Source organism: Strix aluco, chromosome 7, assembly GCF_031877795.1.
Source record: "Strix aluco isolate bStrAlu1 chromosome 7, bStrAlu1.hap1, whole genome shotgun sequence".
Taxonomy (NCBI): Eukaryota; Metazoa; Chordata; class Aves; order Strigiformes; family Strigidae; genus Strix; species Strix aluco.
Genome location: NC_133937.1, coordinates 10,929,554 through 11,057,633, shown reverse-complemented (window position 1 = coordinate 11,057,633; position 128,080 = coordinate 10,929,554). Strand labels below are relative to the sequence as shown.

At 39.0% G+C, this 128,080-nt stretch overlaps 3 protein-coding genes across 8 annotated transcripts in view; 1 reads left to right on the top strand and 2 right to left on the bottom strand.

The window, feature by feature from the left end:
• The window catches only part of SNCG (synuclein gamma), a 16,522-nt gene extending 8,639 nt beyond the window's left edge, over positions 1 to 7,883 (bottom strand). The window contains exons 1-3 of the mRNA XM_074830015.1: positions 7,586 to 7,883; positions 2,483 to 2,524; positions 1,479 to 1,606 (exon numbers count right to left, since the gene is read on the bottom strand). Of these exons, the coding sequence (XP_074686116.1) occupies positions 1,479 to 1,606; positions 2,483 to 2,524; positions 7,586 to 7,706 (291 nt within the window). The 5' untranslated portion in view covers positions 7,707 to 7,883. The remainder of the gene's footprint in view (positions 1 to 1,478; positions 1,607 to 2,482; positions 2,525 to 7,585) is intronic.
• A 7,710-nt stretch (positions 7,884 to 15,593) lies between these two features.
• MMRN2 (multimerin 2) lies at positions 15,594 to 38,072 on the top strand. The gene is made up of 7 exons (XM_074830435.1): positions 15,594 to 15,953; positions 28,096 to 28,218; positions 30,495 to 30,601; positions 32,038 to 32,106; positions 33,359 to 33,532; positions 34,644 to 36,554; positions 37,566 to 38,072. Exons 1-7 carry the CDS (start codon positions 15,670 to 15,672, stop codon positions 37,952 to 37,954), a joined length of 3,057 nt encoding a protein of 1,018 aa, XP_074686536.1. The 5' UTR covers positions 15,594 to 15,669; the 3' UTR covers positions 37,955 to 38,072.
• Positions 38,073 to 42,969: 4,897 nt separating this feature from the next.
• BMPR1A (bone morphogenetic protein receptor type 1A) lies at positions 42,970 to 127,727 on the bottom strand. Of its 6 annotated transcripts, none has more exons than XM_074830447.1 (13): positions 127,525 to 127,726; positions 87,838 to 87,959; positions 67,796 to 68,003; positions 58,210 to 58,372; positions 56,268 to 56,370; positions 54,667 to 54,766; positions 53,438 to 53,537; positions 52,377 to 52,521; positions 51,435 to 51,627; positions 50,753 to 51,050; positions 49,804 to 49,979; positions 48,911 to 49,041; positions 42,970 to 47,852 (listed from the first exon to the last, which is right to left on the bottom strand). In XM_074830447.1, exons 3-13 carry the CDS (start codon positions 67,860 to 67,862, stop codon positions 47,727 to 47,729), a joined length of 1,602 nt encoding a protein of 533 aa, XP_074686548.1. In that variant the 5' UTR covers positions 67,863 to 68,003; positions 87,838 to 87,959; positions 127,525 to 127,726; the 3' UTR covers positions 42,970 to 47,726. The 6 variants fall into 6 exon arrangements, with proteins under 6 accessions (XP_074686548.1, XP_074686552.1, XP_074686549.1 ...); XM_074830451.1 differs by lacking the exon at positions 127,525 to 127,726 and adding an exon at positions 113,313 to 113,331; XM_074830448.1 differs by lacking the exon at positions 127,525 to 127,726 and adding an exon at positions 110,904 to 110,995.
• Positions 127,728 to 128,080: the final 353 nt, after the last annotated feature.

Sequence of the window (128,080 nt, the reverse complement as noted above, 5' to 3'; positions counted from 1 at the left end):
TTGCTGCTGCTCAGTCCTTGCCAGAAGGGGAGACAATTTGGTATCTGCAGGATGGATTCCTACTGTCAGCAAATTCTTAGCTCTCCTGGGTCAACCACCTCACTCCTGGTCAGTCAAAAGGCAGGAGGGGGTAGTCTGGCCCCACACAATTAGGAATCACTGTTTCCACTCCTGCAGCCTAATTGCTGTTCCCTGTGGGAATAGAGATTAATCTTATCCCAAGGGCTTAGCAGAATTTCTGTATCGGCCCTTTTCACATGCTTTCAGGAGGGCATTTTGCGTCACTCCTAGCTGCTGTTCTCGTCTTTTGTTAGGCTATTCTCTCAGGATTTATATGGTGTGTAGAAGTTTTGTTTCACATCACAATGTGTTTACGTGCAGGTCAGGAAATTCATCAGCCAACTGTCTGAACAATTAAAACAATTTTGGCCAGCCTCGCTTGGCTTTGATTCTGGGTTTGGGTTTGCTGTGACTCATCTAGATCATGTCGCTATCAACACTCTGAAGAGGGGAAACGCAGCCGGGCTTACCAAAGAGCTGCCACATGTTACCCTCCTGTACTGTACAAATGGTTGCGCTTTGTTACCACCTGATGAAAGCATCTTCTCTAATGATCAACTTTGTCTTCATGTAGGGAGATGTTCTGCTCCTTCACATGCCCCTTAATCCCCTCACCCGAAGCAACCCAGTTTGTCAAATTAGGCTGGAGAACAGAAGATGCCTTGTCTGAATCTGGTTTAATCCATGCACGGTTTGGGTCACACGGCCTTTATCAACAAGCGCTTGGTGGTTGTCAAAACCAGGACAAAGCAGAGCAGGAGGGTCAGGCTCTCTGCCGGGCCAGGGCTTTGCCTGAATTGCTGCTGCCCTCTGCTGCCTGTGGAGCTGCCGGGCCCGGGGCCGGGGCCAAGGCCAAGGCCGCCTGTCGCAAGGGCACGGCCGGTGTGCGGGCAAGTGCTGAGCTCCCGCTCCTCCACAGCCCGCACACCCCTCAGCTCCGACTCTGGCCTGGTGCTCGCTGCAGTCTGGCCACATTTCTACTCAAGTTCCCCAGGAAAAATGCTTCTCTACATTCATAAGAAAATGGCAAGCCAGACTCTTGCCAGCAGTCTCACTGACGGGACAAGAGGCAATGGGCACAAATTGACTAACGTGTCCATCTGAAGACAAGAAAACACTTCTTTTTTTCCTGTGAGGGTGGTCAAACACTGGCACAGGCTGCCCAGGGATACTGTGGAGATACTCAAAACCCAACTGGAGACAGTCCTGAGAAACCTACTTTCATTGACTCTAAGGGGGTTGGACTAGATGACCTCAAGTAGTTCCTTCCAAAAAAAATGTTTCTGTGATTATATTAGGCATTATACAATAATATTAAGCATTATATAAAAGCATCAACTGTAAAAGTTTGCAGATATTTTAAGTGTAAACCAAAGACAACTCTTCTGTCCTGCACATCACCAAATAAGCAAACATACCTTTTTTACAACTCCTGTAGTGGCCACAATGGTCTCTGCTCCTTCTACAGTCTTGTTTGCCACTGTATTCACACTGGCTACTACAGCTTCTCCCACCACATTGGCCTGCTCTTTGGTCTTCTCAGCAACTGGGATTTCAACAAAAGCAGAAAGTCAATGAGCTAGACACTGCCAAAAGGCTGCCAAATTCACTGAGAGAATAAAACCATTGCATCAAGGTAAGAGAAGAAATCAGCCCTGGTATAGTCGTTATTTGTATTTTTTATATGAGATCACGTCTGAATTTAGATCATGTGTGTGAGGGGTTTGTCTGACTCAAAATGCTGCTCAGAGAGCAGCACTGCAGCCTGTCAGTCTTTGTGGGCAACTGGAAAATGAAAAACTCACTGTAAGATACTAAGCGACAACTGTGCAAATAAGGTATTTTGCATTGCAGACTGTGTATGACCTCTCTCTGGATACCTTCTGTTTGATTTAGTATATCTGGGTAGAAGAAAAAGTAATCATCGTCAAATTCTCCAGGGAAAAGATCCATTCATCTCTTTTCAAGGCAGTCCATACAGCTGCCCTGCCTTGGAGTCTGGGATACCTAGAAGGATCCCTTAGGGTCCCTGACTCTGTGACTGCCTGACAGGAGTCTCCCAATGACCCCAGTTTTGGCCCAGCAGGATCTGATGCAAGTAAATCCCCTCTACATGCCAGGCAGAGCTCTTGACATGGTGAAATGCCTAAATTGTTGTGAATCATCCAAGCCAGCCAAGTAACATTTGTTAGGTTTTTTTGACCTGCTCTGCTGATTAAATATTTTCTCCCATTCACGTGCACTGCAAATGCCAGACCCTGACCCATCGCTCCTGGCAAGCATCCTCCATTCATCAAACGAAAGATCACACAGGTCAGTGGTGTCCCCCAGAGACCTTCCATTTGGCAGGAGCGATAGCCTTATCAAGAGGCCCAGCAGCACATCACAGATTTCCACATCTCTCTCAGGGCTGTGCTCTTACCTGAGGTCACACTTTGCACTACGCCTTCCTTGGTTTTGGTACCTGTGAAAGGAAAAACACGGTCCGTGAATGCTACCTGGCAAAGAACCCCTGGGTTTCTGGACATGGATGGCTTTCTGTTCTTACGAGGTGCAGCGGGGAGCTGTGGTGCTGCTGGCACCTCCTGTTAAGACAGAAGCCATTTGTAGAGGTGGCAGAGGGACCAGCTTCCTTGCCCAATAAAGTCAATGAGTACCTTTGTGTCAGCAGTTGGATAACTTCAACCACAAATTGTCTGGAAATGCCTAGACCTGAAAAATCTTGATTATACCATGCTGAAGTATAAAAAATTGTCCCTGGAATATTTCCAGAATGAAAAGAACAGTCAAGTGAAGGCAAATCAATGTTAAGCTAATTGTAAAAATGAATGTATACTAAGTCACCTGGTAAAATCTCACCTACTTCAGTCTTTCAAGACAAGGAGGCACATCCGTGACACTCTCCTGCCTTTCAGCAGGATACTTGGCTGCAGTGGTCATTTAAAGCTTCATTCTATACCTCTAACAAAGACTCTGGAGAAACTTGAGGCTGAATTTACAGAACAACCACCCACCTACTACATACCTACTTACTAGATTCACATTTCAGTGCCTCAGCCTAGGCTGTAAGTGCCTTCTCACAGCGATACACAGAATGCAAATGTTTTTATCTCAGATTATGAAAGTACACCATATGCAGGCAGAAAAGCTAACAGGATATGAGGGCATTCAGTCTGCAACACAAGTAGCCCTTAAGGAGTAATTAATCTCTGTGGTTTTCCTCCAAGCTTGAAGTGACCTGCTATACATCCTTTCTGTTTGTATACTGCAGCATGTATGTTAAATCATGTAGTAGATGGGCAGCCCCCACAGTAACTAGATGCTTTTTCACATTACAAAAATAAAGGATCAAATTTATCTCTGTTGGAAGTTAAATAAACACGTGTCAAAATGTTCCACTGGACCCACTTGACTGTATTTTGAAAATGATCTGCACCTATACAGGTTCTTTTCAAGTTTCCCATACTGATAAAACAAAAGGATTTTATAGCCAACTGTCAAAATGATAGAAATAGAGAACCAGGCAGGTCTTTAACTCCAGAGGTACGGGAGCATCCATGGGGGTGGTGGGAGAACTCAGCTACAAACCACATCTTGTTCTCATGAACAGCCTGAAAAGCAAAACAGGTGCAGTGCCCTGATAACAACAGATCCAGCCCAGCTCCGTTCTGCCTCATACATGTTATGTATTATTGAAAGCAATTCTCAATTGTTGATTTATTTTGGTTGCCTGGGGCAGAACAAAGCTGTTCTACTACAGTATGCCCCCAACATTTCACTCCACCCTCCCGAACTGTGTTAAAACTGAAGACATGGAATCTTCGTACTTTAAATTTGTTACTGCTGTAAACTGCAGTTACTAATGATGCACATGATACATGTGCACTGCTGTAAACTGAATTTAATAATGATGCCCATGATAAACAAATGTGTACAAAAGCAGAGCAGTGAGAAGATGCAAGTCTTAAGCCATGAACGTGAGCTCCTGAACGGGCCAAATGCACACAGTTCAATTCAGATGCCATCCTGCTTCACTTTCCCTCCTGGTGCATTCCAATAAAAGTCTGCCACAATATTGATTTGATGTACAAGATCTTCTTAGATCAGACACAGATGTTCAAGCTTTGCCCTTCTTTGCTGTTTTTTGGTCACAAAGCAGCTGTTAGGTAAGCAAAGTATATAACTTGCTGTACTAGCCTTGCATACATTTCAGTAGTGCAGTAAACATGCTTAGTGAGACAAGAGCTGTACTTCTGTATATTTTTTTACCAGACTTTGATTTAAGATGACTATCTGGGCTTGATTCTTTTGCAGGGGGAGGGGAGTGGGTGGGTGCCATATTTTCTGATGGAAAATAATTCCAGAAAGGAAGGATGGAGGTAGAAGAAAAACACCCAAATCCATTTTGCAACAGAAGCGATAGCATTGGAAAGTGCCACCGCTGCAGCCTGGGGAGAGCTTGCCTCATCTTCCTAACCCAGTCTCCTGACCACACCCAGTGACTCAGGCTCAGCATCCATTATGCACCACATGAAATCTGACCTTCCGGCACATACCCTTGCCAGCAACCCGCATCTGTTGAATCGGAAAGCAATCACCTGATGCTCAATCTCATTTCGCTCATTAGTCCTTGCCTGCAGCTTTTGTACATTGAATTAAAAGTTCATTCTGCCTCTTCTGAGTGCTGTGAGTCATCTGTAAGAGCTTTGGTATCCCAAGGGTGCAACCGAGTTGGTGGAGCACTGTGTAGTGGGAAAAGGTTTATAGTAGAAAAGGATAGTATGATGTGATATAAGTCCTGCAGGAATTTGTGCTGGAGTCACTTCATTTAAGCAGAGTTTGGTGCGTTGGGTCTTTCTGCGACATGCATGGTCAAAAGCCATTCTGGAAAACTAGAAATGCATTCTTTGTTGAGGCTTTATGAGTTATAGTATTAAACCATACTAATGGCTTCATACTCAATACTTTGATGCAGCTTTGCATTAACTTTGTTAATTAACCAGCATAATTTATCCCCCTATTTAAAACAAATAAAAAAGACAGCCCACTGAGTCAACTGCTGGATACACATTAACTGCAAGGATCCACTACCACTTCAGTATACCCAGCCACTGTTACCATTTGGAGAGCAGACGGTGATTTTACCAAGTGCAAAGGTGGCCCGTGCTACAGGATTTCTTTCTCTTTTTGTGCATGGTCTCTTCCACCCTACATGTTTGGCAAGCCCTGCGGCGGGGCAGGAGCACGCCACACTCACGACCCCTGCGACCATGGCAGCATCTCTAACCAGCCCCACTATGAACCGCAGTGCAGTGTTAGCACAGGAGGGAGGCATCTCCGGCTCTGCTGAGGTTTGTGCAAACTGAACCTGTGTGGCTCAGAGGGGAGGGATCAGGCGGCCGCAGTGCCCTGAGGACACTGTCCACTCCAGGAAGATGCCTTTGAATGACCGTTATTCTTTTCTCCTGGGGCAGCAGCAAGTGACTCACCAGACATGGTGGTTGTGCCCAGTCATCTGGAATCCTCCTTGAAGAGTCAGCAATGAGTTAACACAAACCTGAATAAAAGTCATGGATCCACTTCATCCATCCTAGGCTTTGGGTTTTTTTCTTCCCTTTCCTGATGTTCTGAAAAGGCTCTCAAGGTTTTATAAAAGTATTATTTTCTCCTAGCATCCAAAAATTCAGGTTGCATCACATAACTCTATAGACCAAGCTGCTGGGATAAGGGTCTGTAAAGGAAGGAGCAGGGAAGGAACAGTTCAGGTGTCTGATTAACCCTTCATGTGGCACAGAGTGAGAAAAGGCAGCACAAACAACATACTAATCATTCCAGTTTTAATCAATATATTTGGCCTCCACCTTCTCTGCTTATTTAAAAATCAATTCTCTGAGCTAATCAGCATCTGGCCTTTACTTTTCCTGTCTGTGAAAGACTGAATTTTCCCCAAAGGGCTGAGCATCCCCCAGCGTGCAACAGGAACTGAATCAGCCTCAAGGCAAAGCACTATCCAGTGCATGACAGGGCAGGAATTGGCGGTATACCAACAAACCAAAACAAAAAAAATAAAAGGAGAAAGCACTTAATCTTCACCTTGGTCGTTATTTGATCCTCATTCAGAGATTTAGGTTTTAAGAAGGCTTTTAGAGAACTTTATTGAAAAGGTTAGAATCTCATGAGCAGACGCCATACCTCATGGCTGTCCAAAAAATGAAAATCAGGTCACAGTATGGATACGTAAAACATGAGTGAACAGAGCTGTGAGGAATTATGTATAAAATTTTGGAGTAACCCTTTCTGACATCACTCAAATCAGGAATAAGCTGGAGCAGTAGCGATGCCACAATTTGACACCTAGATGTGACGTTTTGCAGGCTGGTGTTTCAGTTACTGTGGTTAGTTTAATTGTTTACAGGGATGCTGTTTACCTTTTTTTCTTGCAAGTCAGCTTCAAGTTGAAATGTGAACTGTTACATATGTTCATTTACAGCACGCCAGCAGCTGAGTATTTAAAATTTTGGCATGAAGATATCAGAGCTGCTACACATAACATTCGTATTTCATTTGTACTGTACAAATATATATCTGTAGTTATTGTCAATAGAGCTGTTTTAAATATAGTAGCTACGTACAGCTGTGGATGTTGCAGCACGATAGCAGGAAGAGCCTGCATGTAAACTTTCCTACTAAAAAAAGCCCTCTCTCCCACATCGAGCAAACACAAAAAGCTGTGTGAGGTGCAGTGATCAGCAGTGAGGTAATCAGACTTGGGAACTTAAGACTTTGTAGATTTTATAGTACCTGGAATATCTGACCGTCTAGCCATATAAGTGCACGTGCTACATAGTGAAGATAGAAGGTTTCAAGGGTGACCTTGAAAAGGGAGGTTTCTAAAACAGTGCATTAACTGTGAGAGGGGTCTCTAGGCAGGACATCAGATGTGCTGTTTTCCAGATCCTGTCCTTTGGGCAAAATGAGTTTGGACATCTCTTGTAAAGCAAGATTATTGCGTGAATGGGGAATGAAACAGGTCAGTGAACAAGAGAAGGATATCGGGATAAAACGGTATGTACGTGGGGAAACAGATGCATCCTGCAATCCCCACTTAATAACACTGCTGGCTCCTCTTGGGGACCTGCTCAGTATGTGTCTCGCAGCATGGAGGCGAGGCAGAGACCCACTGCTCAGATGCTTGGAGAGTGAGTGAGTCACCCTGCAACAATCACTGAATAGTCATAACAGAAACCTTCCACCTGGGCATCTGCTCCTTAACGTTGCATTAGTTCTGCCTCCCCTGAAGTAGTGGCTGTTTCTGTGTCTAGTTTACAGTTGGGGAAACTGAGGCACGGGGAGGATGTAGCACCCCAGGCTTACACAGCAACTATGTGACAGAGCTGAGGATGTTATCCAGACCTCCTGCCATTCACTCCCAAGCTTCAGCCACAATATAATTTCCCCAGACTCTCAGAGACAATGTATGCAGCAGTTCATGCTCAAATGTAGACTGAAAATAGTTCTCTCTTACCTACATACATCACCCCTTCTTTAGTCTTCTCTGCAGCCTCCGTCACTCCCTGCTTGGTCTTTTCTGCAGCAGCCACCACACCTTCTTTAGCGATAGAGAAACCTTTCTTAAAGACATCCATTCTTGTTGCTTGCTAGGGTATTACCTGGATGATCTGAGTGAGGGACAGCAGCAAAAAGCACCTAAAGACCAGGACTGCAATATGCAGCCTTACCCTCGGCAGATACTCGGTCTCTCTGCCAGTCTCTGCCTTTGCTCTTACTCCTCCGCTGGATGAAGGCAGTGTGGCAAACCTCACAGCCTTTGCTGGCTCTTATTGATGAAGTGTGCTGCAGTGTAGCCAATGCCTGTGAACAGCTGATACTTAAATATTAATGATATGGACCTGCTTGGGAAGATTTAAGAAGGGAGGGGGAGAGGAGGAGGATGACATTGGTAGGTAAGGGACTGCCTGGAAAATTTCCAGACAGATAAAGCTTTTAAAGTATGCTACAATGCTCACATGAGAGCATCCTTGAGTGAGAAGAGGGAGACTTTTTATCTGAAGAGCCAAGTTCCTGAAAAGGCATCTCCCCAAGGCTGCAGCAGCAGGCAAACACAAGCTCTCCTGGGTTCCCAGAGGGTGGAGAGCATGTAAAGCTGGTCACATTTGTAGCAAAAAAACAGGGTCAGGTTTCTCGGTCTGGCAGTTACCAGAATCCACCCTGCACAAAATGGTAAGAAGAACATTGTTTCTAGAAAATACTGAGAGAAAAAGAGAACCAGCTAAAGCTTGGTGCTCAAGTGAAGGAAGCTAGAAGTCCCACTTGCCATGTTTGTTAAGTCTGAAGGCTTTTAGTATAAATTATGGGGTTTGCTTGGCTGCACATCCCGTTACAACGGTTCGTTTCTGAAAAATCAGATGCCTGTTGGGGGAAATCCTGTTTCCTATTTGTTTCTCTGAGTTGCCGTAGACAGAGCTCTGCTCCGCCACTGCAGAGTGAGACAATGTTTTACACTGACGCCATCACTCACGTTGGAGGTCTGTGCTGCAGAGCACAGCGGGATGAGCAAATCATCCAGTGGAGAACTGATTGGGGAAATCTTACACTTTGCATAGAGGATCCATCCAGTCTCAAGGCCTCGCTAGGAAAAAATACCAAAACATATGATTGTTAGTCACAGTTGGATACCCCAATGTGCTTAAACTCAAGCTAAATTGTTTTCTGAAGTACATCCTGAGGGGCCCAAATCAGCTATTGTCCCACTAGCAAACTGAAATTCAGTGCAAGCATCTGTGAAAGCAACAAGGTGATTTATTTATTTATTTATTATTTTAAAATAGTGCCATACCTGAAACTACGGAAGCCACGGAGCATCGGCCTCTGAGCACATACCCTAACCATCTTTGTCTGCTTTTCCTTACCAGGCAAACAAAATATGAAATTCAGAGGTTTAACTGTGTTATGGAATGGTAGCACACTGTGATGTCATGAAGTGTAGTGGTCCATGAGCCACTGCTGCCACAAGTTATCAGCCTGGAAATGTCAGATGGGGAATGATTACACAGAAAAGAAAAAAGTCTGAACAAAAAATGGCATGTCTGTACATGCATGCAGACATGTACACAAACCCAGTGTTCCACCTTATTGTGGAACTAAGAATATTTCTTTAGTTTTGGGGAGTGGTTTTTTTCACTTCACACTGAAACAATTGAAAAACTGTTGATCTGGAAAATAACATACAGATTTCTTAATCTTTTTCTCACAAATAAGTCTCCTTACTTATAAATAAAGAACAAATTTCCATTTGAATGTAGAGAAGCCAAATCTCTGACAGACTAAAAACTTATAAATTGTTAATTTTAAAAAGTGCAAGATTCAGAGGAAGACCATCACAACACACCAATTATTATAGGAGCTCTCATTGTTCTAGACTGTTGCAACAAGGAGCAAAGAAAGGTTTTTCTTACCGTCTTTCAAATTTTCCTTTAGGTGGCTGATTGACCACTACCCAAAGTGGTCATTTCTGCTCCCAGGGTATTCTTAAATTAAGATATCTGTGCCTTATTGTGCTGTACAACCACTGGTTTAACCTAGTTGCTCTTGGAGGCAGTCACAAGACTCCCATTGCTTTCATCAGGCACAGGGCAGGAGTCTTGTGTTTACTACACATTTGATAAAAAGAGAATTTACCATCTTTGGGAACTGCTAGAGGGCCCATTTACTTTTTCACTAGGCTTTCAAAGACCATTAAAGCAGAGCACAGAGCTTTCAAGGGTTATAGGTTTTACTGGTATTTTCAGGAGAACGCCTAGGCTGATAAGGCTGAGTGAGAAGTGTATTTTGATTTTGTTAAGCTATTGTTCTGTCATTGTGATTTGTACAATTGAATTCTACATATTTTGCATTGCTATATAAGGTAATAAATACATGAAATATCAAGCCATCCTGGGATATGAAACATGAATCATCACCAGATTGAATTAGCCAGTACTCGAGCTGGATACTCCTTTCCTGCCTTCTCCTCTCCCGATGACCTTCAGAAAGAGCTCACAAGAGGCATTTAAATGCCGTTGGATCCCTCCCAAGGCAGCAGGCAGTTTGCACAGGCATTGTTTTACCTTGGAACCTTTTTAGGAAAGCTCTGGACTCAAGACAACATCGTAGGTGATCTATATAGAGCAAGCATCAATAATGGCTCCTCCATGTTTAGCACCCTGTGGAAATAGCAGTACCCTATTTCTATTCTAGGCAGAGGATTCAGTCCTGATTTGTTGCTAATCCTGCTTCAGGTGAACATAACAACAGGAGTTAATATAAGCAACCTTGGCTTTCAGATTTTGTTAGGATCTCAACTTTGCATGATAAGTTTTTGCCTTGTATTAGATAACATAATCTCCAGCTAAAGAGAAATTCCTCCAGTGGACAATTCAGAGAACCCAAGGTCCTATCTCAGCTGGCAGCAACCTCATTTTCTCTGTTACCTACCCTGGGACACTGAGGAGAAGTCAGTTAAGCTAGACATTAAGTTCCCATATTTTTCTATTGAGCTTTATTCTTATCATTTCGTAAACAAATTCATATCTCACAAACATTTAGCTGATTTGCGTAATACCAAAAGAAAACCCTGTCTTGACTTGTGCAAAGACCCATCCAACCAAGTTGTTCACTTAAAGTCTGAATTCTGTCTGCTCAGGTTTGCCCATCAAGTCCCTTGCTGCACAACACCGTAGTTTCTTGAGGGTCTCTGAGAGATGCAGTTCCCCACTCCCATGTGCCTAAACCCCTCTCTGGGTGTTGGTGGCAGGCCTGTGCAATGCCTGCCAGCAATTCTGGAATATGGGCAAGTCAAGTCTAACTCAAGTCTACTTATTCCAAAAGCACAGACACAAGAGAAAGAAAAGAATGCAACGCAGAAATCAAGATTTCCTGTCCTCTCCTGTCTTTGTGTTTGAAACAGATTAAAACAGAATTTTACTTAATTTGTGTCTCTTCCCTCTGTAGTTTTCCCAGTTGCAAGTTACTCTGCACACAAAACCATAACCTTGTTGTTTAACAATGGACTTATGCTGGAGACTAACAGCTGACAAAGGCATCTTGCTGGATGAAAAGAGTGGGATTTGGTCATATTCTACTGAAGTATTTAAATGGTGTATGATGTTGTTTGAAAGACGGGCAAGGAAAAGAAAGACAGACTGCTTTTGTGGCTGGTAAATATCCTTTGTTTGGGAATTTTTTGTATGGAGAATAATATTAACATGAACAGGATCAAACCTTGCTCTATATAAACAGAAATCCTCTCTCTCTCCCTCTCTCTCTCTCCATTTATGAAAACTTCAAAACGCAGAAACCAGAACTGTCTCAGATCATTCATTTACATGCCATAACAAGACCAAGAAATTCTGTCTGACATCCTCTTGGAAAACAGTTTAGGACTTGAATCCCTGCATGCACGTTTGCATAGTTAATGAGTAATTTCCTCTGCCAGGGAGTGAGTAGCATGAAGGCTGACGGACAAGCCATTTTTAAGACAAGCCGTTTTTAAGGCACACATACAGGGAGCAGAGTGCTGCCAGTACAGCAGTCTTTCATGACTGATCTCTGCCGTTGAATACCATTGACAGCTTTTGAGCAAACTAATAAAAATATAGTCAATGAAAATTCATCTTCCTCTGAAGGACAGACCACTGAAAAGAATCGCTTCCTAGCCCAGCAGCCCCCTTCCTGACACTGTTCTCGCCGCACTGCCCTTCCCCAGAGCCGCTGCACACACACGTGTGTGCATTGGCAGCGGGCAGGGAATGAGACAGCGTTTTCCAGATCTAAAAACCAATGTCTAATGAGAAGTCATCCCCTTGCTGTGCAGCTATCAGTAAAACCATCCTATTCTTCCCAGACATAAAATCCTTTCAGTTATTCAGTCTGCTTCAGAGATTTGGAGCTGGGATATATGAATCTAAAGCAACATGCTTATTAAAATAACTCCATCTTGTCTTGGCTTTTAAAACATTTTTCCGAGGCTTTTTTTTTTTTAAATACACAGATTCTGAATTTAAGTCTATAATTAAAAGCATTATGGAGTAGGCAGTGAATCGGGGAAGATACAAAAGAAACAAATAAAAAAATATTAATCTATTAATTGAAAAATTAATTTCTAAGGGCTGTTTCTCCAGAGAGACACCAACTGGAATAGTCAGCATGTTTGTTTTCCAAGTATGTACAAGCCATTTATCAAGCTTATTGTTTGGCACTGTTTGCTCTGTGGTGACCCACCTCCTATCCAACTGCAGCTGCAGGACTCTGACTCTAAACAAACAGAAAGGGGCCAAGATGAGATTTTACACCTTATGCAGATTATCCAGAAGACAGTGTTGGTATTTGGCAACTTGATTATGGAATTGCAAGTGGGACATTGAATTCTTGGGGTGGGCACCATTGGAGGGGGCTAAGAGCTGTGTTTAAAGGAAATGGTTATACTTACCAGGCAAGGCAAGGGTAGTCCTGGCAGTTATTTGCAAGATCCCAGGGCATACTGATGAATCTGGTGTAACTGGCAATATCAACTCTTTCAAGACTTGTTTGAAGTCTGAAGGCTAGTTTGAATAGTTTGAAGAAGTATTTATCAGAAATACTTGGGGAAAAAAAGTATTTTCATTAATAAGGGCACAGGATAAAAAAGCCACTAATGACAGGGGACCAAGAGTAGAAGAATAATAACTGTCACCTATCAAATTCAGTTGCCAGAACAAAGAGCAAGTGGGGTGGGTTTTTTTGGCTAGCTGTTCTGAGAACTGCTAGAAACATCTGAGAAGTATCAGAGCAGCTCCAGAGCAACTCCGCACTGCTATTATCATGTCACTGACTGATGGGGTTTCAAGCATACTTTTGGAGTAACACTTATTTCCAAAACATTTCCCAAACTATGTTTTAAATTTGATTTATCTTGCACATTGCTTCCATTTCAGCAGGTAAGGTACACCAAGCCTACACCAGGCAACTGAAAAGTGAATAGATATCTATTGATGTTAGTGGGTGCACAGCTGCCTTTTTCATCTAGAAGGTACCCCCTAGGAGAGGCTGACCTCAGAAAGCAACAAGCAAATTGTTACAGCAAATGTCCTTGTATGTTTGTTTTCTGTGGTTCCATGCTGAGGCACCAGCTCAAGAAAAAAAAGAGGCAAAGTTGTGGTGTAACTTGTTCCCAAATAGGTACACTCCTTGTACCTGTTCTCTACAGATGTTAAAGCAAGAAAACTTACAACTCAGTCTGCCAATAAATCTAATGTTATGAACCAACAGTATAATCTGAATGTTATTCAGACACCCCATATACGAACAGCTATTAGACAGAAACCTTAACTAGTGTTTAGAAAGGAAGGTCCTTCGAATAATTCATGCCTTCCATGTGTACATGGCAGCATCCTATGCTATGCCCATCACAAGGAAAGAGATGACAGTCCCTGGTGTGCTCAATATTTTAACATCTTTCATAACTGCTACCAAAAAGTCATGCTAAATTATTAACTTGGAAATGGCTGAGCAATCTGTGCCTCCTGATTGCTGCGCTCACAGGCAGCACCATTACAAAGGCACAAAGAATGGGTTCTTGCACCTGAAGGAGCAGCAGATGTTCCAAGCCAGGAGAACAGCAGAGAAACATTGCCCCACCACTTGGGAGGTATCACATCCATGAAAAATAAAGATTTAATAGAAGAGTTAAAACTAAGTGGAAAGGTATATATTGAAAGACAAGTCCAAAGGGTTTGGAAGAAGGTCACAAGTGGGACAACTTCAATATCTGTAGTACAAAAGCACTTTTCTGCAAGACACAATCACAGAACAGTTCAGGTTATAAGCCTGTTGTTTGTTTTGTCTCATGTTTGTTTCAGTTCCTTCCCAGTAATGGGTCTTATTAAATAAACAAACATAATGCTTAGGTCACATCCAGCTACTTGTAAGAAAGGCACATTTGTATGTGAAACATGACACATAAAATATTCACACATTAACATCTGTTATAGTAGGATGCACACAATTCTGAAATAAAAGCAGGAGGAAGGAACAGAGAGAAATTTCTTATTTCTTTCAGTCTTCAGTCCAGAACTTGTGATTTAATCTCCCTGGAGAAGTGACTACAATAGCAGGAGCAGATTTTGCCCTTAGAATTATCAAAATCTCTCCCTACCTTGCCCCATGTGCCACTGTCGTTGTCCTAGTGTTTAATTGCTCTTACACAGTGGTGTCTGTCACAGGTCAATAAGGGCATTTCTGCATTTTTGTAGGTTCTTCCATTAAGCATAATAGAAGGGCAATCAGAAGGAGAGGGGTGCAGATCCAACCAGTGATAAGGAGATGCAAATTCACAGCCTTTAATAAGAGCACCTTCCAAAATCCTAGAGAGATTTTATCCTCTATTTTTCATCTGGCATTGGAATGACTCCAGAAAAGCTTTACATTTAATGCTCTGCAGGATGTACTGAACTTTGGGCTGTGCGTCTCATCATTCAAACTGAGAGATGATCTAGCAATCCTGCACCAGCATTCCCACTTGTTTTCTCAGTGAAGCATTGTTCTCCCTCATTTTATTCTTAAAAATGCCAGAGTGCATCACCCTGTAAGACAGTGAGAAAGGAAATACAGTTTACGATAGCAACAAAACTAAAAGCAGCACCATCAAGTAAAGCAAAAGCAGTAAGAAAACTACATCCAACCTCCACAGCCTTTTTTAAACTTATTATTAGGATGTGGTGACGCAGGTAGCTCTTTACAGCAGCTCTTGGCAAGTGTTTTTTTGTAACACTAATTAAAAATGCACAAAAAATTTAGGCATGAGATCCAGAGATAACAACCCAAACAGAAATCTTAAAAATGCTCAATAATCCTGACCTCTCTGAAGGACTACTTCATTAAAATCTTCCACTAAAGTGGGAACAGAGTATGATTCACAGAGCTACTTTGCAAAAGCCACACAAAAATTGATGTTTATAAGCTCTTTTTTGCTGAGCATTTACTCTGATTCCCTTAATGCCCATAATTTGTTGTACCTACCATGAATATTCTGCCACTAAAGCCAGAGTATTTCAGCCTTTAAATCATAGAAAAAAACCCACCATGTGCAGACACTGGAGCAAGCAGGCCTGTGACATTTTCTGGCACTGTAATGAGAGTCTGTTACACCACTCAATATTTTCTTTCCTTTCTTTTCTCTTCCTTTCCTTTAAGCTAACATCCTTTTCCTGTGCCTGAGGGAGAAGGCAGTTGATAAAAGCCGAGTTCCTGTTCACAGATAAGTTTAGAAGGCAGCCAAGCTCAGAAGTTCCTTCAATAAGCTATATTCCTACCACCTTTTTTCCCCCCCTCTGTCAGAGACATTTGAGCCCCACACAGGAACCAGACTCACATTGTTCAATAGCCACGGACGTTTCCACAGTAGCTGGGAGGGTCGAAAGCTTTTTCCGCTCTTTGTTACAAATATTTTTTTTTTCCTTCCTTCTTCCAACTTTCCAGTTAAAGAATATTGCCACGGCATTCCTGAATTAATCCAGGCTGAGCTTCAGAGAAGAGAACAAGAAACAGGTGTAACTGGGTGGGAAAAACCCCACAATGCTAGTGAAGCTTTTGCTCATCTGTAATACAATAGGATTGGCAAAGCTGGTCAAACACTCAGCCCATCATGGATATCATGATGGTTCAGTGCACAGCTCAAAGCCACAAATTTATGAGACCTCTGCATACCCCAAGAGGACTCCTCTGTCACACGAGAAAGAAGGTTATTGGCAGGCAGAAGGGCTCAGGGAAGACACTCCAGATTACCCTTCAAGTGTGATCTCCTCACATCAGGAAGAGAGAGAGGATTTTGAAGCTGCGAGCCCACAGTCCCGAAACGGGTAAGTACCCCAATGTTTTACATGTAATGATAGTGCAATCCTGTCTGATACCTTTATATCCTGTTGGTAAGGGACCATTTTCAATAGAAGTTTCTCATTAAAATATATTTTAGGGATTGATCTATATCCAAACAGGATAAATGTTTTAACTACAGAAACAGAAAGCTGAATTGCTTGTGGAAGATGAAACCACAGATGGGACCGGCTCTTTGACTAGACCGAGAGCGCAGAATGGGGTTAGGGGTCTGGACACACCTGGCAGATGTGAAGACTTCCAGTTCTGCTGTAGCACCATAAAACACAACACTATTTCTGGCAAAGCAGAACTAGAGGAAATTCATTTACTGACTTTTTCTCACCACAAACCAATGTTGATTATTTTCGCTGATCATTGCAACCTTTGCCTATCATCAGAATGTGCCTGGCTGCAGACTTGGGCCTAGGAAATGGAGAGGGAAAGACAATGGCAGGATGTTAGCAAAACAAAAATAGTGAGGAGTAAATATAACAAAATAAGGAATAATAAATAAGTTTGAAAATGACTACAAATTCAACCTGCCTAAAAGGTTTTCATGACAGTGGAAAGCTTTTCATAGTAATCTATAGCAGAAGAGTAGCCATCCTGAGTGGAAAAGGCATGTGCTTCACTAGAAAGGTTTCCAAACACTGTGATTTTTGTAAGTTTTACAGAGCACGTAAGTAGGTCTCCAAATGTTTAAAATAGATGAAAACCAAGCATGACAGTGAATGAATCTTTTATAGCGCTGACGGATGGGTACTGCAGAGCCCTGTTTGGGAGAGCTGAAACAGCACAGTGAGTGCTGTTCACAGCTCAGTGCTTTAGGATGCCCTGGTATTTTTCCCTTTAAATGCTCTTGATGAAAGGAAAAAAGGGGGATGGAAAGAGACTATAAAATCTTGCTCGTGTCATGCTTCCCTTTCATGCAAACTAAAGTATGCAATCTTGTTTCTAATATCATCTACATGTAAAATTAAGGCTTCCCTTTTGCATGTAACATGGTGAGCATATCAAAACACCCTTGTCCTTCACGCTACACTTCCCATAAATCTGTACCTCTCACCATTAAGTAATTTTCTAAAGCCTGTAAGTGTTGACTTCCAGTTTCCTAATGGGTAGTGTTCAATAACGACATGCACTGTTAATTCACCAACTCCTGGCTAATGCATTTCAGACACTGTCAGAGGAAGAAAACAAGGTCTAAGTGGTACTCTGGACTTCAACATTATACTGCAAGGTGGTAATCATTTGATTGTCAGCTGAAATGCCAAAAGCATTCTGAAAACTATAAGTACTATGAAAATTCAGCAATGTAGAAAGGTATAGGTCAGCAAGATGCTGTAAAATACTGTCCTAATAGGGATTTCTTCCTTTGCTATGTAACTTTGTTCAGTACCAGCTTGTGTAATTGAGTTCAGCACCAGCTATTACTCACCCTAATTTCCTTCCAAGAAGATAAATACTTCCTACTTTTATGGAGATAGTTTCATAATGATTCAAATCATAATGTTCTTCCCAATTATAAAGCTATGTTGATGACTACAGGCAATCAAAATGTAGCCTGGCAGTAGCTTTAAGGTATTTGTTCTTTTGCTAGAGCTATCACATTTATAGTGCACGCAAGCCCAGGAAGCTGGTATATCTTCTGAAATAAATTTGAGACTTTGAGAGGAATTATGTCCAAAAGTGAGGGGGGAAGAGTGTGAATAAGAAGGGTCAGCACAGCTCCCCTTGTAACTGCACTCCAAATTCTAAAAGTATTGAAGATGGTTGAAGCAATGTATCTTCAGAGCCTGAAGTCCTCAAGTGCACATCAGGTGCTCATGGCTGGAGTATCCTGCTTTGCAGAGACAAAGTTGTCATGAATCTGGTACTTCCTCCCTACAAGTGTCACTTATGCCCTGGAAAAAACATCGAGGAACTGGGCTTATATCTCTAAAGAGGAAAGCAAGAAGAAAAGCATCAGGAGTTATTCAGGAATTAAGAGATATAGGGGGACAAATGCTATAAAAAAGCCCAGGGTGGTGGAGAATAGTTTTCCACCAAAACTATGTCTCACTTCTAGTTTGCTTTTGAAATAAGAAAATACTTTATTTTCAGACCTAGGAAACAAACAAACAAAATCTATGGTAACTTTGTCTCTGAGACAAAGTTTTGACTCTCATCATTTCCTAACAAAAATGATGTTTTTTTCCAACCTCTTGCTATTTTCCCTATTTTTAGCAATAGTGGTTGTTACAAAATATTATCAGATTTTAAAAAAAAAGTGTATAGTAGTATTTTTCTTCTATTGTAGTATTATTCTTGTATTCAAGTAGTTACTTGAATAATTGAGTCCATCATGACTAATATGTCTAAGGTAATTAGTCAGACAGAATCCTCTGGTTTCTGTTTCAGCATGTGAGGTGAAATGACTCATTAGCTCCCAGTCAAATACTTGGATATGTTACTTTACTGATGAATTCCTCTCAGAATGACAAGATTATTCTAATAAGAGTTTTAAAATAGGAAAATCAGTAAGAAGTCACTGACCTTTAGGTGACTTTTTAGAAAAGAGAAATGTGTCCTTTTGTTTCAAATATTCTTTAGAGGAAGAACTATGCAACAGCTTAATATCTCAGCTATTGCTTGTATCTGAGTGAACAGGAGAAGCTCTGCATGTTCTAAGTGAACAAGTGTTTGTACATGTTACTTACAAAATCAAAACTATCAAAAGAGGCCAGTTTTCCAAAGGAAATCACCTTTTTTTCTTCTTTTCCCCCTAACAGTTGTGCCTCATATGAGCTGGTCAGTTTGACTTTAGATATTTTATTCTATAGCTGAGGTAAATATGTCCATGTGTCCCCAAACTTTCAGCAGAACTAAAAAGCGAAATGAAAGCACAAGTATATGAAGAGATCTGTAGTCTAAAATTGCTGGACTATATTAGCATTTGTTTTAGCAATGAAAGATGAAGAGTAAGAACAGTAAAAACAGGTTCTGGATTTCATAAATACTCAATGCATAATAGCCAAAATAGATAATAAATAAATTTTCACAGTTCATTCCCCATATAAAACAGATGCCTAATACAGAACTTCATAGGAACCCCCTGTTGTTACAGGCAGCTAAAATGAGGTTTGAAAAGGTGCTTGGGACATGACCACATATGTGGAAGTTCTAAAATTGACAGGGTAATTATCAAATAAGAGCTTGCATTAGGTTTGCATTTGCTCATCACCTACTCTAATACTTACCACTAGGTGTAACCAATTCAGCTGCAGTCTGATCAGGTCATATTGAAAGGGATAATAAGTAAGTCAATGAGATAAACACCACTATTGTTATCCTGACAATTGCTATGTGGATGACACACCTGATAACTGGTGAAAAGTGTCCTAAACTGACAAGCCACCTTGGAGATTCTTCTTTCTTTAGAGCTTCTTCCATCAAACACTTGGTACTGACACATGCCTGAGCAAGTCATGGTGCTGAGCTGACCTCAGGGGAGCTGGAGGAGAGGGCCATGGAAGTGTACAGCTGCGTGCCCTCCCTTAGGCTGTACAATTCAGACCCAGGCAGACAGAACTGGACACACACATCCTTGTCCATGCAGCTGTATGGGGGCCAGGAATGTGGTGACCCAGCCTTTGAAAGGAAAGGTTCTCTGTTGGTCAGAGATTCATGGAAAGACCTCTACCCTAATTACACTCAGAAGGGCTTGGTTTTTCTCCCTACAAACAGATTATTTCTCAAATCAAGCAACGCACTGAAGCACCGTTAGTGGAGCACTGTAGCCCAAGTGCTTTTCTCAGCACTGAGCAGAATCGCAGTCAGCTGGCTTTAATCTAATCCATGTGCCCACAGCACCAAGAACAGTCAGACTGACAACTCAGATTTCATGCACTTAGTGTTCCTATTTCACTAAAAAAAAGATAAATGAAGCATCTAAAAGGTACAATCCCATCACATGCTAGGTCTGACAGCAAAGCCCAAAGGTGCCTGTACCCACAGCTGGCCTGAACTGCCTGTCAAGTAACACTGTAAACCAGATCACTTAAGCATTCCAGGTTAAAAATAATCTCAGGAAAAAGCAGATGTTATTTTTAACTTTCCTCCTCAGTAACCACACTGGAAGAGTTGGTCCCCAAATGGATGGCTCATCTAGTAAGAGAGAAATGGAATGTGGTGATGAAATGGGAAGAAGCAGAGCAATTAAAGCTAGTTTCCCCATCTATGACAAAGTCTAACAGAACTTCTCTGTCTTTCCAAAAGTGTAATCATTGCCAAGTAGCCCCTGTTTTGGATTTACCCTCCAGTTGGGTAGATGGTTTAGTTTTCCTTCTTTCTCTTTAATCCACAAACATGCACTCAGCCTGTCATCTATGGGGATTTTTCTTAAAATTACAATGTGTCTGCAAAAAAATGAAAAAACAAAACCAAAAAAATCCCCAAACCCCACCATCTGAACTGTAAGTAGGAAAGGCAGAAGTCCTCAGCATAAGTAATTCCTTAATTGTATTAACATATTTTGAGGTTTGGACACACAATTCTGTGAAGTCACCCTTAATTAGAGGAAGGCTTCCTGATGTCAGCCAGGTGCATTGTTATCTCACTGAAACACACACCTCTTTCTCTAAGTCAGCACCGAGACAGCCACAAAGAAGCAGGCCTCTTTTTGTGATTACCCAGGGTGTCAAAATGCAGAACAACTATCCTCCAAAGCGTAGACAAGCAGAGAAAACCCAAATCAGTCTTATTCTAAGGAAAGTCAGAACAATGTTCAATCTTAAGGGCTTATTTTTTTGTCCGCTTTTAGAGGAAAACATCCATTGGTTTAATTAAGACCAGTTTCACTCTGACTCATCTATTTTTTCAAAACTAGACCGGGACTTTCTTAGGAAGCTTATGGAATTTCCCACAAAGGGGCATAGAACATATGCTTAACATAAAACAGGTCTGGATGAAACGCAGCTAAATGTGATCTTCAGCCCCTGACATCCTGCAAACTAGTGGAATGGCTATTGAGTGCTCAACAATAGTTTTCACAGTGCCAAGTTCATTAACAGAAGCAATGGTTTCCCATCAAAGTCCCCATTAACACGTTTGATGCAAATGACATAGCTTCATTGCATGCAATACAGGAGTTATCGAACCCTCTGTGCCCAAAAGATTTTTTTATTTCCCAGCTCATTAGTGCAAGCTGCAGCAATTCATTCTTCCAGCAAATAGCAATGAATCTCTTGATTCAGCATAGCCACAGCACTATTACCACGTGGATCTGACATCTTCCTACTTGTGTGGGTCAATCAGTGGCCAACCCTGAACAAAATTACATGCATACCCAAAACATGATCAGGGAAAGCCCTGTCTGCACCCTGAGTCCATGCCATCTTGCAAGCTCGACTTCCTGCGCATCTTTGACTTGCTGACATCAGCACAGCTGTGCTAGCTGGTGGTCACTGGCTGCAATTCCTGCTTCAAGACAAGTTCTGACAAAGGAATGAGCATGCTATACTAGGGGTGAACTTAAGTCTGCAGGAGTCAAAAGATGAAATCCACATGTAAGCTCCTCTCTGAACAGGCTGTAGAGCTTCTATTGTGGGAAGGATAATATAAACAAGGTAACGGCTGTGGATGCTTTGTGAAGAGGAAAAACCTCTTGCATTTATTTCTTTGAAGTAGCTTGTACAACAGTTGGATTTGGCTCAAAACCAGCTCCCAGCCAAGCCTGCTTTCTCTTGAGCTCCTGCTCCCAGTGAGGCTCCAGGTTCAGGACTGGATTTTCTCAGAAAGCCTTCACTGCACTAAGTTTTTAGGACGTTCTGCAGGACAAGTCCCAGCTGATAACAGACTAACTGGCACTACTGTTGGAATAAAAGTGCCATTCAACCAGCATTACTTAGGGCTCTGGAACACTTCCAGCACTGTGTGGAAATCCACATGTTTGAAACTATCACTGCCATTCTTTTCAGCCCAGCTTGTTGAGGTAAACTGCAAATCAATCAGTCTGCTTAAACCCCACTGAAAACTAGAGTGGTTCGTAGGATCAGTCGCAGGAAGATCCCAGACCCTGAGAGGGAGCTCTACTCATCCTAATGGAAAGACAGAGAAATATGGGTTTCTGCTGTCTGATTGTAATACAGGGCTCCTGGTCACTCAGGAAGAGCTGGAGAATTCACTGATAGACCACCAGTGATCACTCACTGTCTGCAAATTAAAAACCCAGTGGCATACCATGTTTCCTCAGAAAACCAGCACCTTTTTCGGCAGCTAAACACTTTCTGCATTCCACAACAAACAAAAAGATACATCTGTCTTAAAACTGATGTGCATAGTCCTAGTTTAGATTAATTTAAATGTGGTATTTTACCTTTGTTTTATTGAGGCTGCTTTTTCTTGTCAGTGAGAATTTTGCACTGAGAGAAAAGCAGAACCTAGATTATTCCACAGCTAAAGCCTTATTCTTTTTTTTTCCTGCTTCAACTGGTATAAATTAGGAGTCATTCTGTACTAGTCAACTGAAAATCACTTGTTTAAATTAGAAGAACATAGTCCTCTATTATCATCTTGTAGTACATTTAAGCATCAATAATTGCTTATCTTGGTGCCTTTTACACTGTGTAGAAAAAGAAAGTGCTATGGACCTGAAAAGTTTTGCACCCTGTCAGTGGTAGCCACAGGAACGGCTGGACAGTTTTCAAAGTAATTATAGAAACTGGCTTCCTTGAGAACAGAAACCTGAGGAAACTGATGTGAAGGACAACTCAGTTGTACTAGTACAGCCAAAGGAATAACAAAACTTGTGGAAAAACAATGTCCTGAGAAGTCCTGAAGCTTTTGTTCAGGCAAAAATTCCACTGACCTAGGAAGCATCTAAAATTATGCATTGCAGCGTCAGTCATGAGAACTGTAACTAAGAAAAATTAAGTATGTAAGTACCTAGCTGAGCTGGGGGGCATTACTCACACTCCCTATCCTGCTGCAATCGTTGGTGTAGCGGTGTATGACAAAAGAAACTACCCCATATTCACCTGGGCAGAGTGATAATTACTGCAGACCAGCCATCTTGATTTATCTCCTGGTTCTGTGGGCTTTATTTTGTTTTATATGATATAAGGTGGCCTGGCCAAATCCTAGAATCAGAGATAAAACTGCCTGCATTTTGCTATGTTTCAGTCAAAGCTGACATATTATCCAACATAAGAAAAAAAAAATTTCAAGATCAGCTTTTAGTGTAAAGGCCTAAGAGGTTCAAATAAAAGGAGATTGTGCTAAGCTAAATTTGCTGAATCTTATTTAAATACAGAATGCTTTGTCACCAGATGTATTTAATCTCAGACAGTAGAATACACTTGCCTCAAAATAAGGCAAAGTGGATAGATGCATAGGAAGACTCTATTCAAATAAGGAGATTAGTAAAAAACCTAGGAAAAATACCACCTAGTCTAGCAAAGAAAATTATTCAGATGCTTTTTTCTGGTTAAAAAAAAAAAAGAATTATTTGCTTGAGATTTAAAATAGAAAAACTGAACAACGGAAACATCTGTAGCCCTAAACTTGCTAGGGTTCCCGCAAGCGTTGCTCTAACTTGCAGTATTGTGATAAACTTTACCATTCACCAGACTGGAAAGCTCTTCTGCTCTCCTCACATGAGCAACTTCTTTCTACTCCTCTCTCTCCTTGGCAGCAGAAGCTTGAATAAAAAGGAAACTGTATTAAAGAGAATAAAAGCAGAGAGTGTTAAATTGGTTATATATTCATTCAGTGAATGAAGCGACATAATTACAAAGATGGGAAAAAAACATAGAAGCAGAACACAAAGCTGCTGTGTTCCAGAAACCAGCTGAATAAAGAAAGTGCTATTTGTGAAAGAGCAGTTCTTTGAAACTTCACAGCCTGATTCAGAGCCCCCTGGTGCCAGCAGAAGAGCTGCTCACCTCACTGAACTTTAGATCAAGCCTTTCTGTCTTTACTTTGTGCCACTTAATGTTAAAGAATGACATATCTTCCCTCAAGGCTAATAGAATTAAGGAGTATTTTTAGTTGCAGATAGCAGTTTCCTTAAAAAAAAAGCATTTGACAAGAGGGGCAAAAAATACTGCGATATAATTTCACCTTTGCACACATTACAGATAGAAAAGATAGGCCTTATTTACTTATTCAATGAAAGAATAAATTTTGGTAAGCTTCATGGAACTTGAAACCACTAAAAGTTTTTGTGATTAAAACTGAAACATGACAATATGTAGCCCTTCAGCTCCACAAACAAGCTTTTAAGATCAAGTGAGAGAATTAGCGAGCGGGCACCAAAGAAAACCAGACACAAAGAAATATGATCGCTGTTAAAGGAAGTTTTTATTGAGAGTCTATCAAATTCCCCTTTTTCCATGCTATTCATTCTGCACAATACTAATAACTGTCCAAAGTAGGCATCAAGTTGGGAATCGACCATTGATTCAATTTTTGATACAACACGACCCCTTTCTACAAGTGGGAAGCCCACCAGTTACCTTCAACACATTAACAGGTTTTGAAAAGGAATCCTTCTGTTTTCTGTTAAATGTGTGTACACATTTACATGTGCAATATAGCAAAAGTACTCAGAGTCACACAATGCCACAATCTTGCTCACACACGTGTTGATGCATGTACATGTTTCGTATAGATTTGTATGGCTTACATGACTCAAAGAACTTGTTTGGGAGCTGTGTATGATGAGAAAAACAAATCAACCCAAATGATGATTCATGGGGAGTGGATTGTTTTCATTAGGAAAGAACAAAACAGTAAAGTCAAAGAATCCTATTTTAAAAGGATATTTCCACACTGAATGCAGACCCCTGCCTGGATCTGGCAGACATCCCATGGCAGACCCAAGACACTGCACCCAGCAGTGATGTCAGAGAGTTCTAGGAGTAGCACCTGGTGACTTTATTTCCCCAGAAAAAAAAGCAGAGATGATTTGAAGGGGAAAAGTCACTCCCAGCTATGGCTTGCCAGGCACGTGAGAGAGGACAGCCTAAACACAAGCACAAATCAGGTCTCTGTTTCAGAGTTATTCAACTCATACCAAGCACTGAAAAGTGGTGCAGCCTTTAGAGCCTGGCAGACTTATGCACACCTTGGAGGCAGACATCAGCCAGAGCACGTGTGTTGGTCTGCTGGCTTTGACTGAATCGCCTGGCGATCCAAGCAGAGTGTTTGACTCTTGAAGAACAATGATTTAATAAAAACTTGAGGATTTGTCTTCTGGTTCAGTCCTATAGGAAACAAGACTCCCATTGATAATAGGCACAAAAATTCCCCCAGTCACTTACAAAGGCCTTAAAACTACAGCTCATCAACCCAGCTGCTTTGGCTTGAAATCACAACAAGGGCTGCAGCAGCCTGCATTCCTGTTCAGCTTTCCTAGCGCCTCAGGCTTTGCCAGATTCCTGCCTCTGCTTCTAAGAGATGCAGAATTTTGCTTGCATGAGTGTTTGCTGAAATCACTATCACATTTTCCTTAAGAAACCAGGGAGCAAAAACGGTGGTCTATGTCCCAGCAAGTCTGGTGAACTGTTCACAGCTAGCCCAGGCTGTCTGCCCTTTCCTCCTGGTGTTTCCAGCTTCCTTGCAGCTTCCTCCCCTTTTCCTGGTTGCCCAGCTGCTCTGGCCACAGCTTCTGCTTTTGTGCGGGACTCAGTTCCCCATTGTTTCTGTGACTCTCTCAGAGGGGCAAACTTTTTCCATATATGCTGATTATCAGAGATTTGGTTCCCGTGTTCCCATTTAAAAATATACTGCCTAAAGTTTAGTTGTTCGTTATCAGACCCAGCTCTCTCCCACACACAATGCTCTACTCTATTATAACACAAGCTCTGACAAGCTTATGGAGTACAAGGACCTCCTGATGTCTCTAAATACCCCAACTGACATGATCAGTATGGTAGAAGGTCTGATATTACTTTTGTTCTGAGAAACTAGTGTTGATTTCTTACAGGAAAGGCATTTAATAATATGCATAATGACACATAATATGATTTCTAATTTTTATCCAGGCTTCATTTAAACAGATACGCTGCATATATTGACACCAGTAAGCTCTAAGACTCATAGTAAAGGCTGCAAAGATACTGGATGTTGTTCTACTGGAGATAGAACAGCAGACCCCTAAAGAGGCCAGACAGAGGGGAAAAAACCCAAATCATGTGAAAATAGCACCTGCTCACTCATCAGATTTACTCTTGGGCATTAAAACTTTCCAGCAACAAACTTTCAAGTACTGAATTGTCAGTGGCAGTATCAGGAAGAACAGTGTTAAAAAACCCGAAAACATAATGACCAGTACTTGCCATCACTAATATACTTGTCACATGGACATCTAACAGAGCAGAATAGCTCAGTTTTTTGAGATTCAAGTGGTCGTCAACCAGAACAGCTGATTTCATGACAATTAGAGAGCTGTTTCCTGTGAAGATGTTTTACCATGAGGGAGTGATGAAGGCCTCAAATCCCTTTTGCAACTGATTTCACACCAATGTTCCTGTCTGGAAAATAAGACTGTAACTTAACTGGTGTTTTGGTTCAGAATAGTTAACAGCCCCAACACAGCGAGCATCAAGGGATGTTTAGAGGTGGTGCAGGTTCTGCTGTGAAGGGATGAGCTGGATTTCATGGGTCACATGGTGGCACAGGCTGTGGGAGGTCACTGCTTCAGAGTGTAAACCACAGAGGCTGAGCTGCCAGAGTTGGTGTGCAGCTGTAAGCCCCTCATCCCTCAAAGAAAATGCATCTTCTTTTGAAGAGGGGAACTCAATCCAGTCCCTGCTTCCATTTTCCAGGATAGGAACCAGTCAGGTTAACTATGTTAACCTGGCAGCCAGTTTGGACCCATCTATATATCCAGATGCTCTGGAAAGTTAAGGCAAATTAGCTGCAACAGTGAGGGCGGTAATATATATTTTAATTTCTCTCTCCCCACTGCTCAACCCCAACTTTCCCTAAGGAAGAGGACTAGGATATTTTAACATCAGTGTGTTGTTAAGTGACATGTTGCAACTTCCTAAAGGCCCTGTGTGCACACAGTTGTAGAAATAACCACTACAGATGCTCTCCTACAATAGGCAGGACATGTAGCCAAACTGTCTTTAAGACAGATCATCTGTAAAATGCAATTACTGGTTGAGTGACTCTTCCTCAGAAGGTTTTGTAGCCAGAGTTAAACAGTGAGAGAGCAGGAACCCCTTGTCTCCCTATAGCTTCTTTGTCCAAACAAAACTGTCACATCCCTTTTCTACTCATCACTATCCAGAGAGAATGGTAGGATCCCTTGGTGTTTAACTGGTGAACTTCTGTAAACACACTATCTGAAATGTGTTGAATACATGCATAGTTTATGAACAATAATTGCAGTTACTAATTAATCAGATGCTAATAAATTTTTACACTCTGAGATTAATAGATGCCTATTTAATTCTGACTTGAAAAATTTACTGGACTAGTAAAACTCAGTTGTCCTTGCTAGAAGCATAAAACTAAACCCCAAGAAGCATAAAACTAAAACCCTAATTTTTCCAATATTGTTTTGCTGTAAGAGATGAGAGAAATTATTTCAAAGCTAGTCTAATTAATAAAATTATTAATAAAATAATGTATTAATAAAATAATAATTACTATATTATCTTGAAGAAGTAATACTTAGGAAGACATTGATTATTAATGGAGTTCATGTCAGATTAAGTTTTCAGAAGCAGTCTGCCTCAACCTGATGAGTCAGTCATTAGGCATCTGAAATGGCAACATGTCAAGAAAGGCAATTTGATATTTAAAGTGACGTTAACCTGCAGGTTATCATGGGTTGGAAATTTCTCCTGCTAAATGAAAGGGCTGGAAATGGAACTAATGCATCAAAGTTCAGACAATCAACCCTTTAGTAACAAACTCAGATAAACATCCCAAATGAAAACAAATTAACTGGGAGTGGAAGGAGAAGCTAACATGCATTTTCCATTTTCCTCATCATCCAGCTGGGGAAGAAAAAAAAAAACAAAGAAAAAAAATAGAAGGCACTTCTGCATTTCACTCTTCTTTGGCACTGTTACAAGCGGAGACTTAAAAAGACCTATTTCAAATTCCTTTCCCATGTCTGTCTTCCACTAGGAACTGGTGTTCCTTCCTGCAGTCCCGGTTGGTAACATACATAGAAGCCTGCATGAAGGAGAAGTACATTGTCAACTCCCAACAGCCCTGTCTAAATGGAGCACCAGACTGCCAGAAGATCATGTAAGTATGCTAAATAAAACCACTGAAGTAAACAGAATTTTCTCTGAAGTATCTAAACGATGTTTTCAAAAGTATTTGAAAGTATTGAGAGCAGCCCTGTGGAGAAGGACTTAGGGGTATTAGTGGATGGAAAACTGACCACGAGCCAGCAATGGGTGCTTGCAGCCCAGAAAGCCAATGGTCTCCTGGGCTGCATCAAGAGAAGTGTGGCCATCAGGGCGAGGGAGGTGATTCTCCCCCTCTACTCTGCTCTCATGAGACCCCCCCTGCAGTGCTGTGTCCAGCTCTGGGGCCCCCAACACAAGGACACGGACCTGCTCGAGCAGGTCCAGAGGAGGCCATGAAGATGATTGGGGGTTGGAACACCTCCCTCATGAGAACAGGCTGAGAGAGTTGGGGGTGTTCATCCTGGAGAAGAGAAGGCTGTGGAGAGACCTTATAGCTGCCTTCCAGTACTTAAAGGGGGCTACAGGAAAGGTGGGGAGGGACTCTTTATCAGGGAGTGTAGGGAACACAGGTCTTACGAGGAGCAGCTGAGGGAACTGGGGTTGTTTAGTCTGGAGAAGAGGAGGCTGAGGGGAGACCTCATCGCCCTCTACAACTGCCTGAAAGGAGGGTGCAGAGAGCTGGGGATGAGTCTCTTTAACCAAGTAACAAGTGATAGGACAAGAGGGAATGGCCTCAAGTTGCACCAGGGAAGGTTTAGACTAGATGTCAGGAAGTATTTCTTTACAGAACGGGTTATTAGGCAGTGGAATGGATTGTCCAGGGAGGTGGTGGAGTCCCCATCCCTGGAGGTGTTTAAGAGTAGGGTCGATATAGCGCTGAGAGATATGGTGTAGATGGGAACTGGCAATGCTAGGTTAATGGTTGGACTAGATGATCTTCAAGGTCCTTTCCAACCTAGTTGATTCTGTGATTCTGTGGGATAGGATGAGGGGTAACAGTTTTCAAGAGGGTAGATTTAGATTAGATATAAGGAAGAAATTTTTTACTGTGAGAGTAGTGAGACACTGGCACAGGTTGCCCAGAGAAGCTGTGGCTGCCCCCTCCCTGGCAGTGTTCAAGGCCAGGTTGGACGGGGCTTTGGGCAACCTGGTCTAGTGGAAGGTGTCCCTGCCCATGGCAGGGGTTGGGACTAGATGGTCTTTAAGGTCCCTTCCAACCCAAACCATGCTATGATTCTGTGATTTAAAGACACATTTTAAAAAGAATTAAAGCATTTGATTGAACACCAAAGTGATGTAGGGTCTGATTCATGTACCTAAGTAACCTGGGAGAACAACTGCCTTTCCAAGTCATCAAGTAGAGGACTGCAAGGTGATGAATACCTTTTCCATGATTTTCAGGTCATAATACACATGCATAACTTAAAAAAATCTCTGCCTGTGGCCATCAATGAGACCATTTACATGGCAGGAGTTGAAGATGTGTAATCGCCCAAGTGGTTAATCTTCTTTCAGAAGGACTGACTGCCCAAAGAGTACTGGTAAAAGCCAATAGTGTACATTAAGGTATCAGGACTGACATTTTTGAAGTTGGGAGGCATTGACTGATAACACACTTTTGAAGTAAAATAACATTTCATACTCATCTACATGTTTTCACATCTATGTAGTTACTTCAATTGCAAAAGTGCTTTTGTTATTTGTTAATACAATTCATTTCTCTTTGAACAAAAAAAAAGTTTCATGATTATTTCTAGTGGAGTTTTTAAACAAATTTGTATCCTCCTCGGTAGCTGTGACATTTTGGAATACTTGTTTAAAAATAGAACTTTCTCTACAATTCATAAGAATATTACAGACATTCAAGTCCAAACTTCATTGCAAAAGACTCTAATATGATAAATATTACCATTGTGTTTCTGATAGTTACATAAATTTGTCACTTGTGACATTTCTCAGACTTGTGTCAGATCAGTGCCAACACATTTGGAAAAAAATCTACTGAAGAACACTAATGTGTGAGGCAGACCATTGGAGCCCTGCTCACTGAATAGTAGTAGTTACATTCTGTCTGCATGTAAGACTGCGCACACACCTCCTGTTGTAAACAGTAATCCTGAAAAGCAATTTTGTGTAGGGGAAAAAGAAATTGCTGTGGACTCCCTAAATGTTTTACTAAGCAGCAGTGATAGTTTGTGGCAAAGTTCTTAACTGTGCTCTGTGTTAAGTCATCTTGGCACCAGACTGCTGCTAGAGTCAGTGAATTTACCCCGAGTGATGCCAGCTGACAATAACTTGCAATCTAATGCTCAGACCCTTACTCACCAGGTACAGGACAGCTCTGAAGCCAGTCTATCAAGTGAAACAGAAGGTCTTGAAGTCTTTGCAGTGGAAATGCTGCCCTGGATTTATTGGCAAGGACTGTGAACAGCGTGGTAAGGAGAGCTAGAGAACAAGCGTGAGAATTAATGACTAAATGCCAGTCACAGTGGCAAGAAATAAGTTTGTCTATTTGTTTTTCCTTTTTTTTGTTTTTGAGAATTGGTGCCTTATTTTCTTTGGTCTACTATCCTCAAATCACTGATACCTTGAAACAAGGAATAATTGCAATTAGCAGCTAATAGCATTAACTACTTACTCTTGTGTTAGTATCAGCTTTGTAATCTTTACACATGGAGGAAGGTATTCATTTGCCAGAGGGGCCTGTCGACGTACAAGTCCATCTAGGAATGCCTAATTCCAGGTAGAAACTGGTGACATCAGAAAGCAACACTAGTATGTGAAATGCCCCCACAGCCAGCCATCTGGCTAGGGAAATCACAACGTATCCAAGCTCCAACAAGCTAGGCAGCATTCCCTCTCCAGTCTGCACTGCTGCCTCCTCTCTGCTTACCCTGGCCCACAGATACCAGTTCCTAGAGGGGGGAGCAGCTCTACAACACAAGAACAACAGCAGCCCAGAGTGTTACTTCGATAGAAGCTCTAGCAATAGACTTTACATACAGTAAACTACTCAACTCTTTGCACTGTTGAATAATTATGTGTGCGGCTGCATCGTTATTACATGAGAGAGATGACAGTGTGGTTTAAGAACTGGAGTGCTATATGGTATTGGCAGGATTTAACAAATAATACTCCAAAAGCAGAAAGAGAATTTAAACAGATAAAAGGTAATTCCCTCTAGCAATTAAGGCAACCATAACAAAAAGGGTAAACATCTGTGTGAAAATTCTCACACAATCTATGTCTATCTCACCTACGGACTCCACAGATAAAATGGGAGTGCCTGTTTTTATCTCTGTAGGTTTAGCTTTTCTTGACAGATAGCTTTTATTCATAGATTTATCTCTAGGTGATGCCCCAGCCTGACCTACATTTATAATGTTGGAAAGATAATTACCAAATGCAGTGCTTCTAGTTTAGTCTCTCTTTTTTTACACTCATTGACCAAAACCAGCTGCTCCATCTTTCTCTCTTCATTTGTACAGCATCACTCACTGTAGTTGGTGCCAACAGAATGTTCAGGTAACTGTGGAACAAGGAAGAGGAATTTGCAGATCTTTTGACAGGACTTAAAAAAACCCCAAAACATCTATTTGCAATAGACTTATTTCTTAGGAGCAGTAACTCAGCACAAGTTAAAAAAACCTCACCCTACCGCATAGCACTACCATTTATGCAATGTTGTATGCCAGTACTGCACCGCAAGCAAAGTAAATTCTCCAGACAAGATGTTCTTTCCCTAAGAAATGCAGAAGCCTGTCTCCACATCAGGTACACTACACATGAAATTGCCCTGCAATGCCTTGCTGAACTGTAGTAGTTTCATAATCTAAAACATTTCCACAGATGTATTACATCTCAATTGCAGATCCCAATTTTATTCTGGTGCCAAGAAATCAAACAGAAGGATGGGAAGAAGAGGAGTTCTCAAACCACAGTATGTGCTTGAAATTATTTTGCTTGCTATTCTTTTATCTCTCAGTCACTGATCAGAAAAAAAGATGTATTTTTAAGCTGCAATTTTAACATGATAAACTATGGACAATATCTCTAGTGAAAGCAATATTTATGAAAGCTCTTACACACCTACATTTATTGGCACAAATGAGCACTTTTGCTATAACACTACATGAATGCTTGAGACAAAGCATCCAAAAGTTTCAAAGTTGTATGCTGGCTGGTCATCAGCCATACCTAGTGAGAATGCCAGCTGGTACAGAGCGTTAAACCTTTCAATGGCATGGATATTTTACCCCTTGCTCTGCTAAGTGGATTCACAGGTAAGCACACCATGCTTGCTCACAAGTCTACCAGAAAAACAACCTATTCAAAATGCTATTTTAGAGCAGCTACCCAGTAGCTTTGAGATTATTATTATGAGGTACTGTAGATTCGTATCTCAGGCACTCCATCCTACCACTCTCAGTATCCAAGAAGGACCTTTCCTCACTCTCTGGGAAATGGTGTGGCTTGCAGTGCTATTGAGTATCTCCTAGAAATTGGCTTCAGGGTAGTATTGCAGGCCTGAGAGTCATTTTTATATTATGCTCTCAGCACTGAATAACCAGTTGCTTTACACAACTTAAATTTATAAAACATTAAAAGTCAAAGGTAACTCCAGAGGGTAAGAGGCCCCCAGGATGGCACAGGTGGGATATACCAGTTTCTGCAACTCTCAGTGTACACTTTGAAACCTACAGCTCAAATTAGCAGGTATTTGTTTAGAATAACATCAGTTAATGGGGCCCTCAGTGAGAGTCAGCTATGATGCTTACACAGTATGCTTCTGATTCCTTAGTGGAACGCCCCAATTGCTCTTTCATCCTCTCCTTTTATTCTGGGTTGTTAAACCTTGCTAACCTTTCAGTCAGTGGCTTGAAAGGACTTATTATTCCAGAACATTTTTATGGCATGGGGAAGATTTCAAAAGAAGAGCATTTTACTGCCATCATGGCTAGCATGGCTGAAGTTCTTCTGTTAATATTTAAATATGTTTTCATCACTGTTGAAAAAAATCTTTGCAAAGAAACTGTGAGTTAAGGTGCTATAAATCAACAAATCCCCTAAATGTAGGTGCAAAATTTTCAGAGCAAGAAGCACACAGGTGTTCTCAGAGGTCTTGTAGGAATACCTGTTGCCTGGTCCCTGCACTCCATTGCATGACTTTGTTTTTTTAATCTTGTGATTAGTGTCAACATCAGTGGATTCAAGAGAAATGTTGGAAATCATTCAAAATCATGAGGCTTTACTGGATGATCTTCAAAGTGATATTCATCAAGCAGTCAGCAACTTAGGTGACTTACAGAGAATATTTGAAAACAACGGTACAAGCATGGTGTTAGAAGTGAACCAGAGCAATTCAGGTGAGAAGTCTGATGCAGAATATCAGCCAGCCAATAGGCCCTGTAAAATGACATGGATCAGAAAACTTGAAAACAAAAATACCCTGATATTCCTTGGTCTGCTGGTTGGTTCTAAAGAGAGAAAAAATGGGTGCAATCCCAACACAAATGAATGAACCAAATTCAAGAGTAACTTGAAATGGGAACTGAGGTGAAAAGCAGATTTCTGTTGTACTTTTCTGGAATTTTAGAATTCCAGAATAACCACAGAATAAAGAGGTTTCCTATTCTTAAAATTTGTTAGCTTACTATTCTGCTTCTATGGCTTCTTCTCTTCTATGGGGATGCAGAGTTTAGGTTTGGTTTTTGTTCTCTTCCATGCTCATGCTATACACTCTGATGTGCAGAGTATCAGACTGGTGTATGTAAAAAAATGTAACATTCAACCCTTCTCTTGAACGTTGCTCCTGCTGTACATAGGAGTGGGAAAAAAAGTTACGGAATTTGAACTACTAATGTAAGCCACTGACTCACAGAAACATCTTGTAATGATACAGACTATTGCCCTCAGTGAACTTGAAAGGCGCTCAAGTTTGAACATTAAAGTTAGAAATCAAGCCTTAGTATAATTTACACCTAGTACAGATTTTTCAAGTTATTTATTCCTGGCCTGGAATATTCAGCTGTTAAGATGCTGTATAACTTTGTGAAGTAAAAGGTGCACTGTAGAAAGCATCAGAAAAAGAACAAAAGCATCTGAGATGGTCAAACAAGCAAGAGCCCACCAGCTAACTGTTGTAAAAATAGGCAGTTATGGCCACTTACAAAACTGCTTGTCCAGGAGTTTCAAAATGGAGTATTTTTATGACTTAAATGTGGCAGTCAATACATATCTAAGTTATTGTCTGCAGACTCAAAGACACAATGTGCTTCACAGTAACCTTGATTTAAAATTAGGCTATTTTTGCAATTGTCAAAATTTATCATGTGGTCAGATTTTGGGGAGTAACACCGCAATTACTGTAGAAAAACACATACTTGAGTTACACTGGTCAAATAAGATGGGTTCCAAAAGCAGAATTTAATTTTTTTTTTCTTTTCTTTTTTTTTTTTTAAAAAACTGTGTTAACAGATCTACAGGAAAGGTTTCTGCAGCAAGTTTTGTTTCCCCATGTGGAGAATTTTCTAAGGAAGCATTTTAACCCAATGTGGGCAAACTTCAACAGAAGCTTACAGAACCTCTCAAACATTGTAAGAAACCTGTCCCTTGATGTGGAAGCCAACAAGAAAAGCATAGAAAGATTCCAAGAGAGCACTGTGCCCAAGAAGGAATTCCAGGAGCTGGGAACTAAGTTTGAATCAAAAGTACAAGAAAACATAGTCAAAGTCAGTCAGGTGAAAAGAGATATAGAGAACCAATTACAAATGCAGCAGGCTAGTATTCATCATAATCTCACCATGATCAAAGCAGATACTGACACAAAGCTCAAGAAGCTTCATAGGATACAGCAGTCCCATTTCTTAGCTTTGAACAACAGCCTGGCAAACATGAAACAAGAGCAGAATAACCTTGAAACTAAATTTGAGACTTTGAAAAAAAATTTAACTGAACTCTCCTCACATCACGGTCCCAAAGATGAAAATACGCAGTTAACCATCAGACAAATAAATGACATTCTGGCAGGGCATGCAAAGCAGCTTAAAGAACTTTACATGGAGTCAGATGTGGCCTTTCAGAATATTGAAGTTTTAGAGAGGTGGTTTAAGGAGTTAAAAAAAAATATCTCAAAGTATAGACCAGAGGATCTTACAATAACTTTAATGGAGAAATCACTTATTATGGAAGAAAACAGAGCAGCAATGGAAAGGCAGATATCAGAGCTCAACTATACTCTCTCAAATCTTCGGGAAAACTATTCAGATCTGTTGAGATACATGGAGGAATGTAATTGCCAGAGAATATCTTCTGACACTGATGTACTGGAGGAAGATTTAAAGAATATCACTTATTCCCTTGAAGGCACCCAATCAAACTTAAAGGATATGAAGCACTTAGAGTCAGTTTTCAGAGATCTCTTGAGGAATGAAATTGAAGAGCTCTCCTCAGCTTTTCCATCTATCTATCAGTCCCTTAATCTCCGTCAGGAAGAAAACAGACAATTTCAGTCACAAGTTGCGGCTTTTTCAGAAGACATAGGCCTCTTGAAGATGAAAGATGAAGAAATTCATCGACACATCAAGTATCTCAACAGTTCCTTTGGCTCTCTTTTGGAAGATGCCATGCGGCATGAAGCAGCGCTGGAGGCTTTACTGGGAGAAGAATTTATGGAAGTCTTGTTTGAAGAGGATCCTAGTATCCTAATATCATCAGTATTTCAGCTGCAAGAATCTCTCAGACATATCTCAGATAAACTCCAAGAACAAAATGTGACTTTAGAATCTCTTATTAAAAGATTTCATCTCTTGGAGAGAGGTCAACAAAATAATCATGACGTTCGTACATCTCCTAAGCATCCCAAAGAAGAAACCCAAACATCCTCTACTCTAGATGAAGTTAGTAGTCAGCGCAGCATGGTAGAACATATGGAACCTAACTATGAGGCTGCCAAAGATGACTCCTTGGATAGCTCAGCTTATAATGATATCATGACTCTGAAGAATGATATCAAACACCTGAGCTTGGCAATCAAGAGGCATGAATCCAGAAGTGACCTGAATCTCTGCTGCAATCATACAATAGCAAATGTAATTGAGCCACTCAACATTTCTGTGGAAATTCTCTCAGCAGATTTAGCAACCATCAAGCAGAAGATGGAGGAACACCTACTGATTTTTAAAAAGCTATTTGGAAGCAATGAAGAATTAGTTGCCTCAAATATAAGTCTGGATGTTACAAAGATTCAGTCAATGCTGACCAGAAAAGTGAGAAGGCAACAGAAAGGTCAAAGCAAGCAAAGAGACAAGAAAAAGTCTGAGAAGAACAGAGAAAATATGCAAATGATAAGTGGAAAAAATACAGTGCAGACAGAACTTTTGGAAAAAGGTGGGTTCTTTTCTTTTACTTGCTCGTGTGCAGGTCTAGCTTCTTTCCGGGCTCTGCTAAAAGTTCCACACACACAGTATATTAGTTGATACCAGTCAGGTATCTCGTAGGATGCTGGAGGGAGAAATTCTGACATCCTCCCCCTTCATCAAAATAAGCAGTTTGAGTGAGAATCAAGTTGATACACTGCTGCACTTTGCTCGAGGCCAATAAAATTACACCCATTATAGCTGCTGGGAAACTGGCCTTAAACTAATTCACTTCAGATGTTTAGAACACAAATTTTGTTTGTAGATGCTCATGTTAATGCAGTAGCAGTTTTCTCTTTTGAAGCTAATGGGGAGTGCTAGGCTTCCTGGTCTTGCTTCTTTTTTCTCTATTGAGTCTACAAGGAGCACACTCAAAGCACCAAATACTTCCTAATGCAGACGGATACATTAAATGAACTTCTATAATTTGCACAAGTGGAATAGGGAGGACTGACCAGAGAGCATACTCTCTCTCTTATGGCTAAGCTTCAGAGACAAGTTTTCAGCTTATACTTCACTGTGACTGGCCAGTTCCTTTTCCCGGTAAACATGTGGCCATAAGCACCTGGTAATTACAACCATCACAGCTTTAGCATTGGCTTTTAGGGTTGTAACCCCTGTTATATGTCCATAACATAGAGCAAAAATCAGAACCTTTAGGCATCTGTTCCACAAAACTGTAGTTAAGACTGAATAAGCAGAGAATGTATTTAAAACTAATTTATTTTTAGGACAGCAAGAAAGTGATACTTTTTTTTTTCCTGGGTGGTCTCAGGCTTGTACTTTTCCAAGAGCAGTGGTTCAGATATTTCCAGGGAACCATTTGATCTAATCCCAGGCACATATCCATTTCAAGCATTTAGCTCTACAAATGGGCATACAGAAATCAGGCCTGATAGGGCTTCACCCTACCTCCCACGCTGATGATCCTGGGGAGAGAAGAGTGCTTACTGTTAAAATCGTGTTCCTCTTTCTTTTTCAGACTCATTGGTGGCATTCCATGTGGGATTCTCAGAAGGAAAGGATAAAGAAAAAACTCTGAGGTTTAATGAAACTTACCTCAATTATGGAAACAGCTATTTCCCTGAACATGGCTACTTTAAAGCACCGCATAAAGGCGTCTACCTGTTTGTCATCTCTGTGGAGTTTAGTTCAGGACCAGCATTAGGACAACTCTCCTTTAGCCGTGGGTACAAAAGAACTCTCTCAAGTAGTCAGAGGAAAACGCCAAATGGAAACACCATGACTACTTTTGCTGTGGCGGAAATGGAGAAGGGGGAGAAAGTATGCTTTGAATTGCTGCAGGGCTCTGTAGTGAAACGGAGTCCACCTGGGACAACAATGGGTGGATTCCTAATATTTAAAACTTGAATAGTGACATTTTGGTTTTTATTGATATCCTTCCATAGATGCAATGGATCAATTCACTATTGCTTCATCTGTGATGTATCCAATCCTACTGCATGTGTTTAAACATAGCACTACCCTAGATTTGTCTTCATGCTTCTTTTCTGGAAGTGTTTGGCTTTTGATTAGTTGCATATGAGCAGCAATGGGATTTTCTTTCAAGTCATAAGCTAATGGTTTGGACTCCAAATGTATCAGCACACACATTCCCAAATCCTTCCACTGTGAGAATTGCACCTAATTAGAAAAATGTTTTGTGGGACTTTCTTCACATATAACATAAATAATTTCTCCTTTCCCCTGGCAAGAGAGTATCCTCCCATGGCAAATATGCCCACCACTGGCAAGGAAAAGATTTTAGGAAGGACCGTACATATCAACTCTCATATTTGGTGAACAGTAGCTTAAAAACAAGAAGATGGGACAATTTTACCTTGTAGTTCTCTGTGGACCACAGACAGTCACAGGCTGTCTTGGAAACTTCTGCAACACACTCCAATTCAATGTTTCAGTCTGTGCACAACATGAACACTAGAAGAGAGTGATCAAACCCAGTAAGATGTACCCCTAGTATTTGTGAGCAAGGATCTTAGAAATGGCCCAGTCTTTCTGGTTCTGGGCCTGCGTTGTATTTCAACTACACTGCAAAAATTTAATAGTAATATAGCATTGTTAAGATGAATTACATCTACATGTAGACAATTGGAAAATGTCAACAATATTCAAAAAATACTGGTGAAAATGCAGTTTATTTCTAAAGATAATCCTGAAGAATATAATGAATTCAGCCCAGAGTTCAGCATTTAATAAATAGTTTAGAACCAAGCAAGCAAATAAAACTAACAGCAAAAAACCAAGCTCATTGGTCTGCTGTCATTGTTGAATATAAAATAAATTTATAATTAGAGTAACCCAAAAAGTAGAATTTCTGAACTGTGGAATTTTTTTGAATTTCCAAAAATCTCAAGATGACAATGTCTGGTCACATCCTAAGCTTTTCTTCTGACAAATAAAATATCCTAAAGGCTTTCATTTTAGAAAAGTTCAATTACTGTGGTATTTTTCCTTGTCTATCCAATGTCTTACAAAACAATATTAAGACAATCACATTTGCCAAAATGAAATGCATTTAGGAATTCCAATATTTTTGATGAAAGAGGTAAATTCTTTTTATGTATTTTATGCCCTTTTAAGGTTTCATTTTCTAACGGAAATCTATCCTGCTGTTAAGGGTTTTTCTCCCCACCTACTTGTATTCTAATCAACACTAAACCACAAACTTATTAAAAAACCCACATCGGTACCAATACACATTGCACTTAAGACAACAGTTTGACAAGCAGACAATAGGTATCTTTTGAAATAAAGCTACAAAGCAGTTTCAGCTACTGACTTGCTGAGAAGATTGTTATTCTCCATCCTGAAAATTCCAACTAAGCAAACAACTAAAAATGATCTCCCATCTACTCCTAGCCGGTGCTGATTTTCACATGAGATTAATGGGCCAAGTCTCCCCGTTTACCTAACACGAAGCCACATCTTGCACTGCTCTGTGGCAGGCAGCACAAAGTGTCTGCAACCTCAGTGTCATCACATTGCTCTAATATCTGAGGGAAGGAAGAGAAGAAAACTTTGAAAAGGTGAAATGTCAAAAAGGAAGAAAAGCATCAAACTGTAAGATTGTGTTCTTTGTGTACAAAGTTCCTATAGTGGGGTGGCCTAGATGTTTTTACCAGGGGTCCTCCAATTATGGGCTTTTGTGGTGGCAGCTTTCTGCAGTGCCAAGCCAAGCGTGCTGCCTAGGTCAGGGTAGCTCAAGGAACTTCCCATCTTCAGTGCACACCAATTCCACAACTACCAGCTAAGTTCCACAATTAAATACAGAGATGGGATATATATATGTTTAAAAACACTTTGCTTGTTTTTAAAGTTTTGACAGAAAGCTTCAGCTTGAACAAAAACCACACAGCTACTTGGAAAAGGACATGGTAGGTAGTAGATCGAACAGCATTTCATCCAGACAGGACTTTTACAGGTCTGATATCCCTGTGCTTACCAGAGTTTACTTTTGTTGAATGAGCAGCCAGGCAAATTCAGAGATCGTCGACTCCAGAGTGAACACAGTGTTAATATAAACGTGTTTTCATATTTGTATTCTTCAAATACGTGCTTAAGTTAGCCACCTGCATGCACCAAGATGACACACCTGACTGCAAGAATCTCATTTTTAGACTATGAAGCAAAAAATTAACGAAAGATAATGGGTTAAAACATTCTATTGGTTGCATAAGCCAGGAAGTCTGACTTCCTTCTCAAGCAACAAGAGAAAGATGATTAAGCTACCGGGTTATGGTTGTGTGTTTTTTTATAATGAATACAGCAGCTTTTTAATAACTTCCATCTAAACCATCTCTCAAATACAAGCAAACTGTTTGACTACTGGTATAAATTTCTTTACACCCCCACCCCCCACACTTGTTTTGTTGTTTCCAGCTTTTTGGAGGGTTTGTTTGGGGTTTTTTTGTTAAGATTAACACAGCCACACCACCATGACCTGCATTTTTAGGCAACAGACTAGAGGAAACCATTTTAATGAAGAGACAGCACACTCCAGATTAGGACCTAGAGAAAAAAAAAATTTGCCACAGAAATGGCAATAGGACAGGATGATTAATTGACATTTTAAAACATAGCTATTGGGTGGCTCAGTGAATTAAGAATAGGGTATTTTCAAACATGAAAAACAAACTGAAGCTGACCATAGGCATTAGGAAAAGAACTGTCTGTAAGAGTAGACAAGTTGCTTCAGTTTATCTCATAGCAGACCGACTAGCACGCCTGATGGCAGTTTCAGCCAAGCATCAATAGGCATAGAACCATGTATGCTCACTCCAAGATACAGAAATATATATATTGTCAATCTGAGCCTCATATTTAAAAAAAAAGCTTCTAACTTCTCTTAGTACTTCCCAAAAATCTGCCAGAAAACATTACTAATAGTTCAGGTTTCTGGATTTCCAGATCAACCACTAAGCTTTATCAAAAGATAAAAAAAGCTGTGCATCTTAATGACTTATAGTAATTACTTTGTTACTGAAACTTTTACTGATTTACGAATGTCAGTATCTTACAGTACTTTACATTTTTAAATTAAAGTCTCCAATGTTTTTTTTTTCTTTTCCATTACTAAGATGATCTCCTTACTTAAAATGCAAGTACTCATTGTATATAGACAACTTTACTTTCTATAGATCCACCAATGCCTGAATTCTGCCGTCAGATTCATCTGAACTCATTTCAGATATAGCCACATAAAGCCAGTCTCTGAAGTCCATGGTGGTCACCCCTTATGAACCAGATTCATGAGGTGGTCAACCCACAGTAGTGGTCCTCTCATGACTCAGATTCACAGCTGGTACTGACTTACTACATCAACATCAGTGAGAAAGACTGAAGCGGTATTTTGGGGAGAGGTGAAGATCAAGCTGCAGAAGGGATTAATGAACTTAATGGAATTAAATCTGGTCCTTTATGAAATTAGTGATACTTCTGCAATTTATTTAAAAGCTTGTTATTGAATTCGCCAACTACTCAGTATGCTTTTTGGCTTACGCACAAAATACACATGTGGGATTTTTAGACATGTCACTGGATACAGCTGTTTCAGTTCTTACATACTGATGCAAGTTCATCAGTAACACATTTTTATATAGAGATAAAAAATAATCATACATAAATGATAACATTTTGATATTTATTATTAGCAGGCAATAGAACTTATTTTCAGTTAGCAAAACCACTCAATTTTTACAACAGGATCTTTCTATCTTTAGGATATAGCACCATCCTGTGGTCATTTCAAGAAGCAACATTATGGGAAAAAAAGTGCTTGCCAAAACAAAGACTGGTGCAAAAAGTTACCCACAGTATTTTCATTATGTCCTCCTGTAATGCTAATATCAAAATCCCAGCTGTCAAACCAATCATGATCAGTGCAATTAGTGAAGATATTCCACAAACTACACAATAGCCACAACCATTAGAGAAAGTTTACTTTGCCAAGATAGTAATCGTAAGGAGACCAAATCTTTGTGCAGTATAATTTCCTGGTTTTATGTATTAAAGAAAAAAGGTTTGAAACTACATACAGTCTAGTCTTCCACTGTACTTTCCAGAACTCTATTGCAAGAATTCAAAACTTGACTTTACAAGGAAAAAAAAAAGTGTTATAATTATCTTTATAACATACTGATAACAGTGTATGATGCTGAGATAACAATTTCCAGCTACTGTAAAAAACAATCTTTATAGCTAAAAATATTCCTGATCAAAGGCAAAAAGAGAATAGAAATTAATCATACTTCTTCCTGCTTATAAACTAAAAGTGAACTCTATGGAGACTAGTAGCCAATACATTTCTGAAATGAGAAAATAAATTCTGAGGTTTTATAGAATTGTGTACTCACAGATGAGATATCCCTTTTCTTGATCTTCATTTGCTTGAATCGTAAAAACCAGAGTGAATTTAGCAGGCTATGCAGAAGCACCTGCATAATTTTGTAACCAACAGCACAGAAGTATATTAGTTCAAATCTCTTAATTTGGGTATCACTACACAAAAATAATGTTGTACACAGAGGAACAAAAAACAATTACAGAACCCCCATCCCTTTATTTTTTCTCTTTTTACTTGATGAGCTTGAGGCAAATTTATATGGATAAAACCAACATGCAGTGAACTTGCATATGTTCAAATAAAAGAATTATTCAGTTTTGAATTGCTTCTGGCTTTGCTATAAGACAGGGATAAAAATCAGGAGGAGGAAACATGGGTTTTACTGTTGTGCCCAAATTTAGTCCAAGAAATACAGAGCCTGAATTTATAGAGCACCAAATAATTCTGAACACCACTGAACAATAAAATGATCATTAATAACTTATTCAAAGACTGTGGGGAAAAAAAAAACATAAACGAGGTATTAAAAAGTAGGGAATTATTTAGTTACAGTATTATGATTTCCAAGTCATTACATTTTTAAGGCAAAATCTTATAGTAACAAAACACATTACTAATGTATACTAAAATAAGGTTATTTACTTAAAAATGATACATTGGACATAATCTGTGTACAGAACAAGCAATTCATGGTAAACTCAATAAGGCACCTTCTAAAGCAGATGCTGTACAAAATACATCAGTGTGTTACATTTTTAAAGGAGTATTCTACACTTCTGGCATATAACACACACAAGAGTGTGACCATTTGTCTTGTTCCACTCTTCATTCATATTTTATTTACATCTTCTCTAGGTTAACTACAATGTTATTTATTCTTCTTGTATACAATATAGTACATTTCATTTTGGGCATGGCATGTCAGAGCACAAATGTCACTACATGATGTGGGCTTCTATAATTGCATTCAACGGTAAAATATTACAAAGCAACAATTACATAAGATTTGTTCAAAAATTAGAAGTAATGTGCACTCCACTTCTGCTATACCAAACAAGGCTAATACACCATGATTCCATAAAGCACTGTATCATGCAACATTGCCAGTCATTTTCAGACATCACCCCTGTTTGGAATAAAGATTGTGGGCACAGAATGAAGACTTTGGACTTCAGGGGCACTGTCAGAAGAATGAGGAAGTGCTAAACCATTTTAATATTTGACAGAAGATGAGTGCGTTTAACTTCCCTTTAAAAATATCTGCAATAGCAAAAGAATGCCTTTAAACTTAGTATCTTTGCTTTTCAAACATTTTAGACCATTCAAATACAGTCTGTGAAAACAGAGTAGATTAAATGTATTCAGATGATTCGTTTTATAAACACATTCAAATGGTCATTTAGATCAAGATCTAAAATTTGATATAGACTACTATGGAGGTAACTTAAAATATTAATTTTATATTTTATTTGATACCTCAAAATAGACCAATTAAGAAAATAATTGGCAAAAAGTGATGGATATTGGGAAAACTGTCAGCTTCTTGAGTAAAACTCGGGAAAAATTACATATTAAGTAAAACTTGGAATAAACTCAAAATGTAAGCCTCCATTTTTCTGTAGGAATACCATGTTTCTTGTGGAATTTACAAATTAACCAGGAACACAAAACTTTAATTTCCATTGCTGTAACAGTAAGAATTATAGAAGTGACTCAAATTATTTTTCACCTAACTGAAATCACATGGAGCAGGTTAAATAAAATAAAATAAAAAAACCAATCAAACCCTCTACATGTGAGTGTTTAAGAACTTCCAAGGCACAGTCTTGATACCCCCCAAGATATTTTCGACACTTTTGATTTTTATATTTTAAAAAAAATTACATTTGCCCATTTTGGAGAATATTTTTTTTTTGGATGACAAATACTTAAAATTTTGGCCAACAAAATGAGATTAATCACACTCCAACAGAAGAATGCTATTACCCTCCCTGATCTTAAAGGCTTCTGAACTCTACAGTATTGCATAAAGCAACAACTTAGCTTTAGAGTCTGCACTAAATATGCTTAATTATGTAAAAATCAATGGGCTAGCTTTGAGTGGAGTTTGGGTTTTTTTTCCAAATGATTGTTAAAATACCAGTATAGACATAGGCTCCAAACAGTTAATGACCTTGCATGGAATGGAGATATGTGCTCATGTGCTTTATGCAACCAGATCCTTCAGAGATAAAATTTTTTTGAAATACCAGGCAATCAAGGAACGCTAAAGACCTAGCAGCTCCTGTTCAGGACAATGACAACTGCATATGCATGATATGTTTGAGTATAAACCTAGTAAGCGAAGTGCTGAAAAATTAAGGTTAAGCTTAAGGCAAAAAGATTTTTTTTCCTCTCAAAGATCATCTTTGCAGCAGTCAACTAAATTCTTCTGTGTTAAAGTAAATGTGTAAATCGATTTAGGTCTTAAGATGTCTACCAAAGATCACCATCCTATTGCCTTGCAAATGCCTAAACAATGGAGAAGAAAATAAGTGAATAATTACAAATTATCAAAACTTACACTTCCAACAGTGGCTTCCTCAAGACTTGGGAAAAAGGAATTAAAAAATTCACAAAACCAGTTTATAGCTAATAATGATCTGGCAACTTCTAAAAGAAATAAAAAAAATTCTAATAGTTATGGGTTAATTTAAATAGACCTCCATGCTCTGAAAGTGTAAGCTAACAGGTTACCTACATAAACATTTTTCCTTCTTATTGATAAAAATCCTAGAGCAGGAAAAAACCAAAACTTATCCCTTTACTTTTTTTTGGCTCATGCCAAATATTTTCCAACTACTTGTGCAAAAATTATGCGCAAAGATATGATTAACCATTTCAAACTCATCATATATTTCTTGGCAATGGACGGAGAAAAATTTTTTTTAAAAAGCCCTTTATCATGAGGATTGTGGCACAATATCATATATCTCTTGATGTTTTCAAATAAGTTAAAACCATAGTTGACACACCTATGAACTTCTCAGCCAGAATACATATTAATACTTAAAGGCATTACTGAACAAAAGTAATGACTTTATTTTTTTAAAAAAAGAAATGTCCCTCGAAAGAGCTAGTTTTCTATAAAATATGTAGAACTGTTAAATAAAGTCTGTACATCACAATAGAAAATAAAAATACTGCAATCTTTTGCCTGACCATTTACATTATGTGAACTACAGAATTAGAACAAAAAAATAACATGTTAGAAGGTTGTTATTGTTCACAAATCACATTAGTTCTGCATTACATTGTTTTCTATCAGTTGTATTTTCAAGGGCAATTTAAACACATATCAAAACAATCTCCATGTACATATTTTAAGACAACAAATAATCTGGCATAAATCAATCTGAAGTTTTAACATTTTTTCATCAATTTTAATATTATTCCTAATTTTTTTCTTCAAATCTCAACTATGGCATAAGTGTGTGTGCATGTATCTAATTGTACACATATACCTAGAACTAGGTGTTCGGGTTTTTTTTACTAAAGCACAAAACACACGGTATAAATAACTTCCCTTTTTAAAGTTATCTAGAACAAGATTTACAGTACAAAGTTATAGGCACTTAAATTATCAAATAGATTCAATGGTTCCAATACTGTGTGTTCATTCTTCAGATAATTCACGCATTTGAAGCTTCAACTTGAGTTACGGTACTATTTTCTAACTTCAAAGTAGAAGTGCCAAAGGAGTTATAAATCAATAATTCTGCCTTACAGTAACCTCACGGAGGGGTTCTGGCTTTTAACCAACTTGTCTGGATCAGTGAAGACAGAAGAACTACAGTTTCCTGTGCATGCCAAATAGTTGGCACAATAAGACCAAATTTTGCAATTATGTTAACTTTATCTTCATGAATTATCTTTCAATGCCATTCCTCACAAATGTGCTTAACTAGAACTTAACACACCTACTGATTTACCTTGTCTCAAATGTTGAATTTTGTAACTGTCCGTTAAGTGGCCCAGAGATACAGCCTCCTGCATTTACATCAGGGCAACCCAGTTCAAAATCTTCTGCACATTGTGGATCTTACCTTCAACAGTTCATATATTCAGTTCTTCTGGTCTTGACCTTTACTATATTCTCTAATCTTCTGAGTGCTTGGCCTGTGCTTCCTGCCTTCCCTCTTTTGTGTCTGAAAATTAGACTTGTTCTCAAGTCTTGCAAAACTTAACTTCTGCCTAGTTTTGTCAGATGATGAAAAAGCATGCTCCTACAGCTGACTGATTCCCTCCTGTATGGAAGAAAATTCAGAACATGACAGGCACCTAGTAGTGAGTCTCAATAAAGTAGAAAGGCAAAACACATCCTGAATGGTCTTTCTGTTAAGATGCAAATTATTCTACAACAAAACTGCTGGTTGCATGTGGCATTGTGAAAAATATGCCAGATTTCATAGTCACGCAATTATGGAGCCCACCAGACTGTAAATGAGATGACAGAGGCAGCCTATACCTCTAAGAGAGATTGTTTCAAGCTCTTTACAGACTTAGGTGGGCATTCCTTAATTTATTAATGGTTCACATTCTTGCAATTCTCCTTGTGACCAAAACAAGAATAGAAATAAAGTTAAAACCGAGATTTTGGAGGATAACTTAATGGCAAGGAGTAAATTCTGTCGCAAAACTCTGATTGTGGAGCCACAAAATGCATGGAGCCCTGACCATAAAACTTTGTTCATTTAAATGGTTTCTTAACTATTCCAAATGACAGCAAAATAATCCTGGCACACACATCAAGGCATAAGGAATTGTTAAACTGAGTAGTATCACAAACAGATTCATAACCTACAGGCTGTTTCACAAAAACTTGGTATGGATTGACTAGGTTTTATCAGGTAGAAGGCAAAAAAAAAGCTTATATTCTCCATCTCTGTTGAATCCATATAGCTTGTTAGGCTTTCACAGAAAGCACTGTAATCTGAACATTCAATTCAGTACCCAGAGTTTTACTGGAGACTCACTAAGTATGACTGAAGTCTCAATGCAGCTCAAACAAAACCAAAACGTGTATTTTATCAAGGCTGTCCATATACGTAGCATGTAGTGTATAGAGGCTCTCAGTATCACAGTCTATGAAGTACTGAAAGATTTGATTAGCAGCCTGTAGAAGTGTGCTGAGAAAATATACTGAATCTCAGTTATTTCCTCTTTCCACATAGGTCTCACCCATGTTTGAGTGAAAAGATCTAGGAGTCCAGCTTTGCTCTCCAATGTCAATTTACTATGTCAAATCTTTACATCTTGTGATTCCACCATCTTGGCAAGTGTCTTCTTGATCCTCAAGGCAGTGAGCCTTGAAGCAGGATTATGAGCCCAGCATTCAGACATTAATTTCAATATTGCTCTTAAACACTGTGAAAATAAAAAACAAAGAAAAAATATTGTAACAACTGACAGACCTGAGGTGTATAATTTTGGTTCGGTCAAGCCCAAATTATAGAACAATTATAGTCCAAATGTGCAACTTCCACATTTTCTGCAAAATTGCTGATAGAGAACTATTATAAACAGATCAACTAACAAAATCCCCCAAACCAACAACCACATCCCAATCCTTCTTTTTCTGTCCCTTCACTGCCTAGTATTACAGTAGCTGGAACTAACTGAAATGTTTCTTTAGTTTCACAAAGGTGCATTACCAGAACTTATCATTACAACTCAAGAACAGCAGTACAAAAATGGTAGCAATAAGCAGGAAAATCTCCATATGTATGGCAGAAAAAAATGTAGAGAACTTCTTCATTGAAAACGAAGATGTGACAAAAGTTCTTTCAGCAGTCAGAAAATAATATGGAAAAAACTGGGAATTCCTAAAAGAAATCAAGGATTTGGGGAAAAAAGGATATGGCATATCTAGCTTGCTACGTGAAATAGTTACATCTTATTTACTGTGTTCAAGCTGTGGCCCTTTAAAAACACATTTAAATTTAGTATTTTAGTTACATCATGGCTTGCCCTGGAATATACCAATAAAAGGAAAAAAAAAGATGAAATCTACAAACACAAAGAAATCGCTTCATATTCCATGAAATACTTTATGCCACAAACCAATATGCTATATACATTAAGACTAATAAAACCAATTAAAAACTCATTTAAGTTTTAGTTCTAATCAAAACTCTGAAAATTGTCCACTGTCTAAAAAGAAGATCTCAGTTACAGCAGTATTCATACACTTGGATGCTGCTTAAGAGTATCTTCCCCTCAGATCACTGAAAAGATATATAAAAAATTAAGGTATTTGGAGTTGTTTTCAAACATATCTTCCTCATACTGTTGCTGTGAGGTTTTAAAAATATCAGAATGTCTGAATGCAGTCCTATTCTACAGTGTTTTAATATTTATTAAACTAAAATACCCTTTCGTATTAATGAACCAACTGAACTGATTTTTCCTTTCAGCATACTCACTTCATCACTATTCCATCTATTTGATACTACTGGGCGTAGGCGTTTGACACACACCACTTCTCTCATGTCCTCATAGGATGGATCATTTGGCACCATGTCATAATATGGCAACTGATACTCTTCAACAATACCTGGAGATAATTGTGAAAGATCAAGAACCATTAAAAAAAATAAAACAAACCTATATATCTACTCTCAGATTTCCTTAGCCAGGAGCAAAAATTAACTCAATTTTGTGCCAAGGCAAACCCACCACACTGTTACACTGTGATAAACATTCAAAAAATTCACTATAACAATCAGACATTTACCAGAAAAACTCCAATATTATGAATATTAAATTTAATAGTTACAATAATTCCTTGCAGTCCCTTTCACTGATACCCAATGTAGAATTTGACATCTTCTAATCCACTACATGCTACAAAGAAACAGGGAGAAACCATAAGATGGGAGAATACAAGTAAAGATCTATAAGGTCACAAAAGAAGAGTGAAAGAAAAGGAAGGTTGAGTCACAAAAACATGTGTAAAGAGAAAACTGAATGAAACCAGAAATGCAAGAAAATGTGACAAAAGAATAATATCTTATCAATGACATTTTAAAAGTTTTATTAACTGCAGAGGGGTGAAATACATCTGCATCCCACTATTTCTCCCAGACCAGGCACTCTGCTTTTTGAGAAAGTAAAAAAAAAAGCCCGAGATGCTTAACTGCAACAATCAAAAAGGTTTAGTTCAGTGATTTTCAAGCTGCACTCTGGACAGACTTTTAAAGACAGACTGCTTTTAAAGAACGCAAGCCTGTTGATATAGCAGGCTTGTTATATCGTTTCCAGAAGTATAGTTAAAGTGAGCCTGGTAGATTTTATACAGAATATTTTAGAAGTTTACCTCCTGTGACGCAGCGCCGAGCCATTTCCCAAATGATCAGCCCAAAACTGTAGATGTCAGCCATGATGTATGGTTGGAAATGGTTTTTATTCAGGCTTTCATCTAGGACCTCTGGAGCCATGTAACGTTTTGTTCCAACTCTAGTATTCAAGGGAACATCAACTTCGTTTGTGTCACTATATGAAAATATTAGGAAATTAGTGAACTATGGACTATTACAAGACATGGTATGAAATTCTGTATGATGCAGTCACTACACTGCAAAGCTCCCATTTACAAATTAAATCCTTTCTTTTCTTTTCCTCTCAATATTACACTTACACTACATTGTACCTCCCTGAAAAAGATTATCTAGAAAAATGATAGTGAGTATGGAAGTTGACAGTTTACTGCTGCTTTTGCAAGACATTAAAAGACATATGAAAAAACTGAATTAAAAACCACTATGAAGATGAGTACATTTGGTAACAGCTCTGAAAATTATTTGCAAAGGCTTATGCTTTCTTTCAGGCTCTACTGTAGCAAAAGACAATTCTCTGGTTCCATTTAACTTAAAAAAAAGTATTCAATAATACTATTAGAGTATTACTTCTTCAATTAAGTTTCAACTTCCTTTACACTGTTCAAATGTTATATGAGATAATTTATAATGAAACTACATGATAGCAATTACTATGAAAGGCAAGTTTTGAATAACGAATGAATTAGTCTCCTCTTCCTTTCCTCTACAGATCTACTTTTATTTTCCACAAGAAAAGTCTTTCAATTGTTCTCTTAACAACCTATTTTCATCTCAATGCTTAGCAGCATTCAAAGGAAGAACAGCATTTTACTCTCAAAACTGAAAGCACGTAATCAAATGATTCCATCCTCCTTTTAAATCGAATATCCGGTGTATTAAAAAAATATATATACAAGTTTTTCTGCTACAGAGGATTTGTTCATCTACCTGTTAAACTTGACTGCAAGACCCAAGTCAGCAATGCAGCAGGTTCCATTTTTCTTTATCAAGATGTTTTTACTCTTCAGATCCCTGTGCGCAATAGCAGGCTTGCCTTGTGTCCCATAAATTTCTGTGTGTAGATGGCACAGACCACATGCAGCAGAATACGCCAGTTTGAGGAGAGCCCTGTTGTCTAGTGTAGTGCATTTCAGAAAATCATATAATGATCCATTTTCATGATAATCTGTAATCAAGTAAAGCTGTGTCCAGGAGCCAGTGCCTTTAATATCTGCAGCTATGAAACCTATGAAATATGTTAACAAAGTTACAATTTATTTGTACATAATTTTTTATGCAACAGATTTAGTAAGAATTCCTAAAGCTATATTGTCTTGGACTGTACCTAAAGATATCTGTTCCTCTTATGAAAACTAATAATGTAAAATCTCAGATTTCAACTATACATGAGGTTACCATTTCAGTCTTCCAGCAAAGAGACTGCAGACACGTTTCCAACCAAGAGCAGCAAGATTCTACCCTTTCAATAACATTTTATAGCATATGTTAAGGGACACTCATCTTGTTATTCCATAGAAGCCGCTATATCCTTCAAGCGACCCACTAAGAACTCCTCCTCCTTCACCCTCACACAAGCCCTCCAGTAGCCAACGATGCACTGCTTCCTTACCAAGGATGTTTTCATGGCGCATTAAAACAGTTTGGTAAATCTCTGTTTCTCGGAACCAACTGGCTTCTTCTGTGGTGAAAAACACTTTCACTGCGACTTTTTCACCCCTCCATTTGCCCATCCACACTTCACCATATCGTCCTTTTCCAACTTGCCTCACCATCTGAATTTGTTTGGCAATAGTACGCTGAACCTAGGGAATTAAAAAAAAAAATTAAAAAAAATGAGGGGGAGGTGAAGGAAGGAAACCCAGTGATTAACCAAAAGTACCTGGACAAGCTGCTTCTCAAGCTTGGATTGCTATGAATTTTGATCCCACTATAAAATTTGTTCTATATTATTTTTCACTATTCCCATTTCAAACTCATTATTGCTTCCTCCAAGGAAGAACTGCATAACAAACCCAAAAAGATTAAATCTGCTCAAATTCTTATTTAATTCAGATGCGTTATCTTCCATCATATTTGTTTCTATTTTATATAGAATTACAGTCATCTGTCTCACTGGCTCATTTTTATGCAAGTATCATACAGGATGTTAAATCAAAAATTATGAAAAACTATCAGCCAATAAAAGCAAATCTATTTTATCAGACAGCGGACACTAATAAAAAAAATATCTTTGAGTTTGCTCAATTTGATACTTGTATTATCCATACATTGAATTTTTATCTTAATGTCTGTAGGCTCTAATTTTTCTTTAAATTTTGCTGATGCTAACAGACTTCCTAACATAATTTAATTTTGCACTTCATTTTAGTTAACTATGTGAAGATGGGCTTTGTACATGTATAGTTTGTATTGCATCCTTCACAGTAATTGCATACAAAATAATTAACATCCTGGATGGATGAAGTGCTTTGTTCTAGGCATTAGGTACAAATTAAACTTTGTATCTGATGGAGAGAAGTTCAGTGAAGAAAAATCTTAATTTATGATTTACCAACAACGGTAGTCCTGATCCACTCCCAGAACTCTGTGACTGGTCAATAAGGTCTTTTAAGGACTCCCCAGCTGGAATAAATGCTTCATCTTGTTCCAGGTCACGATTATAACAGTGCCTCTTTGCCATCGATTTACAGTAATGCCTGCAAAAGTAACAGAAGTTAAGCCGAAGTCCAAAGCACTCTTCAAAATATGTAGTAAATTGAGCTAGGAAAAAAGGTATTTAAGTGTACAAGGTCTCTTAAAAGAAAAAAATAATCAGATTTAACTGTACCATTTTTTTTCAGAAACCTAACTTAGATATTTTTTTAATATTAAGAAGTTGTTGTAATGCATGTAGCGGCACGTCAGTTTATTATGAGTCAGGCAGAAAAGCAGCATTTTTAATACTCAGCTCACAGCCAGTGTTACTAGCATAACACTGCTGGTTTTGGTTTAAACTAACAGACTGAACCTTGAACCATGGCAGATAAGGCTGACACATGCACATTTTTGCTGAAACTGCTAGAACAATGATCACCTCCAGCACAGGACTGGAGCCGGCAGAAGCAGGCATACTCTCTTAAACTGCACCTGCATGAATTGCCGTAGCTCAGATGGTCAATTATATAGCTTTGAAACACAGCAGAAAAGGGAAAAGTTATAAAACACATCCTTGTCACTTAGGTGTGCAAAAGCACCTTACAAAGGTAAATCTCAGAAGTAGATGGAACTTAACGACCAAAAGTGATTGAAGATCCAAAAACATAGAAAGCATTACAATATTCTTGTTTACTGGATGCTATAGCATCAAAGTTATATGTAGCTCAGAAAATTGTAAACACTTTGTAGACAGAGAAAAGCATCAAATTCACTTAAATTCTATGCTGTCAACATTTCATTTTACCTAGCAATGCAAACTGCTATCCACAGAAATGCGAAATTAAATTACAATGGTGTCCCTTCCAATCTATTCCTGTCAGAAATACACACAATTGAGTACTTTTACAAAGTAACTGTTCTGTTTACATTCATTTGGGAAATTAAAAGTGTTGACAATAAAGAAATTGCTTTCCTTACTTGTAACAAAAGCAGCTAAATAAGATGATCATGACAATTATGCAGACTGCCATAGAAATCAACACTGCCATCCAACGAATGCTGCCATCAAAGAGTCCATCTATTTTTAAAAAAAAAAAAAAAAGGAAAGTTTCCAAAGTCTATTTATTAAACATCTATTATGAACAGTTTATTCAGGTATATTTTCATATACTGTGTATATGAATGTGCACAAACTGAAACAGGAGGTTTTGTCTGAACATCGAGAAATACTTCTTTACTGTGACCAAGCACTGGCACACGTTGCCCAAGGAGGTTGTGAAGTCTCCCTTCTTGGAGATATTCAAAAGCCATCTATCTGGACACAGACCTGTGTACCTGGCTCTAGGTGCTTCTGTCTGAGCAGGGGGGTTCGACCAGCTGATCTCCAGAGGTCCTGTCCAACCCTCCACCACTCTGTGATTCTGTGACACTATGTGGAGTCACTTGTAAAACGTCAGAAAGGAGGAAGACAGCTCATGCACATAACATACCAATTCATATGAAATTACACAAAATTTATAGCGTTTTAGTATCAAAGTAAGTATTCACACCAGAAAAGCAGAGATAATTTCATGTGGATGACAAAAAAAAAAATATTTTGGAGTTGTTGGTTTTGGTTGACTCTTGATAGTTTGTTCTTAGAAATAGAAATGAAGGATTTACAGCAGTAAGAGTCTGGCAAGGTATTAAGCAACAGTTAAACCAGTACGACTTGTCTAACAATCAATAAACACATGAAAATAAAAACTCTTTTCACTGGGAACAACAGAAAGAAGAGAATGAATTTACAGTAGGTAACAGTTAACAATGTCAGAATACTTTTTTTTTAAGATACATTCATTATGGCAAAAGCATAGCAGAGATTAAGAAAACCATTTTAAGAGAAAAGAGAACAGGTTGTGGAAAGAGAATAAAAACAGATCAAAAGATCACATGTAGATCAAGATACCAGCAAACTGAGGAAGAAAATAAAAATACCATGAGTGATTGATGGAGGAAAAGATTATCTTGGAAGTGCAGAAAAGAAAAACTGGAAATAGAATATCAACTGTAGTACAGAGCTTCATATCAAAATTCCTTAGTAAGGAAAAAACAGATCTGTGCAATACTGTAATCACATTTTCTCCCTATTTTTATCTGTTGAATAGAAGGACAGAATTCCACACAGAATTTATTAGCAGCAGTATGAACATCTAGGGGCTGTTTACCTGTACTATCAAGTGGTGGTAACGTTGGTTGCAAATCCTGATTGCAGAAATCAGTCCGACAGCACTCAATTGTTCGACGTAATTGTGCTTTAGGTGAGTCCTGTTGAAGGGAGAATTGAATAAACACTCAGATTTTGAAGTGATCAGCTAGGACAGGGACAGGTGATGCTATGGATGCAACACAGCACAGACAGAAGTTTAAGCTATTTTATTTAAAAAAACCAAAACAGTTCAACATCACCATTTAATGTATGAGAACTTCACAGTGCCAGACAGGCATCATCTAATCTCTTTGGGTACGTATGTTCCATGTTCACGGTTTTTTTTATTTTTCAAGGAACTTTTTTTTTTTTTTTTTTTTACTTTGTGCACAAAAAAACATGGCTCCTACTTAAGTTGCTATTTCATACATTGCAAAATTTTTAAGCTTGGTCAAAAGCAGTTAATTGTATGTTAAATAAATACTGCTCTTAAAAAAAAACCCAATCCCTTTTGAAATTTTTCTCTTGAACTCATCATAGCAGCACTGTTTGCTTCAAAAAGATCTTCAAGAACACCATATAAGAGATGGCAGGGCATGAAAATTAATCTGAAAGACACTGATATAAATACAAGAACAATTTTAGGAGGTCATCATGACACCTCAGGTCTGATTTGCAGTAACCCTAAACATTCACAGCTGTAACTGAAGTCAAGAGTGCTTCCAAAAAGCAGCACTACTGACAGCTACATTATATAGAAACTCAAGTCCTAGAGATTTAAAATTAGATATCCAAAACAGTGATGGCATTTTGGGGGATGGTAGGGTGTGAAAGCAACCCAGCTGGTGATTACCTCTGAAAGCTTTGTTTAATATAAGCAATGTGACAAAAGAAAAAAGCAAAATGCAGTTTTCCAAGGCAGTATTCATTTGCCCAGCTAGCACTATATTCCTGTCTTCTAAACAAATCCTTGCTTTCATAAGACAGATAAAGAAGTTCTAAAGGCAGCAGTCTGCTTAATTATACCCCTTTAAAGCAAAAGTTATATTCATGCAATTAACAATACATAACACTTCTAGAAAGGAAAAAAAAAAGTTATATATCAGACAGGAAGACATATACATTTGATAAACTCTGTGTAAATGTTCATGAAACTTCAAGGGTGCTCTTGTGTACTCTGTGAAAACAACTCATTATTATGTTCTTCTGTCAAATGAACTGAAGAAAACAAGAAATTTCAAATTAAAACAATCAAGAAAGTCTGCATTAAAACATAAGCTACTCAGATCAATTAGGTTGACTATAAAGTTGTCTCTTCAACTAAGGAAACAGCTGACAGAAGTAAGAGATTGATGTCCTCTGTTCATTTTGTCCGTGGCTTAGATACCTGCAGAGAACTCCAACAAGCTAGGACTCTAGTCCAATCTTTGCTCAAACATCATTAAGTGTCCCTTCTGCCACTGCACACCCATGACTGTTCAGTCCCATTCTCCTCACTGGTAAATGCTGAGATGCAAAACTTTACAGTTGCAGTTGTAAACAACAGAGATTTAAACTGCTTATGCAGTTTCCCTACATAATCTCCATGAAGATCTTAAATTTTAGTATCTTTTTCTTTACCTTGCACTGGAAGTCTGAACCTTCATACTTCATGCAGCCAGAAGCGAGCGTGGGTTCTCCATGTTCATCTTCCTCAATGATAGCAAAGCAGTGCCCATTAGTTCTGGAATAAACATATCACTTGTGCTTTACCAGCTTGTTTGGTTTTTAATATGCAGCATTAGTTGACCACAAACCTATTAAGAATACTAGAATGGCAATATCTTGAAAAATTCTTCTTTAACACAGTGGTTACCATGCAGTTTGAGAACAAAAGAACCCCACAATATTTTTAAATAGAACACTGTAGGGATATTATTTCCCAAATATTCTGTTTTCTACTTCCTTACCCCCCCCTTCAGATTGCTCACACACAACCACACATGCAGTTTTTTAGAAACAACTGAGGGGGTGGAAAAGCAGAGATCTGCTTACTGACTACAATTTCATAGGTTAAAAAAGAAAAAATAATTCGCTTGTGACTATTCTTGACACTGCAATGATAAACTTCCTAAGAGAAGCCCCAATATGTGAAAGATGGTTATTTCAATGTCAAAAGCTCAGCTACACTTTTCCCACATGATCTCTCTCAAATACTTAGCCTTTGGGGCAAAACAAACAAACCCCCAAATCCACTTTCTGAAGTTGACAGTAACAAATTAATTACACTCTTTCAAAAAAAATGGCGCTTCAATTCCCCATTATCTCTTTAGAAAAATGCTTTGATTTCTATACTACATGAAGATCAATTTTCAATGGTAGATCCACGCTTTCAATACCTGTAAAATTAAGATTTTATTAAGTAAATCAAAACTCATTCACTCCCTCAACACAGATACTAAGGAAAACAAACCCAGAAGTATTTTTTTTTGCCAAAAATTTTTATCTAAATGAATGTAAAGAAATGTAGATTTGGGAAACGATGCCATAAAATTCCCTGCACATGAACACTGCATAAGTGTTATTAACTCTCTAACAACTTTATTATCAGAATAATGATCTATACAGCCATTAGTTCAGAGGCAAAAAATTAATAAGGCCTATACTGACTGCATACAGTAGATGGCGATAAAAAGCAAAAAAGAAATACCAAGACGAAATACTGGATTGTAACTGAATATTTTCTAGGTGCAAAACTATCTTTGTAAAATACTACCTGTGTTTACATTTAAAAAGATACTATGTTTATTCCACCTCCTTGGGTTCCTCAAACTGGTTTATCTGCCAAGCAACAGCTTTAGAGAGGCTTAATACTATGTGTTAAAGACTCAAATTACAGTAGCAAGTAATATGTTTTCTATTATGTATCTTTATATTAATTCTTGAGGAAGAAAACAGAAGGGCCTTAAAGATGGAACTGCAAATGAAGAGCAAAAAGGAAACACAAGCATGACATGAATAACACAACATCTCAAGTGAGCACATAATCAGTGCATGAGTCTGCTAGGATTCTTAGGCTTACCAAAGTTAAAACTACCCTCCAGTCCCTATATGTTCAAAGGCTTTTCTTTCTTCCCCCGCCTTTCCCTCACACTCCACAACTAATCCACATTTAACAAGAAAAATTCGCAGTAAATGGCTATGTAATATTACCTTTTGACTATTAGGTGAAGAAATATTCAACTAAGCAAGCAGGTGGTCATATCAGAAGGTTTAGATTTGGGTCATTTAATACTCAGTCATAAACTGCTACAGGTTACCTAAAACCACAGTCCTTCAAAGCAGTTGCTGGGGGCAAAATGACCAGTTGCAAATGCTTCTAAGGTATGGTGAAAGCAGTATGGTTTACATACAAATGACCGTGGGTTTTAGAGCTCAGCTGTCCACAGAACCAGGGAGTTTCTAATCAATTACGGTCAAATCATCTGACAGAAACTCAGTCAGCACTCTAAATCATTTGCTCTCTCATGAACAAAAATGAGCCTCTTCAAAGAGCCTCTTCTATCCTGTATGCAATACTTACATGCATGTGTTATTAATAGCATCATCTGGACAATGTCCTGAGCAGTAGCACTTAAGAAAAGGTAAGGTGTCCTCTGGAGCAAGTGTTACTCCATTTGCTTGTTTCTTTTGGTCAGGATTTGTCTTCATTCCAGTGCCATGAAGCATGCTGTCTCGATTTTGACCTGGACATTTAAAAAAACCCAAAGAAAATATTTTTGCATGATAACTGTTCAAGAGCTTTACAGGCAAAACGCAACAATAGAATAAATATATTAACAAATAATTGAACGATACCAGACACAAGAACCTCCTTTCCCAAGATTATGGCAGAAATCTAAGTTAATAATTTTATTGTAGAAATACGTAGCTCAAATATTTTGTATCTTTACAGATCTTCCAACTGTTATCAACATAAAGAAAAAGAGGATATCTTCCCTTTTTGAAGTGGGGCAGAAAAGCAGTGATGTAACTGGTAAGAATTTTCTGAAGAAAGCCTTTCTCATTCATGTGTTCAGAAAACCAAAATACTGACCGCTTGATAACCACTACAGTATAATTTTATGCATGACTGAATGTACTTAATATGCAATTTTCTAATTTTCTGAAGTAATTTTTTATGGATTCAGAGTCTCACAGAAGAGTGGTAATAACTCCAAAATCTCTTGGGTTTTTTGATCTCTGTATGCATTAGTACTTCAAAACAGAGCTAAAGTAAATCTTGTTTGCAAATTAAATTTCAGTAAATGACATGAACATCCACACAAATGAGCTTTCACAGTATAAAAATAGAGCTAAATTATGTTTCAAGTAGCCCTCAATTTCTCAACAGTAGGAAAGTTGAGCATCATTTGTTCTGGTTCCTATTATTGAAGTGCTTTTGTGAACGTAGGCATTCAGAAGAAAAATTCCATCTGTTTTCTTAGTGAAGCACATGCAGTAAAAGCACATCTTCATTTGGAATATGCATTGTGACCACTATATGAGATGAGAACATCTTCATCCATCTCTTCCAGCTTTATCACACATAATTTTACCAACAGAAAAATCTTTTTCTGTCCATCACTAACAGTATTCTTGGCTCTAAATCCTTGAGGTGTGAACCAAATTAAACTAGATGAGCTGTGAAGACTATCACCTGGATGGACACAATTTACAGCAAGTGCCTCTGGGAGGCTCAGTGTGCAAGATAAGACAACAGCCGGTTAGGATCCATAGAAGCTTTTACAAATTCAGTTATAATTTAAGAAGTGGAGGTACCTCGGTACCTCTCAAAAATATTTTAGTCACAATATCAATTTATCTGAGAATAAAAAAAAATACTTTGACCAGGAAACTCATGGTCTCTTTTAACAGATTGTTGTGGCTTCTTGTCAAACCCACTGAACACTAGCTGTGGAGTAATGAGAACATTACTCATGTTGTACCTTGCTTGAAAGATGTGCAGAAAAACTTGATTAAAACCCTGTGCAGATACCATACCACCCTCTGTATCACTCTTGTAACATCCACTGTATCATCCAGCCAAATGTGTGATTAAGTATTTGTGAAATTTTATCTTATTGTTCTGAAAAAAGCAGACTTGTACTTTCCTTATCTGATTAATACAGCACACCCAGTACTCTGAATTTCAGCAATTCCCCTGAAAGTAATGAAACTGTGCCTTTTTCAGATACAATTATGACTATATCCTAAGTACAGCACCTTTTACCTAAACCCTCAAATCACTTAACCATGTTTTATTTGAAATATAGTTTCCAAACAGTACTTCAGTAATGCCTGAGTTAAATATTCCCTGATATGTACAGATTGTTAACAGGAAAGAATGTACAGTGCTAGAATAACAGAGTTTACCTGTGCAATAGGTATTTTGGATTTAACCAAAAGGAATTTTGCATGTATGAAATAGCATCTCCTCCATCTGTTCTCTCTCTCTTTCTACAGATTTCTTCCCAGCATAAACTGAAAGCTCATTTTAATACTGTGCTACAGATGTTACACAACATTCTGTACTCTCCTTACGTGCTCAGAGAACAGGTAATTCTACTTAATATTTAAAGGGAAAGCCACTGCATATGTATAAATATTGTCTTCTAATTTTGTTGAACTGCTAAGCTATCCTTCCTAATTAATATTATAAAAACCCCCTTATCTTCAGGGACATTCCACGTTAGAAGTCAGAATACTTTATCACCTATGTCTCAGTCACTCATCCATCTTCCTACCCTGAGTGGTGAATGCAGTATTTTTCAATTCATTAGAAGGGAGAAAAAAAAAAAAAAAAAAAAAAAAAAAAAAAATCGAGGAACGCTTAAAGCATGGCTTCTTCTCCTAGCTCATAAGAGAAAAAACCAACATTTTTATGCAGGCCTTGGATCTTTTAAAGCAGTATTATTCTTCATAAACTAACACTGAAGCATGACTACAGGTATACAAACCTTTTATACTAAAATGAAATACATGTTTCCTCTTAATTATTATGATGGATTGTATAACAAGATTTATGAAGAACACACCAAATAAAATCCAAAATAGATAACTGTATTGTCAAAAAAACAGCATCTTTGTCTTTTGTACAGTTTATATAGGCAAAGATTTTTATTCAAAGCAAAAACAGACTACAATTTTGTTATCTTTGTAATGTGAAAGACACACAATACTCCGTGGTGGCTTGTTTTCATCTTACAGGTAAAATCTGAATTGCACAAAGGCCGCAGGGGAAAAAAATCACTTTACTCCTCCTTTTTCACTTTCTAAGACTGTAAAGAGAATTCTTATTAAACAGGAGTTTAATTGAGTATCCAGGGAAGGAAGAAAAAGGAAAATATTGAGACTGTTTGGGATCACTTCAGAAGAACGTTTTTAATAGCCCCTGTCTAGATATTATCCCTAACTGAATTTTTTACTGCAGTACTACAATTCATCCTCAGCATTTCAAGAAAGATTAGTGTCTACCTTAAAGATGCTAGGTATGGGGAAGGGAGTTGAATGTGGAAAATGACTTGGCTTCCATTCACCTGAGATATTAAGAGGGCAGACCAAGATCTGAATGGGGTCACTGGATGTTTCATTGATATTCTTCCTGGTTAAGAGACACTAGGTAACCAAACAAGAGTGAATGAAGGACATGCCTAAATGACATCTTGCTTCAGGAATCACCTGACTTTCTTGCACCAGTACTCTCATTATCCCCCACCCTCAGACCTTCACCTCTCAAACATTCACACTGCTTTATCTTCCTTCTGGGAGCAGGACAAAGAAAGGAAGGATCACGTTTTAGGGATCTTATGACACTACACTGCTTGATGATGTAATTAATGGCTTCTTTTCTATGACACATGCAGTTGTCAGCTCTGTGGTGCAGCTAAGAAACACACACACACAAATCTTACATAATCTTCAAAGGTGTTAAGTGCTATGCATTAGTACACACAGCTTCAAAAGAAAAAAGTTTGCACTGAAATACAATATCCAGAGATTTCGGACACAGCACAGCTTCTTTTTCCATTATTTTCTATCCTCTACCTGTAAACTGCACAGGGGTGGCAGGGCAAAATAATATACATTAGCAGCAAATGAACTGTCACACACTGGAGGGCTTGTTCAAGAACCTGAACCAGCTTCAGCCTGTTTGTCCAGCCTTGAGAATGATACAATCATATACCTTTAAATATACAAACTGCTCTATAATGTGTATTTTACCACATTTCAACAGCTTACAACATTCAATGAAATATCAGAGTGATAGTGAGCTGGAACATTCTCTTCTTCTCATGTAACCACAGTGTAAGACAATAAAGAGAAATAAGGTGATGGGACTTCACGTTCCTAGTTCATCATTTGCTCTCCTCCTTCACAACATTGTCTCATACATACTTCAGTAATTTTAAATTTCTAGAAGTGTGAACAACTGCTACAGATAAGACAATTAAATGGCTTTGTTTAAAATTAAACTTTTTTTAAATAAAAAATAAGTGTCTGCCAATGTATCATATCCAGCCCTTGATCAAAAAATATAAACTATTCAAAGAACTAGTAAGAAGTCTAACTTACTAGAAAGTAAGTTAGAACTATAAAATGTATTTTAAAGCAGCACTGTATATTAAAAATCCCACTAGTTTAGAAACGTAAGTCTACTTGAAAGCATGGCTTCAAATACTAATATTAATAGGGATAATCTTTAAAAAGTACTGTGTGTGGCAGTGAAGTGTTATTAACCACTAAAAACTGAGTCTTCTGATCCAAGAAAAGATTTGTGTAACCCATAAAAAAACAGCTTTAAGAAATGCAGAGAGCAGTAAGTGAAAGACAAAAGTCAAATTATGCCTATAATTTCTTACTTAACTGTATCCCTCTACCTCCACAAATTGGATAGACAAGTTGCAATGCTACATCTAGTAGCCTACAGCATTCAAGTTGTTCAATAGCTTTCTGAATTCATAAGAGATGTTCCACATAAAAAACTTTTATTCCAGAGTCCATTATCCTTAAAAGGGACTTGTCCTAGCAGAACTACAGTACTGTCAGCATTTCTTTGTAGCTATTCTTATCCAAGCTTGTAAACCCCAATAAATTCAATATTTAAATAAAAAGAATCTTTGTCAGAAGACCACCTTCACCTGCCATCCTGCTGGTGCTAAAAGTGTTCGCTGGGGCTAGCTAACACTCAGGGCTTGCCCACGCTGGGCTCTTTTCATAAAAGATGAAAGTTGTACCAAAGCTCTTTATGTTAGATACGCCTTCCTTATGAAAAATTTTTATGTGGTAGTTTAAAATTACTTCTTGCTTTAGGATGCAGATACTTCAAAATCATCCACTCCAACAAGGACATTTCACCTTTCTGCTGATCACAAGCTTTCATAATGATTTAACAGGTACTGCAATGTGAATTAAACCTTGGTACAACTGATACAGCTTGAGTAAAATACTTTTTCTTGAAACACAAAATTTAAAAAGATCAGAAAAAGCATGAGTGCAAAGAAAGTATCTCCAATGCTTCTATGAGCTCTGTGTCTGGCATTTTAACCATAATTCTCCTTATAGTGCTTTTTTATGTATCAAGGCTGTGATCTCCAAAGACCAGGCATGTTAGAGGTAGCTCCACCTAGCAGAACTGGTTCCTAAAAATCACAGCACGTTCCCAGACTACTTGTTTAAAATCTCTCTGTACCACCCTCCAGCTCTCCCAGGAGCTACAATAGTGCTCAACACATAGGCAGTCCCTGCCCCTCTACCTTCCTAACCAGCGATCCCCAGCTTCTGCTTCCACTTCCCTTCCCAAAAAAAGTCACTTCTGAAGACTACACTCTGTCCTTATGTATTCAATATAAAAAGCCAGAGTCAAGAAAATTTTACATTTATTTTACTTTTAAAGAAAAAATTACACTGCATTTTTATTTAAATTAAACAGACTTTTGAAGAATAAAATTACTTAAAACTAAATGTGAAATGATAATAAATATATCACCTTTTAATAATCCATTAAAATAACTTTAATCAAACAAATATTTAACAGTACATGTTTGCTGCCCATGTTTTAAAGACCGATACAGTCATTAATTGGGGAAATCACTGATAAACAGAACTACACTATCCTCAAGCAATAGATCAGCTTCTGACAACTCTAAACTGCTTCTGCAGATTTTAGAATATTTTCTTTATTTCAGATTAGTTTATATGTTTAAATTTAGTAACTATTTCACCTGAAATGAAGAAATTACATAGAAGTTTAAAAAAATAATATCCTTTTCTATATCAAATCTTTGAATAAAAGTTTAGGTACGATAGTGAAATCAAATCTCAATAGATTTTTTTTCAGTTCACCAATGGACAATGACAACTTTAATGAAGTCCATTTTAATATCTAATATTAACAGTAATTATTCTAAAATTTAACTTTAAATAACCTTTCTTCATACAGATTGAATGGATTAAAACATTTTTAGTCAATTAATTTACACGGATTAAAATATGGGTCTTCTGTGGTGCCTCTGAAGAACACATAAAGGTGTGATGAACCACATATCTAACATTATATCATACAGAAAACTGACAGTAACTAAGTACAAAATTTAGGAGAACATGTTTAAGAATACATTAGGTTCTTTAACTACTCCGTTACATATATTGATTAGTTATGCTCATCAATGCATTAAAAAACAAATAAAGAATACTCAGAAGTCCAACTGGTTCTCTGAACTAACAACCGGCACTAGCGGGAAGACAAAAGCATATTTACCACAGTTCTCAGCTGCAACTGAGGCTGATAACGTCCTGTCTTAGATAAGCAAAAGTAGGTGAACAAAGATGCACAGTAAGTCACAGGTCTAAAGATATTGCAAAGGCCTTTCACAGCAAGAAAGTAAATACAAAAATGTTTTTCTTGAAAAGGTTGCTATTAAACCTATCCATCTGCTACCCAGGCTTATTTTTGATCATTTCTCAATGTAAGTGGAGAAGTCCCATAAGCTATAAAGACAATACAATCCAAAGGGTAACTGCTGTGTCCCCCTGGCTCCATAGTACTGACCTGAGAAACAGCACTCGTTCACCAATAATGTCATGAATTGCCTCTGTTTTATGCTGTTATAAGAATACTTTCACATTAATTGGCATGTACGGCCACTTGCTTTTTAACGTTATCTATCAAGAAATCTGGTGTGCATATCTAGACACATGTATAGACACACTTACTATTATCATTCTCTTAGGTCTTGGTGAGCCCTGAAATTCCTACCATTTTGAAGAAGCCTCCAAAACAAGTAAGGGAGAAAACCACCAAGCTGGGTGCCAGTCACTGAAAGTACACACGCTGGGTGTTTCTACTTCCTCTGGTTTTCCCTCCTCTTTCTGTAAATCACACGAGTTCTCTTCAATTCCTCATAATATGTCTTATCCACCTCTACTGGTTCCTTTATGATGGATTTTTGTAACATCCTGCATACATTTTCCTTGTTGAAACTATTTTTTCCACTTTCAATTTCCACTTTTTAAGACTTTTCACTTTAGATTTCCTCTTTCCTATAAAAATATCAAATACTTGATGACAATCAACTTTATTCTTTCCCCCCCTCAAGCACAACTCCTCTATGAACATGGGGACTAGCAGAAAGACTTGTCTGTTTTTCTACTCATCACCCCTAGAAACCAAGCATATTTCGTATGTTTGAAGATAAGCCCTTAGGCAACTTGCATCAAAGAACCAACAATATTTCAGCAAGCTCGACTTTCCCATGGCTTTCAAAACTCGCTCAGTATTGATTTGAAAGTCGGAAATGCTACTGAGACAAGGCAATTTCTTCTTTAGAGGCTGAAAAAAAATTTCACAGTCTTTAAACCTAATCTAGCTCTATTGTTGATTAGAAGTTATTTATTGAAGCATTATTAATAAATGTGACCATGGAAGGAATTAATGTAACTTAATTTTAAGTCATTAAGAGATCCATGTATTTGTATATTATTTCTATTTGTGTTTCTTCCAAAGATGGAATAATCCTGGATTTATGTTTGGTTTGTTGCTTTCAAGCTTAAAACCTCTGCTGCAATGGCAAAGCTTCAAACTGAGACCCATGTTCTTCCCCACTCCTGAAATATGTGTGTGCATGCATACAAACACATACACACACAGAGAGTGAATCCAGCCAAACATCAGTGCTTAAAGCACGTACCTAGAAGCTAGGAGATACTATTCTGAGTCCCTGCAGGCTAAAAAGATGAAAGTGCTCAAATAGCTTGGCAATTATACAGGAACACTTGTCCAGTTTTGGAAAAAGTGTTTACAATTCTGTAGATTGTACTCAACAATACAGAAGCCTTCGGTGTGCTCATGGTGGCCTCCTGGACTGAACTCCACAGGAACCTCAAAAGGAAGAATGGCAGTTTTAAATATCTTTAACAAAGTGCAATTCTGCACAGATCCAGAGAAGACTTCTGTTCCATAAAAGCTTAGCTGTGAACATGTGTGTGGGATGGTACTTGAAAGAGCTTGAAGATGATCCTCCTTGCGCTGAGGCACTATTCATTTAATTCAGGTCTCAGTGTAGTTGACAGCTCATCCCTGGTCAATTCCAGGTAAATATCTTCAGTGTAATTTATATTTACTGCTTAATGAAGGTTTGGGTTATGTTTAAGGGTACAGTCTTGTGCTCTGATTCCCCCCACCCAGGTTAGAAGCTGCAGCAGTTCCCAAACACACCTTGGCACTTGGTTACAAGAGGATAAATAACAGCACATGGGAAGAGGCAGGATCAAGTGGTTTGGAAGGGACAGGCCCATTACACATTTGATGTAAGTCTGCTCTTAAAATCAGTTGTCAAGCTATGTATCAAGCATAGTCCTGATAAAGACATCTCTGCTAAATCCTTTAACCTAATATTGCAGGTACATACCAGAAACAGAACATAAAGATTGTCATTTGGGTACTTAGCAGGCTTCCTTCTCTCCCCATTTTAATGGCTTCATTGAATTGTTATTCTTGAAAGTAAATAGCTCAAAGAATATCTCAAAATAAAATCAAGCACTAAGCAGTAATTGATAGAAGTATAGAAAGAGAATATAAAACCTTTTACATTCCAAGTATTAAAATGGCAGTACCAAATTAGTCTTGCCTATTTCCCTCGAAGCATATTGAAAGCTCTGTGTACTCAACTCAAACATGAGAGGTGCACAGCTGGGAGAACAAGAAATCTTACACAGAGACCAACTATGGATGTACATGCTTGACAGACATGAATAGCACTACTGTTCATGTCCCAAACATGAGAATGCAATACCACTAACAGCTCAGATACCATTCTGCTATTCTGACACTTCTCTGAACTACAAGCAATTACAGAATCAGACCTGCCAGGTACAGTTGCTAATAAGGAGTAGGGAAGTAACAATAAAATGGATTTTCCCACAAACTAGTTATAATCTTTATACTTAAACTTCAATTCCTGATAGAGCATGAGACAGCCACATTGGTTGGTTCCAATACATTTCTTTGTAATTCAACCCAACTTGAGTGAGGAGTTCAAGTCCTAATGATAACTGGATTTCCAGAAGTTTTTGATAAGCGGTGGCTGGAAAGACAACAGACATACAAACAAGTATCTTCACTAACTAAAAACCAGGCTATTATGAACATCCCACAGCCTCACCTCAGCCCATCCAGTAGGTGTAACAAGTTTATTTAGATTAGATACACCACACTATCTCTTGGCTACTGGAAGTATCAGAAAGCATGGGGAACCGCCCACTGTCATTTCTTCAGTGGGTCAAGTTTAAAGGGATCAAAGACGCACACATACAGGAAACTGAAATTCAGAAAGTCAAACCTTTAATTCTGCTCCACAGTGTACTACGCATTTCTGGTATTGTCTCTATTTAAGCATTTGCTAAAATAGACCTAATCTGTAATCTATACTACAACAACACATGATTGCTGTAACATCCTTCTTTTTAAGGAAGTGTCTACGTGTCATGTCAGGCAGATAAGCCACCTACCTGCAAAAGAACAAAAAACCCCCCAAACCCCAAATTAAAAAAACCCTATTCCAACCACTGGAATACACACGACTTAGTTACGGATGAAAAATATAAACTTATTTCAGCTAGTACATATTTACCTTGAACATGGAGGATGATAAGCAGATAGGCTCCAAGCAATCGCTCATAAACTCTCAATCGAGTCATTGTTCACTTTTAATACTTCCTGTGCAAGACGACTGGCCCTTCTGCTTGACAAATGTTAAGCTTAGTCTGTTCGATGAAGCCTAATACAAGGTTTGGTGTTTGACTGCGAAGATGCTTTTGTAACTTTTCCAACCTTGTTTCCTGAAAGATACAGTAAAACAAAGTGTTAAGAAACTCCTTGTGTTTCTGAAACAAGAAAAAGCCTTCAAGATTTTTCATCACACTGATCATAACCACATGGCTCAAAAAAATAATTTAAATTGCATATGTTTATTAAGATTAATAACTGAAAACATTAGCCATATTTACTATCCAACTGAATATCAGGCTTCTTCTGAAATGCATGTTTTTGATAACAACCCATGGGAATGTTTTCACACTCCTATCAAAACTATTAAGTATGTTAGCTCACTAGTCACAGCCATGTCTTTTAGACTCATATACAGCTATCATAGGTAGTATTCAACAGATTAACACGTAAATCTGTTTGAAAACTATTTTTTTACAGAAAGTTAAATTTATAACTTCTTATTTTTCTTAAAAATGAAACTCAGGGGTGACTTTCCATAATATGAGAGAAAAAAGCAATACCATGTTGAGCCACCAGTCGAAAAATGCTTGCAGAGAAGCTTTATTGCACTAAAACCCCAGTCTCTCTGCTGGATGAAAGCTAAATTTGTATTAAAATAGGTTAGTTACCTAATTACAATGTTACTTTTGTCTTCTAGGAAAAAAAAAAGCACAATCTCATTTAACATTCGAATGAACAAATTAATTTCTCATTTAGCATCAACTATATTCCAGTCCCTCTTCCTGTAGATTACTATGTTATGTAGCGTTTTCTGGAGAAAAGAAAGTTAGCTCAGTTCACAACACCAATGAACATGTATTGTTAATCTGTTAACTCCAATTCAAAATCCTGATATCCTTCTGAATTCCCAAGTTTTGCACAAATTAGTCCCTCCTGAAAAATTATGCTACTATACGCACACACCATTCGCTCCAAAAATAAAATAAACTCTACTAATCCAATGTATGAACACATAGCTAAGACAGCCAAATTGAATAAGATGATACTTTTTCAGACTGCAGTAGTTGTGCTCACGTTCTGCTTAACGAACTTTCCACAGCTATTCACAAGGGAAGCATAATTAGGCCTCAAAGGACTAAAAAGCAGCTCAAACACCTAAATAGTTAATCGCAACAAAAGCGACGTTGCACAAAGATGAACAGAGGACTGATTTTGCCTTTCCTCGGCCTCTTGTTTCGGTGGGCTTGACCCCCCTGACCCCTGTCAGCCTGGCGCTGCTCATGAATGCCAAAATGGGCGTTCGCTCGGGGATAGGCTGCAATTACTGTTGGTGGCCGCTTCCACCATCAATAACTCAATCTGTCTGTTGGTGAGACCCAAGAACTTTTCATTTTAATTAGTGCTTTGGAGGCATTTAACATGAAGGCAAATTAGCGGCCAAGTCGGGAGGTGTCCGTCACTTTCAATTTCGGCAGGACTGGGGCAGGCCGCCCCGACCCCTGGCCTACTTTTCACACGTCTCTGACTTCTCCGTAATGAAGCGACAAAGCGCCTCCGCACCAGAGGAAGCCAGGGGCGTGCACGGGGCCTGGCACCTCCCGGCCGCGGGCAATGTTCCCCCAACGATGCGGTGGCCCCGACATTTGCCATGATTACTGCCAGGTGACGGGCGGGATGGACTCAGAATTTTGCGAACATCCTAAGCACGAGTAACTTCAAAATAAGCTTCCTGGCAAGGCAGAGGTAAAAGCAATATGGTAACAAAAATATTCACTCTCTTTAGTGTTTCCTAATCACAAGAAACAGGGCCAATTCTGACAGCTGGCAGGGAACATCCTTCTAGTGATAAAAACATCAGGACAGCAACATGTCTAAGTATTATTGCTTTATTCTGTACTTCAACTGCAATGAACTTCAATCCTCAATAAAACATGTGGAAGATGAAAACTGCTAACAGCTTGTATGTAGTAAAACAACAAGACTTTATTTACAGTATTATTTTTGCAGTCCATCAAAGAAAACCCTCCATTAATAGTCTGTGTAAAGTATATTTAAAAATAATTTCTGTCTTCATGCAAGTTTCAGGAAGGACTACATATTCTCACTCTTCCACATTTCAAAAGGAGGAGTATTTTAAACTTTCAGAAAACTGGTGATCATGCTCCCCAGTTCAGTAAGGTAAAAGAGAACACTGGCATAGAAACTTAATGTGCAACGTGTATTTACCACTGCACCACACAGTACGTTACCAAAAAAATCAAGAAGACATAGGAAAAAACCCACATTTTCAAGCAACTCACTTCCAATTTTGTGGTGATTTTTGTTCAGTGAAACAATCTAAGGTAGCTTTCAAAAATGTTGTCCAAGCCTATTCAAGAATATAACACTCCCCGCTTTGAACCAGTATTTTGTACCTGAATCTTCCTTTCATTAATATTTCACTTTTCACAAATATATATAAAAATGTAAATGAAAATGTATATAAAAACATGCAATAAAATGACACTGAGAACAAGTTTTGCTACAATTCCTCATTTTAAAATCATTATAATTTGAGAATGCTTATCAGCAGTTAAAAGACTACCTCAACAACTGAAAGTAAAACCCAGCAGGGCTGCAATTCCCTTCTCTTCCTCTGAAATGCACATATGACGCCTTAATACTATTACTATATCTTTCTGTTGCTGCTAGTGTCAGTGTCAAGTTCACCCTTAGCCAGGAAAGTCCCACAGCTGGCCGAAGGCCTGGACAGACAAGCACTGATGAGCCTTGCTGCACCCACAGCGCTAACGGTAACATCTCACCGTTGGGCAGGTGAGCTTAAGGCACTGATGAAAAACTAGCGACTTAGAATAAAATGTCTCAATATGAACTATGGGAACTGCACTGTGGACACACATCCTATTATACCACCCACACTACAGAAGCAACAAAGCTGTGTCAAAAACATGACGTGGATTGGTTGAGGCAGTTTTTTCAGTCACCACAGTGAAATTCAACAGAGCTTTCCTGCCACAGCTATTAGAACAGATTTCAGGCTTTTTTTTAACCCATCATTTAAATTGTTCTTCCTTTTACTCATGTACATTTCTGAGCTAAACAAACTAAGACAATTAGTTCTCTCATAGCCTACGTTGCTCTTTTGCAGAAATGGAAACTCTGAAAACATTTAGTTCTTAAAAATCACCGGGCACCCCGATATAGCTATGTAGTTTAAAAAAAAATAGTTTTCAAAAACAGACTAGCTCTTCTAGTGCTTCTAACAAATGCCACACCCTAAAACAACATAGTTATGACCTTTGTATGAGAATATCTTTCACTAAAAACAAAACAAACCACCACAACAAAAAATACATTCAACAAAACTGAAGAGGCCGCACCTCTTCGGAGCAATTTCTGGATTCCCATTAAAGAGGAAGACTGACAGACTGTTAAGGCACTCTATCTAAAGTGAGCAACAGCTGGAATTTCTCCAAAACCTGCCTGGTATTAACAGTGTAGAATGACACAACTGAATGACGTACTTCAAATGTGTTAAAGCACCAGTTAACACCTGGAACAATACTCCAGCAACAGCTATGTTGAAGAAATTCAAACCCATAAGCCAACCAGTTGATTTCAAAGTCCTCACTCTCACTTTTTTTTTCCTTCTATTGTAGCCATGAAGAAGCATTCTACCATAATCTGTTAAAAAGTAATTTATTCATCCATCATAACACCCTATTTGTCTACAGTGTAATTTATTATCCTTCCTAAAAATAGTTTATTGATGAAAATGCTTTTGTTATTAAAGCTGTGTGGGTTTCTTTCTGAACTGGAATTCAGTTGTGAATTCATGGCACTATCACTGCAGTCTACCCCTACACTCTGTATGACTCCAAATATATGAAGCTAAAGTGTGCAAGATTTGTCATATGGTTCAAAACGATTCTGAAAGAAGGGAGTTCAGTAGTAACTGTTCTTCAGATGTGGCTCTGTAATATTTTTAACAGCATGATGCCCAAACCAAATGAGCTGCACTGTCCCAAGTTTCAGTAAAGAATGATAGTGCTGAACATAACAGAGACAGAATAGTAAAAGGGGAACATATGAAAAAAGAACCATCAATCTCAGACTTGACAAGAATTAGAACATTAAATCCATTTCAACAGACAAGATGTTTCAAAACATTTGCAGCAGTACATACAATAGCAAGTAAACGTATTTGCCAAAGCAAAATTGAAAAATATTAAATGTTTCTCCTATGTGTAATGGGGGCAAGAAGTGACTTAGGTAACCATAAGCATACTACCTCAATCACATGTACAGTTTTGAACACAACTTCGAGGTGGAACAGAATACCAGAGATAAATTGGGCTGTCAGCCTAAGCCAGTATACAACAACTTCCAGAGCTTAAAAAAACCTGATATGATACCACAAAGAAAATTATTAATTTGGATGAAGAAAAGAAGGATTGTAAGAACAGTAAAGAATTCCCTACAAGGGAGATGACAAGTAGTTTCAAGAACAAAAATTACTAGTGTGGTTCAAATGACATTCAAGGACTTTGATTCTTCAATCAGCTTGATTCAAGAATACTTACCCTTTTCATTAATGAACTAAGCACAAGAAGTAAAACTTTGATAAACCTTGCTGACAAACATGAATTGTCAATTCAGTTGAGTGTTGTTTTTATGCAGGAAGATTTGGATCACATGAAGAACTGAAGTAACAGAAATGGAATGAAATAAACCAGCATGAAATTGGGGAAGTTATGCATATTGGGAACTCTGAAGGATTTCTGCTTCACATAAACTAGGAGTTCATGCATAGGAGATAGGCTACGTCCAAGGACTCGAGTATACTAACTGATTACAGAACATCAGAGACATCCATGTGATGTTGCTGGGAGAAAGAGACAACACAACTCTTGGATTTCCTAGGGAGATTTCCCAGGTGAAATGGTAAAACATGGGTAGTGCAGAGACAACGTGATTGATAAATTCACTGTATGACTAGAAGGGCTGATAATACTACCTGGAGGATAGGAAAGCCCTATTAATGAAGACGAAAAGAAAAAAAATATGAATACAGTGAAAGTTGGCAGGAAAATGATTACTCTTTGAAAATGTAACATAGGAATAAACAGGAGGAAAGAAAGACAGCTATTCAACCTGAAGAAAATTACTGGTTCAACAACAAGGTATGGATTAGCCATTAAAATTTATTTAGATCAGAAATTAGAAGACAATTCCTAACCACTGGTTAGAAGGTTCTAGGGCAGATTTTCAAACTAAATACAGTCCAAAAACTTAATTAGTCTTTAGTTTACAGAGGCCACCATCTCATGTAGCTGCAGGTGACAGGATGGGAGCAGACTCTGATCCAAGAGAGACCTTACAACTCCATTTTGTTATTCATAATACAAAACCAGCTCTAGTTAACCTTAGCTTATTCAAATAGTCAAATTTAACCAATACCATAATAATAAGAAAATTTAAATAAAAGCTTCAGATTCTGTACTGTACAATTCTGTCAAATACTTGTATAAGTCTACTTTTTAAACATGCTTCTATTATTTTATTGCAAGACATACCTACACGTTGGTTGGACTCAATGATCCCAAGGGTCTTTTCCAACCTGAATGATTCTATGATACACAGATTGCAGAAAAGTGTCATACTGAAACAGCTGAAACAGCTATGCTAAATGCTGTCAAATACACTACGTTGAAAACACAGGTAAATCCACCACCAAAACCTATGAAGAAATCATAGAAGATGAAGACAACTGCTGGCTATTGCAAGCTAGTTGGTTGCATGGCCATGAACAAAAAATACTTCAAATAAGGCCCTATTTGTTTAGGCACTATCTGTCCAAGCTCACAGAAATAATTCCATTAAACTGTGGATTGTATTAGAATTATTTAAAACTATTAGTGACTGCATATACTTAAAAGCCAAAAGATTATGTAAATCATTTCAATGTTCCTTCTCCCTCTACAAACTGCTACAAAATCTGAAACATTAAATGAAGCATTCTTGTGTGCGTATTATACACTTCTCAAAAGACTTAAATGAAAAACATACCTGAGTTCTATTTGTGGGCCATTTATAACCATGTGTTTATAAAGCACATACTACTATGGTGCATTTGTTCATTCAAAAAACACAAGCCCCCAACAACTGCTTTCTGCAGCAAGACAGTTCACAGTCTTTGAAAAAGGACTTATTTTTGAGCAGCTGGAAGAAAAGTCACCAAAATCCACCTTGGATACTCTAACAGAAATCTTATGAAAGGAAGATTTCACACTCCTTGCAAATATCAAATGTGTGTACATTATTGCAGAATTTAGAAGCCAAACGACTAAATTATGATATATCTGTCTGTTTCATAAACAAAGTTGTTAACCATGAAGAAATTAAAGCCTAGCTGCTTTTTACCATGCCCAGCACAATTAGGTAATTGGGGACGCCACTCACTGGACTCCTGAATGCCCATCTTACTGTTACTCTGGAATCCAATTAACTAACTGCTACAAAGTTTCTGCCATAAAATTAACAGTAATGAAATTCAGTAAAATTATTTTCCCAGTGCCATCAGGTACTCAAAAATATCCTAGCGTGTTACAAACATGACACATTCTCTTATTTGAGCATATTCAAATAGGATTTCACTACACAATTTTTATTTATCTTGACCCATTTCCTCTCTTTCAACTCCATCACTTTGGCCATTAGCTGGCTGAGAGCTTCTGCCCTTAAGACAATTGGCAAATGAACACCCATGCTCCTCCCACCATAAATGACAAACTTCTGCTATTCTACCCAGAAGCTATCATTCTTAAATGTTTTTATCTATTTATCATTTTTGCTAGTTCCTTAGTGTCATACCAGTCAATGCGAACGAGGAGAAAAGTCTCCACATGTAACACATTCCATCTCTAAATCTAGCAAATCCAAACTGGCAATGTAACTTAAACCTTTTAAGTTTTGTTCACAAAAAAGTTACTTAAAGAAAGCCTTTCCTTCACTAAAAATAAACAGCAAGAGAAAAAGTCATTAAAATTGTTACAAATGTCACACATCACTATTGAAAATATTATGGTCATACTATACTGCCTACAAGATCCATCACATATTTTGGCTCTGAATTACAGTTATTTTATACAAACAATATACCTAGGCTGAGGAAGAGAAAAAGCTGGGCCTCAATCCTGAATATATAGTTGCTCACTTTTTTAAAGTAAACAACGGACCCTAAAATCAGGACCAGTGCCTTTTAAAGTACAAATGCTTTCATAGGAAAGGTTTCTCAGCCTTACACAATTTTTTTCATAATTTCAGGACAATTGTTCGTTAATCGATGTCAAAAAAATCCCCCAACTATAAAATTGACAGGGTAAGCTTTTATTATACTTAGATACCATGGTCTTGGCTTGTTTCTGTTACACCTATAACCTTTGCCCAATCTAGAAAAAGAAATTCACAATTACTTTGTGTCTCCAAAGCAAAGGTGATTATGCAAATTCTGGGACTCATGAGGAGTTCTCCAGAAACTGGGTTTTTGTTTGGTGGTTACAGAGCATATTTTTCATTTCATGGTGCCTAAGTAAAACAGCCTGTCTTTTCCTGGTTACTGAATTTAATCAATAACAAAGCATGCTACACAAACCCATGCTTCTTCCCCGATGTCACTGACGTGGGTTTCTCCTATAAGAGAAGGAGCAAGCAATAGGAAATCAAAAGCCCCCCAATGCCGTCCTTAGGCCAGCCTGCAGCTCCAGCTTCCAGCACACTCTCCGATGGGAGCATTTTGCCCACATGAGGGTAGTGTAAGCCAGTTTCTGAGTAGGGGCACGTTGCTAAAATCTACATCTCTCGTGCAGAACACTGTTTAGAAAAAGTGGTTACTATTTAAAAAACAGATCACTTGAATTTCAATTTCGGTACAAAGAAGAAAATAGCTGCAACAAAGCTGAGACAATTCAATGGGGGTTTTTTGGGTTTGGTTTTTATAACATGAAAAGTAGACTGCAACTACTTCTCTCCCCCTTCCCCTCGCTTCCACGGTTAATTCTTGTTTTCTAGGTAGCAAGGTTTTTCTAAGTCTTATGGCGAGCTGCCAGCTCCATAAAGTGAGCTGGAGCTCTCCCCTCGGCTCGGGCCCCTCCCCTGCGCAGCCCTAGGCGCCCTGCCTGACATGCTTTTCAAGGCGTGCTAGACTGCAGAGCAGACTTTCTGGCTCCACTTCCATTGTTTGCACGGCTGCTTTGCTCCTTATCCAGAGCGTGGATTAGCATAAGAATACTGTCTTCCCCCTCTGCAAGCCAGCTCCCCTCTAGAAGACCTCTACCCCTCACGAATAAACACGGGGTTGGGTTTCTTTTTTCAGATTTTCTCTTTAAATCCTCTTTTCCTATTCAAGACTTGTAAAAACCAATAAAACAAGTAAAATGCTAAACAAGCAAGGCTGACCAGGCTCAGAAATACCCGATTGCATAGATTAGTAATTACCAAGGTCAAAAGAGTCAACTCGATAATGCTATTCCCGGAGCCTTCACTCCTCTCACTCACGTTGCAGGTATGATTTTACTTATTAAAGGATATACTTTCCAAACAGAGCAGAGAAGAAATAAGTTCTAGGAATCAGTAACAGAAAGGAGACCTTAACCCCCCCCCTTCCTTTTTTTAATGTACCCCTGGAAGACAGACTTTCAAATTATTGAGAACAGACAGAAAGCATTACTAACCAACACAACCCCCAGTCAAAAATACAAACCAACCCCCTCCAAACTGCTAGGAGCGATGCCTTAAACACGGGAATCACTGCTGCCTACTTACATAACTGCAAATCCTTTCCCTCTGGTATCTGACCAGGACACTATGGTGTCTCTTGTAAAGCAAGTGACATGTGATCTAGTATTTAAAAAGGCCAACAGAAGAGCATTTCTCAAGAAGCAAACTGCTTGCCCTCAAAACGCTTAAAACTGTCAACATGGACATACGTTTTGTTCTGCTACCCGTAAGATAACTGCTGTCCAAATTAATTCATACATTGTTTGGTGAACAAGATATGAAGTAACACTTGCAAGTGTTACTTCATAAATAAGTCCCATAATTTTTAAGTCATCAAATTCAGCACTCCTCATTGCAATGGGCAAGAGAAAAGCTTTCTTCAACAGTATTTGCTCAATACATACAAACAGCAGAGACAAGACTGGCAAGTTCAACATCATCACGATTTGCTAATACAAAATGCTGCTTGGCAAGGTAAACCTTAATGCTCATTTCCCTCACCTGCTTGCCATGCCCATAAAGCACCATACTCTGCTGATAGGAGAAACTCTCTGTCTGGCTGTTCTCACAAATCCCTGTAAATAACACACAGATATTCTCAAAGGAGAGTCTCCATCAGTCTTCCAAAGCGGCCATTTAATAGCTGGATAGGCCAAATAAATGCAGTAATAGACACTGCTCCTTTACACACCTCCAAAACATGGATGTGGCAGGGGCAAATTACTCTTTAAAGCGTCCTTGCTACAGAGAAAAAATTTTAGATATGTACTTTGCAAATTACATTTAACTGTTAAGTTTGTTCTTCATGTTAGTTATATTGCCCTTCTAACTTTGAATTGCTGAAATGCGCCCTTTAAACCTCTCTTATAAATTCTTTTAGACTATATGAATACTCACCTAACAGCTTTTCTGTCATCTGTGAGCCTCAACACTCACCCTAGAAACTCATGTTGGAGTATTTTGATGAGGTTACAAGCTCCAGACACAAAACACGAGGAGGTTACCATCTCCACAGCAAGGGCAAGAGAAGTGAGCAAGTATTGTCGGTGGCAAGTCTAGCATAGCCTAAACCAGAATCAATGGCAGTTTAAATTAATATGCCAGGCTCTGAACAGCTGTGGCTGATAAGCTGGTGCTTGCTTGATACTGCCACAGAGGTACTGACCTCCAGCAAAAGAGCAAGGTGGACAGCTGGGGGTAGTAACCTCACAAGCCATCTCAGAAGTAACTCCCAGAGCTTGCGAGAAGAACCCTGATACACACAGGTAGGTTAACAAAGCTTCAATAGGCCCAAGCAGAAAAAAAAAAAGGGGGGGGGGGGGGAGAAGAAAGGAAAAAAGAATAAAAACTGAAGTCCATTGGCAAGCAAGTATCTTGTAATTACAACATTCACTACCTTACATAGAACCTGCAAAGTATTCAGTTATTCTCAGTATCGCAGGGTGATAAATGCGTACGTATAAAGCATGACATGCTCACACACAGTTAGTTGGCAAATACTGGAGATATTAAATTAGATGGCTATATTAAGAAAGTGCTTCCACAGTACACATAATCTAAAATTAGTTCTACACTGCATTCAGTTTCTACTTTCATCTGCAATACTTAATTTTTAATTGTGAGATATGTAAGAAAGTATTGTTGGTCTGGGAAAAATTTCCAGGACTCTAGATGTAGGTGTCTGAGATTATTTTACCCCGTTAGTATTCTGCAAGTTTTGCTGAGGTGAAGATACATTTTAATGTAAACTGAAGTTAAACTCTAAGCGCATTGTAGATCCGCTTGGTTAAATAACTACAGAAACAACATGCCATGCACATGCACACAGACTACTCCTCTTAAGTTCAAACAATGTACTTTCATCAAATATAGCTTCAAAGACATTTCTAAATCCAAACACAGTAATCTTTCAATAAGTAGACAAAGACGGAGTTCAAAGGTAATGTTTATACTTCAACAGTTATAGTCCCCTATTTCCCTGCATTGAAGTGCTAAAGCAATACTGTTAATTTTTTTTTTTAAACACAACATTCAAAAACAAACACACACACAAGAAGCACAACTAGAAAGCTCATTGAGATAAAAATATTTAGAGTTTAGTAGGTTTATTAATGGTATCTCTCCCATTAGTATTCAAGCAATTACACCACTCCTTAGTGCAAAAAGGTTATTTTAAATACACTAAGAAAGAAATGTTTTTCAACAAATGTTACACAGTAGAGTTAAGAACAGCAAATCAACAACATATAAGGTAGTAGTTTGGTTGGCTTTGGTTTTAGATTAAATCAAACTTCACATTCAGCTAAAAATCCTTTATTTTTTTTCCATTTAATCTTTGTTTTTCTCTCCATATCACAAGAAAGCAACTGGACTAAGACCAAAGGAAACTAAGGAGGTACAGAGATTATACTATAAGTTCCTTCTCCTATCAATTTCACTTGCTTTCCTACTTTTTCTCTTTGACCCTTGTGGTGACTTAAACTGCCCACACTCAGAACTACAGGAATGATTTGAACACTAATTTTTACTGCAAGCATTTACCCCCTTCCCCCACCATCCTTAAACTTGAAGGTATCTCCTCTGATGTCTCAACAGTTTCTTCAGCTAAAAATCTTACAAGTAAATCCATCTGCCTCCCAAATCACCTCTTCATTAATTTTGGCAATTCAATTATTCCCCAGTTGTTCAAGATCACATTGTTACAACCATCTCATTCTGCCTTTTCTTACGTTACTTCTCTCAAGGCCATTATTGTATCTAAAAGTCATGTATTCCTTTCACATCTCCACTATCAAAACCTTCTTTCTCTCATGATTCTTTAGCCTACACTAATCACCTCCAATATAACAGAATTAAGGGTAATTCAAATTAAACCCGTGAAGGAAAAATAGAGGGTTACAGGAAGACCACAGATTCCATAATGGGAAGAAATTTTTGTTGCAAGTTGAAGAGAATAAAGAGTTATTTTTGGCAGAAAGAAAGGGGACAAAAAAATTTCACTGTTAGTGAACCTTTTCTATCAAACACTGTACAGTATCTTGTAATGACCGATTCTATGTCACATCCTGAGTATTTTTTCCATTCCTCTTTTTTGAGATTTTTTCACACATTTGAGTTAAGAACTGTACTGAAACAAAACCAGCAGATGAAATACTGTAGTACAAATACAGCTTTACTCAAGGGGCGTATCGGGCCATTGTTCTCTATGCCCTGACCTTAAAAGCAGTCAGGAGGAAGTGTTTAGGTCAAGACTATAAAACCCAGAGAACGATTAGAATGCTCTTGCTCTGGATATCCCAGTTCATTAATTTCCTCTGCTGCAAAATTTATTCATATCACCAATACCTACAGAGGGATCTACTCACCATGAATCTACCCATCTACCCCCTTTAAATCCATTTAAAATGTTGGTCTCCATAATAGTTTGCAATAATTGATTATCACCATGTAGCTCTGCCCTATGTTAAAAAAACTCTCGCAGACCTGGAAACGGATACATTAACACTGCTAATGCTTTCAAAAACTTTCTTGAATAGCAATCAACTGGCTGTCACAAGGTACATGAACATGCTTTACCCAAATTCCACTTTTACAAGAAAACTGTAAAACTTCTTTCATAATTCTTAGAAGAATCTTGCTACTTACATCCCGCAGGACAGTGAGACATACAACAAGCTATTTTTATTTATCTAACTATCTGAAGCACAGTTCTGATATTCTGGAACAGAGAAACAGTACAGCAGACTGTGGAGAATATAATTCTCCCAGATCACAAATCCAGAAATGCATTACACGCCCAGTTTTAACTGCTCACGTTGTAGTAACAGCAGCTTAAATCTCAAGTTTAAGCATTTCTACATAAGTATGCATGATTATTTTTAAATCTTTTATTTTCAGTTATGAATTTTTTTCCTCTTCCTTCAGTTACAACATGAGTTACATAATTAGCTTTTTCTTTTTTGGGGAGTGAATGGTCAAACTAAATACCTGTCTGCCACCAAGATGAATGTTTTAGTTTTCAAATGAATTAATTTCAGCTTATCAATTTACCAGCCGTAAAATCCTCAGATGCATTAACACACCTAAAAGTAACATCCACAAGACCAAGGAATTAGGAGACTTACTTGCTTTCAAGCATGCAGTACATTTCATACTGGATATTTAACTCCTATTGAAGCCTGTTGACAAACAACAGCAAGAGTAGCCACTCTCACAGGCTCAAGACTTCTAAAAGATCTTTTCAGATGCTTTTAAAATTTTTCTTCCCAGTCACAAGAATAGTGACAGTATGCTTTCTTTTCATGAGACTGTATGTCCACATAAGGATTCAGCTACTGCTCAGGCTCTGGCTGAGTAATAGGCAGGGGAGGGGGAAAGGTACCATTTACTGATGTAAGGAGACAGTATCAGCAACGGAACTGTTGATGCTAATTTTGTAAGACTGATAAAGAAAATGTTTGTTTGGGTTTTTTTAATTAAAAAAAAAAAAGTCTTGTTCATTCAAAGACTGGGGATATTGGCAAACAACAAGTTTACTGAGGGGAAAAAAATGAGTAGATTACAAGTGTATATTTGCAAATTCTATGATAATTTAAAGTGCACAGAAGTTCAAGACACCTATATAAACATCCCTCTTCTCATACACTGCCATCTCACAGACTTCAGGGAGTCTCCTCTGTACAGGCAGACCCCTAATCATTTCCATTCCATTGAAAGTCTAAGACCAAACAGTTTCTGTAAAAAGCTTTATATGCTTTACCTGATGATTGAAACAAATAATAATTTTCCAAAAAACAGCAACTTGAAGCAACATGTTTGAATGAGAACAGGCATTTTAGATCTTGGGAGAAGAGTAACAAAATGCATTTGAAGCATGGTCAAGTGTAGCCATTTGGGGACCCATCTTCACTTTTTTTAACAGATGGGGCTACTGATACCTCTAGCATTACTCTAACAGATTGAAATTTCTTGCCACTAACTGTAATCAACTGCAGACATTTAAAACCTAAGATGCCCTGTCTATATCAAAACACTGAATAATCAGTGCACAGAAGCTTCTTTGCTAAAAGTAAGCCACAGCTTCCAGGAAATTCATGTTAAAAATCAGCAGCATGAGGCTGCTCTTTTCTTCAAAAGTCTGCATGCATCACACAAAAATGCAGGCATATGTATAAATGTTTTTCCATGTAACTTAGGCATTTGATCATCCACATGAATATTCTTTTTTTTAATACATATTAAACACTATTCCAGACAAGTTTTCACTGAGAGACAAGAACTCAGAAGACTACGTAAACCAAGTACCTAGTCCTAAATTTGTTGTCTTTCTAATTTGTGCATTCATAGAGTTGCAGAAGATAGGGACATCCATTTCATTACCTCTATGCATGTATTGCAGGTGCTAGTAACTAGGTTCACGAGAATGGATGGGTAACACTCAGGTTCTAGCAGGTCTCTGTTTACTAAGATGACACATTCTCTCAGGGTTTTCCTGATAGAGGTATGCCATCATGTTTCTAAAACTCCACAGTAATGTCCGATTCTCCACTTCTTGTCTATTGTTATGTTTTAATATTTTACAGCTATCTACCTTACTACTTTAACTAAAGAACTGTCTACTGTGGCAACACTGAAATGCTTGTTCTGGCAAAGACAGCAGCAAGACTCCCCTTTTCTTCCCTAAAGCAGGTATTTGACCACAGCTCATCCACCTAAATAGTTACATTTTCCTTACCCTAAATTCATACTAAATAGCTCTAGTAACTTTTTCCATCATCCTTACTTTATCAGTCATTTTAGACCTGTGTACTTTCCTTCTTTTTCTCAAGCTATATTATCTTACCTTTTTCCCTGTTAGCTTGCTCTTCAGATTATTAGTAAATACAACTAAAGTATTACTACTTTTTGGCATATAACAGCCTCACCTGTCTTTAAGTATTTCCACCAGAATATTGTTATTCTCTCATTCATTTTCCAAGCAACGTCTGCTTACTTCTAACTATAACTAGCAAACTTAGTAGCAGCCTAAGACTTTTAATGGTGCATACACTTTGATACTTTGTGCACTTACAAACAGTAGCAGAACTGGTGTTCTATATCTGTTCTTCACTATACATATGAAGATGACCATTTTAATTGGATCCCTAGATTTATTTCCATGCAATTCCGTATAAACTAAAACACTTCAGAAACATTTCACCTAACATTTCATGAAACTTATCATAACATAATAACCTTGGAACCTCTGGAGAAGGACGTTCTTGACTTTTAAACCTAGCTCAGGGGAACCTATCCATAACTGTCTTCTTAAGACTGTTTCAAAATAGTACCATCAGAAAGAAACGTTTATCTGCTTGGTTTTGCCTCAAGAAAAAAAAAAAAAGGAAAGAAAAGCAACTCTTGAAATGAAAACAAAACCAAATCCCTGTATTAATGTTTAGTAGATAACCACATCTTACCATTCTTAATCTAAACATTAAATCAACAAGTAAGCAAAAGAGAAAATCTGGTATGTTTCTAATTACATATCCATGTTACAATAATCGGATTGTAAAATACATTCCTATCAATACAAACATCTTTAGACAGTACTGTAAATGCATTTCCTGTATACTTTTCTCACCATAAGTTCTTGAATTAGTTCTCTATCCTACCCTGTAAAATTCCCATCCTCAGCTACAGAAATAAGATACAAAATTTAGCCTCCTCTTACTACATAGGAACTTGCCCAGATTTCTTTGAGATGTGTTACCCACTACACTTTCAATGGGAGCTTCTGAGCCAGAGACAATCAACATAAAAAAACTGTAAAATTTTGGATTCTTGGCCAGCTTAACTCAACCTTCCTGAACTTGACAATATTGGCCTAGCAATAGGGAAGGCTCTTGTTTTATGCTGTCTGAGATTGAGATGTCACACTACTAGAATAAACTGGCCTAAGCCAGGCCAAGCGGAGGGAAGAAAAGCACTGTTAGGAGGATACTGTTCAAAGGACCACCCAAACGTGTGATAGCATGCCACAGAACAGCAGCTCCCGAGTGGAATCACTGGCACTTCCTGTTTTGATCAACTGATTCAAAAGACGACATGGACTTCTGGTTACTCCACTCCTGGAAAATGCTTTTAGCACACTGACCTGCATTTCCCATTTGTGGTTTGAGCCCGAAGTGGCTCAGCCTGTTTGTTATGGAATTAACTCCTAACAAATAGTTTGCCACCAAGGAAATTCAGTGGCTGCTAACCCAACCTTACAGAGTAATTGCTTCCTAACTGAACGGAGGAGATCTTACGCAGTCTTGATGGTTAATAAGAAAACCATTGCAGGAACACCATCTCGTCACTGGCAGATCTTGTTCTGAAACACTTGGCATGTGTTCATGGCTACTGAACAAGCAAGCTCCATCACATGAGAAGAAATGGTTCTACCACCACTGGTTCGAGAGGAGACAGAAAGCTGACAACTCTACAGGCACTAGAATCTGAAAAGTAGGAAGTTATGCCTAAACTGTCAACTAAAGTTATTGGTTCAGTAGTTGTACATTAGAGGTCTTCAATATTCTTCTAGTTGATGCCTTGCTACAGGCAAGTCAAACTACGGAAGTATTTTACATTTCAATGGGGGGAAGTCATCCAAGTCCAGCTTCCAATACCCCCAAAGAAAACAAAATAATCATACAAACAAAATCTTCATGTTAAATAAAAACGTGATACTTAAGACCAGTTGCAGAAAGTAAATAAGCATACATAGCCATACTGACTAGTTGGAATATACTAAGCTGTATTTCTCCAGTTACATCACACTAGAAATGCAAAAGACTTGCCCAAATTCACAGTTGCAATTAAAAGACAGACATTCACTCTACTAAGATGTAAGCAAATTTTATGCTGTCGCAAAAAAGAGTAGAACTAGCAAAAGTACAATGAAGGGCTGCATTACAGGGAGATGCCATATTAAAGAAAGATTAAAATAAACCTTCTTGAGAGCCGTATGATACTCTTATTGAACCTCAACATGGAGGAGATAACCAGATAGATTTAGTCACGATTTCTCTCTGTACACAACCTAGGAACTAACAAATAAGTTATCAGGCAGCACTAGACGGAAACAAAACACACCTTTTGTATATAACAATCATTTAAAACTAAAGAATTCACTTTCACGGGGTTTTGTGGGTGTCAATCATAAATGGGCTCAAAACAACCATTGGAAAACAGGTCAGGCTATGAAATACAATACCACTAATCTCTCACTCAGTAAATACATAAAATGTTTGATCAACACCTAGGACAATGTACTCTGTCCACATCTGGTATTTATAGTTTTTCCCTCTTTTGGCCTTGGTAACCTTAGTTTTTTGTCTTTGTCACCTTGCTATTGAAATTCAAGTATAAAGGTATGGAAACTGGATGTGTAACATACATAGGAACAGAAATGATTAGCAAAAGGACTTGGGTTTGTCTCTGTTAAGCTCCCATCTTGCCATTTTTGTGCTTGTTGACTTACAAGCCCATAATCCTTAGTAAAAACAGGACAAGCTGTGTCAACATAGGGAAATTTTGTGGTGGAGTGGTATTGCTATTTGATTTTTTGTCATATCAACTATTTACATACAGGGAAAGCAGAAAACAACCTCCTTCCCTCAACTGTTGCTAATACTATGACTATTGAAAAAGATAGTGGACAAGGGAAAAAAGGTAACTTGGGTGCGTGGTTTAGCAGAGGGCGTGTGTTGGGTTTGTTCTGTCTTTCCCTTTTTAAAGTAATATTGTATCCAGAGTTTTCAACTCCATTGTATATGCTTATGTCCTTGATACCAGAAAGAGTTTGCCCAGCCGTACCAGCAAAATAGTATCAGCAAAAAAAGCCCTTTTCTTTTTCCCTCTGTGTAACAGAAGGGCATCCGCCCATTTTTCAGTTCATTTCAATTCAGGAGAGCATCTGAAAGACACTTAAGAAGGAAATACAGATGATATCTGAAAGACATATTTATTAGCATTTACCGGTACTCTTTATTCAGAGAGCTCACCTATACATGGCATCTCCAAGCACTACCATTCCCTCAAATCTCTTACATGAAAGAAGGGAGATTTTTCATTAATAAAGTTTACAGCACTACTTCTCTAAATACTGCATCAGCTCTAAATGCTTTGGAAGTGGGATCATTAAGAACAGAGGGCAGAGTGATGAAAGAACTGTTTTATGATGACCCTCTACCATTCTAATCCTATAAAACCCTGAGATTTACCCAAACACAGATTATCCTTAACATATCGATTGCTTCTAAATGGCTGATGTGTTTCTATTATCTGTGGCAGACCGTCACAAATAGGTCTTAAAGTACACAGTCTTCTATTAGTAGGCACACGCTCCCCAAACACTTAATCTCAATTTTGAAATTTGCCTGTGATTACAAGCCTGAAAATAGAAACTGTTCTTTCTGGTAGACAAAGAGTAATCTTTTAAGACAGTGCCTCATCTGCAGAGTCCTCTACTGATAAACAGTTTAAGAACCGTTATTTATTGTTCAACTGTCTCTCTCATTGGAGGAGAAATGACCTGCTCCCCTCCTCATGGAAAAAAAGGGAAGAAATTATTTCTTGGGTCCGTATCAGTGCAAAGTCTGTAATTTCCAGCACTGACTCCAAGTCCCTTACTCCTGAGGAGTACAGAAGTATGCTTAACCTATGCTACCTGTTGCTTTGTTTGCAAGATAGTACAACCAGCCTTTGAATTATCCAGCATCTTTTTAGGAACATGTGATTGAATGAGAAGGAGTAGTACTTGCCTGTCGTCTTGTCAGGCATAAAACAACAAGGTGAAAGAAGCTATCACATCATCAAGACATACATTCAGTATGTAGACCAGATGACAGTCTTCCTCACCTGAAGTACTGTGAATTGACTACAAATTTTGCACTTGTCAACATGAATTCTAACTTCATAGCTTTGGGAATTTGCTTATGGTGTACAGGAAGTTACTGGTTTTGAGCAGTAAGTCAGCTAAAGATAAAATATGGGTTAGCTGAATTCAATGCTGATCTTTCCCTTGGGGCCGTTTCTCTAAAATTTGACCTCCAAAAGAGGATACATGCTTCTCTGTCAGTCAAATGTATGTTAAGATTCCTTGGCTGATCTTCCTAAGTGAAAAAGGCACAGTCCTGTTGTAAGTAAAGTTTCTATTTTCTTGCAAAGTGGTTCAACATCTGTTTGTAACAGCGGCCAAAATCTGCAAGAAAACTTAATCTGAAATGCAAACTTCCTTTGAGAATGGGAGCAGATAATGACTGATGAAACCTGCTAGTGTAAGTCTCTGAAGCTGTCCCACCGTTACAGAGACTCCATTTCTACCTGAATGGGAAAAATTGAGAAGGGCCAACAGCACCACAGCTCAAAAAACACTGTATGTGGGCATTGCCTCAGGTCCAGCTGAGCAAAACTGGAACAGTCTGAAGCTAGATGTAGGAGGGCCAGCACTCATCATCTTTTTTAAACAGATACAATGTTGCAGAAAAGAATTCTGAAATATGTCAGAAATCTGACATTTCAGGGTTATTCTACTTAGACTCTTAGTTACATAAAGGAAAAAAGCAGCAAACTATGAACCAAACACTTTCACTCTGGTGTCTGAGTTTAACTGATATCCCTAATCAGCAAAACACCCCATCACTCATAATCAATAACAGGAATGCCTTTAGGATATCCAGGCAGTGGAATTTGTTATGAAAAAAAACCCGTAATGTTTTATTAATAGCAGTAATAATAAAAAACCAGCATAATAACATTTTGTACCAATCAAACACTGTACCAGAAGCAAGATGCCTAACAGGCATGTCACTTAATTGTGCTATCAGTCCTTTATTTCAACTACAACATTAGTAATAACCATGACCATAGATTGTACCAAATAAATTCGTCTGATATGGTAACTTTTTCCCAATGTATCTTTCTATAACAGATGTCTCCGTACTCGATGCTGTTTTGTCTTTTTTCATAACTAAAACATGGACAGAGTAGATCAAACAGCTGTTTCAGTATAGTATTAAAGACTGTCACTAGCATAAAAAAAGAAGGCTCAGAAATTTTTATAAGAAAGATACAGTGGCTGCTTATCATGTGCTTTTTACCCCTGAAATACTTGAAATAAAATTTTGCATGCATTGACCTTACCTCAGAATTCGGAAACTGAATGAAACTGTATTGTACTTCAAGCTTCCTCCAGACTGTTTTCATCTGTACTTCCACTTCATTAGTTCAAAGGTGATATTATGGAAATGCATATTTCTATTAATCTGTAAAACAGGAAGAGAATTTGACTTAAGAAATATCTGAAGAAATTGTACTGACAGTTTATAGTACATAATGTGAATTGCACATTGCAGATACTGGTATCTGGAATTACAGAATCCATCTGCTATTGTGAACTGCTCCTAGCTAGAAAAAAACCTCTTAAGACTCCTGCATTTCTAATAGTTCTACAGTTGCAGTATACTTATAAAATACTAACGCTGAAAAGCCTTTAAAATTAATTTTATTTATAATACATCATTAAACTCTTCACTCATGAACGGTGGTGTCAGGGAAGAAGGGTGTTAAAAATCTCTGTAGAGAGCTTTCCTGTGAAAACAAGCCTTTCTGATCTCCTCCAGTAACTCTTGGATTCACCCAATCTATAGCAGCCAGGTTTGCAAGCCTCCATATACCAGTTTTCTCCAATTTTTTATTAATTTTATTATTTTTGATCAGGCAGCAGACTAGAGGAAGGACATATTGTTGGTGACACCAATGGAAAAACCAAACAAATAATGCACAAGTCAATCTTATTAAACCCCAGAGAATCTGTAAGACTGCAACTTCACAAGAAAAATCCACTGGTGTCACTCCATTAGTTCTAGTACACAAGGAGCTGCAATATACTGAGAAATAATCAATAGGTTTATTGTAGCTGCACACAGACATCATTCCTCCTGGGAAGAAAAATCAAGCCAAGAATTTGGAAAAAAGTACTGACAACAGGGTAGGTTTGATTTTTTGATTGTGTTTTGAACTGGCATACATCCAAGCATTACAGGAAAGCACAGCGCAGGCTCTTACCCAGCACTCCAACAACTGTGAGCAAGCCTGACTTGTGTCAAGATCCCAAGGTTTTCAGATGTATTGTGGATAGCTAAGTTGGCCTTATAAGCTTTACTACTTAGATTTCATCTTGAGCATAAGCCACCTATTGCCAACTCTCCCCGTTTTATCACAGTGTCACAATTTTTGAATGTTTCCATCATCCGAAGCTTTCAAAAAGATCATACAAGGATTTTATCATTTAGAAATCCCAGTCTTACGACTGCAAACATAACCTTGAAAGTAACAAAGGCTCAAACATCAGTAATCTAGCTATAGCTATGTTAAAAAACATACAACCAGTCTTACTGCGTAGAGGTTTAATGACTTTGTTTTGAATGCCAAGGCCAACAGTACTGGGAATAGGGATGTGCAAACCACGTACCTGCATGATTTCCACTAGAGGAAGAGTTTCAGTATCCACTTTCTTTCTTTCTCTTTTCCTTTCTAAGCACTATAAAGACCTTTACCATTACAAGAAGGTCAAAATACTTCTGTCCCCATGTCAATTTATAAGCACTGTTCCTCACACACTGAGGTTTAATAGTCTTGGTAATAAATAATAAATTTGTGTAAAATGGTAACCTGAAACCATCCTGAGTATCAGATAGCACCAGTTCTTGAAGACAACTGTCTCCACTGAGCAGACAGGCTGACACTTGACTGTTATTTCTTCCATGGTAAAACCAAAAAAATATTCTTGACATGCAAAAGCGTTTGTGGAGATTGTTTTTGCTTTTTAAAAGTAAGCTTGTAAAGAATCTGAAAAAATATGTCCATCTCTTTCTTTCTATAATCAAGGAACTTGAGTTCATCTTCTGTTGGACTCCAAAAGAAACAACTATAAACAGAAAAAGGTTGGTGTGCTTTCTGATTCTACAACACCTCCAATCCCCCAGTATCTAGTATCTGATTTATACAAAGGCCACTTTGCATTATTTAAAGGAGGCTGCTTTAGAAGTGTAAAGGCATTTCTGAACAATGCTGGTCTTGTTTTGTTTTTAAACTTATGTCCTCTTCATATTTTTTCCAAACTCCCAAATTGATGAAATTCTTAGTAACTGTTAATTTCTGTAAGCGTTCATTGCATTTCCTGATCCCACTGTCATGTATCAGATATCCAAGCTCTCTTGCCAAAATTATTTTAGTGAACTTCCTGAACTGCACAACTCTAGGTATGTCTACATTAGCATTTTAATTCAAATCAGGACTGCACTTTTGAAGTCAATCTCCCAAACTACCCTATTTTCCTTGCTTTGCTTTACATTGCAAAGCAGTCTCCAAGCACATGAACCACATTTCTTTTGAATAAAACTAGATCAGAGAATGAGATTCAGGTGTGCATTGTACATGCTCCAGCCACTAACAGGAATTCAGCCACAGAATCAGACGAGGACCAGCTTGAAATAAAACCCTCACAACCTGTATAGTGTGGATGCCAGGTTCTCAGCACCTGACAGATCTGATCCTATTACAGCATATTGCTTGGTAATGTGGACACAGCCTCTTTTTATGACTTACTGTATTTTTGTGTCAGTTCCAAATTCATCTCTCCCTTTTAAAGAAGGGGAACTACAAAACCTCTGTCAGATATGGGACTGAAGTTAATGGCAATTATCCATTTATGCAAGTGACCTCACTGCATTACTATTTCTTCCATTTCTTCATCAGCATGAGATGCTACTTAAGCACATACTTAATTTTATAAAAATCAATTTACTTAAATATTTTATACAGTTGTCCAAAATGCCTAGTTATTAATGGATTAGTTTTTCAAAATGTTTACTGTCATTCTTGATGGCACCTTCAGAAAAGTGTTATCAAGAACAAAATAAAGCTATTGAATAAATCATTCGCACAACTCCACCTTCCCTTTATTAGAATTTGGTCTACTACAATGACTACAAGAAGCAAACAAATTCAAAAGCAGAGAGCCTCACAGTGCTTGTCACTAGTTACATATTAAATCCAGATTTATCTGGGAAGTTTTCTAAGTGTTAAGATTATATTCGGGATCTTCACATACTATTAACTCAGACATATCAATCTAGAAAAAGAAAAATCCGAATTACATTAATACACCTAGTGAACCCAGAGAACTGTAAATTTTCTGCCAGGGAACAGTCAGAACATCTAGGCTGAGCTGATTTAAGCTTCATTCTGTATGTGGGGGGAAAGGCCTACCCTGCTAGCACAGGGCAGGAACCAACAGCCATGAGCCGGACAGACAGACAGGAAGGACTCGCAGTGGCAAAACTCAAGTCAGAGTGACTCACCCTGAGGGGGAAACTGTATTCAGGTTGTGGATTCCTTTTTCTTGTCTTCCCACTTATCTCTAGATCCTGCCTCCGTTCTCAGTAGCTCCAGTTTCTCCAGTTCCAGGTCCACATCCAACTCGTCTCCTCTTTTGAAGCAAAAAAACTTTCCCGGCACTTGACTCTCCCTGCGCTCTGTTCCTCCAATTCTTCCCCCTTTGCCCCAACTGCCTCATCCTTTTTCAGCTCAATTACTTTATTTATCTTAAATTATCTCCTCCTGAAACCATCTTACTACTTGTTACAGTTGAGGAAATATGCCAAATTTGAAAACTGCCCTTTATTTTGGGGGGGGGGGGGGGGGGGGAGTAACCTTCAGTTCTTCGGTGTGAATTAGAAATTTTACAGTAGAATACACCAGAGCTAGATGAAGCACATTTCCAATGTAGCTATAAACATCCAGTACCCTGACAAACCTATAGCTGAAAGAGCACTGCAGCTTTTAGCCCAGAAACAGGCAGAAAAGGTTGGCATGTGAGAAATCTGCAATTGCAGGAAGACAGGATGCTCAGAAGGGCTTTACCTTTAAATGAAAGTTGACTCACCACAGTTTTTAGAAACAGAAGAGTGCAAATAGCAAATCTTTGTGCTAGGAGACCTCTCTAACTCAGGTGAGCATTTTAAATGCAAAATTATATGTATTTAAGGAACACAAGTTTGGAAAGTAACTTTAATTAAAGTAACGTAACAGCTAAAGTAATTCAATTGCAATTAATTACATGATCATACAAGGACTCATTGGTACAAACTATGGGTTAAATACTTCTCCATTCACTCCAGCTTCCAGTTACTTCTTTCCTGCTCTTTTACTTCCTCCAGCCACCAGAGCTTCATTTCTGCAGGGTCAGCTGTTCAGCTAATCATACCTTTAGCCTAATTTATGAAACAGAACTTGTTTTAAAGTTCCTGTAAATTCAGATCATGTCACAGACATAGGCTAGAGTGATAATAAACAGTTAAATCAGGAAAAAACCCCAGGGGCAACAACCTTCATCATCTGAGATTTGGGGTGGGAGTAAAGGGGAGAAGGAGAAAAGCAGGTGGTGATAGCAACATGTCTCTGTATGCAGTGTCAGAGAGTTCAGGCCAGCTGATGGCTCTGTTAACCATAGACGGAGAGGTTTAAGAAGCAGAACTACTCATTTTCAGGTAGACTATAGCCCTAAACAAAAGGCTTTCTGTTAGAAATTTATGCACAAAGAAAATACTCTGCAGGCCCAGGCAGCAGCCTAGAAGATGCTTCAGTTAAGAGTCTCATGACTGCCACTAGAAAATTCAGCCAGAGTTGCTGTAAGCTAGAAAGAGTTTGAAAAATAGTGAGTATACTGCTTTTAGAAGTCTATTACAGCTGTGAAATTTGAGTGGAATTTTAAAGGGAAAGCAGCCATACCAAATTTCCAAACCCTACTTCAAAGTTCAGGGGCAAGGATGTGAATTTCTTAAGGAAAACCTTTTCAACAAATTTACATGTGAGAAAAAACCCCACAGCATGCTGGAAAAAGCAAACATCAGACTGCCTGTGGCACGTTTGGGGCTTGGTGGTTTTGTCTGTGGAACAGTGAAGGTACATGAGTAAAAACATCTCATTGAACACACAGCCCTTCCAAATTCAATGGGACTGTTATATAAAATAAAATGAAGTGGCTGAACAAGCATATCACTTCCCAGCTTCTGGACACCAAGTTTTCCAGGTAGCAAGATAGAAAATAAGAGCCTAAAATACCGTTCAAGCACATTTATCTAATCCTTGAGGCAAGCTAGTTCAAAATTGTTCAAAAATCACTTAAGTAAAAATATACCTATGTAGAAGCTAATTTTTAAAATTAATTTTATACCTGCATTCCCTTCAGTTTTAATAAACAATCACCAGGTTATTCTTGCACGGAATTGAAAATGCAAGGAATAATACAATATGCCAGCACCTCATATCATACTGTTCTTCATATCTGTATTACAGTGGTTTGGCCTTTCTATATATTTGGTGAAGACTCTCAAATTAGTTCAGGATACTACTGATCTTTCCACCACTTCCAGGTCATCCTTGAAAATCCTAGATGTTGTTGTCTTTATTGATTACTACATGGATCCTTTATGGCAGGAAAAAATTGTAATCATTTGTGAGGAGGTTTTGTTTAAGTCAGGTATTCCTCCTTTTAGGAAAAATTTCTTCTTACTGAGACAGAATTTTTTATTTATTTCATGAACATTATTAGTTGGAAGCTAACTCAATGGGCTAAGCCTAGCACATTGACAGGTTTTTTTTCAGAACAGAGACAGCTGCTCTTCCACGTCCTTAGAGAACTTGTCTACTCGGGAGATATCAGAGGACTTTTCATGTCACATCATTTGGTCCCTTTACATAGGAGGACAGAATCTGTGCCCTAGAACAACCTGAGCTTTTTCTTTTGAGGTCTTACAACCATGCAAGCTCACATAGACAGAAGATGCCCTGAACAGGTAATATCTGAAGGACCAACACGCTGCTTCACAGCTAGGCACTCTCACTGCTCATTACACATTCCTGTTCTCATCACTGAGTTTCACACTGAGATATAAGACAGTGTGTCCTACATGATCAAGTTCCTCAAAAAAAAAAAAAAAATAAAAAAATCGCTGCCCCAGGGCATATCTAGAAGTATTAGAACACAAATAAATTCCTGAGTGAGGTGGGACTGTGCAGTACCAGACAGATAGACAGGATGCATTTTCCAGAAGGACATGAATCTGCATAAATCACAATGCACTGTACTCTCCACAGCATCTAGTGACACAAGGAATTCATTACTGGGGCCATGAGAATCCAGACATAAACCTCCTTAAGACCCATAATGAAAGTCTGCTTCGGCAGTAGGGTCAGAAAATTCCACCAGGCTTTTACTTTGTCCTGGCAGATGTTATACTAGAAAGAGGTTAAGCATCCTAATTTCTTAGAGGGTATCCTGAATATTTTATTTTGGCATACCTAGCTACATCATCTGGAGTCATCTGAAGGACTCCACAGCCTGCTGTGCTGTGAGAGCAGGCTCTGTGCTCCCAGTGAAGCCGCATTATTCCTCTCAGTAGTCTTAAATGTTCTTTGTCCAATGAGCCAGTAGAAGCTGAAAAATCAGCTGACTCTCCATACTTTGGGACTAAAAGGAATCTGACAACAGCTTGCTGTTAAAACAAAAGTGTTTATATAGTAGGCCACCCTCAAAGGCAATCCCATCAGCCTGCAGCACTGGTGATGCATCAAAGCCAGACAGTTCATTCAGTGTGGAGAGGTCAAGTCAGAATCTGACTTGCCAAGCTTTGTCAAAAACCAACTGGACTAAAGCTGTGCAGTTCATTCATTCATCATATCCCACAGCTCTCCAAGTATCCAAAACAGTTCTCCAACAAGTACTTCTGCTTTTCAAGTGGCATCTCGAACTCAACTCTTTTACCTCAACTTTGGAGGTACCCAACCCAAAGCTCCTCCATCCACAATGTGAACTTCCTCTCAGGATACTGAAGACAAACTGGCCCTACAATTAACAGTCTCTGCTGCATTTGACATACCTGAAAACACAAGGCTAGTTGTGATACCATGAACTTCACAAGCCTTCCCGAGTTTCAAAAATTTACAAAAAAATACCTAGGCTCCATGCTGTTTAGCCGTCAGGCAAATTTCATAGTCAGCTTTCCCAGCATGCTTCAGACCCTTGCTGGGGCCTACTCACCACCTGGCTAATAGGCTGCCTTGCGTGGATGGAAGCAACAGTAAAATTTGATCACTTGGCACACAGACCCAGAGGCGCGCATTCTTATCATAATGCCGATCCTGGGAATGTTGCCCAGACTTCAATTTCTCTCTGACAAAAGAGCCAATGAAATCTGGCTTCTGCCTGTGCTGCAGGACATATTAGACCATATTTTGATAGGTGATCCCCTTCTCCCTCTCCCTAAGATTCCTACAAAAGGTCAAGTATTTCTTCAATTTGTCTTTTTGCAAAGTAACTCAAATGGTGAGAAACATCTTCAGGAACCCTTTGATTTATAAAAGAAAAGAAAAAAAAGTTCTGCCAAAACTTTAAAATCCCATGGTCTTGGGCACTATCAAAATACTATAGAGCAAACAAGATCCCCAAACTGCACTAGTGGTTTATTCACATTGAATTATAACTCCACATGCATGTGCAGGATTAATGTTTGGTTTCTTTCATTTTTAAATTGAACAATACTGTGGTGGGTTGACCCTGGCTGGACACTAGGCATCCACCAAAGTCACTCTATCACTCACGTCCTCAACTGGACAGGGGAGAGAAAATGTAACAAAAAGGCTGGCAGGTTGAGATAAGGACATGGAGAGATCATTCACCAATTACCGTCACAGGCAAAACAGACTCAACTTGGGGAAATTAGTTTAATTCATTACCAATCAAATCAGAGTAGGATAATGAGAAATAAAACTGCATCTTAAAAACACCTTCCCCCCACCCCTCCGTTCTTCCCGGGCTCAACTTCACTCCTGATTTCTCCACCTCCTCCCCCACAGCAGCACAGGGGGACAGGGGATGGAGGTTTCGGTCAGTTCATCACACACTGTCTCTGCTGCTCCTTCCTCCTCAGGGAGAGGACTCCTCACACTCTTCCCCTGCTCCAGCATGGGGTCCCTCCCATAGGAGACAGTATTCCACAAACTTCTCCAATGTGAGTCCTTCCCATGGGCTGAAGTTCTTCACAAACTGCTCACGCGTGGGTCCCCCACAGGGTCACAAGTCCTGCAGTGAACCTGCTCCAGCATGGGCTCCTCTCTCCATGGAGCCACAGGTCCTGCCAGGAGCCTGCTCCAGCGTGGGCTTCCCACGGGGTCACAGCCTCCTTTGGGCATCCCCCTGCTCCAGTGTGGGGTCCTCCACAGGCTGCAGGAGGAGATCTGTTCCCCTGTGGACCTCCCTGGGTGCAGGGCACAGCTGCCTCACCATGGGCTGCGCCATGGGCTGCAGGGGAATCTCTGTTCCAGCACCTGGAGCACCTCCTGCCCTCTTTCTTCACTGATCTTGGTGTCTGCAGAGTTGTTTCTCTCACATATTCTCACTCTTCTTTTTGGCTGAAGTTGCCAGTGTGCATTTTTTTCCCCCCTTCTTGAATATGTTATCCCAGAGGCGCTACCACTGTCGCTGATGGGCTCGGCCTGGGCCAGCGGCAGGTCCCTCTTGGAGCCGGCTGGCATTGGCTCTGTCAGACGTGGGGGAAGCTTCTAGTACCTTCTCACAGAAGCCACCCCTGTAGCCCCCCCCCCCCCCGTACCAAAACCTTGCCACGCAAACCCAATACACACAGCCACGCAGAATTGTATTAAACACAGCTTGTGGGGTTGGTAACTTCTGACAAGGAACACAGGTGACAGGGACAGACAGTTGGGAATGAGAAAACTTTTCCAAGGAGATCACTGCCTTCTGCAAACCGCTAAGTCACAGCCATCATCTCAACAGCTCTGAACATATGGAAGCATGACAGCATCTTTAAGGAAATCAGGAGACACCTCAGACAGCCCCTCCTCCCCAAATGGTTAACGGCCTTCACCATGAGCAGACTTATCAGATACATGAGTTTTCCTACAGAAAATGATGTGGGCTATACTCTAACATTCAAGAGATAAAGTAACACTCCCAGGGGAACCAATGCAACACTTGCTGGGGCTTACTTTTTCATTCAGATATGAGAATACAAACATACCTAGACATTTTTGGCAGTTTAAACAGACTTTAAGTACTAAGAGTCCTTACAATTAAGATTCTTCTAAAAATCATAAAAACACTTCTTTATTAGCTCAAAAGTGTTCTTCCCCAAAAGCAAAACAAACACCTAAGTCTCGGTCTTTCACAACAGAACACTCAAAGTATGAATGCTTTCCCCCATTGGATCTGACAGACAGAAAAGAGTTGAAGGTCAGTCATCATGCATTTTAGTTGTCAGTGATGAGAACTATTTAAAAAGAATATGGAAACCTTAAGGTCCAGAAGTTAGCAGCTGGCACAGAGTTGAACATTTTTTTTTCCTCTGGAGCTATAAAAATGCACATATTCTATTAAATGGCCTGTACTGAAATCAAAATCCTATTGGCATTAGAGGCACAAAAGCACAGAATTCTTGCCTTGCTCAATAAAATCTGTTTAAGTTCTGCTAAAACATATAAACCTTAAAATTTGCATTTGTTTCCACCATTGTAAAGTAAAATGAAAGAATCAGTCAACTATCATTAAACCTTAAAATTGGCAGTGACTACAAGAGCAAGGGAAGTACATTTAGATGAAATTCATGCAGTGTGCAACGTACCAAGAACATAGAGAAGAGTGTTTGTATTTATACACTAAACCCAAAATTTAGGCTCCTATTGATGTAATCCCTAGTGATAAAAAACCACAGTGCATACTTTATTTTCTGTAACTGATTAGTCATACTTTAATCAACACTAGAATTTTATTAAAATGTATTGCAAAGTGTTTTCCTTCAGACTAGTTATGACTTCTCAATATTGCTTTGGGAAAAGCTGACTACAATAAGGATGCTCAAATTGGAAGCAGATGGGGTGGCTTAGAATGCTGCAAAAGATCTGTGTATCCTTTGGAGATTCCAGCTGTTGACAATCATCTACATAAGGATATATAAATATAAATATATAAAAGTTTGGTTCCCAATAGGCCCATCCATGCTCCCCAGGATACAACCTCATTTCTGTGAAATAGTGATAGGACTTTTGGAGAATAACCAAACTCCCTCCGAAAATCTATAGAGGAGACAACCAAGCACAGCAGCCTTTTGCGGACAACAGCTTTTAGCTAAAGATAAAAGACATTACATCCAGTCTCCTGCTCTCTTTAAAGTCACCAACTATACAATACTGTATAATAAAACAAAAAGAAAGGCATATAAAAATATTTCAAATTATTCTAAACGACTTCAGAATCCCTTTGGTCCAAGTGTAGTATCTAAAATGTAGGTACTTCTGTGGTCTATACATTAGATCCTTTTGGATAAAACCAGAAAGTCATAATCCAATACTCTTCTAATGCACAATGTTCCACATAGTTACCTAAAGCGATGTGCTGGCTTTCTGCAATTAACTGATGTTACAGAAACAACTGTAAGTCTTTGGCAGAGAAGATACAGAACTAAAAGTTTTACCATTTTTTCATAATTCACTGGTACAAAAAACCCCTCTTCTATATATAAGGGAAAGTGAAAAAGTGCTTTATAATCCAGAAAACCATGTGAAATTACCTTGGTAGCGTTTGATTCTATCTGATCTCAAGTGGACTGAACTTTCCTTCATCTGTTTAAAAAAACGTGGTAGTACTCTTCCTGATACAGTAAGACTGATTTGTTATTCAGACAACCCCAGACAAGTCCCATCCCCAGAAAACACAAGCTGCAAAAGAGGTCACGCATTTAAAAAGAAATAAACAACGAAAGAGAAAGCTATAATAAAAGACTTCTGATTCCACAATTAAGCAGCTTGCACTAGGGACTTCTTCCTGCATACTTGGTCCCTGAAATGTCTTCAAGCATTGTTATTTCAGGAAAAATCAATTAGGGAAGTAGAAGAAAAATCCCAAGTAATAAAACAAACTGGATATTGCTAAAGTATCCTTTTACTCATTAGGATTTTAAAAGGTATGACAAAAAGAATTCCATCTTTACCACTTGCATGATGATACCAAACTCGATTTGCTAGTCTAAACTCAGGCCACCATGGCCTCAACTTCTGCTGCATCCAAGGTGAACAGGTTAGAGTAAGGCAATGCTGCATCATGTAGGAAGTAATGTACATGGGTAATTCAGTGTAGAGACTAAACTGCTCAAAAATCTTCCGCTGTTTATTTCAGCTCTTAAGTCTAACAATTATACATTCAGAACACTCAAATGTTATACTGCCTGTGTTCTTTGGCCACCAAATCACGGACCCTTTCAAGTTGACCTAAGATTTCTAATGACAAATTTGTGAAAAAAATACTACATACAGATTAGACCTGAAGGGCACAGACAAACAGACAAACACAGGGCAGGAAAACACAACACCAAATTCTATCTAATCTGGCCTCTTGCATATCCTGCCCATTTATATATTTCAGAAGTAACGGTAAAGAATTCTTGTTCATCTCATCTCAAATTCTCTTCTCCAAATGCACAGGACTACTGTGCCCTCAGCAAGGATCTGAAAGAAAACTAAACAACCATTTTCTTTTTCTTCTTTTTTTTTTTTTTTTTTTGAAAACCCACAATGAGAAGAAATTGTGGTAAATACTGGTGACAGGCCACTTCGAACTATATAGATCTCTTCTGGTTAACTGCCTGGGAACAGGTTCATTTTATATAGCAAAACCACCTTCTGTGAACAGCTACTGTAAAAGACGGCCTGTATCCTGTAAAAAAGGACTCTAAAAAGAATGGCTAAATTAAATCCATAGCTTTTTCAGCCAGAAAGAGGTTTTTGTGAACAAAGCTCTACAGGCACCAGAGGTGTGCTATCACCCAAGCTAAAAAGCACCTATTTGCTTAAGCCTGCTGAGAACTCCGACACACTCTGTATTCTGCACGTACCTTTAACCACTCCAACAATGCTAACACATGTGAACAAACCAAACTGGCAGATGCTTTCCTTCAGACATTTTAATATACTAATACAGAGTTAAAGCATCATCCTACAAAGTTGTGGATGAAGAGTGTTCCAAGAGAGACCTGATGAGTACAAATGATGATTCTCTGCTGCACTTGCTAACGACATGTCACTTTACAGAGATGAGCGCAAGGCTCATGAAAGAAGGAGCAAAAGGGAGAAGGCAGGCATAAATTGGTTTTTAGCCAATTAAGCATACTTGGAGTGGGAGAAGACTCCTGAAATATGACCACGTTTTAATACATGCTTTATAGCAAAATACACTCCAAATTCGAAGTTATTTTATTCTTGAGAGGTAGAAGAAATAGGTGTTCCAGAGTGGCATAATGAATAATATAAAAGCTTTTCCACCAACACTGAGACTGACCATCAGGGAAATATGCACATTTGTGATAGTTACATTGTTCAATAACGTTTTGGAAAATTTTATGTTTATTTTAGTTCTGGAAAGCTCTCCCTACTGCAGGGAACTTAAGATACTTGACATTGTTGCTTTAATGTGACTTTTAACAGAAAAGGGGGAAAAAACCAACCCCCAAACCCTCTGACACTAGCCGCTTTTTCTATTTAGTGAAGGCACAAGAGCCAGCAGCTGACATTTGAATCTCATCTAAATTCGAACAGGAAATACACTTTAAAAAGTTATCAGTTACAGACTGATTCACCCATGACTGCAGTGGATTCTCCATTTTGAGAAGACTGCTAAAGGCATACTGAATATATTACAGTTACATGCATTTATTGCACACTGGGGTAGACATTTATGTGGGTTTCCCTTTGCCCTAAAGTCTGTGAACAGAGAACAATCTCAGGTAAAATTCCTCCAACCTGAAAACAACACATGCCTCTGCTCAGACTAACCCAGCAGAGCTCCCCATGTACGGGACCACTCTGAATTTAGTGGAGATAAATTTCCATTATACGGAGCATGGACCATCACAGGAAGATCTTTTCTCTTTCCACACTGTCCCACTTGTTGCTAATAATATTTAAGCTTTAAAGAAAATATTTGAAAAAAAGATGGAAGTAGAGCTATTTTAGATGTATACATTATTACACCCTGTAACATATAATCTTTTAACAAAAAGCTAAAATGAATTTTACAGGTACACTTTAAATTATTAATTACCTTAAGTGACTGCTGCTCCATCATTATGTTCTGGGATATTCAAGAGAAAGGAAAACAGAGCATCTTTGCGTGTTCCCTTAACATAGGTATTTCATTTTCTACCCAAGTGAATAAAATTCTTATTTTAACCAAGGAAAAATGCAAAAAGGAGTTCAAATATACAGGTAACCTCTGTCTCTCTCTACACTGAAAATCATCTGGAGTCTATTAAACTGTCAAGCAAGTACCAGGGCTAATAGAGAAATAAAAGAGCCAGAAAAATGTTTAACATTGGTAGCTTCTTTATAGGCTAAGCCAGAGCTCCATACGAACCTTAGCTGATGTAACACTTCAGATGCATGACATCTATTTTATAAAATTATACAAGGCAAAACTGCAGCTAAATATTTTTACCTGCCATCCTAGTCTATAGAGCAGCTGCCTCCTCCTCCTCCTCAGCAATTTATAGAACTACTTATAAAATAGCAATCAATACTGTGAAATTTAGGGAAGGGCAACAAAGACTCTATATAAGGTTGTCAGACTATCTTATTTTATAATGTTTCTTCATTTTAAACTTCTATAACAAGCATACAGACTATATATAGCACTATTCAAAAATTCATCAAGAAAAAGGCCCAACTGCAGAGGAATACCTCTTGGGCTCTAAAGAAATTCAGCCTCATCTAGGTGTACGCTCAAGTGACAAACTTGCATGGGACTTACAAATCTCACCAACGGGAGCATTCCTTGGAATACTTTCATAGTTTAAATAGATAATAACAATGCAACTGAAGCGTTAATCTTCAGGTATGCCTTTTGAGCCTAACATCATTCCCACCGAACCAGAAAGCCATAGAATTTCCTTACTCCTTGCAGAAACAAATTTCAGCCCACTGACTTACTGGAACTTCAGCATTCCCTATTTGACAAGAACGCAACACACTTGTGAGTGCTGATAGATTTCAACACTGGATAGTTTCCAAGAGTATTCATTCAAAATAGTAAAGAATCCCAGTTCAGGATAGCAGCTTCCTTCCTTATTCAGGTGAAGAAAGGTGAAAGACTGTCCAAGAGCAAATGGAAAGTAAACAACAGAAAAAAAGTCAGTTTTTCCTGAAGCGTTTTATAAAGGATTGGTTATTTACATTTTGCCTCTGTCTTCTTTTTACAGCAAGGTGTATCAATTAAAACTCCTATACCATATAATTAAAAAAGATTATAAAAGGAAGATATATATAGACACTATCACAACTACTTTTGCTTGTTCAAATCTGAAATGCAACTGTTGGAATAAACAACTGTGGGAAAAATGTACAGGTTATGAATTTAAAATTTGTAAGATTACACGTCTTCCAAAGACAAGAAGGAACAAGTTCAATATTCCAATGTTTTTAAAACGTAAAAAACATGAAGAAATGTTATTTATGTAGCCCCTTCCTTATAAACCACAGAATGTTAGGAAGGACCAAACAACCTTCCACCTTTTTATAAGCAGCTTTGAAAACGACTAAAATTGACACAAAATTACATAGCAATGCAGCAGCAGGCTCCGTTTATAGGAGTATCTTTCACACTGTCCCACAGAAGTACACAGCTTTCCTAACTATCAGCCCTATCAACTCAACCCAGGGTCAAAACCAGATCACTTTCTTGACATTGCATTAACAGTGTAAGATTCTGCAAAAGAAAGTACATACCCCAGACATGTCCTTGAATTTACCTCAAGTGATTTACTGAAGTATACACAACTGCAAGTCAAGAAACAAGCTTTCAAGCACACGAGGAAGATTAGAAAGTCTGACTTTGTTTTGCTGGCTCTAGAAGAGTCACAAGATAAAACAATAAAAGTTACTAAAGTGAACAGAAATAAATGAGTATGTTTAAACAGAAGTTCTGCTGAATAGAAGCAGTACTCTTACACATTCCTTCTCACATTAGTATATTCTCAAAACTAAAATAGAACAAATATTTGAGTATATTTAAACAGAACCACACAACAATTCAATAACAAGCTTACAGCTCTTTATATTTAAAAAGAAAACAGAACTTGAAAGATCTAAGCAATGCAACTAAATCTTGATCAAAGCAGCATGCAATCATTCTGGCAGTCACTAAAGCAGATGCCTGCCATTAGTGTAATATAAGCATCTCCATAACCTAACTCATCCTTATTTAGAAAGAAAGAGTATTTGGGGTAAGAACAAAATAAAGTTTGAAGTTACAGGAAACCCAGGAAAGGGTGAGCTAAAGATGCTGTTAATATATTTTGCTTGTGCGTGTATGTCTGGTAGTCAGGTGAGACCCAGAAATTGCCAAGTTCTTTAAAATACAGGATGTCTGTCTCTAATAAGCCAGAATGTTATATGATAATTCAGTGGTCTGATTAAATTAATTTTAGACTGTCAAACCACCAAAACTCCATGTTGATCAGACTATATGGGTCTTGCCCTTTCCTAAAATCAGAGATATCATGAGTTATCTCAAGAGGAACATTCTTAAGATATTGAAAAAGAGCAGCAGTTCGGATATGAAATTCTTATCACACTACTTGTAACTTGATCCTAGAATTGACAAACTGAAAAGCTGCATCAGAATTTTAGTACCTGCCTCCAAGGAGAAAAAAAAAAGAAAAAAAAAAAGAATGACACATGATCATTTGAAAAGTGCATGATCAAGATGCTCTTAAAGATACAGAATAGGTTACATCAAATACAGGAAAAACACTAGCAGGATGAAACAATACCCTCTTGTTCGAGTGGATAGCTGAGACTTTCACAGGTGTATCAGTAGGAGGAGGAAGAACAAGAGTTCATCCTCCATCAGCTCCAAAGGTCATAAAGAAAAGTTTATCAGCAATGTATATGGGAAGGTGTCTTAAACAATTGAATAACTGAAGATATTTATACTTCTGAATGAGATGAAGAAGACTGTTTAAGATAATGAAAGAGGTAAGGAAAAGATGTGGAGAGAGAACAGCTTTGTTTTGGCTACTGCTCCTCTCCAGACAGAAGTTAAAATACTCCAGAATTCAACCTAGCCATACAGCAAGGGAGGTTACTCATCCCAAAGCTCCTCAGCCCTGTCATGCTGCTTCAGGTGCACTGACGCTCTACAGCAGCATCTGAAAAAGCAAATTGTCTACCACACATGAAGAAATGACAAACAACTTTTCCATTATTTCACAGTAATAGTACTTTATTTTTCTACAGGTCTTTAGGCACCTGGATTATTTAAAAAAATATTTTCTACATTGTTAAAAATTAGTAACTTTAAACTTTTACAATTCTTACACTCTTTAGCCAACTGCTCTTTCATGTGGTCATGAATGTTAGAAGTTTTCACAGCTTAAGCTCTAACTTGCATGTATTTTGCATGTATTTTGATGATCTACATCTCTCTTTGCATGTATTTTGATGATCTACAAGGGCTTCTTTTTGCTTAAAAGCATGACAGGATATAACACCAAAAAAACCAGAAAAGCCCATTTAATACTTTAGACTGTTATGATATTATGTTTTTAGGACAAAAATTTGTGTGAAACGCCAATTATACAACACCACCAGGATACGCAGCTACCACTGAAAAGCAGATAAAGAGCTTTCCAAGCCACTGTCAGCAACAGTGAAAATAAATAGTTTATGGAGAATCGAGGAACTATTGAAATCATTATTTCTGCTACTGCAGTACTAAGAACTGCAGAACAATTATAATGGGAAGTTGCCTATAATCTGGTTTTATCTTTATTACGTTTATCTTATAATCTTTATTTTACCCTCCTTAAAAAGGGTTCCTTTGATGCTATTCAGTTTATGTGCTACTAAAAAATAATCAAAAAAGACATTTTTTATGTGAGAAAATTTTCAAATACAGCTATTACAAAGAATATATCAGGGGAGGAACAATTTTTATCTAATTAGCTAATCCTTTGCAAGAGTACCTCTACTTTCTGACAGTAATGATATTTAAAGTGATCAAATTTAAATGATACACATACAAAAAAAAAAGAAAACCAAAAACCAAGAAGAAAGCCCAAAATTCCAAGGAATTCCAAGGAAATGGACTGGTTTTTTAAAGCCCGAGTTAAGGCAAGAGAAAAACACAACAAAACAAACTCCCTCCCCACCTAATGAAAAAAAATATTAGTATTTGCCTGACATTTTCTTGAATTTTCTTTGATAAAACTACATCCACATTTGAGAGCACTTTCTGGTTCACAGATCCATTCTATTTCTTGTTGATGTTGAAATAAGCTTTAATTAGAAATGGTAACAAAAAGGAAAACATCAAATGCACAGTTTTAAATAAAAGCCAAGAAAGATATAAATGCTTGTATTTCCACCTTCTAATGATGTTTGGGGGAAAAACACAGGCTATAGAAAAGAAGTAACAGCTGCACAATTGCTGTCAACATATAATGTAAACAAATACAGGAACACAGGGACAAACTTTTTAGTAGGACCTGTTGCAATAGGACAAGCAGTAGTAATTTTAAACTAAAAGAGGGTAGATTCAGACTAGCTATAAGGAAGAAATTTTTTACAATGAGGGTGGTGAAACACTGGTACATGTTGCCCAGAGAGGTGGTAGATGCTCCATCCCTGGAAACATTCCAGGCCAGGCTGGACCAGGCTCTGACCAACCTGGTCTAGTGGAAGGTGTCCTTGCCCATGGCAGAGAGGTTGAACTAGACGATCTTTGGAGGTCCCTTCCAACCCAAACCATTCTATGATTCTATGAATATTCTGGTTTTAGGCTTAACTCATACGCACCACCCAACAAGTAAACATGACTTGCAAGCTAACACTGGTCCTTTGAAGTTATCTTCATGTGTTCATATATGTGCAGTGCAGAAGCTGCCATTTTCAAACAGTCTAAATTGAAATAGGTAGTAACAAGAGGGTAGGAAGAGATCTTACTTAATGCCAGTACACAGTTGATATTTGGAAAATATACAAAGAACAGGTGAAAAAGATTTTTGCCTTTAGTATTTGGGGAATTTTCTCTAGTTTAGTAATCTGCCTTAAGGTTTCTGGTCCTCCACCAAGTTCCAACACTGTTTCTTTAACAATTTGATTTAAAAATTTAAAATAAAAAGGATTCTGTGGAGCTGAGTGATAATATTCACATTTGATAACATAGCCAAGAAAAATCCAAGTGGAAAAAGAACGTAATGCTTTACTTGTGCAAGACTCGCAGATAGCCAGAACACCAATTCAAAACCTGTCAGAGTTTATTACATATTATTACAGAAATGATACCATTGTACTTTCTTGAGTTTGAAAACCCGACATGCATAAACTTATGCTGAAAAACATTTGCTGTCAGTTTTTGATCATATCTATATAAAAATAACTGCTTACAGGCCAACAGTTCAACCTATAATCATTTCATAACCTACCCCACAAAAGGAAAACTACTTCTAGTTCCCTTCGACATAAAGTCCCCCCTTCTAGGCCCTACAATAGGATTTTAACATTTGCAGAAAAATCATGGGACTCACAAGTAGTACACTAAGAGTTACTTCTTTCCTGGCAAATTGTTTCTCATGTTTGTGAACCACTGCCAAATCTAACACTGACAGAAGAAACACTTCAGAACTTCAGCATTTTTTACAGTCTTTCCATTGTTTCAAATATGTGCTTAGAAACAAACAACATTTAACACCCATCATATAATGTTATCTTTCCCAGGTCACAAACACCCATAATTTTAAAAGATGTAAGTAATAACTGTGGTAGCACAAGACTATGTACAGTTACTTTTGCCAATACAAATGCTAAGATTTAAAATAAAATAGGAGCCCAAATCTATTTAGACAACTAAGTGGTCAGACTAAAAAAAAAAAATAAAAAAAATGCTAGGCATCCACCCAATAGCTCCCACTGACAAAATATTCAGATTGAGATTGTCAGATAGCCTGTAGCACTAGACCATTTGGCAGCTCTCCTGCCTCAGTTCTCTTTATAAAGAGACAGACTTAAATCAGGGAATAGAAGACTACCACAAATGGAGGATAAACAGAAAAAAATAGTCCACATAGTTCTTCATGCCCCAACCTAGACCTTTAAAACGCTAGAACTCAGGCCATCTAAAAGAAATAAACCTTAGTTACAAGTAACTAATTTTAGAAGTGAATTGAAACAAACAAAAAATAATCTGTGAAGTCTCCTTCTGAAGAAAGATCTGCTAGAAAAGCCCACCAATCTGACCCTAAAAAAAGGGCCATCACTCAGTGCCACATTCATTAGCCCAGTTCTTCCCTCAAGTGAAACAAAAGGAAGATGGTGGTACACTTGCAAACTATACACTGAAGTTCCAGTTTTCATTTTAACCCCCGATACACAATACAAATCAAATTTAACCACTGCAGCCAGATAAACTAACATGGCTGGTGTTCAACAAGGTCAAGCAATTTTTGCTCCTGTCTTCCATTCACTAACTCAGTCATATAATATGATGACAATAAAAAAGGACCAACCAAACCACCTATTAAGACTGGGTTAGAAATCAGATGAGACACAAACTGTCAGAGCTCCGGAGGAAGACAAGGTGATCACTTCACACAAACTGGCAACTCCACACATTGAAGTTGCTGTCAGATAGAACCATCAACTCACAGAGGTTGGAAGAGACCTCCAGAAGTCACTCAGTCCAACCTCCTGCCCAACACAAAGCCAAATTCAAAGTTAGGCTAGGTTGCTCAGGACTTTGTCTAGTAATATCTTGAACATGTTCAAGAATAGCAGTTTTGCAGCCTCTCTCAGCAACATGCCCCAGTACCTCACCATTGTATTTATTTTTTTTTTTTTTTTTTTACATCCAGTAAGAAATTACCTTGCTGTAACTTGTAACCGCTAATTTATCATCCTTTCAACATGCACTCCTGGGAAGACTCTAGCTCCACCTTCTCTAAAACACCCATAGGGTAGCTGACGACAACAGATCATTCCTCAGCCTTCTGCAGGCTGAGCAAACACACCTGGTGCTTGGCAGACCCTCTGCTGCAGGCCACACCATTGCATCCGTCTCTTTTGTACTGGGGGACCCAGACCTGGAAGGCCGAGCCTGCAGCCTGCTAGCTATGATTTCTGTTCTATTTCAGCAGAACATGAGCCAAAACCAAAAGGTTTAATCTTGATCCTGCTGTTCTCCCCCCAGCTGCAGACCAGAGCTAGTACCCCGTGTAATCAAAGGATGAGGTTCCTCAGATAAAAAAGCCAACACCGTTGCATCAGTTGTTTGTTTTGGTTTGGGGCTTTTTTTTGATAGGTTGGATTTCTGACAGATCAGGACCATGAAATGACTTAACCTGGTCACCACAATTGCTACATGGAATATAACAAAAGAAGTGAAAGGCGCAGAACCACCCATTATCTCACTGCCCTATCAGAAAGGTGAACAAATAACCCAGAGTTTTACAGCTAAACCAACACTAGAAACATACAGCATATCCTCCATTTGCAAGGTTGTTAACTCAAACACCATGTTATCTTAGTGCCAAAATAATTTTGTTGCTTGCCACGGCAGATTAAGGGAAGTGTTTTTATGAAGATCTATGCAAACATTTTGCAAGGTAAGCATGCGTGGGCAGAAGCAACATAATTTAGATATGTTCGTTGCTAACCTACAGCATGACTGCAGCAGCTACACTCCATTTCAGCTAAGGCAGAAGTTGGGCGTTGGTGATACAATAGTACCAGTGCTCTGCATCTATTAATTTACCCTGGATCTCAGCACAGGGGCTTCACCATCACCATTAGACTGCTTGAAGTTTCTGAACTGGCACAAGTACCTTTTCTCACTTCTAGACATTATACGTACACACACCAAGATCTCAGGTCGAAAATGATGAAGCTATCTGAACTGCACTGAACCCCATGAGAGATGTACACATTGGAACAGAAACAAAAGGGTGGTGGGTTGGGAGTTTTTTGGTATCAGTTACCTTTATATATTTTCAACAGCAGCTGCATCCACTGCATGCTGGTTTTTGGGAATAAACATTTTTTAACCAACACTACACACATTTTGAAATATAGCATAGGACACAATAAGTTGAGAAAACACTGAGAAGAATTTGGCTAAAGAGTACATGAGATGATCACGTAATTTATTTTTACTATATATAGTCTTACTAAGAAAATGACATACAGCATCCATTTTCATTTTTGCTCTTAAGGTCAAATTCTATTGACCTGAGGGTAAACTAAATCTTCCCCAAAAGTTTATGTTCAGATTTTAAACTTGTGGACTGGACAGTAACCAGTCAAGACTAGATTTCTCATGCTCAGGCTGAGAAGAAAAATCTCCAACCTGTACCAGAGACTTCTGGTAGGAGAGGTAAAAGACACAAGACTCCCTGCAGAGAATCAGTTCGAGCCCTTTGGTTTGGGGGAGCTCAGGGATGAAGCAGCAGCAACTCCTCAAAGAATTTGCATCAGAACAAGATACTCTCTGTGAGTGCTTCGCCCTAACTAAAACTGCAGAATTTTGACAAGATTCCCCATTTCAGTGGGCAATTGCTTTTATTTGTGGGAGGAGGGAGGGGAATAAAAGGAATTCCTTTGACAAGAGAGCTGCATTTCTAACCACAAGCAGGATCATTTTACCTCTTTTGCTACAAAGAGGTTACATGCCATGAAGAAAAATCCCATGATCTAACAGCTTCATATTATTTTACAAAAAATACAACTCCAGCCAGTTGCTAGAGAAGATATTTTTGCAGCTGATTCGCTTTGTACATTTCACAGCACTTGATATACAGTATTCATCATTTAGGCTCCAATCAGTGTGGTATCTCATGCCCTTGCTGAGCCTTCCCATGAACAAAGCTGTACTTTGCTCTTGAAGGAAATCTAGAGTAATTTATCTCATTTTTGTGATATCATACAGAAGGGTAGAGGGAAGAAAAAAAGTCAACAGTTATGGACACCTCACTGACAGAATTATTTACAATCTGATTTAAAAGGGGGGGGGGGGGGGGGGGGGAACAACAACCCACCAAACCCCACAACAGTCAGAATTTCAAATTAAGATTTTCTTCTTAGCTTCTTTTACTTGAAAATATTTATGCAGCCTCAGAGAAGTACACATGTTAACGACCCTACGGGAAGAGTAGATATAAGCTGACGCTGCTGTATCTTTGCACTGTAACAACTACAATAAATATTCCACAGAGCATTTTGTTCCAAAGTCAACTTGAAACTTTAAATACAAACACAGTTCTATTATAAAAAGCCTTAATGATACTCTCCTGCTGCAGGTTTGTTGTGGGTTTGGTTTTTTTTTTTTTAATGGTGAAAGCTTTAAAAAGCCTGAACTAAGTACACAACCATTGTTCTGCCAAGGAACAACCCAGTACTGCTGCAGTGCAAACATTAAATGGAAATTATACGATCTTTAAAACACATTACTTCAAATTGCTATTTTGTATCCATGGGAAGAGATGGGAAAACAAGCAAAATACACAAACCTACATCTCCATGAAAAAGTAAATATTTACCTAGAATTTGCATAATACTGTAAATATAGGTTAAAAAAAAACCTTGAAAAACGAGAAGGCAATAAATGCAACGGATAAAACATTTCTTTGAGAGCTAGAAAGTTAATTAAGCACAATAATGTTTCCAGAAAGTCTTTATAAACACTGTTACAGCTCAGCAAGGATTCCCGATATCTAAAAATACTTCAAACCCAAGCTCTTTCCTAGGAAGTTCTTACGCTCACTCGGAGCCAACGCGCCCCGCCGCAATCCCCGCGCAGTGAAAGGCACTAGACGAGGCGGTGCCTTCCCCGCAGCTGCCGTGCCTGCAACGGTGGGACCGGCCGCCCCCCGGGCGGGGCGGCGGCGGCCGGAGCAGCGGCACGCTCCCGGGCCGGGCCCCCCCGCAGGGCCACCCCGGGCCTCGCCCGGCCGGGGCCGGGGCAGCAGAGCCAGCGGGACGGGGGCCGGGCCCGGCCGCGGCGCGCAGCGCCGGCGCTGGAATGCGGAGCCAGTAACCCGATCTCCTCCCGCCCCTCCTCCCGCCCCGCAGCGCTCGGAAAGTCATTTAACCTCTTAAAATGGCATCTCGGCGCTGCCTAGCAGGGAACAGAGCTGCTCGCGTCCTCTCCTGAAATAGGGAAGAAACCCACTTCTGTCTCGTTCCCCATTTCCCCCGCGAGGCGCGGCCGAGGTGCCCGGCCGTGCCCCTGGCACCGGCGCGCTGCCAGCCACCGGCAGCCCGGCGCGGGAACAATCGCGTCTCAGTTCCGCCATAAAGGTCTCGTTTGTTCCGTTCATCTCTACCCTGACTCAAAATTCACCTGACTTTCACTAACCTGAGAAACGAATAGATCTTACTCAGAAGCGAGGAATTAGTAAGAATAGCCCTTTTTCATCTAAAAAGCCTTGCGTTTCAGAGCCCAAACATTCGTGTACATGACAATTTCACACAGAACACCACATCATAAACCCAAATGAATCCACTTAGTTGTTCCATCTATACACATAGAGTTTATTTAGGATGCAAGGACACTAAATGTCTAAGTTTTCAGTCAATTACACACACAGAAAAAACAATAAAGACAATAAAGATACACCTCAAGAGATGAGCTGATCCTACAGATACAAAAACTGTCTCCATCTATTTTCTCTAAAAGATAATATTTCTGTAGCATGAAAAAAGGCTGTTGCAATTTGGAGTAACTAAGTACTTTGCTGTAAACAAAATAGCCAACATTTTTACCATTCTGAACATACTGAAATTTCTAAGATACCATTATCCTACTAGATAAGAGACAAAGACTTGGAAAAAAAAGTTATCAATCATTCTAGTGATAGCACAGTGTAAAAAGAGAGAAAGAATAACTTGAAAAACATTTTTCCAGCAGTAGTAATTTTACTCATTAAATATACTACCAGAGCTATTCTATCAGGGAGAGAAAAAAAAGCCCCCAAGGGCTTGGGAGGGTGCAAGTCTTTGGGGCATCAGTGTGGCAATGAGGAGCTCACACTGACTTTCTCTTTGATTTCCATAGGAGGTGGTTGATACTTCTGTTGGCTTAACTAAGTATGATACTGCAGAACACTGGCAAGGGTGGCAATTCTTCTGCAACTCTAACAAGAAGGAACCTTTCGCCAGTGTACACTCTATCTGTTGAATCACTCTGTTCATGTAAAAAACATCTCACTAGCAACAGATGCTGCTAGAAACTCTTAACTGTCATCAAGTTCTGGGCCCAGATTTTAAAATATATTTAAGAAGTCAAAACCAGAAATTCAGAGCTGAGGGATCTTTAGATGTAGAATCCTTCACTCACACAGTTTTGCCTGTATTGGTTCCCAATTACAAATAGGAACAAATTCTAAATGATAAGAGATTTTGAATTGAAGCAGTGTTTTCAGAATCTAGTGAGGAATATCAAATACCACTAGGATGGGGGTTTCCAAAAGACTTCAAATCTGGAAAAAAAAAAAAACTAAAGTAGGCAGTATGATTGAAACAATCACCCTTATCAATATACTAATACATTTACAAAAAATCCACTATGAACATTTCTTAACCTTGGTTATTGCAGGTCTAGGATCAGAAGCAGTAACAGCTGGCTACTTTACCCTTGTATTCTAGGCAGAGTAAATGCAGGGTTGTTTTTTTTTGTTATATATCAGAACAAAAATCCTACTCAAATGCCTTTGTCACTTATAGAACATGAGCACTTTAAACAAATATTTTTATGTAATGCAAATATTGACTTATATTTGCAAGACCTCTTGTTATTTTACAGAAGGCAAAATACAGTAATTTTGCTTGTATGCATCACATACGATACATTTCATCTTTGAGATTATGCAAAATTCTAGATCTTTTAAATCTTTCCCCGAAGGAACCTCTCATCTGTTACTCATCTACAGAATTTATTTCTAGATCATTTATTTCTGATTTATAATTTGTGTCAGATAATCAAAATTCAAAGTAGGATCACAATTTCTAACTGACAGCATTTTCTGTTTTACTCAGCATTTCTTCATTAACCTCAAGGTAACAGAAAAGGCACCAAATATTCTAAAAAACCATCAGTTATTTTTCTTTTAAAATATATTTAATAATGCTTACTTGGTTGGAATAAAATTTATTCAAATTGTTGGTTAGAAGTGGAAGAGCAAGTATGTTTACACATTAAAACTGAAGCTCAAAACACCGTAACATGATTACCTGACAGCTATTAAATGGCTTGCAAGAAGTTATTACATGTTGATTCTCTTTCAGAAGGCCTATATAACAGTTCCACCCTTAGCATCTTCCCTGTAGTTGTACTTTGTTGGGTCTTTTAACATAAACTTCCCCCTTACCCCTACAGATCGTGTTTTGGTCTCAAGACCTACTACTGGGATTATTTCACACAAGCACTGTATATAAAGAAAATTAAGACAGCCCTAAGAATACAAAGTAATCCCAAAGGCTTCAAAAGGGGTCAAACCTACCGTGCTAAAAATAAAAGAAAGGATACGTATTTTGCTGAGGATTCTCTGCTAATGCACTGTCTTCCAAAAGAGCAGATAGGAACCGTGACTGTGATGTTTTATGAGGGGACTCACAAATGCCTTTAGTACTTCAGTTCAGCACAAGTTTCATGCCAGCAAAGATAACAACCAGTCACTGGAGGGGGAACAAATACCAAACCAAAACAACAACAAAAAACCCAAACCAAACAATCCAACAACCATAAACTCACATAGTCAATGGAAATTAATTGTAACAAATGAGAAGTAGGGCCAGGAAATACACATGCTTATAACAATTCTAATGTTTTCACAATCACAACCTTCTTTGAAAGCTACAGACTACATTATCACAGAAGACGACATACATGGTGAAACAACAATTATCTACAGAAAAGACACAAAGTAGATCACATGAAGTACTGTTAAAAAGGAGTACTGAAATGGAAAATGTTCTCTAACTTCTTTTAATTGTACTACTCCTGGGTGCACAAGCAATACAGAGCCTGACAGGTGTCATTCTAAACAAACCATCCTTTTGAACACACTTCATTTCATGAGATATGTTACTGTGAACATATCTGTTCTAGCAAGTGCTACTTTACACATCAATCTCTAACCTAACTGTGCACAAACAGTTCCACTGAGCTGTAACTGAACTGAGTCTAGCCAAATTAAGCTATGCCTATGTGTTACTCCTTTGAAGAGCAAAGAAACAATCTTCTGAAAGATGTATCAAAATTACTGTTTTAAATAAACTTATTTTTAAAGTACACTTTTAGAAACTTGCATTCTAAATTGAAATTAAAAACTCAACAGTATTGGCAAATTTGTTTGCACGAGGATAAAATATTTCCTAACATACCCTCCAAAAGCACAACTTCTGGATGATAATGCTTCCCGCTGAGGAGAAAATATAGTACGAAAGAGTAGCATTTGGCAAATCCAGCATTTTCAAAAACAAGTGAATTTGCAACAAGCAGTTTATACAAAATCTGTTTTCTGTTCCAGTATAATGGGTTCAGTAGGTGGAGGAGTGTGGATTGCATACATACTAATATATAAACATGTGGCTGCATTGGTACTCCTATGACCTTGTCAGACATTTCAACACTGTATTTTTAGATTATTCTCTCATACCAACTGCACTGTTAAGATGGCATTTAATTCCATTATGTCCATTGTCATAAAGCTAGTCTTCTGCTTCAACCGCAGCAGTTCTTTGAAAAATACATTTTAAAAGACTGTATTTAACTCTCAAATTTATTTCCCCATTCATAGCCATGAGACAGCTTCATGTAATACACAGAAAGGAACATCCGCATTTCACTTGCTAGATGCCGTGTCACTTGAAGCTCCTTTTGACTGACTCAATAAATGTCCTTGGATTTGGGACCAGCATACATGTTTTATCTGTCCCTGCCATATAAAGATTTTATTGTGTTTTCTCTGTGTTCTACTAAAGCCTAGGTTACATGAGGAAAACAGAAGAAAAAAAAATTAGCTGAATTGATCCCTTCTGCCCTGGCAGTGATGCCAAACACACACCTATGGTATTTCTGGTTCTTATACCTCAAGTGATTCTTTTCCTTTCACCTCAAATTTTCCTCTTCATTGGGGGGGGGGGGGGGGGGGGGAGGGAAGTCATCACACATCAAACAAATTGCACTATGAGCAACAGACCTAGAAAGGCCTGGTTTCCTACAGATTTATGTTCTATTTTGGTCTATATCTTTTCCCAACATAATTGCCCCAGCTCTCTCCCTATATCCTGTATGATTTCACTCTCCCTGTCCTTTGAAATATATCCATTTCCCCACGCACACGCATATTCCTCTAACCACCATTCTCTCTCCCTTTCCCTCCCACGTCCTCTTGGTGCCAAACAACACGTCTCACTGGCTGGACAGTATGTGCATATTGACTTCCCCCTTATCAGGCATAACAAGTTTACTGAACACTTCTGATCATAACATCCTTCACCTCTAGGGACGTTAACACAGCTCTAGACCTTTGAAACTGAAACAGCGTGACATCCACTCCATAATCTTACCAGACATCTAATCTTCAAGCCTGCTGATACATGCAGCTTGTCTTTGAAGTTTTAGGTATTAGGAATTTGCCAAAATCCAAAACTTTACATACTACATCAGAGACAGAAACACTTAACAAAACTACAAAACAAAGGACACAACTGCAAAAGGAGAAGAGCAAAGAGGAATGCGGGGATAGGAAAGTAAAGCTTCTGCTCAACCCATTTTTGCCTTGGGGAGTGGGAGATACACTCAGTATACACTAAGAAGTTACATGGGCTCACTATTATTCAAGCCAATGAGAAAAGAGTGTTCCAAAATGGGTAAGACTCCCAAACAGCAGCCTTACCCACAAGCACACTGCACTACAACACATCTGGAAGGGGCACTTGTTCTGTATGCCAACACTGGCACCTGGTCTGCCCCCACAACCACAGCTTGGCTGGCAAGAAGTGAAGCCTGTTTTAAAAAAAAAAAAAAAAGGCAAAAAAGGTAATCGGCTTTCAGCCAGTTTAAATTCCTACAGCATCAGAGGAGTGCCAGCCAGTGCCGCAGTAAAGCAAAAGGCAAGGACGCACAAGGGTGGCGTTAACAGGGAGTAGAACTGGCCCTTCGAGTGTACCTGGCTGCTAGGCTTGCTTATCTGTAGCACAGAACTGCCCTCTTCATCTGCTAGGTAGTTATTCATCTAGCAGATTTTCATTGCAGACATCAATGAAAGTCTACCTGGCTGTACTGCTCCAGTCCTTAGGAAACTATATTATCAGCCTTTCCACACAAAGCAAAATAAAGTACATGAACAGAAAATGTTCAAGATAAGGTAGACACTAAAAACATGTTACTTCATGTTTGATGGCAATATCATTAAACCAAACCCAACAAACATGTCAATGAAGGCAGCTAGATGCCAGTGCAATATAAAAAAAAAAAAATAATAAATCACCCAACTGTAGGCGTTACAGACACTACTGAGCGTAACAGCGGAGGAGCTGACGTGCCTGGGTGCGTGTGGGTGTGATAAAAGGCATATGAATTAGCCTGCTGCACTATGGCAGATGTCTAGCCAAGCACTCTGTGACACTGCCTGCTATCAGAAGGAAGAACAGAGTCCTCCCCTGCTCCATCCAGAAGCCTGTGTGCTTCCTGACCTACAAATGGACACAAGTGACTGTGCTACTGCCATCAACGGACACATCCTTCAACAAATCTGTGTGATCACAAACCTGCACAGTACTTTTACTGCCAGCCATATATTCAGGCAGTGACTCTTCAACTAAAGTATTTGCTGTGAGGAAGGAAAGAAACACCACATTTTACTGTGCTTGTAACCTGCCATTCCCTTATACTGTGGAGGAAAAAAACAGCGGTGAAAAATTATTTCCTATCAGTTTCTTAATTTCATTTAAGGTTTGATGGATTACCATCACCATTTCCCACTCTGCTGTTTCTCTTTCCCTGACTCAAGAAGCCCAATTCCACTTAGGACTGCATCCCATTAGTACTGCTGGGGAAAGATGGGAAAAAAAAAAAAATATTACCTTCTAGTTTTAATGGCATTGTTGAAATTGTGTTACCAGAGCTACATAACATGTGTGTCCATACATAATGAATGTGAACAGCTGCATAATCACATTTTTAAAAAACTTTTAATTCTAACTCTATAGAATGCTGCTTCAAAATTGGCTTAAATTTAAGACTGTGCTGACTGTAAGAAGGGAAGTGCCTCCCATCCTCTCCCCTTACTCCTCATATGGTATCACGGTGAGCTAGAACTACTGAAAACCCAGGGGCTTTTTTATAGGGTTAGTTTTCAGTCAGATTAGCATACAAATCCAACCTTCCACATGGCCACAATTCCACAAATACAAAAGTGACAGTGGAAACACACAGCCAATGGGAAGAAAGAAAAGGAAAAAAAAAGTTTTAGACACCGTAAGCAGATAGGTGCAATCTAAAGTTGGAGCTTCACAGCAAAGAGATGTTTGGAAAACTATCCAAGATATCCCCAAAGTGTTAATACCTAATTTAGAGCCTATTACTGTTTTTCCTTTCTCTAAATTAAATTACGTTGCACTTACTGTACCTCATCTGATACCTTATCATCAAGGCATTCAGTACTGCTACAGCCAGTTTACAACACCTGTATCAGCTACAAGTTTCACCACCTCACCATTCACTCCCCTTTCCACACTACTTCCAAACACACAGAACAGAACAGCCCCTGTCACCTGCCTCCAGCAAAGCTGTTAGCACCTCACTGCCACAGGGGTACCTGCTGATTTCTTCCTGTGGGCCCAGAGCTGGCCAGGGCCTTCCAGATGTGTCTCACCACAGATGCCGAGCTGAAGGGCATCATCACCTCCCTCAACCTGCCCACAGCATGCTCCCTAACACAGCCCAGAAGGCTCCTGGCTTTCTTTGCTGGCTCATACTCAACTTGCTGTCCAGTATGACCCCCAGATCCTTTTTGCAAAGCTGCTTTCCAGGCAGTCAGTCCCCACGCTGTACCAGTACATAGGGTTATTCCTCCCTAGGTGCAGGGCTTTGCACTTCTCTTTGTTGAGCTTCATGAGGTTCCTCTCTGCTCACTTCTCCAGTGCATCCAGGTCCCTCTGAGCTGCTGCACAACCACCTGGCCTATCAAATGCTCCTCCCAGTTCTGTATCACCTACAAACTCGCTGAGGGTGCGCTCTGTCCCATCATCCAGGTCATTTATAAAGATGTTGCGCCGTACTGGAACCCAGCATTGACCCCTGGGGCACACTGCTAGTGACTGGTCTCCAGCTGGACTTCATGATGCTGATCACAACTCTTTGAACCTGGTAGCTCACCCAGTTTTCAATTTATCTGTCTCACTGTCCATTTGTCTAGTCTGTACTTCCATCAGTTCGTTGATGAGGATGTTACAAGAGACACTGTCAAAAACCTTATGGAAGTCAAGATCAACAATATCCACTGCTCTCTACTCACTCACTGAGCTAGTCATTTCATCACAAAAGGCTATCAGACTCTCACCAACATCACCCACGCTCACCTGCTGCTAATCTTGACACATAAACTCTCAACTGACTCCTCATCCACCGAAAAGGCAGAGCTGCTCCACAAATTCCAAAAGCACTTCCACAAACCCCCCCCCAACACCCTGCACCCCTCGTCATCCCAGCCTGTCCTTCCTGGAGAGCCCATAACCAGTCCTCACAGTACTCCAGCCATTGCAGCTGTCCCACCAGATCTCTGATCTCAACAATACTGCAGCCATGCAGCTGCACACATACCTCCAATTTCTCCTGTTTGTGCCCAGTCTTTTCCACAAGGTACGGCAAAAAATAATCCAAATAAATTAAGTATTAAACTTAGTCTGTGCAGAGGGAAACTTTGTCATTGGCTACGCTTTAATAGCCTGAAACCTCATTTCACACTATGACAAAGTCACAGACAATGGAGGGAAAAATCAATAGTGACAATGGAACAGTAACTACTTGCAGAAAGGAAATGTATGGATATGGGAAGAGGTGCTGTGCAGTTACATACAGAGAAAGGAGATCCACATTTCTGTTGCTCCTACCCCCAGGTAAGAAACCCCATTAGAGGAGGGCTCCGGTGAAGGATGAGTCCCACCTCTGCCCACCTCGCCCACCCTGCTGCGCTCCAGGGCTCAAACCCAGCAAGCCTTTCTCACAGCACCACTGCTCCTCTGCCCACACTCCTGCTACCTGAACCCACCCACCACCCTGCACCAAGCCCTATTTGTGCTCTTTCAAATCCTCAGGAGACCCTACCATCTGTATTTGTAGCACATCCACAGCTCTTCTCATTGAAAGTAATCTGAAGGAGAATTATTTTACCTTCAGTTGTTCCAAGTAGACATAATAAAAAAATACCTTCCTGTAAACAATTACTCTTCCAAAAACAGATACACATTGAAAACAATAGTCAACATTTCTGAAAACCGTGACATCTTACATAACCTCAAACTTTAAAATTTTGGCTAAAATTCTTTGAAGCAAGAATCACCTTGGTTGTTACCTTTTAAGAGAGAAAAAAACACCATAGGCTTTTGCACTAACTAAATCACCCTTTACATCAGCACTCAACCCCTGCTCAAAGACCTGTTCTAACATATATAAATCTCAGTACCAACAGGTAACTTCGATGAACACCAACACTGTCAAAACAGTACAAAGAAAAAGAACACAAAGAAAAACATGAAATTACGCATTTTTATAACTTGTTTAACAGTTTATAGAGACCTTTTCTAACTAAAATGATTTAACATTTTAAGATACTGTATAAAAACATGTTGTGTGTATATACGTAAACGTATTTAATGTGCGTTGCAGTCTCAACTAGCTCCTGGCTATTGGGATGTAGGAAGAAACTTCCAGAGAGCGGTGTAATTCCACAGTTGTCTGCTGCAGACTGTCTCGCGCTTTCCTCTGGAGCAATATTGCTGACCATTGTTGGGAGCAAAACACTTGAGGCAGGCTTCTTCATTTGTAACATTCTTTTCTCACTAGTGCACCCTCATTTCATATATTTTTATTTGGTTATTTCTCCTGTAACCAACCTCACCTCTGAAATTAAGTCAGCAGAAATTAAAAGATACTCATGAAGAACCACCAAGTAATAAAATCACAGCATTTCACTGCAGTGAACAACCGTACACACTACAGATGCTTAAAGACAAAGAAGGAAATTCTTACATCAGCTCACCAGCGCTTCCCTCCACCTCTATACTCCCCCCCACCCCAGGTTCCTAAGACTACTACTGAAAGTATTAGAGACATGTAAATATTATACAACAGCATTTGAAACTTTGAGAAAAAGTTGACTAATGCCATTTCTGCAGCAGAACCTCTGGCTAAGGAATGCACAGCTGCCGAGCAGATGTATAATTTCAGCATTTAGATTCCATTATTTCAAGGGTGATTTTTTTTTACTAGATGTTTTCAGATTTTCTATTTCCATCTGGTTTTTGACCTCCCTCAGTTTAGTCCCCTCCTTTCTGTTTTAGTTCATTACGCCAAAATAATTTTCTAAATTAGAAACATCTCTACATTTAAAAACTTGTGAATTTGAAGAGAGGTGGGGGAGTGAAGCAGGGCTGGGGCGGAACAAAAACAGACAGTTCAACAGAGGCTTGGGTTTGAAGAAAAAACTGTCCTGTCTGGGTCGGGTTTTATTTTGCAGTTCCTGGTTTAACCCAAATTGGCGAGTCTCTAACTGCATTCCTTCCATGAAATTTTAAGAGCAGGAAACTGAAGAATATCAGCTATATGGCAATGTTCCTACACTTCATCAGAGCCCTCTGCCCTACCTTCTGAGTAGGACAGTGTTCCAGGTTTTGATTCTTTCTTTTTAGAGTCTCATTAAATTAATTATAGTTGTAAGCTTAAAAAAAATATTAACTCACCATGTACCAAAAGAGCTTTAAAAAACATACAAAGATTAGTGCAGATCAGTATCATTGGTTGTCAACTTAAATCAATTCAGTAAAGAATCATTAATGCAAAAGTAGTAAAAAATATTTTTAAATGGAGTTAACATTGTTCAAAAATATTTCCGTTCATCTAACCAAAGTAGAAGACTAGTGCATACAATACTGTCTGTCATAAACTGCGGTCCACACTATGAGTTTTAAAGAAGTATTATCACTAATGGGATTACTGGTTCAGCTCAGCAAATATGACAGATTTGCTGCAAAACCTATCAAATCTTTATTTTAAACTCACAGTAATAATTTGCTTGGGTGAGGAAGGGCACAATTGTCAATCCTAATGAATGGCATACACTTCAGAATACTCCTACAGAAAACTTTCTATAGGATATTTTCACAAAAAAAGATTAAATGGTTGTGAACTAGTAAATACAGAGGATAAAAATCAGAAAAATACATCAATACATAAAAACAAAAAAGCACTTTTTCATTCTGTGAGATTTATTGTTTGCTTTGTCTCTCTTTTAAAACTAACAAGTTTTAAAAAATACTTGAAAGCAACACAAACAAAATTCCTAATAAAACTTCCTGTATCTATCATCAGGGACATTTCTGCTTAACACTCAGTACCGCTACTGAATTTTTGATTATTGCTAAAATCCCTTCAGTAACCTGAACAGAAGACAGTCCATGTTTTGGGTGTTGAGTCTAAGAATGGCTGCACCTCATTAGCTGGCAGTGCCTTCCTGTGCCCTGTCCCAGTCCCGTCTTGCAATTAACTCTCAGTTGCCCAAACCAGTGTCTGTGAGCTGTGAGGCTTGTTCCTCGGACAACCCAGAGAAGGGTACAGGAGGGTTTCTGAAACCTTCTCCAAGGCATTCTGTAAAAGATTAATTTCTCTTCCACGAAGAAGGATATGCAGCAAGGAGGAGCGCGTTTTACACAGCTTTCTGGTTTTCTCATTTGCATTTCCAGTAACTTCACTGTCTTCTTCTGATAAGCCGCTCTCTTCTCATACTACTCTCCAAGTTCTTTTCATTCCCAAGCACAGGGGACAAGGGGGTGATACAGTATTTCCTATTTCCAGTACCCGTTCTTCCTGCTGAATGATTCCTCACAACTTATCTGTTCATGCTTCCTTTTCAAACCCTCTATACCCCTGCACAACAACATGGGAGAGTGCCTATGCCTCTGCATCTCCACCACACTATGCATTTCAACTGAACAAAGAGTAGGAAAAAGAATAATTCATTTAGAAGCTTATATCTGAGCTTATTCATCACTTCTATATCCCTGAAATTCTGACTCTGAGCACATAATGTACTCATTTGCACAACCAATCTTTCATGAGCAGGATATTAATTCTCTGCAGAAGTAAAATCTCTTGACTTCCGTCCTCCAGCCCTCATTTGGGCTCTGCTCACCAATCTCCAGTCAAGTTTGGGATCAGGCTCTTATAGAGGAAGAGTTAAGGCCTATGAGCATTTTCAGGTTTTTTTCAAATGAAGAAACAGTTGTAATAATTAACACTATAAGGGCAAGAGAAAAGCAAATTTAGACCATTTCTACAGCTGCAGCAGTGAAAAAGGAAATCACTTCCATGAACCAGGTCTGTATCCTGGTACGCATCTTCTGAGACTTTCTTTGATATTTCTCCGACTCCTGCTACATCTGCTTGTATTTTTATCGGCCAAAACACGACAAGATTGACAGTTTTCACTTTAAGATGGTGAACTGAGGGAATACAGTCACAAAGAAATGCTAGTTGCTTCCACATTTTATGCTAATAAAGTTGACTGAAGCCATCACGTAAAGCAATTATCTGAGGAGACACTGAGAAAATTTAAGTGATTTCAAGTTTTCGTAAAAAGCATTGCTGCTGTTGTGACATATGATGCAAATTAAGCTACAGTACTGCAGAGCTGAGTAATACTGATTTTTTCCCCCCTTTTAACGCACAGCCAAGTTGTCACATACTAAAATTATATTTAAGCTTATTATATTTTCCTCTGTATTTTGGGGAATTCTATTTTGGGGAAAAAATGAGGATCAGAGCATTCAGCCATGTGCTGCAGGTATGTACCCTACGAACTACTACTCCACGGATTTTGTCTTATCAGAACCTTTTAAAGCATTTAAATAAGGTTCATACCCTTCCTGCTACTCAGAACACTTTTCCCCCACAATGAACACAACCACCAGTGATTTCGGCACAGGTAGCAGGCTCGGCTGATGACTCGAAGGAAGAGCTTCATCAAGCCAATCGCTTTCATCATAACAACAGATGTCACTGCAGAAATTCTGAGGTGGTAACACAATGGACCTTAAATAAGACTTTGCTGTTGATTGTCCTTTCGGCATGCATATACAATCTACGAATATTATCACAATCATGAACTAGAGTTTATTTTCCTACTTTAATACTTATTTAGAGTTTTATTAGCTAGACCATCATGAAACAGTAAACCTAACTGAAACACAAGGAATTCAAATGAAATGGAAAAGCAACTACAAAGTACCCATTAGAAAAAAAGGTAAGAAATAAAACTTACCTAGATTATACATCTGAAACAGAATGACCATATTTTTCATACCACTTGTATACAGCTGAAACAAGAGGGTCATAACCAGAAACTCATGCATCTTATCATTACCACTACATGAATGAAGTTCTCCATCTTCTCAATATATCAAATATTCAATGACCTAAAATGCTTCTGTGTCATAAGCCTAATACAATGGATCTCAAAATATATATTGAAGATATATTGAAGACTAGCAGAATAAGTGCCTTGTTTTGCTGTTGGGGGAGAGTGGGCATAAAATACACCCAATACGCTCTGTAAACGCATCCAGTGAGGTGCTGGGGAGCTAAGTCACAGCGAAGACCATTCTGGCAAGTTAGCAGCTTGTCCCCTAGTTGATTGCCTGGTCAGAGGTGGGCCAGCTATTTGTATCAAACTAAACCTCTTGAGGATTACATACCCAGCGTACAAAGTACTGAGCAGATGTTTCTAGACTGAATCCCTCACAAAACATCTATTCCGTATATCTTCTCAATAAGAGCCTTCTGAATGCTAAAATGATGTCTTCTGTACACTGATGACGAATGAGGTGACTATTTCAACTTTTTGCCCAATTTCAATCACCTATTCCAGTCTCCATATTATTTTTAAAGGGCACAATACAGCAGGTTAAATTTTACGTTTGCTTTCAGTTTTAAATGTTTTTCAGAATAAGTAAAACTACTTTATGTCTGACAATATCAAACCCTCAACAGACTTCACAGCAACTGTTAAGGAATTATAGAAAAGAAGGCAGAAAGAAACTCCCTGCTTTCCCTTTAAACCACTAACCATCATGGAAGGCCCAGAAGACATCATTTCAACTGGGGACCATCAGCACTAGTGTGGTGGGGGAACTGCAGAGGGTTCTGCAGATCTTGTTCAAGAAAGGAAAAAGTGGAACCACTAAATCAGCAGCAGCTAAAGGAAAAGTTTGCTGTCAGGCCACCAAGCACATGCGCGCCCACCCCCTAGTCTTGCATTGTGGGAATATTAGCAAGTGAAACAAGGCTCCAAGTACTCCATCTGCACCCACACACAACTCTGACGTGATATATCTTCAAATTACTGAGTTCCTTCTGTCATTTATTTACACATGACAGTAAGGTAAGGTAAGAAAATCCCAGGCACCGAAAACATGTCCTCTTTTTACTGAGGAACCAGGAAACACCAGACACTTCCCCAGATATCCAGAGAGAAAGGACAGATCTTCAACTGATGCTTGACATAAGCAAGGTAGAAACATACACATTTATGACACGTTCCCTGCCACATAGTGTCTGGTCTCGTTCATCCGTCTATGCTTTTCAGCATTTTATCAAATAAGTTACTGCAGCTTCATGTGTCAGAACTTTACCTGCTCTTGGAAAGAGATACTGTCCACATCATAAAAGTTACCAGCCACAATGATGAACAAAAAATAAAAGGATAGGGTATCTTTTTTTTCTTTGGTTTGTTTGCTTTTAAGGGCTTTGGAGAGGGCAGGCTTGTTTCTCTTAGAAAGCCTGGCGATACCAAAATTAGTGCAAGCACTAATATCTGTTTCTTTGATCCCTTCTGTGAAGGGGATGTACTCAGATCCACCTGTCTACATGTCTGTGCCCCACTATGCCTTGGAAAGTTGTAGAGTTCTTAGTTACGCTGACACACAATTTAAGAGATTCCATTAATTCAGAATTATTTAATATCACTATTTAAAAAATGCTTGTTTCTTTTAAAAATATAGCCTGCACTGATTTCTCATTATAAAAATATCATTTAGTGAATATTTAGCAAGTCAGCATGTCCTTCCCTACATTTTTTTTTACATATTACATAGCCACAGAATCTCTATACTGCTTCTTGGAGAACACATAAAACGTTATCATCATTCCTAATTTTAGAACCAAGAAAAACATAATAATTTTTTTTTAAAAATCAATTTATCCATCAATTGCTTGCCTTTCAAGTCTCTGGGAAGTAAAGCTACCTATTGCGCCTTCAAAATCCTTTTCTCTTTGCAACACAATACTCCATGACATCTCATCAAACAGTAATGCTCATCTATGGCAAACACATGTCCATTTTGAAAGAAGTTAGCAGATGTTGTTTACTGCACATCTGAACAAGCACCACATTCAATCCCAAACGTGATCAAAACTGTATTGAACTACTCCAAGTCAGAGCTAACAATTAAACCAACTACTATAAAGAATAAAGTTAATTGCTTTGGTTACACCACTTAAGAGATCCTCAATTCCTGAATGTTGGTATCCAGAAAAAGCACATATATCATTTACACACTCCACCGTACTCAGTACTTTTAATTCTCACAACAAAGCACACAATTCTCACTGTGAAGATCTTGCAGAGCAGTGTCAAAAACATTAGGATACACTGACTTGAAGAAACTCTATGCACCAGCTACATACTGTTTCAGTAAACACCTATCTGATCTGTGAATTCCAAGTAACATACCATTTCAAGCCTGCAATTTAGCAACAGCTTTCTTCTCTAATTTGAACAGGGGCTGGACCAGATAACATCCAGAGGTCCCTTTCAACCCTAAATGACTTCACAATTAAAAAAATTTTTTTTCTTTAAAAAAAGATTCAGATCCAGCCACATATATTCATTATCCCTGGAAGAGAGCATCCAGCAGAACGTACTAAGGACTGGCAGCTGAATCTTGCCACTGTGCAAGATCCTCCACAAAATTTCAGACTAGAGCTCAAAGCCTACCAGGTTGTATGTCTCTATATAAACACATATAAAATACACACACACTCACATAACAAACAAAACGTGGTGAATAACCCAAGAAAAAGTTACAAAAGGAACAAAAGTACAAGAACAAAGGACAAACACAGCGTCATCAAGAATTCTATCCAGACTGCTACAAATGCCACAACATGGGGTATTTCTGGCTATTGGATAAAGTATCTGAATATAAATTGCTCTCGTGTTAACTTTTTTTAATCCCAGGACTAGGTTCTACTACAAATCGGGCAACTTTTTCAATCCAGCAGTCTTCCTCATCTACAAAAGGAGCTCCTCTGTTCCTACAGATAGCAGGCCTGAACAATCCCTAGAACACTAACTCGAGAAAAGAACTCAAGAACTCAAAAATAATTACCTGTCCACAGAGAACAAAAAATGTAAATTAGAACCGCAATCAATTTACCCTGGGAAGAATCATCAAACAACTTTCGACACAAAGTGACAAGCAACTGCTGAATGGAAATACCACAACTTACTACCGTTCCCTGCTGCTGAATTCGCTCTTAATTTTACCAAAATCAGAGGGTGGTTGATTGAAGGGTGGTAAAGAGCCATTCATGGTTTGAAACCCTCTTCAATAGATTTCGTAATCAGTTATGAAAACATCGTACTTAATCGGTCCTCAAGAGTACAGTCTTTAACTACGAAGGTACGTGCGACAACGCGGGTTTATTTTTTCTTCAGACAGTTTTTACTCGCATCGCTAAACGGCATCAGACTCGGGAAGCTGGCGCACAGCTTTGTCTAAAGCTCGCACGAAAGGAAGCCGAAGCACCTTACCCCCCGCACCCTTCCCACGCCCGGCGCTGCCGCGCACTCGACTGGGGCTGCTCGGCACCCAGCCCGGCATTACAACACCAGGGGCGCAGACGCGGGGACGGTGGGGGGGGGGAGCGCACGACGAGGGAAGGCAGCGCGGGCTGCCAGGCGGCCCGGCCCCGCCAGCGCCGTGCCGGCGGCCCCCGTGCCCACGCAGGAAACCGCCGGCCCCGAGGAGCCCCTGCGCCGGCGCGGCGGCCACCCAGCCTCCCGCCGGCCGCGGCCCGACCCCCGCCAGCGGGCCCGGCCCGGCCCGGGGAGCGGCGCCGCGGCCGGCGGGCGCTCCCCGGCCCCCGGAGGAGAAAGGTCGGGGCGGGAGAGCCGCCGCCGGACGGGGAAGCCGCGGCGGGTCTCCGCGTTCGACGGGGCCGGGCCCGGGCCCCGGAGAGCCAGCCCGGGGGCGGGAGGGGGCGCAGACCCCGTCGGGGGAGGGACGCCCGACGGCGAGGAGCGACAGCGCCGAGAAGCGCCCCCCGCCCGGACCAGGGAGGGGAGCGGCGGCGCGGCACTGCCCGGGGCGCCCCGACGCTCCTCAGCCGCACGCACGGCCGGGGCCTCCGCGGCGCGGCGCCGCACTCACCGGCGGTGGGGGCTCCTCATCCTCCGCGGCGGGAGGGAAGGCCAAGGGGGAGGGGGCCCGCTCCCCGCCGCGCTCCGCAGGCCGGTCCCGGGGCCCCGACGGCTCCGGTGAGACGGGGGCGAAGGCGGGTGCGTGTCGGGCGGGGGAGGGCGAGGGCGGGACGGCACGGCCCGGGCTCGGCGCAGGCTCCGTCCCGGCAGGCGCTCCCGGCGCGGCGCGGCGCGGCCCGTCCCTGCGGCGCGCGGGCGGGGCGGGGCGGGAACGAGCCGGATTCCAATCACTGCAGCCGGCGGCCGCGGCCGCGCGCACGGCGGGGGCTGGGGGAGGCGGGGGCGCGCAGCGCGCGCGCAGCGGCAGCAGCAGCAACGGCCGCCGGCGGGCGTCCTGGCGCGGCCTCCCGCGGCGCGCGGCGGCCCCTCGGGGGTGCCGGGCGCACGCGCCCCCCCCGCCCCCCTCCCCTCGCGGCGGGGAGCGCGCGGCGGCCGTTGGAGCGGGGGGGGGGCCGCCGCCCCGCAGAGCGGGAGGGCGGGGGCCGCGCGCCGGGTCCCCCGGCGGC

What these genes read in the sequence shown, in the direction of transcription:
- MMRN2 (XM_074830435.1), top strand. Translation starts at nt 15,670, where the DNA reads ATGCTAGTGAAGCTTTTGCTCATCTGTAATACAATAGGATTGGCAAAG. An exon ending in CCAGACTGCCAGAAGATCAT is followed by an intron (nt 28,219 to 30,494) that starts GTAAGTATGCTA and finishes CTTACTCACCAG; the next exon opens with GTACAGGACAGCTCTGAAGC. An exon ending in AGTGAACCAGAGCAATTCAG is followed by an intron (nt 33,533 to 34,643) that starts GTGAGAAGTCTG and finishes CTGTGTTAACAG; the next exon opens with ATCTACAGGAAAGGTTTCTG.
- BMPR1A (XM_074830447.1), bottom strand. Translation starts at nt 67,862, where the DNA reads ATGACTCGATTGAGAGTTTATGAGCGATTGCTTGGAGCCTATCTGCTT. An exon ending in GCTATTAATAACACATGCAT is followed by an intron (nt 56,371 to 58,209) that starts GTAAGTATTGCA and finishes TGTTTATTCCAG; the next exon opens with AACTAATGGGCACTGCTTTG. An exon ending in CTTGCAGTCAAGTTTAACAG is followed by an intron (nt 49,980 to 50,752) that starts GTAGATGAACAA and finishes ATTTTCATATAG; the next exon opens with TGACACAAACGAAGTTGATG.